This window comes from Perca fluviatilis, chromosome 11 (genome assembly GCF_010015445.1).
Source record: "Perca fluviatilis chromosome 11, GENO_Pfluv_1.0, whole genome shotgun sequence".
NCBI classification, from domain to species: domain Eukaryota; kingdom Metazoa; phylum Chordata; class Actinopteri; order Perciformes; family Percidae; genus Perca; species Perca fluviatilis.
In genome coordinates, this window is record NC_053122.1 from 12,811,492 (window position 1) to 12,952,357 (window position 140,866).

Here is a 140,866-nt window from a genome sequence, read left to right on the forward strand (position 1 = left end):
CTGTTTTTTATGAATTAATAGCTTTACAACTCATCACATCTGTATGTGCACCATGCATCATTCTCTGAGCAGTAACATTATCTTATCTGAGAGCAGTGTGTCAGCTATGACTGGCTCCATATCTGAGAGCCAACTGAGAGAAAATGGTTTTTATTGCATGTAACTACACAGTTCATGTAAATTACTACTTACAGTATGGTCTTCTATATGGTCTGAACCAATAATAAAAAGGCTTAATGGTTCTTGTGTATTTTGTTGGACTGTGAATGTAAATGATGATGACCTAATCTGTAAATGCTGTTTGTGTTGCCTCAACTTCATGGCAGTTTTAGGGGATTTAGTTTGTTGTAATGTTTTATTGGATTTTATTATATTGTAAGGTGTACCTATAATATTCTCCAGCCATCCTCTTGCAGCTATATGCACTATACAGATGGGCAACAATGAAAAAAAACAAATTGTCTTAGGAATGTGTTGATTCATCAGTAACATCCATCCCATTTATGCTCCTCTACACATTTATTCAGATTTTACCTTTATTATGTCTGTAAGTCCTTAAAGGACTCATATTTCTGTGCTTAATAATTGCATTTAGTTTAATTTATAAATGTGGTGGAGGAAGTAGGCTACTCAGATTTGTTACCTGAGCAGATGTACCCATACAACAGTGTAGAAATACTCCATTCCAAGTAAAAGTCCTGCACTAAAAAAATGTTATCAGTAAAATATACTTAAAGTATCAAAGTAAAAGTATTGATTCTGTAGACAAAATGCCCCCTGATATGATTATATATGACACTGTTGATTGTTTATACTGATCATCAAGTATAAGTAGCATTTAACTGTTGTAGCTGATCAAGCTTTTAACTACTTTATATACAGTCCAGTGGTTCCCAAACTAAGGGTCGGACCCCTTCATCGGGTCACACCATGGATCTGGGGGGTTGTGAGATGATTCATGGCAGAGGAAACAAGAAAAAACAAAGTTCTGCTAAACAAATTTGTAATCATTACAAGTATTTGAATCTTTTTCTTATGTCTGGGCCTCAAACCATTTGAAACGTTTAAAGGTGAAATGTTTCTCATGGACATAACAAGGGGCCCCACAGAACACTTTCTTTTGTAAGTCACAAGCAAAAAAGTAAAAAAAATAAAATAAAAAAAGAAGAAGAAAAAAGTGTGGAAACCACAGGTTTATTCTTCAACTATGAACTCTGTTTAATAAGATGATGAATATGATGAAGGTGTTTTTATGTAAATTCCTAATCTGTACATTAACTCATCACTATAACTGTTAAATAAACCTAGTGCGTACAATATATTGCCTCTGAATTGTCGTGTAAAGAATACAACAAAAAGAAAAAGGTACAAATACCTCAAATTGTACTTAAATAAATGTACTCAGTTACTTTCCATCACTACCATTTTTTGTACAGGTAAAGCTCAGGAAACAGGAATACAAGTTGTCATAACGCAACATTGCAGTAGCCTATAAAATAAATAAATGGTATTACAACAGACTTTTGTGACATTTCATGATAGGCTTACATGTTTGCTCTTCACAAATAGGACATAGAAAATGTAACAAAGGGTCAGTCATATCTTTATTTGACTTTACCGATACAGTAGATCCTTCTTTCTTTGTACCTAGTGTTTACGCCCTCATCTGCTGACGTTCAAATGTGATCTTTCATTGGTTACTTGTTGGTTGTTCAATGTAAAAGCCCGAGTGGGAGGAGGAGGAGGAGGAGGAGGAGGAGAACGAGGAGGAGGATATCAGGAGCGGAGCTATTCACTCAAAGTCAGAGCGCAAGAACGCACAGAGTCAGCAAGGAGACCCGTACCAACCTGCGGCGGATTATCACGACTTTCTCAATTCCTTTACTTTTTTGTTTTTACTACAATCAGTTTTTTAATTTTTAATTTTTAATTTTTTTTTAACGCATCGACTACTCTAAAAGATATGTTGGTGGCAGTTTCAAAGAGCGTGTGCGTTCTGCTCTCCTGCATGTTGCTGGAACCCGTGAGTATTTTTTTTTTACACTTTTGACTTTTCTCATGACTTTAACTTGGGCTTGTTTTCAACTATGCGTCAGATGCTCGTCTAATTTGGCAACGTAAGGTTGACCACGTTGACCTTTCATGTCAGCGTTGCCTTCAAGTAGCTATATTACGTCGATGCGCACACTGGTGCACTCGTAAACCAGTTTTGGTTGCAAAGCGCACCAATGTTCCCCACTGAGAAGCTTTCACCGGTCAACATGTGTGGAGGAAAGCTGTGGAGAGAATGATTTAGTTAGTAATGGGATGTACCCAGAACATATTGGGATTTAGTCTGGTCAGGTGTTCATCATCATCGCTTATGTTATTAGAGACATTTTAGAACAAATAATATTTCAACTTGATCTACAAAAGTTTTCTCAAAATCAAGAATGACTCCCTCTCCCATCATCACAACACCAGTCTCCTACCTCCAGCTTAAGCCTTTGCTTTGTGTGGCATTCCCCTCAGGCAAATCCTGCAGCTTTTTAAATGACATTAGTCACCAAAGCAAGACAGTGATTGTTTTTCAGTGACATGCATGTGTTTTATGTCCTAGTGGATCTCTTTTCATGACTTAGATAAAGATGAGTTGCCAGGAGAAGTGATGCGTGCTGGTCTCCCAACAGGACACCATTGCAATGGTCTCCTTTGTCTGCCTCTGTACTCTCTGGTGTCCTAAACCACGACTGTCTCCTGCAGAGAAAAATGTATGATTCATGCTGGAACTCAGTTGGAGGTCAAAGCCCTTAGAATAGCATGCTGGCTTTCATGTCTCCATTTGCACACACTCGCAGACGGTTTCAGTGCCTCAGTGTTGAAAATAAAGTAAAGACAAAGATGGGTTGTTACTGCTGGTGGGGAAGGTAAAAATGATGATTATGATCATGATGATGGAGTGCAGGAACTTTTCTCCTGATACTCCAACGTGCGCAGCTTAAGGCAGAGCTGATATATCACTGACAACATCTTCTCTAATCATAGTCCAGAGGTGCACCGTGGATGAAGTAGCGCAGGACGTGCTTCATAGCCTAAGGAGTGAGATAAATCATAACTTAAATGGGGGAGTCACCTTGTGTGTGTGTGTGTGTGTGTGTATGTGTGTGTGTGTGTGTGTGTGTGTGGGAGGGGTGGGCTGAAGTCATATGGCTAACAATAGCCATAGTACCAGTCTGATTAATGCCCGCAGAGAGGAGACTCATTCCCCTAAGTGGCAGCAATAAATCTTCTAGTCCTGTAGAGGGTCTGCATATCTGATGGTGAATCCTCATGGATTCAGCTTCATGTTGAAACTGGCTGAAGATACACTCATCATCTTCCAAACACGCACATGCAAATCTGAGGAATACGATGGTTGAGTCACAGTCAAAAGATTGATTTTGTGTCTACCGTGTGTGTCGGGTGGAGAGATTAATGGTAGCTCTCATGTCAGATCATCTGAGGAAGACCCCAGTGAAGACAATAGATGTGTTTGCCTTGATGTGTGAAGCACTGTTGAGAGAGAACATGCAGCGGAACTCATGCAGGCTTCACTAATGGACAAATGAGCTGCAAGTGACACTTTCAAAGGTCACTGTGGCCTTAAGAGATATACAGAAAACAGGCGCCCAGATTGCTCAGTTGGTAGAGCGGACGCTCACATAAAGAGGTTTACTCCTTGACCCCACGGGCCCGGGTTTGACTCCGACCTGCGGCCCTTTGCTACATGTCATACCCCCTCTCTCTCCCCTTTCATTTCTTCAGCTGTTCTGTCAAATAAAGGCCTAAAATGCCCAAAAGATAATCGTAAAAAAAAGAAGAGAGATATACAGAAAACGTGTGTAATATTCTCTATGCAGGTGTTTTCAGTGCAGAGTCAGATGTGTGACATGGTGAAGGAGATAGAGAATGAGAAGGACCTGTGTGACGCTCAGATTGAGAACAAAACAACAGGTATGTGGATTTTTTGTGTGTTTGACATGTCTTTATTGTCCTTCCTGCACTTATTCGGTTTTATCCTAATTTGCTTAATCCACACGCAGGTTCTGATCGAAGTGAGACAACAAGCTCTAAAGAAAACAAAAGCTGTTCAAACCTCCCCTCTGGCTTTACATTACAGCTTGCATGGCTGAACACTGTTTTCCACCTAATGCCAGCCGTCTGTCACATGCGCCTTGGTTCAGTTTTAAAGTAAACTTTCTAATTGATTATACTGTATTTCACGTCACATTGAGTGTGCAATAACAAAACTCACTTAGCTGATTTGTTGTTTCAATTTATTGTTGATGGAGCTGGAATTACAGGTTGCTAAGTGGGGTGTTGCATCCTCACTGCACGCAGCACGTAATTATGTTTTACAGAGAAATAATCGTGCTTCATTGAGCATCTATACCTCTGTGTGTAACCCAAAACCTCATTGATTCTAATGCATGTATCAAGAGACTCTGTTTACTTTCACACAATGAAAAAGTCATTAAACACTCATTAATTGTTTTTCATTTAGATCATTTTGCTCCCTATGGATTCCCTCAAATGTAAATGCTGCCAAGTCCTCAGGGTGATGATGCAAATATCAGATGGTAAATAGATTTTTCACAGTGATGAAATGGCAGGCAGGTGTGGATTTGATACCTGCCTGCCGTAATCTGACTCTGCATCCTGAGAGCAAACACACTGTAGATAGTAGTATAGTGGTCTGTGTAAAAAAGGACGGGGATCTGTTTTATTAGTCATGGAGGCAGCGTGTTAACTCAGGTCATCGGCTGTTATGGACCCAGGGGCTGTAATGACAGCTGACTTGAGCCAAGATATATTGGCTGCCATGGGAACTCCAGCGGTCCACCTTTAGCTGAAGCAGGCTGCTGTTCGTCACTTGAATGGAGTCCTCTGTCAACAGATTTAGAAATATACTGTCCCAAAACAGTTATGTTGTTATCTTGGTGCATGTGGGGTTTCTGTGTTCAACAATTACGAACATGCCTTTCTCTCTCATTGTCTCGGTCAGGTTGCAATGGGACATGGGACAAGATCACCTGCTGGCCCAGTGCTGATGTTGGAGAGCTGGTCACCATCCCTTGCCCCAAATATCTCTTCTACTTCTCCAGGAATGCTCCCAGACGTAAGAATCAGGTTTATTAAAATTTGCTTTGTGTGTGGTTGTGTGTGTGTGTGTGTGTGTGTGTGTGTGTGTGTGTGGGTGTGTGTGTGTGTGTTTGTGTGTGTGAGGAAAGAAATGGGGCGAGGGAAGGCAATACTATATAGACTATATAGATGTCTTGTATATGTTGTCTTGTTTGTGCGATGGTCGCACAAGTTTGTGTTTTTTTTGGCAGAAGGTAGATGGGTAGAAGGTAGGTTCAGTCATGCATCAGTCAGTGATCTCATGCCCCTTCAAGACAGTATTTGTACATAGTTACACATATGCAAGAAAGAAAAACAAACACGTTACCCAGTAGTTAAAATTAAAAGAATTGAAAAATACAATGCAAAAAAAAGAAAGATAAATGTGTTAATAAATAATGAGCAGACTCTGACACATGCTCAATGACTACTTATATGTATCCATTATTTGCAAGATTAATTAAAGCTGCTGTAATCAATATATTTATATTGGAAAAGATCATAACTATCTGCCACTTTGGCAGGTGGATTTTAAAATCCATTAGCCACACAGGCTCTTTTGCCAGCCAATTTCTTTTTGCCGTGTAAAGGTGAAATACAGGAAATGCACGAGCATCATTCTTGAACTTGTTAAGAATACACATTTAAGTGCTGTCAAGTTATTAACAAAATCAATACTGCATATGTATATATATATATATATATATATATATATATAAATATATATACAGTATCTCACAAAAGTGAGTACACCCCTCACATTTTAGTAAATATATCATTATATCTTTTAATGGGACAACACTGAAGAAATTACACTTTGCTACAATGTAAAGTATTAAGTGTACAGCTTGTATAACAGTGTAAATGTGCTGTCCCCTCAAAATAACTCAACACACAGCCATTAATGTCTAAACCGCTGGCAACAAGAGTGAGTACACCCCTATGTTAAATTCCCATAGAGGCAGGCAGATTTTTATTTTTAAAGGCCAGTTATTTCATGGATCCAGGATACTATGCATCCTGATAAAGTTCCCTTGGCCTTTGGAATTAAAATAGCCCCCCGACATCATCACATGCCCTTCACCATACCTAGAGATTGGCATGGGGTACTTTCCATAAAATCATCTCTCAATGCAAATCAAACCAGCTATTAGGCTAATCGACATAAAACCATGCCAATCTCTAGGTATGGTGAAGGGCATGTGATGATGTGGGGGTATTTTAATTCCAAAGGCCAAGGGAACTTTATCAGGATGCATAGTATCCTGGATCCATGAAATAACTGGCCTTTAAAAATAAAAATCTGCCTGCCTCTATGCAGTGTTGTAATGTAACGGAGTACAAATACTTCGTTACTGTACTTAAGTAGAAATTTCACATATCTGTACTTTACTTCGCTATTTAAATTTATGTCAACTTTCACTTTTACTCCACTACATTTCCTAGATAAAATGTATACTTTTATTCCGTTATATTTCCACTAAGCATCTTCGTTACTCGTTACTAAAAAATAAAATTAGAAGAAATGTGTGCGATTGCAATAAGGGAGGTTTGGCGAATCACTGCTCCTAGATTGCATTACGCACACTCCGCACGCCGCGCGCTCTATTTCAGCGCTTGTTTGTTGCTAAAGGAGGAGGAGGACGCACAACTGAAACCGCCATGGAAGCATGAGCACCTACTGGAGGACCTCCCGTTATCGTAGACGACCAGGCTCGACATAAGCAATGGTCCGATGGCCCGGGGCCAGTAAAAACGTATGTCGGGCTGGTTGCAGCCACAGTCACTGGTGTGTGCGTTACTTCACGCAGCACATGTAGCCTACTGACTGGAAACGTTACCGAGGATTATTTACCGCCGATGGCGCAGATGAACTAACGCAACACTCGTTACTGTAAGTAGGTAGCCTACAATAAAACCTCCATGATTAAAGAGTCAATACTTATCAATAACCCACCTACCTGTTCTACAGGCGGAAACACGTAGAAACCCATATCTCAGTCTGCGCTGTCCACTCTCGTCCACCGCGCTGTGCAAACACAGCTCTACTCTGCAAACAGCGACTTTACAAACGAGCTAAAATGAAAGATGTCAGTTTGTAGTCTAACTGTTTGTCTTAATTTGCAACCAATCTTGAACTTTGGACAAACTCTTGTAAACGTAGCTGCTGTCTAAACGAGCCATCCTCTCCGCTGGAGCGGTAAACCTATGGATGTATTTTAAGACCAAAACAAATACATGTGGCTACTTAATATGCACGTGAATGACGCGTTCTTCATTCTTGACGATGTTGCTGGTTGTATTATTTAGAAACAGAATTGTCTGATTTCAAATTAGGCATACAGGACTAATCTGAGATCATTTTCTAGTTAAGTAGCCTATCTAGTTATCATTATGGATTTTCCATGTTTTTAGGGGTTTGCTTGCTAATGTAAAAAATATAGCATTAATTTAGTAAGAAAGTGAAAATATCAAACAAGATGATCGTATTAGGTATAATTTTATTTTCTTTATTTGAAAGTCCGGCCCCTGGAGTGTCTGCTTAAAAAAATTCTGGCCCTTGGAAAAATGTAGTTGATGACCCCTGGTCTAGCTTTGCTGCTAATGGCACAACATCCAGTGGCTTTTTTATCCTTTTCCAATCACACCTATGATATTTCTTTCAGGGCCAGTAAAAATGTAGAAGCGGCCAGCAAAACTCTGATCTACTGGCACCGGGGGCCAGTGGGGATTTTTTTTTATGTTGAGCCCTGCGACCACCCCGACGATGGGGGTGAACTCAGTGAACAGGGTAGTGGTGAAGATAACGTCATACACCAGTGTTGCAAGAAATGATGTCAGCTCTAAAAATCTGCTGTTTGTTCTTTGAACTTAAGATAATTGTGCCTGAAAAGTCCTAGAAAAGAATGTGATTTTGATTTGATGAGTGAGATTAAGAAGATATGGGAACCCTGAATATGCTTTATGCTTTACTATAAGAAAGCCACAATAAAAGTTCTAACTGCTTGCTTTTAAAAAATAAATACATTAAATATCAGAAAATTACTTTTGATACTTAAGTACAGTATATATCAGATACTTTAAGACTTTTACTTAAGTAATATTCTAAAAGGTAACTTTCACTTCTACCAAAGTCTTTTTCTAGTACGATACTTGTACTTTTACTCAAGTATTGCTTTCTAGTACTTTATACAACACTGCCTCTATGGGAATTTAACATAGGGGTGTACTCACTCTTGTTGCCAGCGGTTTAGACATTAATGGCTGTGTGTTGAGTTATTTTGAGGGGACAGCCCGACATACGTTTTTACTGGCCCCGGGCCAGTAAAAACGTTTCGCCAAACCTCCCTTATTGCAATCGCACACATTTCTTCTAATTTTATTTTTTAGTAACGAGTAACGAAGATGCTTAGTGGAAATATAACGGAGTAAAAGTATACATTTTATCTAGGAAATGTAGTGGAGTAAAAGTGAAAGTTGACATAAATTTAAATAGCGAAGTAAAGTACAGATATGTGAAATTTCTACTTAAGTACAGTAACGAAGTATTTGTACTCCGTTACATTACAAACCGATAGAGGCAGGCAGATTTTTATTTAAAAGGCCAGTTATTTCATGGATCCAGGTACTATGCATCCTGATAAAGTTCCCTTTGCCTTTGGAATTAAAATACCCCCACACATCATCACATGCCCTTCACCATACCTAGAGATTGGCATGGTTTTATGTCGATTAGCCTAATAGCTGGTTTGATTTGCATTGAGAGATGATTTTATGGAAAGTACCCCATGCCAATCTCTAGGTATGGTGAAGGGCATGTGATGATGTGGGGGGGCTATTTTAATTCCAAAGGCCAAGGGAACTTTATCAGGATGCATAGTATCCTGGATCCATGAAATAACTGGCCTTTAAAAATAAAAATCTGCCTGCCTCTATGGGAATTTAACATAGGGGTGGACTCACTCTTGTTGCCAGCGGTTTAGACATTAATGGCTGTGTGTTGAGTTATTTTGAGGGGACAGCACATTTACACTGTTATACAAGCTGTACACTTAATACTTTACATCATTTCAGGCACTGCCCACAACAAACTGATATATGACCATAAGACCTCAAAAACATGACATCCTTGGCGAAGGTAATATCTCCCTGATCAGGTGCAAGTGCAAACTCCTGAAATATAATCATGTAAATATATCTTCTTTGAAATTGGCCAATTACGAGAGATTAGTTAGTTCTTAAACAGCTATGAATATTACAGCAAGGATTACTATATACCTCATTATGCTGGTCCTGTAGATCCATATCATTGAGTCTAAAATTAACTTGAAATGTGATGTAACGGATGCCTAATTATGGAGGAAGGAATTATGGATAGGCTATATTAAAAGAATGATGCTCTAAACATGCAATGCTGATGAGTCCTTGTCAGTATCATCACGTCCCATGTTAGAGACCAGAAATAGGAAATACAAATGCTCATTGATGCACGATTCAGAAGTCAGGCATTGTGACGCACAATTACCTATTGTTTCTATCTTTCCTGACACCCCTCAGATATCACAAAGAACACAGTGAAACTGAAAACACACGGCACAGCTTAGTCACAAAAAGACAAACTTCCCATCCCGGGCACCATCCAAGCATCAAAGACACATTCTGTTTATTTGTCCCTTTAATCTATGAGATGCCTTGCAGGGAAGTTGTAGCACTAATTATGTATAAGGTAAACCACTCTGGTGAGAATTTATTGGCTGAATTGCAGTGTTTGTACAGAGTTTCCCGTATATCTCCATTTTTCATTAATTGCCACGCTGAGTCTCCTCAGTGCAATTACGCTGTAAAAGTTGATGGAGTTGTTTATGTGTATTCAGCTGGCAGAGAGGCCTCAATTTCAACTTGGTGCCTTAAGAAATGTTCTTATTTTTGAGTTGAAGCAGCTTGCAATTAGCTTGTAAAAAACACTGATATAGTTCTTTGATGAGCTGTACCACAGGGACTTGGCAGTTATTTAGTTCTACAGAGATATTTTAGCCCTTTTAGCCTTTTTAGCATATTGTTTTGGTTTTTCCACCCACAAACTTTCAAACTGTGTCAAGATGCGGCTGGTAGCTTTTTCCTGGAGAAACGCTCTGATAAACCAAGTGTATTCTTCCTGCCCAGCAACAAATGGCAAACAAAGTTAGTAACTAGCTACTGTAGCACAGTAGCATTTAGCACACAGTGTAACGTTTAGCAGATAAGAGCCAGATATTTTTGGTCAATGGTTAGACCAAAACCGAGCTAAAGGGAGAAAGAATTTTTCTCATTCACCAGATGGCCAGAGACACGATTTTATGAATGCTAATGTTGCTTTGTGCTAGCTGAATGCATATACAATTGTTTGCTAACATTTTAATCTGTTCTCAGGGTCCTAAATTCCCCAGCTTAATATACACGTAATATAACACATTAACAAGACCTTTCAAAGGGTCCGTTGTGTTGAATTCACCCACCTACAGCTTAAAGCCTACTGATGTTATAGTCTTTGAAATATACACCCTCAAATTTGCGGGCAAGACTTTTTTTTGTAGACATTGATATCTCCACATTGGCTGAACGTATTTTTACCATTCAAATTAAGATGTCCGTCTCCCTTCATTTGAACTGCAGAGATAGCCCTTGCCAATCTATTACAATGTTAGTCTATAACTGTATTTAGAGGTTATATCAGAATAGGTTTACATGGTTTACACACACCATATTTTTGTTGTACTACACATTGCTGCAGCTCCTCTTTTCACCCTGTGTGTTGAGCTCTCTGTTTTAGCTACAGAGTGAGGCATCACACTTCTGTTCCATCTTTGTTGGGAGTCACACATGCGCAGTAGCTAGGTAAGCACTGCTACCCGGTCAGAAGCAGAGTATGAGGGAGTGCCATGCTAGCAGCTAGGCGAGCATTATAACATATGTTACAAAGTGACCCACGTTCGTCACGGAAGTAAAGGCTGGACTACAATAGAGCTGTTTGGAGCAGTTTGGCAACAGTGTTTTCTGTTGGAGATGGTAAGTGCCTTTGGGGTGGACTTTGGGCTTTTTTACTTTGTAAACCTATAACATGCACAAAAAAGATATATAACACAATAAAGGAAAGGGAAAAAGCCAAAAGGCATAATATGAGCACTTTAATATGCATACCCACCTCTTTTACAATGCATTAAATGTGGTCTGCTGATGAAAACTCTTAGGTCTGTCAGATTGTACCTGTCTTTGGTCATGTGTATGACACCTGATAGGTCAAACAACTTCACAGCCTTAACCCGCAGATGTTCCATCACCTGTGCTGTGCTCCTTAGCTCCTATAAAGTTACAGATTTCAGCAGTAAGTAACTGTGGTGCTTTTACACATTTGAGTGCATCTGCACAGATAGTGAGGGGGTTCCTGCCCCTGTTATTTAGTCAGTATTTTCCAGATCATATTCAGGACATGGGAGGGATTTAAACCAAGGATTTATCATCAGCATGTGAAGGCATGGTGCAGAGGAGAGTGGTTTTCTGGGAAGTTGTGATGTGACCCAGATGGGAGATAGTGTGACCTGAGAGAGGAGAGCACTTCAGGGAAAAGAGCTTCATGAAAAATCACCAGATTTGTGAGGTTAAAGGGAGAAGAGGCATATTTCACTGACATGTCAAAGGTTCACAGAGTCATCACGCCCCCACCGTGCAGGAACCAGGATGAAGCAAAGTGGCTTTAAAAGAAAGAGGTGGGATTATAAGTGGCCATTGCTGCACTGATGTGCATGATATCAATTATGCCGTAAATGCTCTGCTCTCAGGTCATGTAATGAGGACTTAATTAAGGGATGATGATGATGAACGGTCTGGGATTCAGTGCATTGTAAATTACTGTTGCAGTCGAGTGAGAAACCTTTATCTCCAAATGTGAGGAACTAAGAAAAACAACCTTGTGTGTGCAGCTCGACCGATGTGTATTTTACAGTTTATTCATCTTATTTTGAAAAGGTTTCAGAACCCTGAGAGGGTAGAGAAGTATACTTTTTAAGAAGTTGCCCTTTTGTGAATGGATCAACAAAAAGCTTTTTATCAAATGTATCCACTGTCAGTAAATTGCAAAAGACCCAGGTTATTGACACATCTCGAGCTATTCATTTTATGAGCCTCGAACGCACAAAAACAAGCATTACGAAACATGGCGCCGCAGAGATTCACGGTCAAGTCATAAATTTAGTTGAGCTGGAGTTTGCCATTCTCGTGAACTCTTTACCTAGAAGGTCTAACACAAACACACAGTCATTCATCTCTTTCAATAACACGGCCAACTTACCCTCAAGCTCAGAGTGACAGAGTGCCTCGCTGTCAATGGTTTCACTTACATGCCATAATATTCAGCTAAATTGAAGCTAATAGTTGCATGCTAATATGAATCTTCCTCCAATATATAATTAGGAAGAATAAAGCATTTGACTTCATCCACAGAAAAGTCAAGATAAAAAAAAGCCTTGAAATTAAAACAATGACAGGGTGATTAACTCTTTTCAGCTCTCCTTGTTGTCGTGCGTGGCACTGAAAATCCTTGCAGTCATGTTTTCGGGGGGATGATGAAAGCATTCTTCTGGCAATCCCTCAAACAAGCCAAATCCAGTGGTGGCATGGGCTGAAACAGCAGAGGCTTATCATCGCCTTTGTGTCTTGTCATGTTGTTTGAGGAAGCTAAGCCTCCGTCTTCTCTGCAATACGCCACTCAGGTATTTTGTGAGCTGACCATATTTTAATGCCAAATACATTCTAAGACTTTGGATTGTTGGTCATTTCCCAACTTGGTCTTGATTTGATAGTGGCTGTGGAGCGATATGGTTGGGAAATGTAAGGAATGTCCTACATTTAGATTTCTACAGCAGCATGCAGTCCAAGGATTAATTTGTCGCCAACGCATGCACCTTCCATTCTTTATTGACAGGAAAGGAGATTAGGGAAATGCTACAAATAAATACTACACAATAGGAGACTGAGCTGTCAACCTGTGCTTCTTACTGCTGGTTAGAGGATTAGATATGCCTCATGAACATTGTAAGAAGGGTTTACAATCCAATGAATGACTAGTGTATCATCAGAATTTTCTTCCTGTTATTTAGGAAAGATTATTAACTTAAACTCCTAATCTATAGCTGTATTATTGCCCAACATCTGCACATGTAGCACTTTTAAAGGATGTTATGTGATCCAATGGTCAAATACTTTTCCAAAGGATTTTGACATGCATAATAATTTCTTAGAATTTTTTTTTTAGCATTTTATATAGATATATAGATATATGAGACAGACAGGGAACATGGGATGAGAGAGGGGGCGAGATGCAACATCTTAACCTCCGGGCCACCATAAGGTATCTTATAATTGGTTAAGTGATGCATGTTTACTGAAATAGCTCTTTGAACATCTACTCTGGTCAATTTCTTAAAAGGCAAGGGACAGTGTATGAAAAAGTGCATTAATCGGATTTTATTGTTGCTTAAGTGACAAATAAAACCAAGATCATATTTTTTGTAAAATGTACTAAGTGTGCAGCTTTCTGTACTGTATATATAATGCAAGACGTGACGAGACAAGAGGTGAATATACAAATCTGTGCACTTATTTATTCACTTTTTTATATTTTATTTCAATCTGTACTATTTGTTATTCTCTACTCTACTGAACTCAAGCCTACTATGCAGAACTCTAGTGACCTCTAGCCTCAGAGCTCTACTCTAGATTTAGATTCAGAGATTTACCACTGAGCTCTTGAATGCTGTACTCCTCAGAACTCTACTCTGAGCTCTAGTCTACTGTACAATGGTGGTCTAATAGTCTGCAGAGTAGACTAGAGTAGCTCTACTGTACTGTAGAGTTGATCTCTGTAGAGCTCTTCACTGCTCTATTCTACTGCACTGTACTCCACAGAGCTCTACTCTGTGTCGCCTAGTCTGAGCTCAAGTCTCCTGTACTGTACAGAGCTCTACTCTAATCTCCTCTCAGATCAATCCCACTCCTCTCTTTACGGTCACTCTAATGCACTTGGACCTTTCCCTTCTGCCCCCACGGGTAGGCCAGAGTAAAAATATCTCTCTGCTCGGCTTTTGGCCTCCTGCGGTGTGTGTGTGTGTGTGTGTGTGTGTGTGTGTGTGTGTGTGTGTGTGTGTGTGTGTGTGTGTGTGTGTGTGTGTGTGTGTGTGTGTGTGTGTGTGTGTGTGTGCAGCCTGAGAGTAATTAGGAAAAAGATGGATGCAAATATACATTTGGCACATCTGAGCCGGTGGGACGACTGATCCTCTTCAGTCATTCCTTCCATTTCCTTTTAGTATTTGGGAGTATTCCAGTGAGACACATGCATCTCAATGTGACATAATTAAGTGTGAGTAAATGTAGGAGAAGTTTTGCCTTGTGGCTTATACAGCCCTCCCCTCCCCCAACACACACATACACACAGTATTATAATTATGATTACATAAATATTGCATTCTAATTGAAACACATTGAATCTGCCAGAGCAATGAGTTGTATTCTTGCAAGAGTAATGTTGAATATGCCCTATGTCCCTCTGCTCATTAGGTAACCTGTCAAAGACCTGCACTGAGGATGGCTGGACCCCAATCAGCATAGACTCCTACATAATGGACTGTGGATACAACCCCAACAACACCATAGATGATAATACGTCGGTATGGCATCCAGAGTTCAAAACTCAAAACCAGAGAAGCTGTAATCTTGGCTACCAATGTTGTTCATTTCTCCCCCATTTCGGGTCACATTACTGCTGAAACATATTCGGTTGGGTAGTATTTTTTATTTCACGCTACAAAGTCCTGCTGTATACTCTGTTGAAATCACAGATTTTACGAAAATAGCAACAACAGGATTGCTGATATGGAAAGCTGACCAATCAGAGCAGACTGGGCCTTTTCGGGAGGGGGGCTTAAAGAGACAGGCGCTCCTACAGAGCGTCTTTTACAGAGGGTGAATACAGGTGCAGCAGCCATGGGCAGTATGAGAAACATAAAGTGCTTTTTGAACATTAATGTATGTAAACATGTTATAGTAGAAACACAAAATACAAGCATGCACCTGAAAATGCTATATAATAACTCCCCTTTAAATGTCAAACTCAGTCCAGATGAACTATTTTCAGTAAGCGTACGTATGTGTGTTTGCAGGGAAAATTCTTCGACGCCATCAAAGTTGGTTACACCATTGGTCACAGCGTGTCCCTCATCTCTCTGACAATCGCCATCATCATACTGTTTCTCTTTCGGTAAGGAGATCCATCAAAAGGCTACTTAACGTCCCTGCGTAAAGGCAATCAAACACCTTTTCCATCATTCAGAGCGATAAAAATTCTCATTTTGCACCATACTTCCTGTATTTTATATATATATATATATATATATATATATATATAGAGAGAGAGAGAGAGAGAGAGAGAGAGAGAGGTTTCACAGTGTTTTCACATAGTAATCTGACACAGATTTTGTGGGACAAGATGTCCAAATTTTACATTATCTGTTTTTGCAACATTTCTCTAACAAAGCAGTCAACTGCAAACAGCCATAAAGTCAAACCACTTAGTCGGGCTGCTGTTGTTCACAGCATGTTCCCTTTTGACCATCAGTCCCAGGGTTGCAGAGAAAAGGTATGTGCACATGTTGGCATGACACAGAACTGATCATTAGAATAAGTTGAATTGGCTGGTCTGTGTGGCTTCTAATAAACTCAGTCAGTCTGTTAGTTTGGGTGTGTTTGCATTTGTGTGTTAAGGGCTAAACAAAAAGGGATGTGTTTACTCCTTTGGGTTATAAAATGCCAATGATTTGAACTATCTAGCAGTGACACAGGATATGAACAGCGTTTGCTGTTTATGTTCAGCAGCAGACACCATGTTCAGGCAGCTGGTTGACGCTGTGTGTAATCGCACCCGTCCTGCTGGGATGACTCGCCTGATGGGTTTACACAATTCACCACCAATCACAAGCTCACAAGGAAGGCATTTGTTTGAAAACACCCAGGAGAGAATTTACATTAGTGATATTTTCTCTGCAAAAAAACCCTGATTTGTTCTTGTTTACCTCTGTGCTGAATGTCAAGGGTCTTTCACATTTGTTTCTGCATGGTAAGTATACAGTATGTTTCACTGGAAGAATACATACTACAGCCAAATATGACACATACAGATAGCTTTAACTGACAATTACATGTAGCTTGACATTTAAATAACAGCACAGAACAGTAGGATAACATTGGAAGGCAATAGCCATGTTCAGTAAGTGCTTATAACGACTATTCTCCTCAGCTAAAGTACACATTCTCTCTGTGAAAGAGAGAATGTGTACTTTAGCTGAAGAGAATAGTCGTTATAAGCCCCTGTAAATTATGTCCATGAAGTTTCTGGTAGATATTTTCTTGATATTTATTACGATTGTATGCTTTGGTGCCATAAACCCACCACTTTATAATTCATTTTTTGGGATAGGTCATGAATAGTTCATTTGAGATCTTTAATCAGTGGGAATTCATTAAGAGAATTTTGCATTTTGCTTTTCCTTCTTGATTTAAATCCTCTTAACTGTCGATGTTGTCCTCTTTTGCAGGAAGCTGCACTGCACAAGAAACTACATCCACATGCATCTGTTTGTGTCTTTCATACTGAAAGCTGTGGCTGTTTTAATGAAGGACGTGGTTCTGTATGAAGTCGGAGAGACAGACAATTGCCAGTCACCTGTGAGTAGGCAGCATACTCTCCTCCTTCCATCTCAGCATGTTCCATGTCCATTTGATCAGCCAAGGTTCAAGGTTCTTCATTTGTCATGGGCACAACAATAACAGAAGTAGTCGTTACCATTAAAATCTTAGGCCTCAGGCACCTCCAACAATGCTCATTAAATAACTCACACAAACACACACAAAAAAACACAAGTAAAAGCATATCCAAATCTAAGACAACAGAAACCAATAGGGCAAGTTAAGATATAGGGCTAAAATATAAACAAATAAAACATGGATGAAGTAATATAATTACAAAATAAATGCATTTGTGTAGACAGTATTGCAAATGAATAAGACTGAATGTAAAACGACTGTAGTAATGATGACGTAAAGCCGTACATTTTATCGATTTTCTTCCCCCCCTTATAAAAAGTCCTGCATCATAGATCGAGCTAACTCGTCCATCTGATTTATGAGCAGCAGCCGGCTGTTAGTTTCTGTTATTAGCTGAGGCAATCTGCATCTATTTAATTACTCACTCGGACTTCATGCTTTGTCTCGGAGTTTACTTAATGTGTAAGCGCTCAAGTGCTTGTGGGTGTAGCAGTGTTTGCCAAGTCCCTTCCACTCCTGAGACAACGTTTCCTCATTCATCTGTCCAGCAGGATGTTGTGAGAGTTCCTGTTTGCTGAACATTAAACCTGAACTACAGAGAGCTTTATCAATAAATCACATTCAGAGTTCTGATATCTAGTTTCTTTGTCTCAATAACATGACCATAGCAACAATATCGACATAAGTGCTGAGTTAAGATCATTTGTTTTGTTTGATCAAGTCACCAACGCCAGTGGTATTTTCTCAGGTCTTGCTCCAGCTGAATCCACAGCTTTATAACCAGAGAGGATTAGACCAGCAGACTGTAAATCACCTGCTTTACTATCTATAAATGCTGATTGTTAATGGTCGAGTTTAGATTTCCTCTTCAGGGTACACAGATTGTCCTGTTCCAAACACAGCTGCTAACCCTCTCAACTGTTTCTAAAAAAGAAAGCAACATATTAAAGCGAAAAACAACTTTACACATCAAGACCAGTTTACTCATCATGAAGTAAAAAAAAAAATTGACATTGTACGCAAGTTTTTACAGCCTTTTATGAACACCATTGCCCATAAGCCCTGGACCACCTCGGTTTAACGTCTTCAGCTTAACAGGACAGAGAGTGCAGAACAATGTAGACATTTTTATATAGCAGAGATGATTACAGCTACAGAGTTGGAAAAATTACATTATAAGAAAGCGTTGGTTGATATCTGGTATATGACATAAAACAACTTACAATGATGCAATAGAATATATAGAATACATGCTGGCAAGTTTCCATGGGAATCGTAGTTTTTATAGATTTTGGTTATCGGATTGGATCAAATCTTGAAAATGGGTTGTTCAAAAGGGAAAGAAGGAATCTGAAATCAGATTAGATCACGGAATCCAATCCTAGTTTTAATCTGAATCAAACCTTCAGTTTGTGTTGTTCAAAACTTGTCCGTAGGATTTGGATAACTTTGATCCAAAAAAACAGGATTATCCTGATCCCAACAGGGGGTAGGATTTCAAGGTGGATTCTGGGAAGAAAATGTAGTAAAATGTTTAAATTGGTCAAATAATACATTTGTATCATTTAGTGTATATACTTTTATTTATATTTTGCACATGACTTGTATAACCGTTGTAACAGAGATAAAGTAGATAAAGTAGACATAGGCTACCAATTAAGCTATTCAGTATAGTAAAGTTAAAATAAAAATAAAAATGATCTTGTCCCCATGTCTAAACGAGAAACTGAAAGAGCAGAAGCACAGATCGTCCTGGCAGAGGAACAAATCAAGCTGACCAAACCAAAGCCAAACTTCAGATCCGCCTCCTAAAAGCAGGGCTTGGAAATGCTGGTCTCTCCTCCTCAGATGAAGAAGAACCCTGACCATTCTTTATTTTGTTAACTATTGGACATTTAACCTTTTGTTTTGTTTTTAAGACGTTTTTCAAAATATCCACAATGTATTTGTTAATGTATATTTGTTTTTATTTGTTGTGGCTCAGATGAGGGGTCATAAAAGAAATTATGAATGGAAGTGGATGTTTATGTTATTTTTGTCTCAAAATAAGAAACACTTCCAGTGACCCCATGTTGGCTCTTCTACCTGTTCTTTACATAGCTGGTAGCCCTCATTGTGATATGTTGTCCCATTTAGAGCACTGGTGATCCGGATTTTGTAATCTTGAATACTGTGTATCTGGATCAAGGTGATCCAGTCCAATGTTGCTTTAAAAAAACGGCATAAAAGTAAAACAGATTACCTGATCCTGAATAGCAAAAAATGGGATTTCCAAATCCGGATAATTTTGATCCAGATTAAATGTTTTGAACAACTGGCCCCAGAGGACCAAGGAAGTCTTTGGCTCTCTATAATGTCTCTGTGGCTTTGGAGGGAGACTCAGCGAAAATTACCCAGGTGATGTCTTCAGGATTATTTTAGGGGGAAATTTGTGTTAAAAACATGGCCGTGGAGTTTGAAAGACATGGGCACCCACCAGGGTCAAATGAAAGATGCTATCAGTTTGAATTATAGGAAGTTAAGATCCACTGTTTTGGGGGCTAAATGCATATTATTGACTAAAAGTCAGAATATCTTGCCTGCTTCTTCAATTTTAACAAGTCTCTTATGGGTCCCCTAACTTTATGCAATAAAAGATTCACTGGAGTGCCCCTTTAAAGTGAGACTTTATGTAACTTTTGAAAGAAGAAATAACACAATTTTCTTCTTACACATGAAAAGTGGAATTTATCAGCAGTACAAGCAATACAAGCAATGCACTTAGAGGTTTTACCTCTAGAGACTTGGTCTAGTATGACCAGTAGCTTAGGGTAGTTAATGATTTGGGTAGATGTTATGAGTCTTTTTTCTTCTCTTCTTGTGGTATACTATGTCGTATAGTTTACCCTTACCATGGCCATTTTTCAGGACAAGTTACATAGTCTCGCTTTAAGCTGTTCCGTCATTGTTGTTGTAGCTGTAATGTTACACCCAGTGTTGTGCCTGAACGCGTTCGTTGAATGATAGTTCATGAACTCGTTCATATTTTGGGCGAACATGAACTGAACGTACTGAATAACTGCCTGATGAACGTTACTGTGAACTCGTTCATTCTGGTGTCTGTGAACGGCACGCTCTCTCAGTTTAACTTCGTTCAATAGGGTGCCAGATTTCTATAGAGCCTTCCAGGTGAAAAGCCGGCTAAAACACACCGTAAACAGCCCTTAATATGTAGCGGAAAAAACACCCAATCTGGCAACACCAGCCACCAGTGTAGCACCGCCGCATGCGTAATCAAAACAAAAAGCAGCATGGAGGCGACAAAGCAGCAAGGAGGCTGTGTTTGATCATTTAAAGGTCCCATGGCATGAAAATTTCACTTTATGAGGTTTTTTAACATTAATATTTGTTCCCCCAGCCTGCCTATGGTCTCCAATTGGCTTGATATGGTGATAGGTTTAAACCGAGCCCTGGGTATCCTGCTCTGCCTTTGAGAAAATGAAACATCAGATGAGCCCATCTGGAATCTTGCTCCTTATGAGGTCATAAGGAGCAAGATTACCTCCCCTTTCTCTGCTTTGCCCGCCCAGAGAATTTGGCCAACCCATGAGAGAGAGGCATCATGGCTTTCAAATGAGCAAAGTGGCAGTTGGTCAAGGCCACACCCCCCACCCTCCACCTTGCCCCCCTCTCTCCTCCTCAATAGCTACAGACACAGAAATGGCACATCCTCAGGAAAGCTCATTGTGGGACTGGCTCTAGTGGCTGTAATTCTGCACCAAGGCTGAATTTCAGGAAAGAGACTTCAGATACAGTATTAGGGGACCACTAAGGTCTATAGAAAAGCATCCAAAGAGCACCATGTCATGGGACCTTTAAACAAGTTTTATGACAAGGTCGGTGAGGATGGGAAAAATCGTACATTTCTGTGCAACTTTGCCCGCCGGCTTTCAAAAAGAAAATCCGCACTTCAGTCACATCCACAGCAAACCTGAAATGGCACATTGAACTGAAGCAACATATGGAAAAAACATTTTTGGAACTGTGAACTTAGTTCAACATTTTGAAGTATGAACTATGAACTGAACTAGTTCATTTTAAAATTTGTGAACTGAACTTTGAACTAGTTCATGTAGAAAGTGAACTTTCCCAACACTGGTTACACCTACTCAGCCACCAAAAACAGTATCTTACCATGGTACTGTACTGTGAGGGGCTTTAAATATGAAAAATAATGAACATAAATCTCAAATACACTTTGACTACAGATTGAATCAGTCTAGCAGTCAGAATTACTTTAATCAGCACAACTGTAAGGTAACCTCTGTAGAATTATGTCTAATTATTTTATGCTCATATTAATTGTGATAATGACTGTCTCCTCGCTGCTACTTTTGACGATTGACATGCCAAGTCTAACAGAATCCTTTTCTCATAAGTGAGTCATCAATACTAATTTAAGAGTAATTTACTAAAAACATTCTCTACTGGCAGGAACATTTGTCTTCATCATTTGAATTGTAATATAATTGCATTGATCTACATTCACTGGTAATGCAGTAAGCCACTAACATCCTGGTTCTCCTGTAGGTGAGCTGCAAGGCAGTGGTGGTCTTCTTTCAGTACGGGGTCATGGCGAGTTACTTCTGGCTGCTGGTGGAGGGCCTTTATCTTCACACTCTGTTAGCCGTTTCCTTCTTCTCTGAGAGGAAGTACTTCTGGTGGTACATCCTGAATGGTTGGGGTACGTGCCAGCTTCTATACCATATGTTGATGAATACAGATAACTCACAAAAGCTTTGCAAGGGGATTTGATCCACCCATTTGTCAGAAGTGGCAGCCAGAAATCGTCAAATGCCCATCAAGAGACAGGCATCATCATCAGGCAACCTGAATGTCTGTTTTGTAGTCTTTACAGCCACAGCATATATTATAATATCTTAAAGAATTTTTAAGTGAGGTTTTATACATGCACCGGGTGCATTCTTTTCCCATCTGCATATGAATGAGTCTTCCTGCCAGTTTTAGATTAGTAGCAGCAGGCAGCTGCCACTCCGCTCCACTCTTATATTTCAGTCTAAGAGTCCAGCCATGCTTTTGATGCTCTTGATAGTAAAATTGCAAATTTAACTAATCCATAGATAATATGTGAAGAAATGTGAAGAAAATTAAACTTTAGATGTTTTTAATGGCTAGATTTGGCACCAAGGATGCTTTTATGACAGCTCTTATCAAAATAAATACATATATTCATTCAGAAGTGTGTGCCTCGAGAGCCGAAATATCTTTGCTCTACATTTTCATCTTTCAAATACTTACTTTGGCCTTTTGGTCCATGTGACCTGCCTTTGCCTTTTTTTTTTCTTTCCATCACAGCAATAAAGTAACTATAAATAGGCCTGAAATGTTGTGTCTGCCAGCAGGAAAATGGAAACGAGCCTGTGACTCTCCTGCAGATACCCAGGATGAGCCAATATTGGCACAGAGCACATATGGGTCCAGTTAAAAATAATAAGCATACCAAAAATGCAATATTACTTTAGCTATAAAATCATCCAAAAGATTAACAGTGTACACATGCTCAAGGCTCACCGTCATATGTGTTGAGTCAGAGTGGGGGTTGTTTGAACGTAATTAATAGTTTATCTCTGTGACGTAGAGATTATTTTAATGTTGAAATCATTTGTTTTTTTGTGTTTTTTTGCAGGGGCTCCAACTATCTTTATCTCAGCATGGGTGATTACAAAGGCTTATTTAAAGCATCCTGGGTGAGTTAATCATTCATCTTTGCTCTAATCTTGTTGATTAATGTTACTTATCAGTAACACTGATTTAAACAATACACATTTATACACTCAAAATATAACAATAATAGCTGGTCTCAGTGAAAATAGTTGAAAGAACACATTTTTGCACCATTTAGATAGGCCAAAAGTACAGTTTGGCTTACTAGTCTGACAACTTTAAATCCTTTTTCTCATCTTCGCATCTGTACTGTAGTTACTGCTCTCTGCCATAGACTCCATAGATGCGGCTCCACTTCCTCCCACTTTACAAAGGTAAAGCCAAAATATCCAGGATCATGGCGCTGCCATCTTGTAATTTTGGAGCCAGAGTCTGCGCAGTAGTGATCGGGCGGTGGAGCCGTGGTATCGAAGTCCCCCCCATACAGCAGCCCAACCAAGCGCTAGTCAATCACAGCTGTCAATCATGATATTTCACCCCCTTTTTATAGCATCAAATAACTAATAAAAACCAAACTTATCAGAAAACAAAAATTGAACAAACATCAGTGTGTTATAAACTAGCCTACCTAAAATGTCAGAAACCATCTTTGGGAAAAAGTTATTTGACTGTACTTTGATTTTAGTTTGTTTAACCCATGTCCCATCCGCTGACATGGACGGGGCAGGATCTATGACCTATACTGCAGCCAGTCTATGCATCAACCCCTGCTCTCTGCCTTTGTAGCACAGTTCAAGGGGTTGTTCTATTTTAATGTATTATTTTGTGAGAATTTGTTTGTATTTACTTCTCTTCTGACAGATGCTGGGAGATAATTGACGACAGCCCATGGTGGATCATCAAAACACCTATTTTAGTCACCATACTTGTAAGTCACGGCTCCTCTTCATGAGTAATATTTCGTATGCAGCTCTTCATAATGCAATCATATTAATCAGTCTGTTACTATTTCGGCAGGTGAACTTTTTCCTCTTTATCTGTATAATCCGGACTTTGCGGCAGAAGATGAATTGCCCCGACATCGGAAGAAAGGAATCCAATCAGTACTCGTAGGTTTTCAGTACAGGATGTCAACATCTCTATCATAACATGGGTTTCAGTCATTTCATATCAGCTGACATTGAATCAGTTATGTTTCTGCCTTTATGTTGTTGGTGGTGAGCAATTATAGCTCTTGCAAAGTGACAATCACAGCCGTGTGCCGGATTTTGTGGTTTTCACAAGGGTGAACGCAAACCTTATCTTTTTCTTTTTAATTTTTCTACTTTTTTAGGAGATTGGCTAAATCCACTCTACTGTTGATACCCCTCTTTGGCATAAACTACATCATCTTTGCCTTTATCCCTGACCACATCCACCCACAAGTGAGGATGGTGTTCGACCTTATTCTGGGGTCATTTCAGGTAATGTCACATAACAGCATGCAGGTGTTAGTTAGCAGTCTGTCGGCTACATTACAACTTTCCAAATGTCAAACAGAAGCAGCACTGCTTTCTGATGTATTAAGGGATTTGATGTACCTAATCTGTCTTTACAGGATTGCCATCTTGTGTTTTAGGTAAAGATCTGTGCCTTAAATATGGCCCCAGATAGAAAATAGAAATGATCCTTTGATTCCATAAAGTTAGAAGAAAACAGCTTGGTAACATAAAAAAAACATTTGTCTGATTAAGCAAGTAAATGGTTTGTTTAGCTGACATGTTTAATTTTCTATGCTTGAATAATGAGGTCGCTGATTTACTGAGTATGAAATTGAATGTGAACGCTGAGAGCCAAGTGCAATGATGGAAACCTAGTGATGGAAAGTATTCTTAATTTATAACAGTTTTTAGCTCAGAATGATATCTCCTGGGAACGTTTCCCAGAGATCTAAATGATGAACCTCCTGTCTGAGCCCGAAGTTGGTCATAATCGTACCGTCATTATTCATACACAAGCATTTTGAGTATTTCCCCAGCTGTACTATCACACTGGTATTTCTTTTCAACAACAGCTCTTATTGGGCTTATTCGTTTTATCTGCTTCTCTTTTCTTCAGGGTTTTGTCGTTGCAGTTTTGTACTGCTTCATGAACGGAGAGGTAAGTAAATTCAAACAAAACAAAAACAGCTCTTTAAGATGTTTACTCTCCTTTTATGTCACTAAATCTCATTTTCACTCCCCCTCCTGCATGTCATACCCTCTTAACGCCCCCTCTTCTTCCTGTTTGTCTACCTCCTCGTTGCTCCTGCAGGTGCAGGCGGAGATTAAGCGTAAGTGGCGCAGATGGATGCTGCAGAGGTTCCTGGTTGCTGACACTAAGTATCAGCAGCCCTCCATAGGCAGCAACGGCAACAACTTCAGCACCCAGATCACCATGTTTACCAAATGCAGCCCTACAACACGCCGGGCCTCTGAGTGTCAGGAGAACCTCTCTGCCATCTGAAAGCCATCTACAGTTAAAACCCTTTCTCTGTTTCTATCATAGGGTACTAAGGTGTACGCACATGAACTGTTGCAATGCAGTTGATATTGGTTACTGGAGGTTAATATGACATTTTAGTGCTGAAGCTAATATTTTTTTCATTGTAACTATCTATTACCTGTCAAAAAATGACAACACGTGAGGAGTGTTTTTCTTGCAGGGGTCTGAAGCCACTTACGGAAAACACAGCACTTGTCTGGTAAATGGGTTAAACAATTACCTTTAAAGGTGATGTAGGTAGGATTGCGAAGATCCAGCACTTAGCCAAAAGATTTGAACATCAACAACTTCTCAGTCCTTCCCCCTTTTCTGCTAAAGCCCAAAACGGTCTCCTAAGCCCCTCCCCCCACAAGGGAGAATGAATGTGTGTGCCTGAGCAGTGATTGACACGCAGTTAGACACCCTCCCTGGCCCTGATTGGTGCGTCTGAACAGGGAGCTGTGGATTTTTGCAAATTGCACTACAGGCTGTAGGTGGTGCCAGAGGAGCAAGATCTTTTTTTTTTTTACCTGTTTCATGTAGTTCTACTTGAACATAGGGTCAGTTTCAGCAAATATGGCAGAAAGTTAGTTTTACAAGGCTTACATACTGCACCTTTAATTTGCAAAAAAGAAAATTTTCACAGATTGTTATAATGTAGCTTTGATCAGAATGGAATTTTCATTGTATCGCAGGTTGACCAGTCTGACTGGCAGGTATCTGGTACTTACATATGGGCTAGTCTAATGCAAACATATAGGCAAACAGATTAGTTCATTAACAAAGTAAAGCTTTGTTGAGATCACATGATGAGTCAACTCAAACTGGCTTCTGACAAGTTGTTGAAAATCAAATTTCAGAATAACATTAACCGAGTCTTTTATAAAGAATACAATACTGCAGGGATTAAGATCTTCATGGCCACTATGTGGATTAAAGGGAAATGGAACTCTTGGCTGGTGTTTTCCATCTTATGTTAAGCAATAGTTGGATAGAGCCAAAGACGAGTTGTGTCCTATAAGAAGCAAGATGTTTATTAAAAGGCTGTGTTACACAAGATGGATCAGAGCACTTAACCTAATGGCCCATGTTGCTTAGGGGACCAAAAGTAACAGCATCAATGACAGTGTCAGGCTGCCATGAACAGTAGTCACAGAGGAGGAATATATAGCATAACGTACTGGACGTCTTATCCTGTCTAGGACAGTTTTATCGGGAGCATACACTCTGCTGAATTACTGCTGAATAACATTCCAGAGGAGACACTAAAACTCCCGCTTGTGGAATTTATCTCAGATTACAAAGGCTTTTAGTTTTGTCTGAGTGCACGGTTGCTCAGCATATGTTAATTTTTACTGTTTCTGCAACTAATGGACCGGATGTATTCCATTATTTGTCCACTCCACAATACACAACATTGTGAATAAATATATGGTAATACTGATTAACTTCCATTAACTGGATTGCATGGATTATTAATTTCATTGCATCGATAAATAGCTTTCTATTCTATTTAATTTTATTCTATATTTGCAGATTAAATTAATATTATTATTATTGTACCATACTATAGCATATATATGTATATGTATATATATATATATGTGTGTGTGTGTGTGTGTGTGTGTGTGTGTGTGTGTGTGTGTGTGTGTGTGTGTGTTGTGTGTGTAGCAGCATTTGTCGGTCGGCCCACCACTTTGGTACAGACCGAAATATCTTAACAGCTATAGGATGGATTGCCATGAAATCTTGTACACACAATTTTCCCCAGAGGACGAACCTTAATGACTTTGAATATATTCTGACCTTTATCTAGCTCAACCAGCATGTCAAGGTTTCCACTTATCTAGTGAAATATGTTTATTTTGTTTCATTATCTACAAGATGGATTTGCACAACATGTTTTACAGACATTCATTGTTCCGAGTAGATGAATCTTAGTGACTTTGGTGATCGTGAAGTGTTTTCGTGTCGGCCTCCTACATGCTTGGCACATGGGAGAAGTTTCAGTTGCAATCTGCAACCTCACCGCTAGATGCCCCTAAATCCTACACACAAGACGTTTAACTTTTCATTTAGCATTGTCATCAAAACTTTGATTTATGACTAGTGACTGCAAAACTCATGGCATTCTCATTAGCCTATACTTTGAGTATAGTACTAATTAGCAAATGCTAGCATGCCAATACACTAAGAATGTGAACATGTTAAACATATATACACTCTAAAGCATTTTCATTGTGAACATGTTAGCATGCTGGCCTTAAACTCAAAGCGCAGTCTCACACTGATGCTAGCTCGACTGTAGATTCTTAGTCTTGTTTGATGTAATAGGATGTATCAAGTGTAATGCCATAATGCATGATAGAAGTTATATCTCTGTGTTTAATGATGTTTTGAAAACATTTATTTGATGCCACCTCCCGCTCAAAAAAAAGCGACGTACGGGCAGCGACAGTGTCACATTTCATGTGGGAGTAATTTTGGAGTTTGATGTTTACTTTAGTGCCCCTTCCTGTTGTACCAGTGTGTGTAAAACTGAGACTGAACTAAATATAACTGAAAGTACCTCAGACTAATTGTCACACACAGTTATTGTATACAATGTGAAACTGTAAATACTGCTAAAAATTGTTTATGATGTGTTTTGTGGTGATGACTTATAGTGCTCAGGTGTCAACTGGAAATCGCTGTTTACATTTAAATGCCACTCACTCATGCTATTTTCATGTTTTCAAAATTGTAACTAAAGTGTATCCTATTTGTTGTCATGTACATTTTGTGTAAATATGGTGTGCTGTACATTATGTGGAATCACCTGTAAAGATGTTATTGAACAAAATGTCAAATGAAAATAAAACCGTTTGCACTGTGGACAGGCCTTCAACTAAAAGTGAGATACGCCACTCAAAGCAATATAGTCAACCATTACCTTTATTTCTGCTTAAAATAAAGCAAACAGGTATTACAGAAACTTGAAATAATGAAATAATATAACAACAAAAAACATGTACAAATCAACATTTTAGCTTTTTATAAAATACATTTGGTGTGATATTCTAACTCATGTCCTTCACATCTAGCCTCATTGAGACTTAACATGTATCTGTCTCCCCCTGCTGTAAAACACAAGGTAAAAATATTTGTTGCTGATTTCATAACACTTTTTCATCTTCAGAGACCAAATTCAGTTGTTACTGTGAAACATTCTGTACCCTAAACCAATTTTGGGCCAATGTCCATCATGAGTGCAATCATTCACTTCAATGCTATTGTTACACCATTAAGCTCATGGCACCATTAAGAGCTCAGTTCAGTTATAACTTGGTGAGGCGCAGAGTGTTCAGACGCACTGAAAGAATAGTGGCTCCCTCTGCATAGCTAATCTCTCGCAAAATCCCATTCCAGCACGAGTCTGACTCATCATATCTGTGGGAAACATAAATATGTCAGTGTTTGGTGCCCTTATAGCATCATTAGATAGCATACAGTAATACATATTCAATCTCAGTGCCTGTGATTTGACTTGAGAGGGCCTTTCGGATGTTAGTGTAAGTATAGGGAAAGAAAGGGAAAGTATAGGAAGTTAATTTTTGTAGTCAATGATTATGTCTTCTCAGGTATTTTCTCATATTTTAAGTTTGGTGTTATTCTATATTTTTCTTATTGTCAACCAATCTCAGGAAGAGATCTAAACCAACAATAATTTACCTTGTCTATGGCACTCAGGCCCAAGCCCATTTGTCCCCACTAAAGATGTAAAACTTTAAAACATTGTCGTTTTACTTTCTAAAAAGACTCAGTAACTTCCTAAAACAGATGGGTGCTGTAGTTTAAAAAATAAAAAAGATTACTTACGGGAGATAATAGTGAATTTTGGGCATCTATTTTCATCTGCAGATAAATATGCATTTGGTGCTCAAGTTTGAAAGGAACTTCCTCTTTAGCACAGAGGAATAAGCTATGGCCAACAGGTAATATTTGTCAGTGTCAATTAATTGTTTGCTTTGGTTAAAAGGATTTGTTAACAATTAGAAAAAACAGAGAATATCCCTGGATTTATCCTTGAAGGTTATTCATTAAACCTGTGCTTATCCTTTGGGCCAAATCTATGAGCTCATCTTAATCTGAGTGTGGCATCAGAATTTCCTTTGCTGTGTTTGAATTTTTCAAACTTGTTCATTTGAAACATTATAACTGGCCAAATCAAGGCAGTACTATGTCATTTAAGGATGAAATCTCTTAGTAAAACTTGTTTTCATTACAGCTACTGTGATCACAATATAATCACTCATCATGTGTACTGTGCAAGTGAAAGGACGCTCTCACCTCCAGATGTCAGTCATCTCTGTTGGGACGGGCTCCTCACTGGTTTCACTGGGCATCATGGCAAAGCCCCCCACAGCGTACAGGAAACCTCCCATCGAGATCAGATTGAGAGAGCTGCGCTCCTGAGGGAACTCTGTGAACTCAGACCAGCTGGAGCACACACACACACACACACACACACACACACACACACACACACACACACACACACACACACACACACACACACACACACACACACACACACACACACACACAAAGAAGTGATGATGGGGTTAAATGCGTTGCTATATTACTGTATGATGCCCACAGCAACAAGTGCTATTTTATGACCTAATGATCTACTCTTCGTGCTCAATGAGTCATTCCACTTCTGTGGACAGATGCTTCACCTCATAATGATGAGATGAAGCGGGTAATATAGAAAAATCAGTTGTCTCACTTGTTGGTGGCAATGTTGTAGACCTCCACAGAGCTGGTGAGGCCTTCGTCTGTGACCCCCGTCACTACGAAGATCTGGTCTTTGTGGACGGTGATACCAAACAGGGAGCGGGCCGTCTTCAGAGGAGCCAGGTCCTTCCACTCAAACTTAGTGGGGTTGTAGACACAGACTCTTCTCATGCATTTCCTGCATGAACCATTTAATACAGCGTGTTAAAGGGGTTCTCCACTAATTTTATACATGAAGTTCAGTTGACCCGTCACAAGGAGAACTACTCAGCCTTTAAGCACCTGATGTTGTCATGAACTTGAGGCGTGGAGTTCAAAAGAAGGGGGCATTCAGGAGGTATGGAGGGTCTAATAAAAGATGCTGATGAGTTGCATTATGGAAAATGTAGGATCCAGCATTTTTGAAACTTGACCCATACTAGAGACTAAAGGTCAGGATATCTCAGGCTCTGCTGCCTCGATTTTGACTTTTTTTAAAGTGTTTCTCTTGTGAGTGTCCCCCAAATTTAACCATGTACAATACTTAATCACTGGAGTAAATACTGATTGGTTTAGTTGTTAAATGTCAAACTCTCTGTGACATTCAAAGTGATACTGTTACAAAATGAGTCATATAGTTGTACAGAATAAATGATGATACCTCAAGGATTTGGTTGCCAATATGATGGCACTGTCAAAAACTGTACATTTCATACTGTAGAGGTATTTCTAAATGGACCCACATTGTGAAAATACAATCTTGAGGTGTAATCAAATGATAGACTGCCACATACTTGCTTTTAGACTTTCCTCCAATGACGTAGACAAGACCTTTGTGTGATACGGTTCCATGGCCATACACTTCATAAGGCAGAGGGTCAGACTCTCCCCATTTGAATGACCTGTGTACAAAAATTATGATACATCATCATGAATTGATCCTATAGATGATAACAGTGAATCTGCAGACTCATACAGCAACAATTAAAAAAATGATGGAGATGCTAAAGAATTCAAGAAGCCAAGCTCGTCCAAATAAAACTGAAAGAAATGTATCTCAAATTTGCTGATTTTTCAGATAAACTGAATGGCTATGATAAAAGTTGAGAAATTCTCCAACTTTTTAGACTTAATAAATCAATGAACTCGCTGAAAAATGCATTGTCACAAAGCTGTTTTTCATGACATTTTGGAGATACATGGCTTTCATGTGGCATTTTATATCAATTGTTATATCTATCAAACATATATGTAATGTCTTTAATGTGACTATGAGAGTGATGGTTGTACACGTCATGACATCTAATGGGAATTTCTGACTATTTAAAATTAGGCTTGATTAGTGATCAATAGAATACATTTTCAGAAAAGACGTGCCTTGCAATAGCGCAATAGAGTGTTTTAATTTAGATAATGAATACAAAACAAATCATTAGTAAGGTTAAATTTGGAATGCACACTCACTGTCTGTCATAGATGATGACTGAGTCCAGGACATGCTCGCCGTCCTTGAGTTCCTTTCCTCCAACAACAAAGATGGAGTTTTCAGCTTCAGCCAGGCCGAACAAACAGCGAGGGTTGGGTTGTGACGGCATACCTAACCACTCTGAACTTACTGGGTCAAACTGGGGATGAAAACAGTGATATGTGAGGAATTGAGAGGCCCAAGGAAGAGAAATTAAAAGATAAGTGATGTTTTTAGGTTACAAAGAGCCACTGATGGCCGTCATGACTCACACACTACCTGCAGGAAGTAAGAGCTGAATGGTTCGTCTTTGTCCTCCTCGTTGTAGAGAAGTCCTCCGACAACAAACACCTGGTTCTCCTTCGTCACAAGGCTGCAGTGGTTCTTGGGAATTTCAGTGGACTCTGAGACCACAAAGCATTCGTTTCCTACCGGGTCATAGGCCACAGTCCCTGTGACACTGATCATAAGTATCAGGTCCAGCTCAAACATCCCAAAGCGAGGGTTGTTGTTGAGTATTCCAGGCAAGTACCCCTCCTCCTCATCGTCCTCATCCTCACTTCCTTCTCCTTTCTTTGCCTCGTCACTGCTGGGCTTCCTGGGCTTTGGGAGACGCCCCCTGTGAGCATCCCTGACGAGATCCAGCTCCTTCTTTATGTCCTGGCTGAACCGAAGATACTGGTGACACTCTACTTTCTCTTTGAAGTAATTCACAGGTATGAGCCTGAAACGGATGCAGTGCAACAGCTCTGGCAGGTCCTTAACGCGGTTTGTCTCGTCATGTCTGACCCAGTCCATCAGAGATTCAAACACCAACTCCTCCCTCTCAATGTTAAGGGCGTCAGAGGTGATGATGATGGCCAGTTCGCTCGGGCCCAGCTGCAGGAAGTCCGGGTCCCTGACAACGACGTGGTAGCGTTCGCAGATGAACTCTCTAGCAATCAGAGTAAGCCTGGGACAATCCAGCAGAAGTCCCAGCCTGAAGATAGCCAAGCAGTTTCCCAACACCAGCTTCTCTTGGAGGTAGGACACACATACAGAGAAGATGGAGGGGATCTGGTACATGTTAGCAACAATGAAGATATCCTGGACGTTCTGTTCTGTCAGATTAATGTCAGAGGTGTACAAGTAGCGCAAGATCATCCCCATAACACCTGGCTCCACATCTTTGAGGACAATCTCACGCTTCTTGCTTTCCTCCAGGTCAGACAGGAACATGGCCTTGAAGAAAGGACTGCTGGCGGCCAAAACCAAGCGGTGGCAGGGGAACTTCTGGTCCTGAATTTTGAGTACACAGTCCACGAACTTGTCATTCTCTAAGAGGTCACACAGTCCGTCCTGAAGCAGGGTCTGTTGGTACATCCGAGGCTGCTCTATCGGGTCTATAGTCATGGCAGCCATTTTGTTCTGTCTCCTTGTCCTGGTTGGGTTCCGTGGGCACCCTACTCACTCCCCACCACAGAGCAGAACTGTCAGGGTACACAGGGCTGCTCAGATCGCTGTGGACAGTCTCCACGGGTTGGTTGCTTGGCTGGTGGCTGCAGCTGTCCCTGGCCGTCAGTCACTCTGTAACTCATGGGTATTTATAGACAGGACCCTCACAAAGCTGAGGAATCCATTTTGGTGGACCTATCCACTCCTGCACCACACAGACCCCCACAAACAGCTGAGTGACTAAGCACAGGGGTGACAGCATGTTAAATCCAGCAGGAACTCTCACCAGACAGTCTGACTGACTCTATTACTTTGATATTTTCCCACACACTGTTTAAAAGTATATTTTTTCTCAGAAATCCAATAATGACTTATATTATAGTCGTATAGTAAAAGTAAATACACTGGCTACACTGACACTGAGCAGTTTATCATATTGCATGTACATAAGTGAAGGTACAGGACAGTATATAGTGCATATTGGTGTGTTGTTCTTGGAAAATTAGCATGTTAGATAATAAAACTTCTGACACCAGAAAATAGCATAAACCCATGCTTTAGAACAAAAAACACACCAAGCATGGGCACAACACCTAAATATATTGTTTATTCACAGCGTCCCCATCAACCTTCCTCAGGTTACTAACACAGCAAGTGACACACATTATCACTTCACTATATAACAAGTGATATGCCCTTCTTTTTATATCACCAGAGAGTCTGCTTACATTTATTTTTTTAAACATAAAAATGGATGAAAATGTCATTTCCAACACATGTAATTAAACATTGAAGTAAACATTAATTGTGTAACTGTTTAACACCAGGTTCACACAACACGGTTTATTATCAAATTAATCATCTTCCAGATAGCAAGTCAAATTCTTCACATGGAATTAATTATTATGAGACAATTTGTGTAATAACATAATAATTCGATCCAGAGATATATGTGATAAACAACACTGGCACCTATTGGCTGAAAATGAGAATTTAGTGGGGAAACAAGAAGAATTTGTGGAAGATTCATTATTATCATTGATTATGATTAAGTCCACCACTTTCACTCATACATACACAGACTGTAAATTAAAAAAACAAAAAATACTTTTAAGTATAGTGTCCATGCCTGAAATGTTCTTTAATATAAGGGGAACAAAACACAATGGATGAGAGGATACAAATACTGTATATTAAAAGCACTGCACACCCATACACTTTTTTTCTAATTTTTTTATTGTTCTGGCAGATTAGTTCTCTGCTCAGGTTGAAGTTGCTGGAAATTACATGATGTCACCAAACGCAAGCACTAAGAATCTGGCTTTTTCACAGCAGACATTTTGACTTGTCATAGTAGGAAAAGCACAACACTAATAACATTTAACTGTTCCCTGTGACCCAGTAAGCCATGGCAGTGTGACAGTGAACCAGCATGCATAATACCAGAAACTGAAGCAGCTAAATGGAATTTAGCCATCATTAATATTATTATTTACACCTGTTGTTTTGTGACATGTCAACGTGCAAAAGGATTATGTTGAAGGTGTATATTGTCCCACCCTACCGGAGAGTGAGGGCGGTGTCAATTAAGTTCAGATGGTACACGTCCACACAGTCGTGAGAAAAGATCTAATCAGGCAAACTGAGTGGAAACACCTGTGTGGGTGAACCTGTTTTTATCATGCATGTGTTAATTGCAGTCCATGATCAGCTTTGGTCAAACTGGGCCATCTTGCTGCGATTGTTTTACTTTCATACAAATAAAACCCCACATGGCGTTACTAGTAACCTATTAGAGCATTTCCATTGATTTAAACACAATTATATTGTTAAAATGTTTTAATGCAGGCTGTGCTTACCCATCCAAGGAAACAACAATACACTCATTTTAGTCTCATCTCCATACTGCAACAAATCAAGCTTATAGTTGTGCCACTTTTGGATGAAACTAAACTTTATTTCAAGTCAAACATTTGAACACCTTTGAATAAAAACCCTACAATGAGAAAAGGTATACACGTTTTCTCTCTCTGCCTGCTGCACTGTAGCCAGACAGCAGGTTTTGGTGACAGGCAAGATAAGAGTGACCCATATTCGCTTAAGGGCCTATTGCCTTTCATAGCGAGTGGGGGGACCTGGATCATGTGTAAGAGGGTGGAGGGAAAATGTCACACATACAGTAGTGGCCTGGTAGTGGAGTAAAGCTGTCGTTCTCTGGACGGTTGAACTACATTCAATTTTTCAGCATTACAAGAGATCTAATACATTCTCCCTCAACTTTAAAGTAGACTATCCTATACATTGTGACTTGTATAATTGCTTTGTGACATTAGAGCAAATTTACATTACAATCAGCTGCAAGTTTTGTGGAGGACCTCCACAGCACCCTTTGTTTATTTTCTTCACTGCACTTTTTATGTGCCACCCTGATTTCAAGTTTTAACCCTTTTAGTAGGGTTAAACATTGTAATGATTATGATTTAATGCAAAATTAAGACACCATCTTACTAAAAATAATCATATTGACGATGATTATAAAAAAGGAAGAATGTCCAAATCTGAGAAGAATCAAAAATGAACACAGGAGACAACCACGCAGAGCAAAGTAGTTGATCCTTTACAATACTGTATGTCTTACTATTAATATACTATTAGGTATCATTTGTTAAACAATCTTTTGTTCAGATAAAATACAAATACAAAATGCACCATCGGTGGATTTGTGCCAAAGGATGTGGCGATTATCTACAACAAGTGCACTTGAGGATATTTCACAGTTCAAAACATTGCCTCGCTTCTGACAAACAAAAGCAAAAACACAGGCTTGTGAACAATACAGGTGCTGACTTGCTGTTACAGTCTGGTTAGGTACAGTTCACAAGGCCGTTGATGGAACAATGTGAGGGGACTGTTGACCGTGAAGTCTGTGACAGTCAGTTATTTTCTCCTTGTTTATTCTGCTTTTTCTTTGCCCCCATCTACTGGCTTCACTGGCTCCGGATCGTCCAGCAGGGCTTGTTGTCTCTCCCTTTCCTTCACCAGCTGCACGCCACAGTAGGTCACAAGTAACACTGAGAGGGAGGACAGAGGAAACCCTGGAAGAAAAACACAAAGAAGGATAGAAAGAGGAAGTGAAGGGGGAAAAGGGAGTAGACAGTAGAGTTTAAAGCTCTCTTCATGTTGTGCTCGGAGTAGATGTTCAGCTGTAGATGAACAACCTCTACGTTTGCCAATGCTCTGATGTTATTATACTTTTATTCTATGTGAAAGAAAGCAACAAAGAAGACGTGATATCTGGAGGATGGCGCCCTTGAGATTCTGTTGCTTTTTGATGTCTGTCTGAGATGTTCTCGCTTTGACTAGAACAGACAAAAGAGCCTTAGTTTGGTTTTATATAATACACCCTTGTTGTTCCCCACCTTTGAAAATCAGTCGTCTTCCCACCAGTTTCGCAAACTCCAAATTGTTCAGGGCGAGAACGTTGTAGAGTACAATGGTCCAGAAGTTGGCAGCATTGAACACACCCCGGATCCTGCGTGACATGGCTTCACCCATCATACGCTAGATGCAGCGGACAAAGGTGCATTAAGGGACATGGTACAAAATGACATATAGCACAATTCCATATATTCACTGTGGGTTTAAAAGAGTGATTGTTTATCTTAATGTTTCTCACCTCTATGGTCGAGAATGGCGGAAGGGAGAAGAGCTTGGCCACCCACAGCTCAAAGTTGAGGCCAAAGCAGTTGAAAAAGGACCAGATGTAAACCAGCTCACACGGGCCCAGCCACAAGGTGGTGATAGCGAAGGTGCAGAAAGTTGCCAGGAGCTCCTTAAAGATTTTATCGTGATCCCCGCCAATATAGTCATAAACGTACCTGCAAAATTACAACTCAAATTCACCTTAATGAAGAACCAAAATCCTCCTCTATATTATGCTGTAGTTTCTGTCATTTAAACCCATGATTCCAAACTCAAACACTCACTTGCAAAGCCAGTCGTTGATGCCTCTGTCAAAGTGTCTGAAAAAAGACAAAAGACATTTTCCATGTAAATGTTTTACACAATTTCAAGGTTTAACATGGTCAACAAAGAAACACAGTTATTTTCTTAAGATTGCACACAAGTCAAGTCATACGCACGTCTCAGCGAAGACATAGAGCATGGTGATACACTTGGGAGGCTGAGGAGGGTCCAGGTGGTCCAGTGTTGCCACGGTGTTGATGACACCAAACATCATGGCGGCTTTCACCCAGTCATAAACCAGGTTGGAATAAGCAAGACCAGCTGCAAAGGTACACACGGAAACAAAGCAAACATTGAGAAATATTAATAAATCATCTTGTAATAAAGTGGTAGATGATCATGTTTGATAAAGCACATAATGCTTGGAGGCAATGTTAGATATTAGCCCTTAAGTAAATATGATGTGAGCAGGTCATAATGACCACAGCCACATGGTGTGGAAACATAAATCTAACTCACCCAGACACCAGTCAGAAAGCTTGGTGACCAGCTTCATGTCATTGGGGATTGTCAGAATGTAGAGGTAGTGGAAGAAGACGTCCACCGCCAGAATAACTCCCAGATGCACCAAAGCCTTGGTGGTGATGTTCCACATCTCCCTGTCCTTGCGGGTCAGCTGGATGTTGTTCACCTTTGGAAATTAATACATTCTGTTTTGTGAACAAGCCGTCATTGTTTTGTAAAATGAGTATGACCATCCCAGCATCTCAGCAGATGTTTAACCAGATTGGGCCCAAATATATATATATTAAAAATGATTTAGAATTGGCACATACTGTACACTCGATTAAAAGACAGCATTACAGCAAACAAAGTCTTAAGACGCATCTTTTTACCATTGCTTTCTCCTTTAGTGTTTTCAGCTGATGGTTGCTTTACCTTGTCTTTTTCTGCTGTTTTAATTTGATGTCTTTATTGTCTTATCATAAATGTTTTGATTGTGTGTTTCTATGTTAAGCACTTTGTATTGCATTTCATGCATGAATTGTGCTATATAAATAAACTTTATTATTATTATTGTTCAGATCATAAAACTCCATACAGGTAATGTATGTGTGGAAAGTCATTTTAATAAAAGTGTTCATATGCCTGAAGTCTTTGTTTTCTGTCTGCACCTATGGCTTTAAATTGAGTTATATAAACCCATGGCATTATGTGTGGGTATTACATGAGCCTTAAGGAGTCTCCGAGTACAATGTGCACTCATGATGAGTAATGGTTTAATAACTAACTGTCAAATTTCAGATTGCTGCTCACTTTTCACTTTTACTCATCCCCCATCACTTTCTGTTAAAATCCTCACCTGGGCATGAAACCTGTCGAAAGTCATGATAGGTCCAAAGAAGAAGAAGGGGAGGTAGAAGTTGTATCTCAGCAGGTCAGAGAATGTGTAGTTTCCGTCTTTTTTCTCACAGTTCTCTAAAGCAAAGCTCATACAGCGCATGATGCTGAAGCCGCAGCCTCCATAGAACAGGATGTCTTGCAGGTCAAAAGAGCCGGTCACCAAGGATTCCTGAAGAAGGAGTCACTCATTCTGAGCCTCACACATCATCGTTTTGCGTATGGACAATATCTCTAGGCTACCCCGTATTTGGCTTGACTGTTGCACATTGAAACAAAGACTTTACAACAATATCCCCTCACCTTGTTCTCAATTATATATTACTATTGTTAACATTATCATTACAATAAAAGTAGAAGAATAAGTAGAAGGAAACCATCTTTTACTATGTAATTACTTATGTTACCATTTTATCATTAGCCTACCGTACATATATAATAAAGTCTTATCACATTCAGGCTCCTTTATTGCATTCGTTTAACATGAGATGTAATGAGATACAAATTCCCACATCTTGTTCTACATCAGACACTCGAGCGTTCAGTGTTCATGCATCTAAGGCATGAAAGAGCCTGTCCTCTGATTTGAGGTTTGAACCTGGAAACGCCCACTCACCTGCCAGGAGTTATAGGGCTCCAGCTTGAGGGAGGCCAGCGTGGTAAGGCCGGCCACAAAGCACAACCATTTCATCTTTACCAGGGCGACGCTGTAGAGTATGATGCAGTGAGACAGAACCAGAGCCATGAAGGTCCAGCCCATCGTGATCAGGACTGCCAAACCACCGTACACACCAAAGATCAAGGATCTGTGCTGTGGGTAAAGAGGGGCCAGCGTCAGTGTGACATCATGACGGGACTATTGTACTATTCATGATTTAATGCAACACACGTGCAGAATGGTGTTACAACAACACTGTTGCATCTACTACAATGGATATACTTTAGGACGGAAAAGTTAAATTGTGGAGAAAGCACATCAACTCATCTGTTCATGTATTAATGGTTTGAATGAAACACGTGACAAATGTTATACAGTGCACAAGTTTATTAATGTTACCTTACATCCATGTATGCCAATCTTCATTGTAAGCATGGTATAAAACAGAAAACATGTTTAAAACACATTTAACTGTGTTAAATATGTCATGTAAATATGTATTCACAGGAAAGAACAACTGGTGCACTCAACAGATAGCATGCAACTCATGCTGAAGCATCAATTCTTATGTGTTAGACCTTGGGGTACAAATATACAGTGTGACAAATTATATTTTGCTCAATAGAATAGAATAGAATTAAACTGAACGTGATTGAATTACTTGTACAGCCCAAGGCCTACTGTTTACAATGTAGCTTTGCATTTAATATGTTTACACCACATATCAAATTAAATCTGATGCATGGTCTTAATTGGAGCAAAGCTTGAGTTCAAAACACACCCAAACACACACGTATGTGAATATATGCACAATAAATAAATACATAATAAACACATAATAAGAGACTTGCCATTATACCTGTATTCAATCAGATTAGAGTGCTAATGGACATTCATTCACATTTACGCACCTTTGGAGCGAGCAGGGTGAATATTTTCGCAAAGATAACATGACCGGTGAGAGCAAAAAGGATATGATTGCGGAATGTAGAGAACCACATCATCCATTCAAAGTCTGCAACATCCTGTGGCAAAGGAAGATGCATTGGTAACACATGACAACCACTCTCTTTTGACATCTTGCATCAGTAAATCCAATTATAGAACACAACGAGATACACAAAGGGGATTATATATGAGAAATTTACCATTTTCCTGCCAAAGTAATGCCATCCTGGTTTCACACTTTCTTTGAAGGCCTTTCTGTTTACATTCTCTGAATAAAGAAGAAAACAGGATATTCACCAAACAAAATGTTGTGTTTAATCAATAAGTGTGTTGGGTCTTCTTGGTTGAGCATTTTTTAAATAATCATTTTGAGGTAAATGTGAACAGCTTTGGCTTAATTGGCAGATCATTCACAGTGAATTTAAAGTGAGAGCACATTCAGTTCATTTGATAACATAAAATATTACATAATACAAAGCTTTCTATTTTTGAGGCTGACATCTACACTCATGCGGTCATAATCTGGTTGTGGGAGATTAGTTCACTGCATAAAAACGTTGACACGGAAATGATAATAAATATATTAAAATAAGTGTGATAATAATCAGAATCATGGCAGTGATGTTGAGACATTCAGTACACAGCAACAAATGCACCCGTACAGTAGCTCCTCCAGCTTTGCCCCAATCACACTAATGGACATGAAAAAGGATATCAAAAATGTGAGGGTCAGTCAGGGAAAGCCTCTTACTTCTGGGAACACAGCCAAGCTTCTATTAAGGGTATACAGTGCTACTGTAGCATGCAGACCTGAGCAGTATAAATGCCCATAGACTGAGCAGCCAAATATGACCAGTTCAAGAGAATTGAGACAAAATGATGACTGACAACATGACTCTGCCCTGGCCAATCTGACTGCACAGACTGCGACAGACAGTACCATTCACCAGGTTACACTCCATTCAGATCAGTGTATTAAGATGATAGTTAAGCATTTCGCTTTCTCAATACATGCAAACATTTGGCAGTATTTCGGGATGAACTGTTTGGTATTAGTTGACTCGGTGCAATTGAGTCTTAGTCTGAAATATCTCCATCGGGAAAATAATTAGAAAGTAATTGGACCATCTTTAAATTGTCTTCATATTAATAGGAACGTGCTGGAATTCCTTAGGGGAGGGGAGGGGAGGGGGAGTTGGGTCTCTTTTAGTCTGCTAAATGTGCAGTTTTGAGTTAAATAGAGCAGTGTTATAGGTAGGGGTCTTGTTTTTTAAGCACATATTAATATTAAATTCCCATTGTAACATGTTAAGTGATTTTTCAGTGAGATTTATTCTGACTGAAAGTGTTGTGTGTTGAGTGTTTCTTTTTACTCATAAAGTTGGAAGGAAAGCTGCTCAAAATGTGTCAATTTGCTCCAGCTCCGATAAATATGAATGGACTTCAGTGAACATCAATCAACTCTAGAATTGTGTTACTGTACAGTATGTGCTTTGGACTTCACTTGACATGTCGTGCACTCACCACTTGAAGCTTCAGCTATCCAACTGCCTGCCCATATCAAGGCCCCGGCAAGTACAGCTGTGTAGAGATACAGCTCATATCTGGGGAGGGCAGCCTTGATCCCCATAGTGAATCTGTCTATGGAAGCCTAACGGGTTGAAAAGCAGTCAGCAAAACAGTATTAAACCCGACTGAAGTCAAACGGTAGGAATATGAAGAAAAAAAACAGACTCATCTGAAATCAGCAATGGATGATTGTGAAAATGTGGGTAAGGGGTTTATACAAAGGTTTATTGAACCATTTTTTTTTCTTTTCTTTTTAGTTTTTTTTAGATGTCACATATTATTCTGAAGGAAAGTTAAGTTAAGTTTTAGTAAAGCCTGAGACATCAGCACCTTGACGGTGTTGTCTCAGAAATACGGGTTGTGCGTAGCAATAAAAGAATTACTAAAAAGAGGACAGAACACAAAAGGTTTTGAGGCCTATAAGCAGTATATACTACTGTATTACTGTAGATTGTTCACTTTAGTCATGAGTACTATTCATATGGATTCCCTTAGAAATGATTTTACAATTAAGCCCAGTGGGAAAACAGTCTAATGCCTGTACACAAAAACACTATACACCCACAAAAAGTCATGTTGATTAAATGTAACACAGCATGTGCCAACATGCATCAACACAGGTTCTTCATGACTGATACAGACCAAGGTGTTTTAAGGAGGTGGCATTTTACTAATAAGCCTTTAAGATCGACAGGGCAGTGACTTAAATAGTACTGCAGAGCTCTGACTCCTCGGAATCAGCATCGTCAGCTGCGCAACCCTACCTCTTCTTCCTATTATAGCCCTTGCAGTTGGTCTGCTGTACAGCAGGGCAGCTGCAGTGCTATGTTATCTGAGAGGCGCTGGGGATTCACTTCACAGAATAATTAGCACTGACTGGAATGACCAAGAATGGTACATCGGAGTAGGAAAACAGATAAAACAGTTACTTTCCAGTGGAGAATAACGCACTTGTACCTGGTTGTGTGTGTGTGTGTGTGTGTGTGTGTGTGTGTGTGTGTGTGTGTGTGTGTGTGTGTGTGTGTGTGTGTGTGTGTGTCAGGCTCATGTCACACTCTGAGTTGAAGTTAAAGGAGTTGGACTAACAGGTCCTGTCCATGCCAAGATGTTACCATGGCTAAGCAGGACCCCAGTAAAGCGTCCTGCAGACAAATACTGATTTACTGTTTCACTGCTCCATGCATACAGAGCAGATAACACACAGGCGTTTTGCTTTGATTGTTATGCTTACTCTTATATTTAACCCTATGTACAAATAAAATAGACTTGTTTTTACTAACCTTGTATCCGCTTCACACTGTCAGGATGAGGGCAGCAGTGTTTAGAGACCGACTCTTCAATATAAATAATGAATAAAAGAAAAGAAAAGGGGGTGGAGGTGGTTACTGCAGGTTTTCTAATTCATCCGTCTTGTGGGGGCTTGCCGCTGCTGCTGCCTGCGATCACCAGCCTCGGCCAGTCAGGATGTTGCGGACTAAACGAAAGGAGGAGGAGGGAGAGGAGAGGAGAAGGAGGAGGAGGGGGATATATTTATCCTCGCTACTGCACCGCAGTGAGGGGGGGGTCCACAGCGAGCCCATTAGGAGCGCAAAACCACTATGGGACAATGGGTAAAATTGAGGAGAAAAGTAGTTCCATCAATCAATAGCAACATAGTATGCCATGCCAGACATGATCAGAGGGACATACCTCTGGTGATCCTCCAGTCAAGAAATATAATGCATTAGACTTGAGAAGACATTCAAATAGCCTATGAAGAAAAAATAAACTGAAGAAAATCTCATCAGAATCTGATTTATTGGCCAAGTATACTTATATACACAATGAATTTGACTTATAGCCTGTATGTGGATATCAATCAAGCAATTAGCCTATAGGCCTACTTAAGTTTTTCATGAAGTGTTTTTTGTTTTACTATGTATCAGATCATAGGCTACCCATTATAAAGTCACAAAAATATAAGTAATCTGGTAATTTATTTCACTATAGTTTTCAGTCATATGTTTCCCACTATGAAGTGACTTCTCCCAATTTTATACTGCGACTGATGTGAGTGAATACAAATGCAGGGAGTTTATGCCTATTTATCATTATGAATGCAGGGAATCCTCGGAGCGTTTTCCTAATTTAGACACTAGGTGGCGCTCTCGACTAGTTAAAATTAGCCACAGACGGGGAAAGAACACACGACAAGGGTTTTGGATAAACGTCAACTATTTGCTTGGATTGTTAAACGGGCTGTTGTTTGCACGGGACCATGTTAAAGCAATAGCTAGGTTTCACCATATTACGCTAAACAATGTATCATGTTTGAATGTATTATTTTATGCTAATTATAAAGAGCTGTAATTTGTTGCGTGAGACCAACAGTAATTACAGAGGAAAAAAGGCTTGAGAAAGTCGCGTCCAGCCAGCTGCATGAGTTGAGCAATGTAGTGCGCCAAAGCTGCCTGCCTGAGAGAGGATCCATCACAGAAACAAACCCTCCCACTCCGAGTGCCCCCGCTCCTTCAGATGCAACTCAAAATACATAAAGCGTCCATGTTGCACAGGGAATGAAGGGTCAGCAGATATGAACAGTTTGCTTAAAAGTGTTAGCTAACTTTAACGCTCAACAACTTGCGTTCGCTAGCTACATGTTTTTGGACAAGAACAAATCTCCGACGGGCTTCCTAGTGTTTTTAACGTTGTACGGACACGGCCTCACATTTTGGATGATCGGAGCTTCACAGCTAACTCGCTAACCCAAGCTACCTGCTAACTTCAGCTAGTTAGCAATTCAACGTCGGTTGTTTTTGTGTGTGTGTTTTGTTTTTTTAGCCACAAACGCTGTCGCTGTTGCGCACAAAATATTTGTTTGCAGCAATGATTTTTTGCGGAGAGCCATAAATGACAGCCATTCACTGGCTTCCATTCACCACCGTGCTAGCTGGCTGGCTACCACTGCTGCTGCCACTACACTTCGCTTCGGACGGTTGCCTGCTGGCTTTGTGGGCTGGCTGGTCATCCTCCTCTTAAACAGCTAGCTAACAGTAGCTAGCACACGAAGCAAGCGCGCTAGTACGAATAACATTGTGGGAAACAAAAGCGGAATAACCACCCGTCTAAATGGACCACATGTCCATAATAACCCAAGTTTCCAACCCGAAGGAGGAGGAAATAATATCCTTTAACCAGGAAAAAGGTAGGAACATGTAACTAATGCTAACTGGCTAACTACTGCTCTCGTAGGTGAAGACACTGGTTGCCTGTTTGGTCATATAAAACCTGGACACAACTAGCGTTAGTTAACAAACTCTTAGTAAGCAACAAGTTGATCAAATATGTTGTGAACCCCAGTGATGCCAAGTCTTCGCTTCTAAATTTTTGTGTTTTGGCTTCGTAACTGGACAAAACATCTGATAGATGATTCACGCTATGAATCACGACCACAAGAAGCTAAACAGTTCATGGTGGTTTTGTCTGCCGGGTAGCACAAAGTTTTTTTTGGAATGAAGCAAACTTGCAGACAGAGGAGAACTATCTGCTGTCAGTAATGCTGCAAAATGTCTTGTGAATTAGCGCAGCCTTTTCTATAAGACATGAAACTTTGATGTGGCAAAGCCATCAGGGCTGTGGTCACCTCGTAGGATGCACAGATTTGCATTGCTATCAGTTTATTTGCTTTTGTCTATGTTGTAAACAGTGGAGCTGCCTTACCTCCGATGAAGACTATCATATGTATTTTCTGTGTTGTGTATTATCCACTACCACTTAAGGTGGTGTTTTTTCATTCTTATCTCCCTTTTAAAAAAAAATGATTCATTTCTTAGATACAATAGTTAAATATTTTCATTGGGGGCTCTCGATGTCATTACTCTTTATGTATTTCCCCACTCACACTTTAGCATGATCTGCAGTGGAGGTGGTCAAATCTCTTTCATGGGGCTACTCTCACGGGTCACCCAGGCCCATGGGACGTTATAGCGATATCAAATCTCAAACCTAACTTGTCATACACCATTAGTAATGTGAGAAGTTAAGTCTTTCAAGCACAATGCATTCTCCCCTGGAGGCACAAGTGTATACCTCTGTAACTACTATGGATTGTATGTGACTTGAACATAGTTGTGCGTCATTTGAAATGATCATTGCATGTATGTGTGAGTTATGGGAGAGTAAAGGCTAAAGGCAGGGATTGACCCACACAATATGAATGTATGGCAGAAAAAAATATGCAGATTCCACAGCAGTGATACACACCGACAGCTAGCTATTATGTCTCTGTTTATATTATAAAATTACAGTGATTTTGTTTAAAAGCTATCAGTATCAGAAAGTATTTTTAAGGGCCTGCTTGCATTTTATAAGTCACAATTTGTCCTGGAAAAAAATGATGGTGAAGTCATTTAGGGACACTGGGTATGAGTAGTGCTGAAATGATAAGTCAATTAGGTAGTTAGTTAATAGGAAAAATGAACTGCTAATGGTTCAAAATTGGATAAAAGGTTTAAGTAAGTGTTCCAGTAAAAATTACAGACAATGCGGCCTATGGCTTCATTAATTCATTTGTTTTTGCTCTCCTTTTGTTTCTTTGTAAATTGAGCTGTTGGTCAGAGAAAGTTAGCAAATGTAAGGTATTATTTTGGGCTTGTGATGTGTATTTGTCTTTATTTATAGGCTACACAATTCATTTTAAGAGTTTAATTGATTGTTTTATTTAGTAAGTAGTGTGGTGAACTAGTTATGTTCCTTTTGAGTTTAGTAAATGTTGTCAGTGCTAGTTAAGAACACACAGAAGGTCTTATAACTTTAATCTAGACCAAATATCAGTATTATTTTAAAATGTTTCTGTAATAACATCTAAATCAGAGACAACATGCCGCCTCCTTGTGAAGTTATGTCAATGCAATACTTTCATTCGGTTAGCATTTAGATCTCAAATTGTTTACCAACAGAGGAGTTTGAGCAGCACTACACACACTTACACACTGTGAATTCACTGTTGTGTGTTAAGCTGCTGCATGAGTGATGTTCATGCAGCAGCACTTAATAATGGCCTGAGTTGTCTTTTATACAGGACACAGTTGAGGATGAAGTAGAGCAGCGATAATGCAGTTTGTTTTCTGTCTATTCCATTTTCTCTTAAGGAATGAGTCACACAGAATTATTCCCTTTGGGCAAAGTCAAATATTACAACAATTATAGGAATACAGGGTTTTCCTACCATTATAAGGCTTAGTCTAGCACCTAAGCCGTTTTGGGTCACACCACCTAACCCGAATGAATGTAAAAATCAAAGCGGAGAGCATCTGCTCTAGCTTTTCCAACTTTTTGTACACAGATATGGTAATAATAATGGTTCAGATTATGTGAAATTGCATTTTTCTTTATTATTGAAAAACATAAAATTTTCTTGGGGGAGGACTGCCAACCCCCCTGCCAAATACGTGCACCTAAAGTCTTCCACAAATCTAGGAAAAATGCTGGAATAGTATGGCCATGTCCTTTCTTCCACTCGTTCTGGATATTTTTGAAAACAGGTTTGGTAATGAGGGGCACAGCTGTGATATGAAAGGGAATTTGAAAAGATCCAGAAAGGTTTTTTTGCATTAGTGGAATATTTGTATCCACTCTGTCACAACCAAAGTACACAGCAGGATTCTTAACTTTATTATATAGTCAACCAATGATTTGGCTGTCCCTTATCTATTGCATATCACTTAACATAAAGCTCTTCCCAGCAGCTGTCCTAGAGGAATTTGACAGGTAGTCTTCCATTGCTTGAACAGGCTCCAAACTGTCTGGACAAAAATTGACCACCTTTGCTCTCAGTGTTCCTCTACTGGCTGTCTTACAACATGTGCCTGCCTTTCACACTGGTTTGGCTGCCAAGCAGCAGCCTAAATATAGACTCGCTGCCCTGTTGGCCAGGGCACCACTGACCTCGAGGCCAAGTATAACTATGTGCAAAGATGTCAATGATCTTTTTTTTCATTCTAGTAGTCATACAAGGCTTTAGTTTGGATAAAAACAGCAGTTTCAAAAGAAGATAAGGGCTTGTTGGGATATTTAAGGGTGTTTATGAAGGGGTGTTTCAATTATTTAAAGTCGTCATTCCACTCAGACTTTTGCACTAGTACTTTAATGCATTATATATAAGATGAACAGGTGTCTTTTACATGATCCTTTCACCTTTATTATAAATACTCCTCATAATCATGGAATCCAAGAGGTTTCTGAGGATTGATTTATGCGGTGGTATTCGCTGAGCACTTCAGTTGTTCAATGACTGTCACTGTGGTTTCAACCAGACAGGTTTTGTAAAATTTCTACCATATTGAACTGAGATTCCCCTATTAGTAATGGTTAGACCTCATAAATATTAAATGTATTCAAGAGTTTGACTTGCTGCCAATTAAGTTCAACATGATTACTCAGTTGAAAGGAGCACAGATTCAGTGGGAATTCAACTTTAACTTCAAAAAAACAATGTACGGTGAAGTTGTTAAGATCCACCCAACACAGGTAAATCAGAGGAATGCTACATACTGCTGTATGTTTTCATTCCCCTCTGAAATCATAAAAAAAAATACATGTTTTTTAAACTAATGATTTGGCTATGTACCCTGGTATTTAACTACTTACTAGTAGTACTAACTAATTATTAAGGACATAAGATACAATATTACTAGAACAATATAGCTTACATGGGCAATATACAGATACATGTATTATTAAATGGCTTGTGGCCACTTTTTGATTATTACAAACACTGTCATATCAAGAATCATGAGTTTGAATCCACAGTTCAAATATATGCTGGTTAGGAAAAGTGGTCAGTAACTTTAAGTCCCCATATGTGTAAACCTGTGTGACTGCCTTCCAAGGTATACCTTGTTTCTGGGATAGGCACTTGTGCAGGATAAGCTAGTATAGAAAATGAATGGATGCCAGTATAGATCAGTTACTTTCCATCCATAGCCTACTTAAAAATACATTTTATTTTTGCATATTGTTTTCCATTCATATCCAATTTTGAAATGAATAACTTTTAATTAATGAGGGTGTTTCAAGTTTTAGTTGTAGTGTATGGTTAGTAAGTTAATCAGAAGACCCTCCAATCAATTTTGCAACATGGTTAGATCTTTTGTTTTTCTGGTGGTGGGACAAGCCTTTTGTTTACAGATTGATTGTGTATTGTGCTTTTTTAAATTCATTATAGCATCACAATGTTTGTTGAGGCAGAGATCCATTCCCGGTAGAAGTTAAGAGCTTATCACTCTGCAGAGGTGAGGCTGATAGCTGCTTGAGTTGTAGCCAGAGAGCACGTTCACAAACATTCCTCAAACTTGTGAACATGTTGTTTTGAGGTGATAAAAGTGTTTGCTTGTATCGCTGCCTCCGTCGACAACTGTTGCCTTGCATAGTCTGTAGATTATTGTATTCTGCTTGACGTGGCATTTTAAAAGCAAACGTTTTCCAAATTATCAATAAAACAGTCTTAGTGTCTTAATCATTTGGTCATGTGATATTGTCTCCCTTCTTCACACACCTTTTCGTAGTTTGCATATATGCATGTTTAACATTAACAGTGAGAGGCTTCACTCCATTTTTTTTCCTGTAGATTAAATGAGTAAAGGCTCTAGACCGGTTAGATTAGCACATTTTACTATTGGCTAATATGCATCTGGGAAGTTAATCCACTGAGAGACTTGTAGTAATATTTAGACAAATGCTTAATGCACTGCCCACTGTAGACCAAATACAAAGCTTTAAGATATCCCTGCACTGTGACATTAAAGTGCAAGCAGTGTGAGAGTGAGTTTAGCCAAAGCTATACAACGTGTTAACAATCGCAAACCCACCCATGAGTCTAGGACACAACATCGGCTTGATCGAGAGGTGGCTTTAATAAAAGAACTGAACTTTGACTTGTAACTTTATTAACTAAACCGAGTTTACCCTCTCATTATTGGATTACTACCGTGTGTGTGTGTGTGTGTGTGTGTGTGTGTGTGTGTGTGTGTGTGTGTGTGTGTGTGTGTGTGTGTGTGTGTGTGTGTGTGTGTGTGTGTGTGTGTGTGTGTGTGTGTGTGTGTGTGTGTGTGTGTGTGTGTGTGTGTGTGTGTGTGTGTGGCCCAGTTCTGTTCTGTGCATGACTCCGTAGTCCTTGGGTGTTTTCTGAGGGTCTTTGTGTAGGAATCAATACAACTGCAGCTTGTAGTGGTGAGTCACAGGAAGCTCACAACCGCCTGTCCCAGTTTTACAGTCCAAAAGAAAAGTCCAGTTTAATAAATAAAAAAAAAAAGTGGTGTGTGGTCATGATTAGGTTATTTTTTGATTTCAAACCTAAAAGCGTACTATGGCAGATATGATCAGCAAAACCTAGGGCATCATAGGGAACAATTTGGTTAATTACATTTGTCTAAAGAAATGTTAGTTGATTTTTGTGGTATTTGGTGGCTGTTGCAGTGTTGTGTAAAAGTTTGGTATTTTCCAGTGGGTTAAATGGTGGCCTTTATACTCTGGAAACATTGGGCAGTAGCAGGAATTTCTTATGCATCCTGTTTTAATCCTTTCTCTGTTAGCACATACAGTATGCTCCTTTTTTGTTTTGGACACTAAGAAGATGGGATAGGGATTTCTTTTTCTGGGCTTTTTTTATTAAAAAAGGGCTTTTTTTTTTTTTGACCCGCTTTTTTTTTTTTTTAAAAAAAACTTTTTTTTTTTTTTTTTACTTACATTGTATTTTGATGGACCTGGCCTGTTTTTTTTGGGCCCGGTTTTTTTTTTTTTCAAAAAAAAATTTTTTTTTTTTTCTTTTTTTTTTTTTTTTTTTTTTTTTAACCTTTTGGTTTAACAATAATATTATTAGTAATGGACAGATATAGTTTCAGTCGTACTACTCAATTGTCACTGCTTGACTGAGCATTACCATGTGTTTAGAGGTTTTAAGTTACCTTAAATAGTCACTGAAGTTTTTTTTTATGTTGTTTCCTTGTTGATGGATGCATATTGTACTTAAATTGTCTTGTGGTGATGGGTGAAGGAGCTTGTCCCCAATAAGATGTAGTCTAAATACCCAGCACGGCATTCCCTAGCTTTAAAGGCAGTAATTAATGTGACTGGAAGCCAGTGATAGAGGGAATTGACAGAGAGCTCGGGGAAGGCAAAGTTTCATGTAGCCGTGACATGCTGTTACTCTGTCAGTGTGTGATACCTTTTCTGCACCGATGTGTATTTATAGCTGTGGAATATAGAATTTTCATAACCTTCTTAAAACAATAGTGTGGTAACTCCACGTTATGCCCTTGCTTGCATGATATAAGGCTCTGGCTGCTTTTTTGCCTCAAGAAGATACTATGGTATGTATGAAATGTTTTGTTGGAAAAACACTTGGCAAAGCTGCATTGTTGGAAAAATAGTTCTGGTATTTGTAAGGGTTGTCTAAAGTTTGTTGTCCTTACTTCTATATTGTGTACTAGTCATTTGATGTATTTTCTTCTGGCAGAGTGTTTCCTATGACAAATGTCTGTTGGATATTTGTTTAAGGTCAGGAGCACAGAGTGGCACAATATCAAGATGCCAAAAGACATGACATAATGCTATTTACTCTTCGCTGGTCTTCAGTTGCAAAAGCATTCTGGTTGTTTGAGCCGAGGGGTGAGCGGGTGAGGGGGGGCTAATGGGTGGAGAGGAATGCAGCCTTGTATAGGCTCTGCGGGGTATGTGGGCCTCCCACCTCCTCCCTCCCCTAGTTTCTTGTGCATGTCCAGGCTGCTTCAGTCACTCACCTGCCAGCTGAAACATGGGAGGGAAATGTAAGCAAGCTTTCGAAATGGCGACTCCTAGGCCAATCAGGTGAAGGGATCCACGGCAGGGGAAAAAGGAGCAGGGAGGAGCATGTAGCTTCCAACTTGTCACTATTAATAAAAGCTCGGTGTCTGATTTAGGCCCTGGTCCGTAGTCCTGGAATGAGAGACAATTTGCAATCGGAGCAGAGCCCGCTCTGAACTGTTGCTGTATGCGACTGACAAAGTCACCCGGCGAGCCAAGTTATTTTCTGATCAGTGGTTTTGCCAGGCCCGGTCAACAAAACCAGCGCTAATGTCATTTAATCACACTGTCAAGGTCTCACCTATTGTTGTGATTCAGTAAAGCTCACACCACTGTGGTCACTTAAGAGGATATTGTAATGAACATACTGTCTAACAGTTTGTTCCCAGTTATTCCAGCAGCATCCACAGCTCAGCATGCAAATAGCCAACATGTGATGCTTCCCAGCTTCAGCCTGCTCCATTTTTATGATTGAACAATCGATTTGCATATCCACTTATTCACCCTCCGCTCTCCCACTCCCTCCTGTTGTTTTGACAGCGTCCCAGTCGAACAGCAGCCTAAAGAAGCAGAGGAGCCGGAGCATCTTCAGCACATTATTCTGCTGCTTCCGCAACTACAATGTGGACCCTCCAGCCACCAACACCAACACCAGCTCCCTGCCTCCACCTGTTGAGGAGAACGGATCGCCTCCCAAGGTGGGCTGCTGCTGTTTGCTGTATACTTTCTTTATCTTTGTGGACCTTTTCTTTGTTTCTTTTTTTTGTCTTTCCACCCCTCACCCTGTTTTTGTATGTGTGTGTCTATCTCTCCTGTGTTGTAGTGTGACCAGGTCGAGGTCATCCCTATCCCTAGTGTATGTATTGCCTTTTCTTCTTTTCCCTTGCATGCAGGCTGAGTGGGCTGGTGCTGGCACATCCTCTCTGTGTGGGCTCCAGTGTTCCTCAGAGAGCTTTTGCTCTGCTAGCGTACTGCGGTTCATTTTCAGCCGATCTGGCTGTGCAGAAGGTGTACTGTATGTGGCATATGCACCTATGGGTTTAAATGGTGCCTCTGTGCCTGGTCTGCATGAGTGACACTTGGTGGTTTGTATGCTTTCAGAAATACTGTGACACTAACTGTCAAATAAGTGCAAAACTGTTTCTATTAATCGCCTCAGGTGCTTCAATAAAAGAAGTATTGACATTTTTAAACACAAGGTTTTAGTGATTTTCAATGCACCTAAAAGCAGCTAACCTTTGCATGACCTTTTGTTTTATTTAATCTCCACTGATAAAAAAACAGATTAAAAAACTCAAGGGGATTTAAGACCGCATTGCTTCCTCTGATTAGGTGGCTGTAGCAGGGGGATATCAGGTGTTGAAGAATCCCACAGGGTGTCATTTTGAAGCGATGGGTCCAGTAAATGCATCATTTTAGACATGGCTTTATCTCAGCTGCATTGAGATGCTCTTCCTAACATTGTGTTGGCTCTCTGCTCAGCCTTAATGCATTCATTTATGCAAAGCACATGTCTTCTGTCACTCTCTCGCTGTCTTTCTTACTGATACTGTCACTCCATACATCTGAAATGATATGCCTTGTCTTCCCCCACAGCCACCAGCCAAATACCTTCTACCAGAGATGATAATATCTGACTATGGCAAAAAGTGTGTGGTGATTGACTTGGATGAAACACTCGTCCACAGCTCATTCAAGGTAAGAAGAGGCTAAAGCTCAAAAAGAGGTTTATTGTTGATGTGCACAGTTCTGCAATTGTCAGTGTGTGACTGTGAGCTGGCTAAGGCCTTCATCTTCAAAATGACCATTTGTATATCAATTACTCACAGAGAGTTGCCTTAAATTGATGAAGAAAACGTTATTGTTACATGCCTCCACGGTGAACGGAGAAAAGTCTTGCTGCATTGAAGAAATGGGGGACAGCCTTGAACAACAATATGAAAACATCTGTTTACAAACTCATAGAGTATAATCCAAGTACTTCCCAAAAACATGCGTTGTCGCTAAACATGACTGTTTACAACACTTCCGCATAATCAGTCTCCCGCTTGCAATCCCACTACTCGGACTCGCGCGGATAATTAGTGCGCATGCGCAAGCTAGTGTTGTAAACAGTCATGCAAGGCATGTGAGAGTTTGTAAATGGATGTTTTGATATAGTTTTGCGGTGTAAACGTGGACCGCTGTGACTTCAGTGCATCAAGACTTTTCTCCATTTATTTATTTTTTTCTTCCATTCACCGTGGAAGCATGCGACAATAACAGTTTTCTTCATGAATTCAAGGCAACGCTCGTTGAGTAATTGATATACAAATGTCATTTTGAGGGTGAACTATTCCTTTATTAAATTTGTCAATTGAAGAAAAAAACAACTTAACTTTCACTACTCATTGCTACTACTGAATTTTATTTGAGCATTTACCAACATCATTGTAAAGCATACTGTGTATATGCCTCGCAATGAGAGTAATGCATATATTCTATCTGACGTTATCTCTGTCTTTATGTTCAAAAGTCAGCCAATAACCTGCAGGAAGTCAAAGCTGTGTTGAATCCTATAAAACACTGTGTAAACAAAGCCATGAGAGGAGCAGGTGCTGGATATGCTACAGGATGTGCTGTAGTCAGAACAGGGACAATGTTACAGTCCTGATTGCATTTAAAATAAAAGCAGGGTGGTAATTGGAAAGTCTGAAGGCCTGCTGATGTTGAAAACTATATATATATATATATATATATATATATATATATATTAGGGCTGTGAAAATAACGCGTTAATTTCGATTAAACGTGTTAAAAAAAATAACGCAGATTAATCCATTCCATATTGACGTTTGACCCGGAGCCATTCTAGCCACTATTCGACTGTAAAATGAAGGAGGGAGACGAGAATGTGCTGCCTGGATCATTGATTGGAACATTTAGCTACTTGTTACTTCTTCCTGCCAACCCTGGCTACCAAAATCTGGTGCCACTGATATGTCTGCTCTTCTCTCTGATGCTCTGAAACGGACGATACAGGCAACACAAACACCGCTGCACGTGACGCTAGTTAACACTATACTCGACAGCAGCTAACGTTAGCCTACCGCTAGCTAGTAGCTGGATTAAACACTGTTAAAATGCTGACAGCTAACGCTAAACGGTGTAAAGTTTGACTGTGTTTTACTGTAGAGGATTCTACATGTAACAATCTGCTAGCCTGACAAGCCAGCTGCCACTAGGGTGCGTCTAGATTTCTAGGCTAACAATCCGCAGCTGCCTTCGGAAAAACAACACAGACGGTGCGTTCGTTGAAACTGGTAAACTACAGCCTCGTGGTGCATTTGAAGTTATTGTAAATGTCCTTTTCCCATATGGTGGTTGTTTTTGTCGTTCAACAGCAATTTACTAGTGAAATAAGTTATTGTTATTGTTATAGATTATTATGTGAGCTCACTAGATGGCGCTCTCTGTTCAAAGAAAAAGGTTAAAGGAATGGCATTTCAGTGTGTTTTCAACCCTTTGTTGAACAGCGAGCGCCATCTAGTGAGCTCACAAAATAAAGACAGTGGTTCGCGAAGCTTCATTTGACTTGATCACTACCCATCCTGTCTCTGTCCAGTTCCTGTCTGAGAGCCATCACCTCGTTACCTGTTAAGTTAGATTAATAGGGATGTTGCAGAAGGAAGGAGGACAACGAGGACTATTTGTTTTTTGCAAAAAAAGAGTCTTGGATTATTTTCTTGTTCCTTCCAGAGATTTTACAAATCTGTGAATTGCAAAGTTTTAGTGTTCCTAGCAGGACCTCTGCTGATCAGTTGTGGTACTACACCAACCGTTTGAATGACACTGATATGCTGTTTTGTTTCTTTTCACAGCCCATCAGCAATGCAGATTTTATTGTTCCCGTGGAGATCGATGGTACCGTTCATCAGGTATTGCACACACACACACACACACACACACACACACACACACACACACACACACACACACACACACACACACACACACACACACACACACAATACAAATAAATATTTAGGGAATTATACCTTTTTTATTAGGGGGTCGAGTTCCATGTTGTTCCTATGTGAAGATCCTGAAGAGACTGGCTGTGATCCAGTTCAAGTAATCCAGGATAGGCTGTGTGTTTCCTGCTTGGCCTATTCATGATTACTTGCACTGGGTGGCAGCCGCTGGGCAAACTCTGTGTGAAAATCTTTTCGTCTTTTAGAGAGAGAGACGCCAAGCTGAAGATTTTTGATAATGCAAGAAATGAGTAGCAGGCATTTTTCTGTAGCAATCGTCAAAACATGTAACATCATACTGTCTTAATACTGCTATAAATCCCACTATGAAGGTTAGGGTTAATTGCGCTCCTCTCATATTTAATCATTTCAGCGGTGCGTTTGTTTGACACTCGTGTTACACCATGCATGTTGTTTTTCTCTGACCTGGCCTAAAATCTGGTGTGTCTCACAGGTGTATGTGCTGAAACGACCGCACGTGGATGAGTTTCTTCAAAAGATGGGAGAGCTGTTTGAATGTGTGCTCTTTACAGCAAGTCTTGCCAAGGTGTGTTTAGACCCAGATGTGTTTTCTGTGCTCATAATGTCTTTTGGTTTAAAAACAAAAAAAAAAAAAAAACAAAGCCATAGAACAACATTTTCTATTTCCTTGTTCTGGTAATATCCATCTGCTCTTGCTCTCTGAATTTTCACACGTCCTCTGCTTCACTCTCCACCTGTGTCTTTTGCATCTTAGCCAATAATGCATTGGTAAGTTTAATGAATGAGTCAGAGAAATAGCCGTGTTATCAAAGGCCTGATGTTTCTGTAGTATCAGATGTTCGTCGTGCTGAGTTATAAGCTAGGTGTAAGTAGTGCTAGTTTCATAGAGTAGCATTTCCTGAGGCATCTTTCCTGTCAGGTAAACACAACTTTGAAGGATGACCGGCTTTGCTTCCTTTTGGAATATAACTGTAGCATTTGCAAGTTATTCTGTCAGCACTCTAGTTGAGGTATATGACCACAAAGATGTGTGTAACAATGTGTTTTCACAACATGCAATTTTATTTATTATTTGAATTTTCCGTAGTTGTATTGCAGTTAAATGTGCATGTCATTTTATTATTGTTATTTAATTTTTTTTACAGCAGTGTAACATGTTGTGCTGTGTTTGTTTGGCTTGGGCAGTATGCAGACCCTGTGGCAGACCTGCTGGACCAGTGGGGCGTGTTTCGAGAGCGACTTTTTAGAGAATCCTGCGTTTTTCACAGAGGGAACTATGTCAAAGACCTGAGCCGGCTGGGACGAGAGCTCAGCAACGTCATCATTGTTGACAATTCACCTGCCTCTTATATTTTCCACCCAGAAAATGCTGTGAGTTCCTAAACCACTCATTTATTTTTCACAGTCATGCGCTACTTCTGTTATATAATTTGCCTTGCCGAGGAGTCAAAGGCACCCATTGTTTGCTACCTTGATATAGTCCATTATCTTAAAAGAGCAGTGTTTTTTGTTTTTGTTTTTTTTATAAGCAGTGAGGTGGCAGATTGCCAAGTTACTTTGAGATCCGGTCGCTTTAAAAAGAAAGAAGTTGTTTGGGGTTCAGTTGCTATGTTGGAGTATGGTGGTTATCTTGTCGATAAAGTCTTAGTTGGTATTAAACTAAAATCTCACTGCAGGTGTTATTTTTTATTTTTTCCTGTCTCCCAAGGTCCCTGTCCAATCCTGGTTTGATGATATGAATGACACAGAGCTCCTGGATCTGCTGCCTTTCTTTGAGGGACTCAGCAAAGAAGAAGAGGTTTATGGAGTCCTGCAGAATCTAAGAGGCAGGTAACAGGACACACCGTAGCGCCTCTGCTCTCCATCCTCCTCCTCCTCTGTCCACCATTTCTACAACCGCATCTCTCAGACTCAGGCAGATCCTCCGACATGCGCCCCTCTTGTCTCTGCCCCAAGGGGACGCCTTGGAGTCTCACTGTGGAAACCTTCACGTAACCCGTCTCTGCTCTCATCTCCTGGCGACAAACCCTCAATATCCCAAGAGCACTGTGTTTCACAAAAACCACACCAGAAAGTGTACAAGAGCGTCCTAAGTTGATAATATTGGGGACAAAATGCTAAGAGGAATGAACTCTGGTCTTTACAATTTTACTATTCGGTGAAGTGCTTATTTTAAAACCAAAAAAAACATCAACAACGTTTTGTCTGACATTTCTTTTGTGGTACCACACAAAAGTCTGAAAAGATTTTGTCCTCGTATTGTTGCTATGCAGGCAGTTTCTGGTAGTAGAAAGGACTGTGATTCTCTTTTCTTACTGGATGAAGTGCCTTGTGTGTATGTTGTTTATATCGGGAGATATTTTTTACATGGCATATTTCCAGAGTACTTAGTCTTTTCACACAATATGCTTTAAAGTGGACACAGAAGTATCTTGATATAAATTTGTTTTAGTTTTTTTATTATCAAACGCTGGGCAAAAGTCTCCGTAGTATTCTTTTTTTTTTTTTCTTTCTCCTGGTATGCTTGTGCCATTATATAGATGTGACTTTGTTTCTTTCTGCTTTCATTATATGTAGACATAGTTAATTTGTTTAAGGCAAAGGAGTACGTTTGCAATTGTGAACCTTTCGCCCCACCTGCAAGTACAGTAGTTCTTTGCGTTTGATAGTTTAATCTGAAAGCTTAGGTAAATTGTGCCATTTATTTTCTGTCTCTGTTCCCCTTTATCTCATTTTATTATTTGCCAAATAAGAAAACAAAGGTTTTACAGGCTTCATATCTTCAACAGGGCTTCAGCGAGAACTGTTAAACCATTAGTAGTAAGTATAGCATTCTAGGTTTTATTCTTTTGACAAATAGTTGTCTTATACATTTGTATGTTTTTACTGTTATGACGTCCTTGTTTTTCATGTCGTGCTTTTATCATATGGCTAGCTTTCAGCCCACATTTTTTTCTTTTCTCTTTTTTTTGGGCACACACAAGTGGTGCAGATTCTCCCTTAGGGGTTGATCTTTGTCTTTATAATTGTACACAGTCTCAAAGGTATCCCTTTTTGTTGTTTTCAAATGGTCTGGGATCTTACAGTAAATGGGTCGAGTGCCATGTTTTTATTTGTTCACAAGGTTAGTGTCTTTATGGAATATAGGATAGTGTCAGATCGAGTCCGGACAGTGTTAAAGTCCCACCATTCTCTCCTGATTTACATACGAGGATGGCCTGGTCTCAACCAGCCGTGGTGTAAAACCAGTGGAGACTGTGTGTGGTGTTTACCTTCCCCGACTCTTTTCTAACTACTCTTCACCTCAGTGCCTACGTTTGAGAGGAGCCACGCAACCCGAATGCTGCAACATTAGTTACCATGGCAATAACCTTTTTCGGGGGGAGTTTCCATTCCAAGTGTTTGGTGTGGGTGTCTAGAGCACTTGACAGGCTAGCCGGTAGAGGTTTGGTTGACACTAAAGGCTGGCCTGGTTTATCACAATGACTTTCAGTGTTCACGATAGAATCCATTTTTCACATTATTTGATCCGAAAACTGGATAAACTCACATAATTTAGTCCTTCAGTCATTTTAAGAATAAAATATAATTACTAAAAAAAAATGAAACTCAAAAGGAAAATACTTAAACAACTTTAATGTTGCTTGGTCTATTTCAACAACAACAGCCAAATGATCTTGTATAGTGCACTCACTGCATTGCCATAGTTATCATGCTTTTGTTGAAAAGAAAGTTTAAAAAGAAGAAAAAAAAGGAAGCCTTCCAAACCTACAGATGGGTACTCAGTCGTGGCTCATCCAGACAGCCTCCAAATGTTAGGGGCCAGCTCTAAATGGAACACTACTGGGGCACTGCAAAAGGACTGTGAAGAACCTCATCGTGGCATTGATGCCTTACTGCCTGTGGAGGCCCAAAGCAATGTTTCTTCATTAATTCCAAGGTTACATCTACACGTTTTTAGCATTGTGTCATTAGTACTTTCTTATGGAGTGTGATATATGGCCAGGAATTAACATTATGAAACAATGAAATGAAGCAATGAAGCATGGAAAAAAAAAAAAGCTGTGATGCCATCAAGGGATTGTACGCTCCAACAAACCTCATTTGCTTTATTGCTTGGTTTATGGGCCATGATGTTACATTAAAACGACCTACACTACTTTATAATTTCCAACATTTTTTTTTTTTTTTTTCAAGTTGAAAGGCTGCTGCTCCTACAGGCGTATTGAAATATTTTCTTTCTTTCTTTTGCATAAGCATTTGTGTTGGCGGTGAGTGTTCAGCTCACGATGATGGTTTCAGCTATGTCCTTTTTATAAAAAGCGTTTGGTCGACTCTTCTCAACCTCTCAATGATTACCTTTCTCTGAAAATGTTTGTATCATTGTGATATTTTTCTACTTACCTTTTGTCAGTATTTGGTTTGAAAAGTTGCATATTACCCCATTGTATCCAGCTTTTTTTTTTTTTTTTTCCTCTCCCTTCCTTTCAGATCTTGCCTTTTGGTAAGAATTCTCAGTCAGGTTGTGTCTTTCCTATCAGGGGATGTGCGTGTGTGTGCGTGTGTGTGTGTGTGTATGTGTATGTGTGCGTGCTGGGGCATCTTGTTTGCTTCCTTCCAGTTTTTCTTTGTGTATCACCTCACTAATAATCACACATTCATCATTTTGTATTGATTCAGCACCAAAGTTCTACAACACTTCAGTTCAAGTCACTGTTTTTTTTTGGTGAGGTTATTTACTTTTTCTCTTCTTTTAAAAGCAAAACAAAAACTTGTCCATTCTTGTTGTCTTACTTTAAAGTGTTGGCAGAATGTTGTCATCCTGAGCATCAGTTTTCTTTCTTTCCATAATAAAATGCTTAATTGAAACAATTTTGTCATGGCTATTTTTTTTTTGTTTTATTCAAATGATAAAGATGCCAAAGATTTAAAAAAAATCACTTCAAATTGATGTGGTTGAAGTTTTTACTGTCTGTACCTGATGTGGTCTGATAACTCAAAGTCATGAGAGAGAATGTTACTGTGTTTGGTCAGAGTAAGTTCACTGTAAAATAATCTTATTTTGCCTTTTAATTTCCTTCCAGCCACATCACAATAAAGCACACTTCTATGCAGAATTGTCTTCTGTCGGCAGACTGATGAGAAATAAATGAGCTGGCAGTAGTGGTTAGAACAAGATTCTCTTACAAAAATGGCAGTATGTTTTTTTTCCCTTTTTTGGGCCACTTAAAGGTCCCATATTATGCAAATTTTCAGGGTCATATTGGTATTTTGGGTTTCTACTAGAACATGTTGACATGCTTCAATGTTAATTAAAATGTTTTTTCTTCATACGGTCTGCCTGAATATACCTGTATTCACCCTCTTTCTGAAACGCTTTGTTTTAGCGCCTGTCTCTTTAAGACCCCAACCTGAAAAAGCCCAGTCGACTCTGATTGGTCAGCGTTTCCAGGTCTTATCTTATGTGTCTCTGCACCATCACCGCAGCTGGGGAATGACCATAGACTGTATATTAACGGACAGTGCATGTGTGACGTCACCCATTGGTTTGTGGAGACCTGCTATCCGTCGTTGAGTTTGCCGTTAAGGGCGCAGCCATCCTGGTTGCTGATGTTACGATTTTAGATGAGAGAGGAACGAGGGAGGAGCTTCTTACACTCTACGTTACACACTTTCGCTGGCAATCGCATCATAGCCACGCCCCAAAATAAAACCCCTGCTTTATCGCCGATTTTAAAATCGAGACCATAATTAAAAAGAAAACATTCTGTGTTGCGGAAGACTTAAAACTAGCGATTGAGACCATGAACTCATTATGAAAAAGTTTACTGAGCTAATAAATCAAGTGAGAAGTAGGTCACTTTCTCATAGACTTCTACAGAAACAGACATCCTTTTGCAACCGCACCTGCTGGAATTCAGATAGTGTGCAGGTTTAAGGCACTTCCGCATTTACAGCACTTCGCCGAACCGGATACGTTGTCCATTAATATTAACAGTCTATGGGAATGACGAATACACTGTAGCAGGACTTTGATTTTTTTTTACATCACAACCTACCGGAGGTCCTGGCAGCTCATTTAAAGGCACCGTTTTGTATGCATTGCTCTCTGGATTGAGCACTTTGATACTTTCACAGTATTAATATAGCACCCTATAGCAACTGCTTTATAATAAAAAAAAAAAAGACATGGAAATCTTACTTTTACAATATGGAACCTTTGAGGGCAGCAGAAGCAGCTGTAAACACAAAACTGACATCTTTCATTTTGATATGGTGAACATGTTAGCATACAGTTACCCCTTTGACATTAAACAAGTCACGTTATCCATTGTTTATATAAAATATTGGTTAGAACTTAAAGCCGCTTTAGTACTTAAGACATAATAACCTATAAATAACCTTACATTAGTCAAAGGCTTTCACCTCATTCAACTGTAAGCTAACCCATGAGCTGTGCAGTAATGTGCATCACCTCCCTGACTTCCTTTTGACACTTTGTGTGCCAAGGGGTGTGTCCATCCAAAGTTCACTAGATTAATGGTTTTATTGTGTGAAAAGGCTGAAGTGGCTCAACCCAAAACAGATTTTCTTCTTCTCCTGTTTGCATAAAATTAAGGGGTTCAAAAAGGTACTTGGTTTTGCTACTGTACTACTACTACTACTACTCACTGACTGCTACTACTGAAGTGTAAGCATTGTTACGGTCATATAATTAGTAAGGTAATTAAGTACCTTACAGTTGTATTATTCCACTTGGTACCACTGGATGAGAAGCCCCAGGACCATTCATTAAAAAGTCTTGACTACAGATGCAAAGTTTATCCGCGTGGAACCTTCAGATAAGTGAAACACAGTTTAGTTCAAAGTGCTGGGAAAGAAAACATCGAGATGGGTGTTCATGTTTAAATCTTCTCATCTTCATCTTGATTTACAAAAAGAAGTAGCCGTGATGATGTCACATGAAAAATAATCATACTTGATGACTAATTAATTACTGATAAAGACAAAGCACATTTGTTTTCATGTCGGCTTGCGTTTCTCCAGAATTCATGAAATGGTCGTTAAAATAACGAGATTTAAATAGACAATACATTAACTGACCAGAAATGAGGGACACAAGCTGTCTTATAAAAAAAAAAAAATTTTAAAAAATCCAATGCCATCGCAAACTGAACGTGGTATAAGACCAGTGCAACTCATACAAACCAATTAAAAGTTAGTATAACAGTCCCTGTAATGGGACTCATATGGAGCATTATAAAGTCTAGCAAACTTAGTGTGTATGTACATATGCCCTCCTCCCAATACAACTCATTTCCAGTTGGAGTTCTTTTTCAGTCCTTTGACAAGAATTTGGTCCGTTACATTAATTCTGTCTGTTACATCTTTATCTGACTTTAAGAATAGCTGCTCAAACTACTGGGATTAAGAAAATAAGTTAATCATGAACTAAAACGATAGAGCAAATAAAATAAATACAATTAAAAACAGCTGAAATGCGGGTGTGTAATGGAGGTCCTTTTGGCTTCAGAGGCACACGCCAGTCGGTGACGTCTTACTCAGCGTCGAGGACCATGATGTGCACAAAGAGTCCAGCTGAGGGGAGGACGTCTCCGTTCCTATTGAGCAGAGGCACGTGTCTGTATCCTGTGTGGGAGCACAAAGTGGCTGCAGTCAGTGATCAGAAAAAGGAGAATATGAAGAGCTCTTTGTTGCAGGGTGTGAACCGAGTTCTCTGTGCTCGACTAGAGAAGGGATAGTTCCCGTATCGGTTTATGAAGTGTGAAAACAAAGGGCTATCAGTGGTTTTACATCATTTGGGTTAATAGTAAAGGGGGGCTGAACTTACCCATTTTTAAACTGTTGAATGGAAGTGTGTACTGCCCAACAAAGTCATTGTCAGACACGGAGTCATAGTCTTCAACGGTGAAGCGCACCAGTGCTAGCTCTGGCACGTACACATCAAACTGGAAGCTTTCATTCCATTCTGGGTTAAAACCTTCAACAGGAAAGAGGAAATACGCCAACAGTGAGTTGATGTATCACATCATTAATTGGTGATCTTTTAACCTGCCTCGGCTACTTCTGTTTCAAAGGCTGCCACGATTTCCCAGAATGCATTTGGAAACAACCCCCACAGGGCGTGAATACATTAGCTGTATGCAACTGTGGGTTTTGCACGTTAAAGACACATACACAGGGTAGGCAGAGCAGGAGTTTCTCCCAGTAAACAAGAAGCATCAGTCTTACAACTGACTCAAAATGTGTTGCGTCTGCATTGCATTCTGGTCTATTGAGGCTACTACTGGTAGAGACGTGTTCTATCAGTACAAAGCACATGTATATGGAGTTTGACAGAAAAAAAAGGTACCATTGTTTTCAACATAGCTGGTTTCTTTCTCAGCATTATCAGCCGGCACTCCGTACACCGCCACTTTAACCAGCGGGTCTACAATGGAAGATTCCTTCTGGTTCACTTTGGGGAGCTGCTGGGCAGATATAACCTGATGACAGGTGGGGATACATCATGTCAGAGAAAAAAAATAAATAAAGATACTTCAAGATCTGAACCGCAGAATACTTTTGAATGGGAAACGTCAGCGAATGCTTGGGCGTAATGTCAGTGTCAGTTATTACAGCGAAACACTCACCAGGACATGGAGCGTCTTGGGCTTCAGCCAGTCTCCTCGGGTCAGGGTGATGGGGTCAAACTCTGTGTCTATGTTCCTCATGAAGGCCGGTTTCAGGATGTAGCCGCTCTTTCCGTTAACCAGGAATCTGCCATGGTTAACATCCATGTTTGTGCAGGTTGTCTGGAAGTTTAAGGCCACTGAAAAGAAATTCGATGATGCAGGGACAACGATGAATTGAAAATAAGCGACAATCTCCCATTAATGTCAGACTGGACTGTACATGTGAGAGTTTGTAATTCCCCTCCTTGCGTCAGTATTTACGTACCGATTTGGCAGCCAGCGTTCCACAGAGGCACTGGGTTGTAGTTGGAGGAGCCGGCCCTGGAGCCTGCTGGATAGATGCGGCTCAGCTTGTCCACGTTATGGCGGATGTAGGAATTAGCTGCAGAGAAGAAGTTGAGACAGAAGAACAAAGTTATCTACTGAGCTGAAAGTTAGTTTCTAATCACGCAGAAGGGTGCATCATTTTGTTTATTATGTGCACTTTATTCTGACACAGGTGCCATCATTAACTACAATCACCTCATGAAGACAACTGGTGTGGTGTCAAAATCCTTTTAGGAAAATTCTGTTTTGTTTTCACAACTCTTTAGTAGATCAAAATAGCTCTTGTTGTGGATATAAAAATGTACATATATGTATATATACATACATACATACATATATCTATCGGTATATAGCCCTATTTCGGAACTTAATAAGTAATCTAAGGAGGTTTTCGAGACAAATTCACAGATATTGGAAGCACCAATAAGTGATATTTAAAATATCCTTACTGGTAAGTTCTTAAGATAAATCTATACATTAAAACACTTGAGTGAATCCAGCCTGAAGTCTTCCTCACCTGACTCCTCTGCCAGCTTCATAGCCTTTCCCTCACTGAAGGACGATATCTCGTAGAAGCTCAGGTTTTCTCTTGCGTCCTCAAAGCTGCTGAAGGGGACGTTCCTACAGTAGACCACCATGTCAGACAGCTCCTTCGCTAGTTTCAGCTTCTTTTTCTTCTACGGATAAAATGGAAATTAAGTGTCAGTACAAAAGAAATGTTGGCTAATGCTTAAATGTGTTAACATATTTATTTACTCTCCATTGACGTGAATCCCACCTTTCTTTGCTCTTCCTCATGTTCATTCTCATCATCATCTTCCTCCTCCTCTGTCATGTCATCATCTTCTTCTTCCCCCTCAGGAGCAAAGCTGGCCTCCAGTTTGTTTAATCTCTTCCCTTTGATCAAGAACTTCCCCCTTCTCAGCTCCCTAGCACACACACACACACACACACACACACACACACACACACACACACACACACACACACACACACACACACACACACACACACACACACACACACACACACACACACACACACACACACACACACACACACACACACACACACACACACAGTGTAGCCCTGCTTTGAGTGACTGGTATCAAAAGGACTAAAATCAAATGTCCCTACAGTATAGATAAGAGTGGATACCTGAGGAGATGGAAAGTTAATGGGCATGCCATCTCCCAGGGGGGAAGTGATGAGAGCACTGCCCAGGATGGAGTTCATGTGATGGACCATGACTTCCTGTTGCTTCACACTGCAGTGGTTCTCCAAGGAGAGAATAACTGGGTAATCGGACGCCTGGGGACAACCACACAGAAAACACAGAGAACTCAGATCAAGGAAACTTCCATAAGAGTGCTAATGGATATTTTCTGGACACTAAACACACCTTGAAAGCGTACTCCTTAATGGCTTTGATGACATCTTTGAAGAGGATCTTGGAGGTAAGTGTGTAGCCGTGGTAGATCTCTGGCTCATCATCTGGTCCGTCCCAGCAGTCCAGCTCCACACAGCGGCAGCCCTTCAGCAGAGCCCTGACAGAGTCACAACTATTAGTGACCTAAACAAAGGCTGTGTAAAGCAGCCCGAGGGTTGTCGTTAATACACCCCAAAGCATTTAGGTCATTGGATAAACATACATACAGTGCCACATCTAATCCCCACTGTTAAATACAACATATATTAACCAAAAATATACATCAAAATTGATTATTTTCTGATCATAACCGTTTCCTTTTTCTCAGCCAGCGCACACTAGGACATTCATCCAAGACATTGTTGCTGACATATTTGCACTTCCACAGGCCCTTCATGAACTAAACCGCAGGAGTTTATCCTTATATTGCCTTGGGACAGGCACAAACTAGACACATCCTGCAGCCCTCAGCCTGCTCACACTGGGATAGAGAGATAACCAGATACCAAGTTGAAATTAATATCTTATTTTTTTTTTTTTTTTTTTTTTTAAAATTTTTTTAAAAAAAAAATTTTAAAAAAAAAAAAAAAAAATTAAAATTTTATTTTTTTTTTTTATTTTTTAAAAAAAAATTTTTTTTTTCTTTTTTTTTTTTTTTTTTATTTTATATTTTACATTTTTTTTTTTTAATATTTTTTTTTTTTTTTAATTTAATTTATTTTTTATTATTTTTTTTTTTTTTTTTTTTTTTTTTTTTTTTTTTTTTTTTTTTTTTTTTTTTTTTTTTTTTTTTTACTTTTTTTTTAATTTTTTTTTTTTTTTTTTTTTTTTTTTTTTTTTTTTTTTTTTTTTTTTTTTTTTTTTTTTTTTCCTTTTTCTTTTTTTTTTTTTTTTTTTTTTTTTTTCTTTTATTAACCAAAACAAACCCCCCCCCTTTAATTTTTTTTTTTAATTTTTTTTTTTTAATCAATCAAACAACCTTTTTTTTTCTTCACCACAAAAAAAAAAAAACAAAAAAAAAAAAAAAAAAAAAAAAAAAAAAAAAAATAAAAAAAAAAAAAAAAAAAAAAATTAAATCTGCAGCTGGACATTACAGCTATAGCAGCTGAATTCAAGAGATGTTTACAGGCTGGATGAAAGATGTTACCTGACATAAGCCTCCTTGCTGCTGGGTCCCCTGAGCTGATCCTCCGTGAGGTAGGTGTTGTGCGAGGAGGAGATGAAGTAGTGGTTGAGGGGCTGGCTCATGTCCTGGTACACCTCTCTGTGATCTGGATTGAGGACCAAGGCATCTGGATGGTGGATGTACATGAGGAAGCCATCTTTGGACAGCAGCTTCTTCTCCTTGGCTGAAAGAACAGAAGGACATGGCAGAACAACAGTGACCAGGGAGACATTTCAGTCATTTATCCAGGACAAAGTATGTGAGTGTAATGCATACCCTGTCTTCCTTAAGAGGATCTGATTTCCCCTGTCCTCATTTCCTATTGAAATCCAAGATAAAAGATCCCCACTGAAAAGACTGTGTGAGCGGAGTTATGTTCAGCACCTCTTTGCATTAAATAGGCTGAATAAACTTGACACAAAATGCCCTAAGCTGCATGTATGTAAAACATTCATACATATTCTTGCACATGTAGGGAACCTCGTGAATTAACCTGCAACATGTCAGCTGTTTGGACATTCTTCAGCGTGTGTGCAGAAGATAACAAGTTTGCAATATGCAACACCTGCAAGGAAGAGCACCAACCACATTGGATAGACAGTGTCATCACTGGATATTGAATGTAATTTAAGTTCATCTTGTATGTTCATCTTGATAGGCTGTAGTTGCCTGTCTAACTGGTTAGCTTGCTTCCCAGAATTAGCCTGGGTAAACCCTGACGAACTTCCGGCAAATTTGAGATATGCTCTGCAGGTCAGAGCCCATTCAAACCATGGATTCAAACCATAGACTGTTACAGTCTATGATTCAAACCCATTTCCAATGTCCTCAAAATTGAGGCACCAATCACAACCGCTGAGGCGGGCTTTACACCAATCACGACCGTTGAGGCGGGCTTTACGCAGACGAGGATAGCGCAGCAACGGCTACCAGCTTTTTGTTTACATTCAACATGACGGCCATGACCGGCGAGCTGCAGGTCAGTCTGACATATGGCGATTTCATGGCGGTCAACGTTACAATTAACTGACAACATAAGTTATACGAGTTACAGTTCTCAAGGACGCACGCACACACGGACAGAGACACAGTCTCTTTTTCCTTTCTCTCAACTTTTCCGCCGTGTGTGGCGCGTACCTGCAGTGCTCGCGGTGTGAAGCGCGTGTCCGCGCTATTCTTGCACATGTAGGGAACCTCGTGAATTAACCTGCAACATGTCAGCTGTTTGGACATTCTTCAGCGTGTGTGCAGAAGATAACAAGTTTGCAATATGCAACACCTGCAAGGAAAAAGTAGGGCGTGGACTTCTTATGTACTGTCTATGGGCGTGGAGGGAACCAAAAACCACAATCACATTTTTTTAGTTGGATATTGGATGTGAAAAGCGTCACCTGGATCATTGGTCTGATTGGTTGAAGGACTATTGCGCCCAGAGGCATTTGAGTGGCGTCCGTTGGTGACGCCCCTCTGGAAATGAACTGTCAATTAACCTTTCCCAGACCCACTCTCAGTTACAACCATTGGTTACAACTGAGAAGGGTCTGGTGTCAACCAGGCTATCCCAGAATGATATTTGACTTGGAAAATGTTGTACATCTCTCATCAGGACATTGACATTTGCTGCTTTGGAGTGGCATCATATTACCCGTCAGTGAAACTCACATCTCGTCCATTTTTGTTCCACACTTTAAAAGATGCATTGGTTTCATCTAAAACTATTCACCGGAGCAGAAAAATAAACATTAATCAAGACTTTTGGCTTAAGGTATAGTTGTGGTTATTGTTTTAACTTTGAACAGTTAGGCTAGCTGTTCACCCTGCTTCCAGTCTTTATGCTAAGCTAAAGTAACTGCCTCCTGGATCTAGCTCCATATTTAGCATACATAGTGGTATCAATCTTCTCATGTCAAATATATTTAGAGTTTATATTATTTTTTCGTCTGTGTAACACAGGCTCTCATTGGCCAAATGCTTCCCTTTTAGTCAAAATAGGATTCCTGCTAATTTTTGTAGTTTTTAGACATGAGATTGATGCCTCGCAGCTTGTATGACTGAGATAAAGACATAGAGAAAGACAAGAACACTTCACCATCACGATAAATGTAATCCATAATGACAACAATTAAAATACAAATGCAAAAAATGCAAGACATTGTTCAAATAAAATAACTAGAGTATTAGGGCTTGCCCACTCCTAGTAGATTAGTCGACTAATCGGTTGTTTTGGTATTGGCTGACGTCTTTAGTCGATTAGTCATTTTTCATGCTTTTTTTCATGCTGATTGACCATTTTCCAAGAAGCTTATAAGCACATCTCTGGTAAACACAAGATTTAAAGTGGTGCTTTTGCATGATTCTTTGCGGAGAAACTCAGTTTTACAGATATGTGGATTAAATCAACCATAGCTACGTAGCAGCATTAACTTGACACCCCAGTAGCATCAGTCCCTGATTAGATCTAAAGACAGAAAACCAGCTGAGCTGGAATGATACTGACCCCCCTAGACTGAGTAACACTGCTCCACCACACTATGGAGTAACAACCGGCAACAAAAACCCTGTATTTTAGATAAGTTACTGACCATTTTCATCTGGCTCATTCTTCTGGATAATGTCGTGTGCATCAGCCAGTGTGGCTTTCTCTCTCTGTTCTTTGATCAGGAAGTCCACCAGGTTTTGAGGACTCATAAAGCCCGTCGTTTTAGCATACTCTCCATAAATCACGTCGATTTCCTCCCGATCGGTCAACAGGTCATAGAAATGTTCAATCTCCTCTCCAGCCAGGTATCCAGATTTGGATGTGTCACATTTCTGAATGATAGAAAAATGGAATATGAAAGCTGGTCCACACTTTACACTGTATACTAAAAAGTTAGGGGTATGAGGTATTTGTTTTTCAGGCTTTTAACATTATCTTTTTCTCAAATCATAAATGTACATCTATTTATGGACACTGCAGCAATGGCTTTGTTTTTTATAGCTCTTCAGGATATCTACGTATGACTTGGATATTTAGGAATCATTAAAAATCTCTGAGGGTATCACCTCGAAGAGCATCTCTGTGTAGTCGTCATCCATCTCGATGTTGAGCAGCTGCAGGAAGTTCTTGAGCTCCGATTTGCTCAGCTTGTCATCCCTGTTCTTGTCTGCTTTATACAGGCAGCTCAAGATCCAACTGAAAAGTTTGTAATGTAAGGAGTAGATAGAACGACATCTTGCCGTCTGCATTTTGTAATTGGTTGTGAATTGCAAGGGCACCGTGTGCAGCAGGAGTTCCTAAACCACAGACAAATGAGTCGTGTTCACAGTCTAACACAGGGTTGTCAAACTCATTTTCCCAGAGGGCCACACTGGAAAAAGAGAATCACACCAAGGGCCAGACCTGGAGAGTTTATTGACGTGCTTTTGTTACTGCATGTCACTTTTTTTTTTTACATTTCGGTAGTTTTTTTCCTCATTTTTGTTCCAACTTTTTTGTGGCTTTCTCAGACATTTGTCACCTTTTTGTAAATTTGTTTCTTTTTTCCGACATTTTTATACGCTTTTTGTTGCATTTTTGTTGACATGAAGCCCTACAAAAGTCATCAAAAGCCATCATAGAATTTAGCAAATCAAGCAAAACAATGATTAAATTTTCGTTTCACAGCCTGAATATTGAACTCTTACTCTGCTTCTGTGGGAATTTCTGAGTCTCAGAGTTGGCAAATCTGCCCAAATTCTGCTTTGAATGTCAGGTAATTGCAGTTTAAAAAACACTGTCCTGTGTTTTTGGTTTGGCGCACAACTAGGAGGGCCAAAATGTATTGTGAACCCAAATTGATATACGGGCCGGATCTAAATCTGCAAGGGGCCGGATTTGGCCCGCAGGCCTTGAGTTTGACACGTGTGGTCTAACCCTTCACCATCATGATAAGGATACTGCTCTGTCTTCTGCTGGCTGTTGAGGTTGCTTAGGTTGGAGATCATTTTCTGCAGGCTGTTGGTCCACTGCTTGGCCTCCTCCTCTGAACTGGCGATGAGGTCCAGGTTCTTGCGGCGGCCCTTGAACACAACAGAGAAGCAACGACCCTCCACATGCTCCTCTGTGTACTTCTTCAGGCCCTCTGACTGACGGCCAACTCGCACTGCTGAGATGTCATCGAGTAAAACTGAAGACAGGAGAAGTGTTGCAAATGTTTTACACTTCCATTTAGTAAAGGGATTTCCTGTCATAGGACTCATACAATATGTCTAGTTGTGCTTAAAAGAAAGAGGCAATTTTCAGGCATCACAGAGCAGCCTGTTTTGGTAATCATAAACCTGCTGTTTGCAATTCACTGACATCACATTACAGGCTTCTGGGAACTGAATTTACTGAGCCACTGATATGCAAAGTTGCTGGATGCACCTTCAAGGGTTGCATGTCATCACACATGGTGATAGAAATAAAGACATCACCGTACTGCAGTTATTAAAGCAGACTACGTGAGAAACGTTTATGGGACGTAATCCAATGTTACAACCAGAGCTATTCAACCACTCCTCCACACACTATAAAAGAAATCACTATCTTGACAATCACACCCACAAAACACATCACTCCTATCATGAGCAATCAAGTTGCGTTCGATAATTAATACACAGGACTTTCAGACAGAAATAATCTTTTATATTTACTTTTTCTATGATCAGTCCTTCACTTTTATAATCCATGAAGGAAAAATCCATCTGATCTGAGAATAGACTAGATTAACTTGCATCAGCACTGGAGACCCGAATGTGTTGGATGTTTTTAGGTAATAACTTTAAGTCATAAGGACAGAAGAGGTGTGGAGTGTGTGTCCACCACAACACCATACAGATGCTTGCCAGAGTTTTTTCAGGTGTGGAGCTGGGACAGTAGCACTCACATTTCTGGTTCGTCTTGAAGGGTTTCTTCGATTCGTACCACATGGTCTCGCAGTCCTCCATGAGTCTGTAGTAGCGGGTCTTCTTCCAGGACGAGGAGCGGACCTTGAGGAGATCTCCCCCCTGCAGGAGGAACTGGAGGTCCGGATCGCCCTTCATACCTGTGAAATCGAGGAGCAGAGAGTAAGATTCAAAAAATAAACAACTTTTTTTTTTTCCTGCAAACTTACTAAGCTTAAAGCCCATTTTACACCATTTCCGTTGTCTCAAACCTTAAGCTTAAACCCTGCTCTCTTGTCTCCTGCTTTACCTGCGTCTTATCAGAATACTGCATGAAAAAAAAAAAGTGAACAGGCTATTCAAAAACCCAAGTAACAAATTGCTGGCTGATTTAAAGCCCTTTACCATGCAAAGTATTATAGATTTACACATAGATCTATGACAAGCATGTAGTCTGACCCAGGACAACACTTTGGTCTTGTGTGCTGAAGAAGATAGTTCAAATAACTGCAGTACAGCTTACCTAAAATCTCTTGGTTTATTTGGATAACCTCCTGGTCTCTGGCATATTCCTTAGATCTGCTGAGTTTAGGCTGACTTCCCAGGCAATTCATTGTGCCCTGAGGTGCTGAAACGCTAGACTGTGTTCACAAGGCGTCGGGACCGACCAGTGTGTTGGAGGGCGTGTACCAGCCCCACTCAAAGTTCACTGTTCATCTCTTTCCAGCTGAAAGCAAGCACGTGACGTTACTACGGCTAGCGACGTAACGTTACGTACAGCAGCAACAGGAGGTGGTTCAAAACTTAATATGTCAATGGGTGTAGGCCTATATGCTAAATGTTGGTATATTCAAGTAATTTCATAGGGTATTTATGGTAACGAGTTGACCAATTCTGAAAACAGTAATTAGACTCCGGCTAATCTTTGCTCTCAAGTACAACACTCACTTAACCTATAAAGAATAAAAAAACAGAAATGACAGTAAGAAATATATAAAATACTGTTAAGTATAGGCCTACGGTATAACACTGCACTAGAATATACAAATTTACAAAGAATATAGTGCTACAGTAGGCTAGCAATTGAAGAGAGAGAAGGAATGGTGCAATATCAGTAGGCCTATTAGTCCGAGATTTAAGATTTAAGTATAAATAGCCTATAAATATGATGCGAGGCAGTTCGGTGCAATGGTCATATATTAATAAAAATATTGTAATTGTTAGACACCCAGATACCTTGTATTTACCGCATGATATCCAGGCAGTGAAACCAATAAACAGACTTTCCATGTTAGTTCTATCTTACTTTAGCTGCTAGCTAATATAATCTCAATATGTCGCAAAGTTGATAAACTAACGTTATAGTTACACAAGTATAAGTACTAGAAAGAACAATAAACGTTTAAAATGTTGCTATGTGAATACATATTTATTAATTTATAACGTCTGGAATTTTTTTTCATCTAGGCCTACATTTTAACAATGCATATATAGTAGCTACTGTAAGATATGAAGTTCTAACAGTAGCCTGCATTTAGTATTGTTTTTGTTGAGTCACGGGCTCCATCTAGTGGTGACATCGCGGTACTGTCAAGCGCTGTGATTTAACTGTTCAGGACGAGGCTATATTAATAATACTCTTAAAAGACATTACATGCTGAAAAACAGGTCAACAAGTACGTTGAATGCTGCGAGGAGAGAAATATGGGCCTACATGTGCATCTCGCTGACAGTGTTTGAAGTAGGTGTTTGTTCTTCTGTGGTAGAGGTTGTTCGCTGTGTTTGTTTAACGTTTCTGTTTGCAGCAAGATAAAACAAGCCACACCTTTTGCCAAAGTATTAACAATCCTTAAAAAAAAAAATCTAGGCTAGGCTACAGGTGATCTTACGCGAATGCATTTCGTTCGATACAGTAGGCTATACATAGGCCTATTCACAGTTAGTAAGAAAACGTTTGATTACAACTATTGGCCTAAAATGTAAGAAAAATGAGTAGAAACCACTCCAATTTACTCACATATAGCAGTCTAGCCTAGAGGATTATTCAATGTTGGAAAGTCCTGGAACAAAAACAAATGCAGAACGCACTTTCATTTGCACAATTAGGCCTACTCAAAAAATCTGTCCTACCGTTGTTTTTCGTTTCGATCCCATTCGTTGCCATCCTTTCTGAATTGTATCTCCTTTTTTTTCACGCAGTAAACTCTTGTTTTTCCTGTTTTCACTTGATGTGCCGTTTCATCTAAAGTTGCTCCTGTTTTCCATGTGCGCAATTAGGTACGAAAACTGTGGCTCTGGGTCTGGGATTGTTAGACCGAGCTGGAACAACACAGCCAAAGGCGGCGACACAGGTGGGTTTCTTCTGGCGGTGTGAATGCAGCCAGCTCTCCTGTAGACTCCCAACACCGGTTTGACAAGGCTGGCAGCACTGCTGATGTCACAACAACAGGGTCGGTTACAACTTAGGCCTACACCATCTTTTGCCACCAGGCATGGAACTGCAACACAACACAAAGACTTACATACAGCGTTTAAAGCATGCCACATTAGTTGGTCTAGCACCTGCAGCCAAAATAAAATAAAAAAACTTTAATCCATGCTTTTTTATAAAACACTTCCAGGGCCAAGTCCTCACCTTTAGGAAACTAGATGCAAATAAACAGTCAGGGGACCTTTACCTGCAGAGCACCATAAGCCTCAATATACTGTAATCTTCGGGCTTTCATGTTATAAATAATATTTATACAGTGTGGGTATTTCAAATTGCTTCATGTCTGTATTTTTCTTCTGCTAAAGCAGCTTTGAAAATTGAATTTGCATGCAAACACCAGTTCCTTATTTGAACACAAGGTAAACATATCAAGAAAGCTGAATAGCAGAGTTGGCTCTCCGCCCGGCCACATAGTCGACAGTGAGTTGGAGCATTTTGGTTACACTGAATGGGACAGATGAAGTTGTTTTGCTTTCCTTTTCATGTGCCGCTTAGCCTTGGCAGGATAATAGCACTGCAATCACTGGGGTGTTGGGCCTCTTGTGGCTCTCAGCACTTCCCTTTCAGGCCTGGCTTACCCTCAGCGCACTGTCAGCATCAGGATGACAGGGCTTTAATGCAGCATCAGGGGGAGAGCTTCCTGGCAAGGGCCGGCCACTAAACTTTTTACATTTTCCCCAGAGAAAAGAAACCGCTGGTTCAAGTCCCCGTACGGACCAAAGTACGGAGTGAGGACTTGCAGCTGGAGAGATGCCAGTTCACCTCCTGGGCACTGCCAAGGTGCTCTTGAGCAAGGCACTGAACCCCCAACTGCTCGGAGGAGCAGCCCCCTCACTTTAGACATCTCTTCATTAGTGTGTTTAGCATGTATAGGTTTGTAATGTGTAGTTGTAATTCAGGCCTGTGTTCAATGTGTGTGCAACTGTACTAACAGAGTGAAAATTGTGAGTTTCCCCTTGTTCTTCTTCTTCCTCTTCTTCTTCTTCTACACATCCTCATCTGGGAGCTTCTCTGCTCCAAGTGAGCCATTTTTTAAAGTACCTGGTGAGACAGGAGGGAGTTACTTATTTACTTCCTCTGGTCAGAGGTTTTGAACATTTCTTGTCTATTTCTTTTAGCCACTTAATTTGTTCAAAGCAAAACAAAACAAAAACCTCAACCATTAGCCATCCCTGGCCAGCTGCATGGCTATATGTGAATTTGTAAAAATCACTGAGTCCAGGAAAAGTCCTTCTGCAGCAACGGTTTATGTGTATCAGTGGAAAGCAATAGAATGCATCACATACAAGAACATTAAATGACTTCTCTTGTTGATCAAGTATGTGTCTTTGCTTGGTGTATGTGATTGATGAACAAGCATGAACAGGCCCCACTGTTTCCCACCATAGATAACATCCATAGTTCTGCTGCACTTTTGCTAAAACGTCTCAGTAACCTAGATTATGCAATTCCTGGTTTACAAAAGGACCTAGCTCAAAGAGGAAGGGGCATATAAAACAATAAATACAAAGACAATATGTAAACAACTGATCTGCTGCAAATATTAAAAAAAATAAAAATACACGAGTTATGAAATGAGTGTTTAGCACAGTGCACTGTCCATTTGGTTTTCATGAAAATTTCTTGGCAAGTTCCAAAATCCAACATGGAGATTGAAAGATTAAAGCTGTCTGAAAATAAACCTTAAACATACTGTAATCTGTCTGCTATTTATTTGATAATATATAGACCAAGTAGCCTACATTCAGTCAACAATTGACATATTGACAAACTGCGGTGCTTTTTCCATTTTCCATTTCATGCTACTTTATTTTTCCACTCCGCTACATTTTAGAGCCTTATATTGTACTTTTTACTCCACTACATTCAGTCACTGTGTTTAACAGCTATATTTACTACTTAATTTTTAAGATGTTACATACACTACATAGGCTACATGACTTTATAAAAAAAAAAAAAATGAATTGTTATATAGGCCTATCAAACTACCCAGCAGTTTAGGCTATAGCGCCACCTCGACCAGCTACAACATTTAAGTATCCAAAAAATATGACACAACCATAGAATGTAAAAAATATATAAAACAATTCAGTCTATGGATACATTGACAGGGCCATTCTGCATAAATAATAACGTAGTAGGCCTACCTATACTTTTGTATAAGTAGGTAAGTAGGCAAATTTGAAGGCAGGACTTAACTTTGAATGGTGTTTCTATAGTGTAGGCTACTGCTACTTTTACTTAAATAAATTATCAAATACTTCTCTCACCTATTATTGTGTTTTTTCCTAAAGGTCTTTCAAATGTCACTGTACACGACTAAGCAAAACAATTGTGCAATAAAAAAAGTTAACAATTAGTAGAGGCGTTAGCGCGTGAATCACTTTTGAACTAAAAGTAGGAAATATATGTTAGAGAAAAGGATCATGATGGAGGGAATGAGAAGAGCAGGATTGAGGGGAACATACTGGAATGTGGAGGAGGTGAACAAGGCAGGTGCGAAACTAGCTGGCAACTGTAGGTGAAATGTGACACCAGTAGTTGGCGGTAGTACAACGCAATGGATGCTAACGACCATTAAAATAAACAGAGGAGGAAGAAGCGTTAGCGCCCTCTATTGATTGCAACGTTACTCTGCACCCTTTTACAGGTACGGAGAGCATCTGTTGTCTGAAGACTAACTAACTTAACAGTTCAACTAACCTGCATGCCAAGTGGCCCATGAAGTACAGTCCAATAGCGTATTACTGTGATCCACCTCCATGTGCTTTCTGATTTTACAGACATCTGACAGACTTTGCCACACTCAAGATGGCGATATCTCTATTCCTCCTCCTTCGAATTCGTACGTGATAGGATGCGTCAGTCGTGCGTAAGGTTGTGTTGACAGGAGCGGTAGGAGTTGTCAGCGGAACAGCAGCAAGCCTCATCGGAGCCGAATGGAGTAATTACAAAGACATTGTTACTGACAGCGTCTCTGTTGTTATTTAGAAACATTGATTACACCGTTCAAACAACGACACCATGGCAGACGACCAGTCCTCTCAATCCTGGTCAATCGACAGGGATGACTATGAACTCAATGAGGTGATAGGTGAGTAACGTTAGCTTAGCTTGCTAAAGTTAGCTTCCTAGCCTCCCCTGTCTCTACCGCGGTGTCGGCTGCTAACTGCCACTAGCCAACTAGCTAGTATTGCAAGTCTGTAGCTAGAAGGCCAGTTCCAACCTAGCTAGCTAGCTACATGACAGGAAGGTTAACACTTCTGCAGAGTCCCTCTAGCTAGGTCAAATTAATTAATTAGGTTTCTGCTAGTTGGCGAGCTAAAGTGAGATGGCTCAGTCAGCATTGAGCTAACTAACGGCTAGCTAACGCAAGTTAGCCCATAATGTTAGTGCGTGAAGATTCGTCAATTGCTGGAGAGGGTGGTGCTCTTCTGCCGAAGGTATGACAAGGATTATAGTGAGTCATTCATACTTAAGTTCAGGTAACGTGACTGGTGACTTTGAACAAAAGCATTGGACTGATTGATGCTGCATATTTAGCTACAGTATTGTATAATACTGTAAATTACCATAGTCCCAAATATTAGAAACTAGTTTCTACTCAAATTTAGCAGCTTCTCACATTGCACATAAACGATTTAGTTGAGCTGTCATATTCTGACTTCTGTCTTCAAAAGCCAAAGGCTCTTTTGCTCCTACAGTGTGATGGTTTCACTCTTAATTTTGTTCTCAGGGAGTGGAGCCACTGCAGTTGTCCAGGCAGCATACTGCAAGCCGAGAAAGGAGAAGGTGGCCATCAAACGCATCAACCTGGAAAAGTGTCAAACTAGCATGGATGAGCTCCTGGTAAGAAACTGTAGAAATGTGTGGGCCAGTATCTGCGTCCAGATGTTCTTTACGTCAGATTGCTGGGAGTGGTGTGGGCTGGTGGGGTCAGATCAGTCAAGAACAGATCAAAAGCTTGATACCACAACAACCAAAGTCAGTTTCCTACACACACTTCATCACTCTGTGACATGAATTATTACCACCAAGTTATCAGCTGGAATCTGCCAATTTCCTATAGTGACCCACACACAGAAGACAGTGGATAAATGATAAAACAACTTATGATAGGTAATATTTAACATGTTATTATTCACAAGTGATTTCATCAGATCTTCAGAAAGCCTGTGAATAGGATATAGATGCATTTGCAACAGAAGGTTTAAGCTATGCTGGACATTTCTGCAAGATTGCATTTTCAACACCAATGAAACTACATATAAGGTAAATCAGTCAGTGTTTTATGTGTTAGGCTTTTGTGATTCACCCATTTGATTGGCGGACAAACCAAAACTTTGGCTAATACTGTAAGGGTAGGTGATATTGATCAAATCTGACCAGGGTATATCTGATTTTATATTGCAATACCAGTGTATATGTATTGTGATACAGTAATTCAGGGATTCTGCATCATTTGGGACGCCTGATATAGAGAGCAACTAAGCTAATATAGCAGCTATCATACAAGACTTATTATGCTTCGGGGGAAACAAATACGCAAAGGCTGCATATTTAATGAGTGAGGGGTTTGTCCAGTAATTAAATGGAAAAGAAGATGCAGTGTGTCAGGATCTTTATATTGCACCATTTCTCCTGTGACCTTGTAGCCCATATTTCCATATTTTCTCTGTGTAGAAAGAGATCCAGGCTATGAGCCAGTGCCACCACCCGAACATCGTGTCTTATTATACCTCCTTTGTGGTGAAGGATGAACTGTGGCTGGTGATGAAGCTGCTCAGTGGTGGTAAGTGCTGTAATGTTTAAAGAAACTTCTGACTTGACTTGGCTAACTCTTATCTTCACCTTGACTTTGATTTGACTTTCTTTGTCATGCCTCCTTCTTTCTTTCTTTTTTAAATAAACCTAGGATACATTGTTTGATAGTTCATATAACACATGTAAAAAATCTAAATGTATCCTGTTCAATACTTTCTTATTGCTCATTGTTTGTCAGTGCATGTATTTCCTCTTACTAGGCTTATGGTACATGAGACTACACTGATGTTATTTTCTCCACATGGCACACTTTTATTCAGCAGCTTTACTGCAATATGCTATATATCACTTGATTGGGGTTCGAGGGACTGTGTTTAAAATCTTGGGCACCTCCTTTATAGGTATAGGAGGTCTGATGTTGCTGTTGTCAGGCTGTGTTTTGTTGCGTTAGGAAGCAGGACACAGCTGTGTGTTTTGTATACAGTACCAACCACTATCAGATAATTACCACTCGGTGTGCCTTTTAACTACTTGCCAAACTGGAGAATCCTTTCATCATGTACTGTCAGCATGCCTTGTGACAAGCCTCTGCCTCTCTCAGGCTCAGTGTTGGACATCATCAAGCACATCATCTCTCGTGGTGAGCACAAGACCGGAGTGTTGGACGAGGCTAGCATCGCCACCATCCTGAAAGAAGTCTTGGAGGGCCTGGAGTACCTTCACAAAAATGGGCAGATTCATCGGTGAGTCTGAATGATGCGTCACCAGGCTGCAGAGCAATGCCTTATTATCACTGTACACTGTGTTCCTGGTAGCCAGTACATCCCACCATCACACTCTCTGGCACTGAGCCTTACATCTCTGCATATGCGCGTGTGGTTTGAACTAGACCTCACTCCTTCAATATTTAATACTGTGAAACTGCATAATAGAGGAGGTTTGTTTTCATTAAAGTTCCTCCCAGGAACAATGTGAACCATCACTGAGAAAAAAGTCCTTTTATACCTTCAGTGCCTTTTTTATATAACAAGTGTAATTGTTACAAATTAACAGGCTCATGTCTTTTATAAACAGGGATTTTTCTTTAATCACATTATTGTGGCTTTAAAAATTTGTTATTCTTTTAAAAAAAAAAAAAAAAAAAAATATATATATATAATTTTTTTTTGTCTTTTTTTTTTTGTCGATGTACTACTACACTGTTAAGTCCAATAATTATTTGATTTGCTGATTAGGGCTGCAACTAATGATTATTTTTTATTGTCGATTAATTGATTAGTTGTTTGGTCTATAAAATGTCAGAAAGTGGTGAAAAATGTTGATCATTGTTTCCCAAAGCCCAAGATGGCGTCCTCAAATGTCTTGTTTTGTCCACAACTCAAAGATATTCAGGTTAACCCACTCCTGTTCTTTGTGCATAGGTTGCACTTAATGTATGCAATCAGGTGGTTTAAAATGAGGCTGATCAAAGGTGCAGCTTTAACGTGTTTGTTCATTTTGCAGAGTCAGTATGCACAGCCTCACCACTCCTCTGTTGGTGCACCCACTGACTTGTGACATCTTAATTGTTTATCATGTTTTATTTCTCCTCCTTTTCATGCACAGGGATCTAAAAGCTGGAAATATTCTTCTTGGGGACGATGGCTCAGTGCAAATTGCCGGTACAGTGATTCTGCTTTCTCCGTTTCTATTCATTTTTTCAGCCTTTCTGCTTAGTTACTGTTTTCCGTCTCTCTGACGACGGTTTCTGTTTAAATTTGTGTTTTCAAAATTCTGATACATTATCTAGCTTAGCAAACAAGGTCCACATTGTTTGCTGGAGATTAGTTTGTCTACATATTTAAGTGATTTAAATAGCTTTTCTCTCATTTCTTCTCCGACATACATTCCAAATCACACACACTCCACAGACTTTGGTGTGAGTGCCTTTCTAGCAGCAGGAGGAGACATGACTAGGAACAAGGTTCGGAAGACATTTGTTGGGACGCCGTGCTGGATGGCGCCTGAGGTCATGGAGCAGGTACTGGCTTGTTTTAAAGAGGACTTCTTTTTCTTAGTCTGTTTTCTCTCAGTAATGCCTCAAAAGTCGTGATAAAAGGAAGACTGTTTTTAATCCTCAGGTCCGCGGCTATGACTTCAAAGCCGACATCTGGGGTTTCGGGATAACAGCCATTGAACTGGCCACTGGGGCTGCACCATATCACAAATACCCACCAATGAAGGTAACTGCGTGTGTGCCTACTGGTGCTTTGCTGCATGTCAGTAAGGCATCTACTGTCTCTTTGGGTTACATTTGGCAAGCTACAGCTGTCTGCTTGATTACCTCTGATGTTATTTTTCTTTATTTCACCAGAAATAAATACTATTTTTAACAGCTCTAACAAAAAAAGTTAAGACATTTTAAGGAGTTCTGTAGTCGGTTTCATTTGTTTCTGTCCAGTCAGTCTGCAAAGAGTTAAGAGTTGATTTTATATCACTTTACTGACTGAAGCTGATCTTTGCATGTCTGTAGGTGCTGATGCTGACTTTGCAGAATGACCCACCCTGTCTGGAGACGGGCATCACAGACAAGGACATGGTGAAGAAGTATGGCAAGTCCTTCAGGAAGATGCTCTCCCTGTGTTTACAGAAAGATCCAGAAAAAAGGTCAGTTTAGTTCTCAAACCCTTTTTGCCTCATGTCAGATTAAAGTTGTGCTTGTTTTTCTTTCCCCAGCTGTGTACTGAATATAATGAAGAGCCATGTGTCTCTTTCCTATTTAGGCCAACTGCAGCCGAGTTGCTGAAGCATAAATTCTTCACAAAAGCCAAAGTGAGCCGTCCATCACTGTTATTAAAATGAACTGAAATGGTTTGTTTTGTGTTTTAGATAGAATCTTTATAGATCCAGTGAGAAATGTTTGTCTTTGTGTTACAGAACAACGAGTATTTGCAGGAGCGGCTTCTATACAAAGGTCCGACAATAACGGAGCGATCCAAAAAGGTTTGAAAGTCATTATAAATACACTGTGAATGCACACTAGTTGAAGATTGAATGTCTATCTCTAACATTGTATTGCTCTGCACTGGTGTGCCGTCTTGTCTAGGGTGTGTCCCAGTTTCCAAACTTTCTGCCTAATGCATGCTGGCAAGGATTAACCAGAAAGAGATGAAGAATGTGTCAATATTTAGTGTTGCACCTTTCTTTTCTTTTTTTATGCAGGTGCGTCGTGTACCCGGCTCGAGTGGCCGTCTCCACAAGACGGAGGACGGCGGTTGGGAGTGGAGCGACGATGAGCTGGACGAGGAGAGCGAGGAGGGCAAAGCTGCTGTGGCAGCTCTGCGGGTGAGACTGCATGCCAGTGTCTCCAAACAGTCAATTCAGTTGTTTCTCACTGCACACAGCATCCTTATGGCCAGCAGATGGTGCTGTTGGACTGTTAGCCTGAACATTTGTTAGCTAAGCTGGAGTGTGTTTTTGTTTTGGAGCAGTGTTGTTTAGGTAAAGCAACAAAAGATACACCAGATTATTTTCTAATAGTGATTGAAAGGACCCCCTTGAAAATGAGATGGTACATCTCAAGGTGCTATCCAAAATAAAGAATAAAGATTCCAAGAATAGATCATGATCAGGAAAACATGACAATAACTAGACACCTGCTCAGACCACCTGTTCAAATTATTCTCCAATATGTGTTCACACTCAATATATGTCTTGGTGTTGGATTTTACGGTCTGTTATCTTAACTGTGATTTCAGTTAAAACCTGTGTTTAAAGTCCCCTTTCCTCAATCCTACCAACTTCATACATTTGGGAGATAAAAGGAGAATTGCATGTTTTTAATCCTGACAATCTGTCATGTCCATTCTACAGTCCCCCAGGGTGAAGGACGGGTCCGAGAACATGGAGGTGAGTCCATTTGTAGTGGACATGACCTGACAATCTTGATTTATTGTAATGCCTTGACAGAGCGATCTGCATGACTGTCCTATGTGTGTCTTTGTGCTTTACATTCATGTAAAACTGAAAACACCCGCTGAATTATTTGCAATTGTGTCTCTTAGCTTTTCCCGCCAACAGATGGCTCCACACAACATCTGCAGCCACCCGGTGCTGCACGTGAAAGCCAGACAGGAGAGGATGCTCCACCACAGGCTCCCACTCAGACGGCCAGCCCTTCACATGCACCCACTGCTCAGGTAAAAAAAGCATTCATACTTTAGGGCAGGTTCTATGAAAAAAACATAATGAACCAGTACCTTTAGACTTAAAGGTCCAGTGTGTAGGAATTTTGAGATCATATATCGCAATCAACTCTCTCGCACCATGCAGTTCAAAGTACGTATTACAGCTATGGTAGCCTTCACGCTTCAAAAAGCCGGTCTCTTGATCTTTTCAATATCCTTTTTTTTTTTTTTTTTTTTTCTGGGCGAAGAAGAAGACTCCTGTTCCTGAAATTTGGATTTTGAATACGAGTGGTCCTCCATGTTTCCTTCTTCAAACTTGCCGGGGCCGGGAAGCTACGATACACATTAGCAGCATTAGCAGCACCTGGGAGTTTATCATGTGACAGCAAAAACGCGAAAGGCGGAGCAGTATGTCCTGTATGTCCCTACCGGCTAACGTATTTTAAGATGGTGCATGAATATGGAGCGTCTACCCCAGTTCATGCAAACGCAAATGTAAAATTTCAAGCCAATAGGAATACTTGGAATTGATGGTGGAGGTAAGGACAAGTTTGTGAACGGGCAACACAGCTTTTGATAATGAACAACTAAACACGTTACACACTGGACCTTTTGTAAAAAAAAAAAAAAAATAGTTAGACCCATAGCACTACTGCTGCTGATTTCAGTGTTGTCTTTATAGGTCCTTAATTATATTTTTTTTACAAGATTTATTAGATCTGTTCAATAGGAAATGGACCAGTTTAAGCAATCTTATTGTGTATAACTGGGCCTACTGTAAATGCTATTCGGTAAGCCTTACATGTTGTTTTTAAAGTAGCTCTGTGGAGTTTTCTTGTATTATTTCTTTTCTCTTAAAACATTTGGAAAGCAGATTTTTCTTGAAAAGTTTGAAATCAGCTTTGTTTATGTCCATAATTGCTAGCTTGCATACTCTTCTTCACTGCTTTTTTGGGGGGCATTAATATGTTACTTGTCACATTACCGGCTGTCGATCACCGAGAAACCCGTGGCAGGATGTGAATCACGCATGTGCGTTCTTAGGCCAGTTGCCTGTCAGCTACGCGCCGTGTCTGTTTATATTTCGGCTCCCATGTTAACAGGTTAGAGCTTACACACTGCCTGTGTGATACGTGCGGCTCAAGCTGCGCCGAAAACGCGTGCCTGCTAGAAATAGAACCGACGCCTATTTTTCCACGTGACACGCAAGCGTGTTGGAAGCGTTTCCAGGCAAAATAGAATAGGAAAAGATGTTTATATGTCATTTAGACACAAATACATATTAATAAATGACATTTTGATGTTTGAAAGTCTCGAGGTTTTGATATAAATGTAATAATAAAAACAAAAAAAAGAAATTCTAATATTGCACCTGTCAATACAGAACGAAATATTCTGGAGCCGATTTTGCCGTCAATACTGCCGACGTTGTCTTTGCTGTAATCAAATCGGTATATATTTATGTTTACCATGGTATTTCATTTTATCAATGGGAAACATACATGTGTCCAAACAAGGCTAGCAGCAGCAGCACTGCGTCAGACACGTTTCTGGTGTGTAAAAAGACATAGAAAATTCCACACAGCAGCCACGTAACAGAAACGCCACGCTCACGCCGCACAGGCCGTGTGTAACCAGCCTTATACATGTGCCATTACAAACAAAATGGTGATCCACTTGTAAAGGCGTGACTCTATAGTGCTACTTGTGGTTTAAAAAAAAAAAAAAAAAAACTCCACAGTGCAGCTTCTGAAATCTCTACATACCGTGCTTTATCAAATAAGGGTTAATTTGTGAAGCCATAATTCACTACTGCACTTACAAAAGGCATTACAGCCCCTTCATATTAAAATAATAGATGATAAATAAGCATGACAACTCAAGACCATTAATGGAAACAACAGAAACCTCCAACCACAGCAATAATTAAAGCTGCAAGCACCTCCCTGCAATTCGGAGCTACTGGCGGGACGTGACATGGCCGTCGCATTAACGTGCCCTCTCAGGGAGAGTAGGTAGGCCATGGGCAGCGTGAATGGGCAAGCGAAATGTTAATACTTGAAACAGAACGACCACCAATAGGGTCACTTTGGCAGCACATAAATCACCTGGTATCATCAGTGTATATCAAGTATTTTTACCTCCTTGTTGTGCATTCTAACCAGAAGTGCTGGACAGGAAATACTTAACTGTTGTGCTGTTGCAGGATCCAGCTGCAGCCAATGCCAGTGTTCCCATCAGCCTCGTGCTGAGACTGAGGAACCCCAAGAAGGAACTCAACGACATCCGATTTGAGTTCATGTCCGGCAGAGGTAGGGTGCATCCGCTAGCTTTTTCCTCTTTTTTTATTTTTTATTTTTTTTAATCACGTTTTAAGAGGCTCCTGTCTCAAGTCTAAGTCTTTGGTTTGTCCTCTCCATGTCTGCCCTCAGATTCTGCTGATGGAGTTTCTCAGGAGTTAGTCTCAGCAGGACTGGTTGATGGGAGGGACTTAGTCATTGGTAAGTTTAAGAAATAGCACTGTATGATATATGAGATATTATCAGTGTCAAGTCCGTTCACTTGAAACTTGCTTGACCTATGTAATCAATCACAGTTAAAAAACTTTTATTTCATGCACGCAGCTTCACTTCATTGTTTTTGCTACCTTAATGTACTTCTGGATTTAGTTTTCTGACATCCTAGCATCCAATGCAGAGTTTATGATGTTCGTTGTGATAGATTACTTATCTCTGTTAACATGTTAAGTGTATGGGATTAATAGTAAATGCGCTGGCACCGTATGAGCTGAATACTGCTGGGTAATGATTTCATAGTGTGCATACTTTTACGTTTATTTATTTTTTTTACGTTTATTTTTTTCACACGTCATCAATGTATCATTTAACACAATTTCATAAAGTACAATAATCATATACAAGGCGCATAAAATGGGGAACCCCAAATAAGCTACTAAAAGCTTTTCGGAGGGGGCCCCAATAACAATAAACAACAACAAAAAACATACAAACAAAAAACTCAATCAATACTGATCATGATGGAAAAGTCTTGTCATCTGTTGTTGCATTAGCTGGTCATCTGACATGGTCCTCTCATTTCCTTTTATCATCTGTCTAGTCGCTGCCAATCTGCAGAAGATTGTTGATGATCCTCATAGTAACAAAAATGTGACTTTTAAATTGGTAAGTACACAGACCGAAACATTTATGAAAATATAAAACAAATTTCTTATTCGTGGGGGGGGGGGGATATCAAGGCCTTGAAAGTTTTTGAATAGACATAAATGGACATGGGTTATGAAAGTGCTTGTATTTATATATATTTGTGCACAAATTGAATTTTTTTTTAAAGATCATTTATTTATTTATTTATTTTTGCTTATGTTAGTAAATGGGCTATAAATGGAGTTGCTGTGTTGGAAAAGGCATGAGACCACATTAGTCTGCCATCACTGTAACAGCACAGTGAGAAGCCTCTCTCTTGTTTGTAATTGTTGTCAGCATCTCTAAAGGCTGCTAGTTGTCATTATAAAAATTCTCAGTGTTTTGTAACAGAAATAAACCTTAATCTGTGTTTAAAAAGTTGCCCATGTTTAATGTTGGGTCCTTGGAGTTGAGGAAATTGGGCCTAGAAAGTCCTTGAAAAGTCCTAGAATTTGATGTTTAAGAGGGTGTGGGAACCCTGTATTTATACCCTGTAATTATAGAGTGGTCCAGACCTACTCTATCTGTAAAGTGTCCTGAGATAACTTCTGTTATGATTTGACACTATAAATAAAATTGAACTGTATATATTTCTACAGGTTTCCTTGTGATCAATTATTCTTTTCATAGATTTAAAGAGTTCAGTCTATGATGTTGTTTCTTCTCTTGCAGGCATCTGGCGTGGAGGAGTCTGAAATTCCTGATGATGTTAAACTCATTGGATTTGCGCAGCTCAGCATCAGTTAAGTCAGGTAGAGCCATCAACAGAGGACAGAAACAAATGGTATTGCACAGCTGCATCGTAGTCAATTCCAAGAAACCACAGCTGCCAAAGAGAGGAGGAGGAGACAGGAAGCTGGCAGGAGTGTGACGCTGCTGCAGGATGCATGAGGACCACATTGAGAAGGCTCAGATCATTACAGGAATCACACTTGAAACGTTTACAGTGCGCTTATACAGTAAATGGGAGAAGAGATGCAATCAACTATATCAACTCCTAATTTCTTTTCTTTCTTCCTCTTCATACATAAGCACAATCCAAACCATCTCCTGCCAGTACTGGAAGTGATTGCCTTTTTCTTTTCTTTTTTCTTTTCATTTTTTTTTAAATCAACTGTGCCACAAAACTCACAAGAGTGTATTGCCACCTTTATATGGCACTTTATGCTACACTGAAATTGAAAAGTGTATATTCAGCCTTAGTTAGACTATAGATTTAACCAGTGTGTTCGGTGAGAACACGAGTCTATCTGTGATTATTAGGTGTATTTAATGTACGCCTATTTAAGAAGTGTAAGAAAATCTCCAGTAACACTGATACAAATAACTTAGAAACACACTGTAGCATAGTTTTAGTTTTGTAATTCTGTAAATTCAGATGGATTTGTATGTAGGATATAAGAAAATTACCAGATTCCTCCTGTATAAGGCAGCCCAAGTTGTGTGGGGTGTGGTGGTTTTGTCAAAACATAACCAAAGAGTTTAGGCTCTGGCTGCACAGCTGAAACCATTCACATATACACAAATCAACTAACTGCTCTGTCCCATAACTGCAGTTACAACACTTTGTCAGATGGCGTATTCAAAGACAGGATTATTTTCACAGATTGAGACCTGCCTAACATTCTTGTACTATGCAATATGTGTTTTCTTTTTACCATGTGTGACCACTGGTTGCTAATATTTCTCTTTGGTTGAATAAATCCACTTTTTGTGCTTGTTCCTCGCTAGGAGTTCATGAAGTCAAGCAGCCAAACAGGCAGTTTTAGGAATCTGCAGTGAGAATTTAAGTGAATTGCATTTTTCTTTGTCCTTGTGTTGAGGGGTCATTTAGCCCGTTTACAATTATTGATCTTACAGCTGGGAAGAATCCTGAATGCTGGCTGCTGAGCGCGTCGAGTCTGGAGCTGCTCGTGTTACAGGCTGTCTGACAATGAACTTCTGTGAAGGTGTGCAGTGCATGCCCAAAAACTGAAAATGTTCAACCACAGTGGAATAAAGTTTAAAGGGGCTGTTCACCCAAATTGCAAGACCCTGATAAAATGGAGGTGAATGGAATGTTGATCGTAGCCATGCTAGTGGCCAGACCGAATTGCGACCTTATTTAAAATGTTAAACTATTGGATGGATTGCCATGCAATTTGCAACCTCTATTAAATGGCCCTAAGGTTGAGTTCTACTCACTTCAGTGATTCCTTGAGTTTTCCTTTAGCACCACCAGCAGGTCAACATTTCAATTTGGCTTCTGACCAAATACCTACAAAACTTAAACCATTTTCATTGGTCTCAGCTGAACTTTGTGTTTACTGCTAATTAGCCAACGTTAGCATACTAACGCACTAAACTAAGATTGTGAACATTATATCTGCTAAACCTCAGCATGTTGTCATTGTGAACGTTGTTCATTGCATGTTGAGCATTAGCCTTTAGTTCAATGGTACAGCCTCACAGAGCTGCTAAGCACGGCTTTAGACTTTTGTTCAAGGCTGTGAGCACCACAAACTAAATTCCATTTACCTGCATTGTTTTGAGGGGCAGCAGGAATCTTAAGATAGTTCTCTCAAAACCTCAACAAATAAAACTCAAATTATATGCATGTCTGGATACCACTAGAGGTAAATTGTTCATATATTGGGTGAAGTAACCCTTTAAACGTCTCCAGAGGCCAGGTATTACTTAAGTTTTTTGTCACTAGGCAAATTATTTTGACAGTAATGTAGTCTCTTTGCTTTATAAACACTCACCAACAGATCACTGTCGTCACTCCCTGTTTAGCTGTATGGTTGTCTTATACCACGTGCAAAGGGCTGCGAAATAGCTCCTAGTTAGGTACCGATGTAAATGGTGTATGTAAAGATGTTGTAAATGTACGTATGATGGCAACTCCATGCACTGTCACACAAACGTCATGAGGTATGTAACGATGTAGATGCATTGACCGTTTAAGTGTACATGTCATTTAAAAGGAACATTTTACTTGTAAATATGGATTAAGGCAGATCGATACTCATGTTCAGTACACAGAGTTGAATTTGTTTTGTAGTGTTTTCCATTGTTTGCCTTTGTCAGAGCATCACTAATCATGCAAAAATGATTTGTTCAATTGGCACCTTATTGATATGTTAACGTGTATTTTTGGAATTACATGGAGACGCTCATGAGCTTTGGTGTCATGACGTGCAGTTTTCTCACCAAAACCTGTCCCAGGCTAACGGATCAAATGTAATTTTAATAAGACTGGTGGGCACAGGTTACACTTCTTTTTCCCGTGTGTATGTGTGATTTTGGTGATAAAATGATTGATCATCAAAGGCTTTGAGCTGAAAGTCACTTAGGTTTTTTATTTAATTTCTTTCCCTTTTTATTGTTTACTCATCAGAAAACCATCGTTCTGCCTCTTTAGGATTCATTGAATGATTAGTATTAATTTAATCATTTAATCAAATTTTCTTTTTTTACCGATCATTATCATTATATATTTTTAAAATATCTGATTATGAAAATGTGTACATCAACAAATGCATAATTTGAAGTGGAATATTTGTGATGACATACAAGAGATTCCTTGACATGTATAGATTATTGGAAAATGTCACATGCACATGATTTTAGTAGCTGAATAAAGTCACATGATGGAATTCAATGAGTGAGGACCATGTTTAATTGAAATATGATTTCTTAAAGCTCAGTTTCTGTTATTTTTTTGCTTTAACAGGTCAGCCATTTGGACCTGAAATAGTTACTGACTAAAGCCAGAGGGTTAAACATTTATTTTGACCTGGGCTCCATTTAAAAGTCTCCCCGAGTTAGTTTCACACATACGCACTGCTGTCTGAAAATGGTGGATTTTGGAGAGATTCTGAGAACTATCGGCGACTTTGGTTTCTTCCAGAAGCTCATCATTTTTGGGTTGACTTTACCAAATGTCTTACTGCCTGTTTTCTTTTGTAGTTTTCTTTTTATCCAGTCAGATCCGGAGCGACACTGTAACACAGACTGGATCCTTCAGGCCGACTCTAACCTGACCACAGATGATCAGCTGAACCTGACTCTGCCCCGGGAAGAGGACGGGACCTTCAGCAGGTGTCAGATGTTTGTCCCTGTGGACTGGGACGTTGGAGACATCAGGGAGTTTGGACTCAATGAGACCACAGGGTGCCAGAATGGATGGGTGTACTACAACACAATGTATGAGGCCACCATAGTCACTGATGTAAGTAATGAGTAACAAGTGGACATTTGTTATTATCAGCCACAACAGCGGCGCTAGTATTGTTTTTACCCTGTGAGTCTGTGTGTGTCGTCATGGCAAAATGTGGTCCTGGGAGACATCTACTGCAGTAGTACTTCACAAGGTGATACTGTATGTCTGTCACCGTGATAGGGTCACAACCAGTCATAATACAGTCACAAAGTTGGTGGTGTGTGTGTGTGTGTGTGTGTGTGAGTGTGTCATGGCTTACGGTATACAGATCAATTATAAGATCACTTCCTTAACACTTCACGGTCAGCAGATGTTATCTAGATGTAGCAGTTTAGCTTGTAAAATCTTGCTAAAAGTAACATACCTACCATCAGAAAATGCTGTGATTGGTCCATTGGCTTTGACACCACAAACAAACCGCACCAGAGTGAACTGGGCAAACACATTAGGGTTCGTTTTAACTGAATCAAACAGGTGTGAAGGCACCATGTCAAACTATTGCTTTTAGAGCCTCCTAAAATAAAGGGTTGCCCCGGGAAGAGGACGGGACCTTCAGCAGGTGTCAGATGTTTGTCCCTGTGGACTGGGACGTTGGAGACATCAGGGAGTTTGGACTCAATGAGACCACAGGGTGCCAGAATGGATGGGTGTACTACAACACAATGTATGAGGCCACCATAGTCACTGATGTAAGTGAAGATGCGTGATTTGTGGTTTCTTCTTTGTTATCACCTGTGCTGTGCTGATTTTGACTGTTTTGCAGTTCGATCTCGTCTGTGACAAGTCCAACATGGCTAATGTTGTGCAGACAATCTTCATGTCTGGTCTACTTGCTGGTTCATTCATCTTTGGACCTACAGCTGAATCGTAAGCCACTTGAAAAAGATATACAGTATGTGCAAAGTGTAAGGAAACCTAAACCTTCCAACCTTTCATTTGACGGACACCCACTCTCTAAACTTTAGGTACGGCCGCAGGAGAACCACCCAGTTACCAGCTGTCCTCTTGCTAATATTCGTAATAGTTGCTGGTGTGTCTCCAAATATCTACGTTTACATAGTGTCGCAGTTCATAGTTGGAGCTGCACTCGGAGGATATAGAATTAACTCCACCGTTTTAGGTATGACTTCTTTTTATCTAACCAACATTGCTTTGATTTATTGTCAATATCCCAAGCATGGCATTGTCCTGTTCTTTAATTTATTCTAGCTCTGCAGTGATTTTGGTGTTTAAATTCTGTTTGTAGCTACAGAGTGGATTGGGGTCTCCAAAAGGTCCTTTGCCTCCTGTATGAGCCAGATGTTTTCAGCTCTTGGACAGTGTGCCATGGCTGTTCTGGTCTATGCTATCCGTGACTGGAGAATAGCACAGTTTGTCATTGCAGGAGCACAGGCCTTTGTATTGTTGTACATATGGTAAGTGATGTTTAATACTTTATTATTTTAAATTTTTGCTCAGTGCTGTATTTAGACATAACACACTTCCTGATCATAGCTACAGTACAAAGGCCAAACCCAGTTTAGCTTAAAGGAACACGCCGACTTATTGGGAATTTAGCTTATTCACCCTAAGCCCCAGAGTAAGATAAGTCGAAACATACCCTTCTCATCTCCGTGCGTGCTGTAAAGCTGTCTGACGTCTCCAGCGGCATCAGCCCATCACAGAACAGGCAGGTGAATGGTTCCAGTAATCCTACTGCTCCGAATTGTGACAAAATAACGCCAACATGATCCTATTTACATGTTGTGATTTGTAGAGTCACAGTGTGTACAAAAATCAATGTAACATGAGACACAGCCATCTTCTAACCGTAAACAAACCGGGAACTATATTCTCATGTTATAGAATATAGTACTTGGGTGGAGTGATATGCTCGCAGCAAGCCTGTCTGAGAATATAGTTCCCGGTTTGTTTACGGTTAGAAGATGGCTGTGCCTCATGTTACGTTGTTTGTTGTACACGCTGTGACTCTACAAATCAAAACATGTAAATAGGAACATGTTGGCGTGTTTTTGTCACTTTTGTCACAATTGGGAGCAGTAGGCTAGTTGGAACCAGTTACCTGCAGGATCTGTGCTGGGCTAAGCTAATGCTGGAGCCGTCAGACAGCCTTACAGCACGCACGGAGATGAGAAGGGTATGTATCGACTTGTCTTACTCTGGGGGTTACGGTGAATAAGCTAAATTCCCAATAAGTCAGCGTTCCTTTAACAGCTCTCGTATTACTTCACGTACTGAGATAATGCAAAACCAGTGTGTTTAGGTAGATTGCTGTGTAATTAACCTGATTGGTAGATCAGTGTCTGAATTAGACTCTGAATACGTTTATAAGACTGAAATAGTTTGTGAGTGACTCCAACATTTGGATTGCGATTAATCTTTTCAGGTGGATTCCTGAATCTGCAAGATGGCTGCTTGGGCAGGGCAGAACCAAAGAAGCGTATAAATTGATACGTAGAGTTGCAGCAATCAATAAAAAAGAAATCCCAGAGAATCTGCTGAACGAGGTAGGTCAGCTTTAATTGGAATGACATTTCATCTTGAGACTTCAATGATCCCAAGACTTAAACGTTTACAGCCCTGCTAGCACCTCTGTTGTGGCTGTACATAGGCACAGTGGTGCTTTTTAACAGGTGTCATGTTTAAAGGAACAGTTTACCCCCAAAATCAAAAATACATATTTTTCCTCTTGCATGTAGTGCTTTTTATCAGTCTACATTGTTTTGGTGTGAGTCGCCCTGTGTTTGAGATATCGGCCGTAGAGATGTCTGCTTTCTCTCCAATATAATGGAACTAGATGGCACTAGTGCTCAAAGCGCCAAAAAAATAAGTTTGAAAAACTCAACAGCAATGTCTCTTTCCAGAAAACATGACCCGGTTACTCATGATAATCCACAGACCTGGTTGTGAGCAGTTTTATGTAGCAACTATGTTCTTTCTACCTACCTATCTCTGCCAACCATATCATTGCCCAGACGGAATAGTTTGGTACTGCTATACCTCACCTGATCTAGCTAACGTAACAGCTCAGTCGAGGAAGATACCAATAATGTTTACATCTTGTGGCCGGGTTGGACCAGTGGTTTGAGCAGGCGCACATATACTTTGAGGCTTATGCCTCGACGCAGAGGTCCAGGGTTCGAGACCGACCTGTGATGATTTCCTGCATGTCTTCCCCCTCTCTCCCCCCTTTCTCACCTAGCTGTCCTGTCAATTAAAGGCAGAAAAGCCCCAAAAAAATTATCTTTAAGAAAATAAAACGCATATTAATGTTAAAAAACCTCAAGCTCAAGTGAAATTTTCATGCCATGGGACCTTTAACATCTCGCGCTGTCATGAGCAGTTGCACCCTTCTGCGCGGTGATAGTGATACGGTTGGCGGGTGTAGTTCGGTAGAAAGAAAACAGTTCCTACAGTAAATGAAACTGCTGTGTTTTACTCTGTAATAATGTTACATTTGCCCTTCAGGTAACTGGGGAACGAGAAGTTGAAAGTGGAGGAATCAAAGCCATTTTTACCTCAACAGTCCTGATGAAATATTTATTAATTATATCCTTTGCTTGGTAAGTTAGGCACATTTTGGAATGTAGTTTTTGATCCAATTAAATTGTTGAATCATGTTGTTGTGTTCTTGTGATTGGAAGGTTTTCATTCAATCTCGGCTACTTCTGCCTCATTCTGAATGTGGGCAAGTTTGGTCTGAACATTTTCCTGGTTCAGTTCTTGTTTGGGATTTCTGAGGTACCAGCACATCTCCTCTGTATCTGGGTTCTGGAGTTGATAGGCAGAAGGAAATCCCTGATGTCAACCCTCCTGGCAGGCAGTTTGGTTTGCCTCTTAACCCTGGCTTTCCCTCAAGGTAAATTTCCTGTCCTTCACATTCAGTGCATGAGGATACATCCATCTAACTGTCAGTGGTGTAATGCACTTGAATTAATTCCAGACAGCGCTGTTGTTATCACAGCCCTTGTTACCACTGGAAAGTTCTTTTTGAACTGGGCCGGTTCAGTATGTATGGTCTACATTCAGGAGTTGTTTCCCACTTCTGTCAGGTACGCAAAATAAGAGTATACAAAATATGTAATTACAGATATTCGACATTAAGTATATATTTGAAAGTGAACTCCACTTTTTCAGGCAAACAGCTGTTGGCTTGGGCTCCATAGTCTATAGAGCAGCAGGCATGCTGTCTCCATTGCTCAACCTGTTGGCCATATACCACTGGTCCATACCCATCGTAGTCTTCAGCAGCCTTACACTGATCAGTGGAGCTCTTGTCTTCCTGCTTCCTGAGACCAGGAGAAAAGAGCTTCCTGATTCAACTAATGAAACTGAGGGCATCAGGTAAGAAAGCTGTCTGATTTACTGAGGAATTGTGGCAATATTGGCTTTTATTGGGGGTCAGTTACAGGCTAGTCTCACTTTGCCAGACCCATCCACACGCTGCTGAGCAGAGGAGGGTCTGGCTAGTCCACACAGCATTCTGGGATGGAAGAAAAACGTGCTCTGGTTTATTGGCATTTCTTTAAACCAATCCAAATCGTCTTGGTCGGCGCTAAACTCCACACGTGAAGGATATAGACTAATTACAGACCAACCAGGGGCATACATCCACATTAGAACTGCATTTGACAAGCTTGCCCTCCGCAACATGTTAAATCTTGTTTGTTTTATCCATACAGAAACCAAAATGCAAAAATTACAATTTGTGGACAATTTGCAACTCATCGTTTTTCTTCCAGTTTCATTGAAAAGCCATACATAAACACACTGGTAGTGAATAATATAAAGATAAAATCTTTTTACAAAAAAGTCAAACAGGTGAAGGTCAGAATTATGTCTCTTAACGTTGTCTTCCTTTTCGTTCTAGGAAAATGACCACCAAGAAGACGGGAAATGACTCCAACATGGTCGAACACAACAGCAGAAAATCCACTAAACTCTAGCTGGAATACCGTATTCTTCTATTACAGATTGTTGTGTGTATTTCTATCTGGATGGTATTTTGACTTCATTGTTACTGAGTCGTCCAGTGTGTTTGCTCATGTACTGACCTAATGTATGTCTTCTTTACTGCTGTCATTACTGTTCTGTGGGGAAAATAAAACACTGATAGAGAACATACTTAGCAGTCAGCAACTCCATGAAACTACAATCACTACCGATGTTTCTTATCGGGCTATACTAGCATTTAATTATAGCTTAATGGCTGTTGCCAAGAAATATGTCTTCGCAGGAATTAGTGAGGAACCAAGAAAGGTAGGGCTGATCATGCAGAGCAGCAGAAGCAAAAAAAAAACTAGAACTGCAAGCAGTTATGACGGGGCCCAAGCCTCCGATGCCAGTCGTCCCCGACGCCCCAGAGAGCTGCGCCAGTGCGAGACCTGAAGCATATACCTACGTAGGGGGAGCAAACGGTGAATATCGAGAGGTTTGATGCACAAGGTCTGCGGTACTCTGCCGTTGCAAATGTAGTGGTTAACAGTTCATCTCCATGCATATACAGACTAACTTTAACAATTCTCTACTATAAACAAACTTCTTAACCCCCCTGACCACAGGGGACAGCAGAGAGAAATGAGAGAGTGACTTAGAGGGTGGAGGGGGGTAGGCAGGTCGGTGTGGTGGTTGAAAGAGCAGGGGAGGTGGTCAGGTTGTTGTAAATGGTGTCATAGGCGCCGATTGATGTTTTCCTCCGTGGGTGCTCACAGGCGCACGTCGTTAAAAAAAAAAAAAAGTAGTCAAAAGTTGTTTGCATTTCAAAAGTTGTTTGCACGTTGAACGAGCAACACATCTACAGTTATATTTGGAGTCATCCAGTGCAAAAATACACATATTGAACATTATAACTCATAAAGTACAAACTATTAACATGTCTTACAAACAGTGTATCAATCTTGGATGTAACAGTATGGATTAATTTCACAAAGACACAAAAAAATGGACTTTTAGGCTGGATGCAAAACCTTCTGTAAGGGCTAGGAAGACAAAAAAACATCAGCAGAAAGGGGAAATAGTTAGCTTTTAGCTCCAAAAGACCCTAAGTTTCGACTATTTATAATTATGAAGTTATAAAGTTATGAATCAATAATCAATAAGTGCCGTTGGACGTTGTATACAACATGCTCGACCTCAGAAGGGGTTAAAAGGCCCAAACGGGTAGGCTATATGTTGACTATAGCACCCTCTAATGGCCGATCTTCACTAAATTTGGTACAGAGCCTCAGAGATATTGTGGCAGAGATATTGCAATTGCAAATTTCCCATTTAAATGCATTGAGTTATTGGCCGAAACAAATAAATGTTGCTTAGAGCGCCCCCTAAAGGCCCATCTTCACCAAATTTGGTACAGAGCATCGTAGTGGGATGCTGAACATATCAAGTTATTTTTACGTTTTTGTAAAAAAAACGATTGTGTCACATAGTAGAGGAATTACCGTATAGTACAGGATAAGCTTGCAGGCAGTTTCGACTTACATGAGCTGTTTACGTTTAATTACTAATGTCAACTATCATTTTAGTTAGCAATAATTAGCCTGTGTCTATGTTATCTCCTTACATATACCTACGCTCTCCGTCTCTGTATGATTGGGAATGATTGAGATTTCTCTTGGCACAGCTACCAGAACACTTACAACTTTCAGACACGTTGCTCACGTCACATTTACGTTGTCTCTGTCAGTTGGAAGCTGCGCAGTAAAGCTAGCGATCACCGGAAAAGTGCTTCTAATAGCCTTCACCGGTCTCCGTCCAGAGCAACGGAATCTGTTGGTCCATTCTTATACTGTCTATGAGTTTTGGACCAGTCCTGAAAATGGCAACCCCCCACCATGTTCGGTTTAGGCTGCAGTTGGAGTTTTAGGCGGAGAAGAAGAATAATCAGTAGAAAAACAATAGGGTTCCCAATAGGGTTCGAGGTGTGAACCGCGTTGCCTTGCAACACACGGTTCCCATGCCCCCTCGAGCTTGGACCCCTAAAAAAAATAAAAAATGTCAGTGGACTAGAGAGGAATGAGCCTAAATGCATAAACTGATCTGGGAATGTAAACACAGCAGGGGTGAGAGTCCACAGAGGATGTTACACTGCATGTTTTTTGTCATCACGGCTACCTTTGACAAAAAGTTAAGTTAACCTGCAGCTGCCCTTTCAACAACTTCTTATCTTAATTTCTTATACTGCACTGTAACTTTTATTCACATATTTTATCTCTCAGTTCTTTGGGGTTCTAGTTAGATCAATTAATATAATTGAATTTATGATTATTCCAGTGAGATTTTGCAGAAACGGACATATTTCTGATTATTTCTTTGATACGGGTGTGACAATAAATTACAGAAGAGACTGTGGACTGTCAACAAAGTTAGTTTGATAACTAACTAAAGGTTCTGAATAACAAAACAATTACAATTGAACATAAATAGTCTGAGAAACTATATGTTTATAGTCTATAGCTTTTATATGTTTAACTCTTTTAAAGTGATGGTTCGGAGTAATTCACCCTAGGTTCCTTTGCACCATGACCTCGAGCCAAACACCCCCCCAGAAGCTTTTTTCACCTGGGTCAAACATTGGAAGAGTTAGCTAGAGTAGCGTTATCAGCTGAATAGCTTAGCGCAGGGGCTAACGGACCCACGTTTGTATCTCTTAAATTACCCCACTAATAATGCCCGAAATGATACCAAACGTCTACAAGTAGTACAAATAGGTTATGCTCTCATAAAACGATGGATTGGAAAGTTTGTAAGTACACCAGAAGTTTATGTAAATAACACTTGCCTGCTGGCTTCTGCTCTCTGCTGTTGTTGTTGCTGCTGTAAGACGAGTGCTTAGGGCCGTCTACAAATTACAACACCGAAAAGAGATGCAACAAAAATATTTATTAATTTAACTTTTTTTTTAAGTAAGTGCTGTTGTATAACTAGCAGGAGACAAGTAATAATTGAGGTAAGTTTGGAGACATTACCTTATTTAATCATTGAATTAATAAATATTTTTGTTGTAACTCTTTTCGGTTGTAGTAATTTGTAGAGCGAACCCTAAGCATCTAACTGCAGGTAGCAGCAGCAGCAACAGAGAGCTGAAGAGAGCAGGCAAGTTGTTCCTACGCTCTGAACGTGTACTACAAACTTTCCAATCCATCTCTTTTTGCGAGCATAACCTATTTTTGTACTACTGTAGATGTTTGGTATCATTTCGGGCATTATTAGTGGGTTAAGTAACAAGATACAAACGTGGTAATCCATTACCCCCCCCCCCTCCCCACCCCCCCCCCCCCCCCCCCCCCCAATGTTAGACCCAGGTGAAAAAAGCTTCTGGGGGGGTGTTTGGCTCAAGGTCATGGTGCAAAGGACCCTAGGGTGAATTACTCCGAACCATCACTTTAACTGCTCTTTATTCGCGTAGTTATCTCTCAGTTCTTTAAATTCTTATACTCCACTGTAAAATGTATTCTTGTTTTTTAAATTGTTTTTAATTGTTTACTAACTGCTCTTTCAGGTTTTATGTATAGCACTTAGAATTGCCCTGTTGCTGAAATCTGCAATATAAATAAAGCTGCCTTGCCTTGCCTTATCTTGTCTAAAAACAAGCCAGTATTGCTTTACGATTTGCCAACTATCGGATACCACTTACTGTCTAAGTTAAAATGTGATCTAACACGAGGTTGAGTTTTACAGTCAGCAGTTGTGCCTGATTATACCAGGATGCAATATACTGTTAGTAAATGAACTGTGTAAAGCTATACAGCTACATAATATCTCATCCAAGATCGTGTCCTTGTTACAGAGCAGTGGTTCAAAAACTTTCTTTTACATGTGACCACTTCATACAAAGCAATATCTATGTGTGACCCCTTGTCGCAGAGTGTATGCTTGTAAGCAGTATCAGTCTGACAAGTTACACTGTGAAAAGGCAGCAGGTTTACCTTTCATGTAAGAGTGCTGGCAGAGAGGTTTGATAAGTCTGCAGATTGTAAAGTTTTTAAAGGTTTTTTAACATTAATATACATTCCCCTAGCCTGCCTGTGGTCCCCCAGTGGCTAGAAATGGTGATAGGTGTAAACTGAGCCCTGGGTATCCTGCTCTGCCTTTGAGAAAATGAAAGCTCAGATGGGCCGATCTGGAATCTTGCTCCTTATGAGGTCATAAGGAGCAAGGTTACCTCCCCTTTCTCTGCTTTGCCCGCCCAGAGAATTTGGCCCACCCATGAGAAAGAGACATCATGGCTTTCAAACGAGCAAAATGGCAGTTGGTCAAGGCAATCCCCCGCCCCACCTCTCCTCCTCAGTAGCTACAGACACAGAAATGGCACATCCTAAGGAAAGCTCATTGTGGGACTGGCTCTAGTGGCTGTAATTCTGCACCAAGGCTGAATTTTGGGAAAGAGACTTCAGATACAGTATTAAGGGACCACTAAGGTCTATATAAAAGCATCCAAAGAGCACCATGTCATGGGACCTTTAAAAGATCAACAGCACTTTCTGTGAGGGATAAGCAAAATACACTGTCTGCAAAGAATCATCATTCACGGTGGCATTGGTTGTTATAGTAGCTGTGCTTGGAATAGCAGATTATGTTTATGACACCCTAACATTCAACAACACTAGGCCACCACATGTTTTTGTATTTTCCAAGAGTGCTTAAATTCTTGTAATACGACTATACTATATAAAAAAAGTTGTTGATGAAATGAATGCTGAGGTAAATTTTTCTGGGCTTTAGGCCAAGGCACAATTATATGAAGATGTCACACAGAAAAAAAAAGTACAAGAGTGACACCTGACGTATCATAAAACTACCTCTTCTACAAAATGAAATGTCTACTTAAGTGCAGTCTCAGCTTTCCTGAAACATACAGTCCAGGGTTTAACATTAATGGGCAGGCATTGGTTAAAGGTCATCCTCCAGGAGAATCGTTAACTGAAAATCATCTCCCTGAACATGGCTGATTTTGGAGAAATTCTCCGGAATATAGGAGAGTTTGGATTATTTCAAAAGATCACTCTTTTTGCTCTTTGCTTCCCTAATGTTATTCTGCCTTTTCAGTTTGCCAGTGTATTTTTTATCCAGTCAGATCCGGAGCGACACTGTAACACAGACTGGATCCTTCAGGCCGACTCTAACCTGACCACAGATGATCAGCTGAACCTGACTCTGCCCCGGGAAGAGGACGGGACCTTCAGCAGGTGTCAGATGTTTGTCCCTGTGGACTGGGACATTGGTGACATCAAGGAGTTTGGACTCAATGAGACCACAGGGTGCCAGAACGGATGGGTGTACAACAACACACTGTATGAGGCCACCATAGTCACTGATGTAAGTGATTGGTCTGTCTCATGGTCATTTATAATACAGATATTAAATAATCTTTATAAAATGCTCCTTCATTAACCATTTGGTTTCATTTTTCTACAGTTTGATCTAGTTTGTGACCAGGCAAATTTGTTGGAAGTGGCACAGACAATGTTGATGGCTGGCATTCTTGTTGGTTGTCTCTTATTTGGACCTTTTGCTGAATCGTAAGTGTCGGCCTACTTGAAATTGTACATAATGTGTTCTTGACCTGGTGTCATCTTTATCAATTAAAATCCATTACAAAAGAGAAGGTTATGTCACTTACCTGAGGGTTTTATCTGTTCCAGGTTTGGCCGTAAACGAGCAGCTCAGATTCCAGTCATTGTGATGCTCATATTTACTGTAACAACTGGATTATCTCCCAACTTTTATTTATATTTGGCATCCCAGTTCATTATGGGAATTGGCTATGGAGGTTTTCGACTGAACGGCGTCATATTAGGTACAGTATTCTCAATCATCTCACATGTGAAAACAGTGAGTTTTTGTTAAGACGTGTTTAACTGTTGATTCATGATGCAAATTCACAAGCTGTTGTCTTCATATGACCACAGTCACTAGCTCGGTTTATTTTTCTTTATTTTCCTATTCCTATTTTTTTCTTGGAACACATTTAATTTCACTTATACACATTTAATCATTAATCTTTCCCCACCATAAAAAAACAAGCTTTTCCTTACTACAGTGCAGCAATCAAGAGGACAGTGTTAGCTAGTTAGCTAAACTAAAACACTTGTTTTAGCTAACTGAGCAACAACTAACTTTTATGATAAAACTACACCAGGCAGTGCAGATAATATTAATCAACCATATAACGTTACTGTACAACTAGCCTACTGCTGTAGCATCACTGTAAACTCTTGTAACAGTTAAGCCTCTACTAAAGCATTTTAGTCAGCTAACGCTAACAAAGTTAGCTTAGCACCTTGGCACCATCTCTTGTCTTCATCAAGGACCACAACAATAATAAAAAGTTTTTTTTAATCAACTAGCAATTATACTTCTTTTTACACTCCATTTCAATAGTTTAACATGAGTTTAACCAAGATTATTATTATTATTTTTTTCTTTTTTTTTTACCATTTTTTTTTTTCACCATTTTTTACCATTTTTACCACAACATTTTATCAGTTTTGGGGCTCCATCATTCTTGGCAGGGGTAGAAATGTTACCTAACAAATTCAAGGTTGGTTAACTGTTTGATTTCCTGTTTCTAGCTACTGAGTGGATTGGGGTGTCCAAAAGATCATGGGGATCATGTGTGACTCAGGTATTTGGTGCAGTTGGACAGTGCGTCCTTGCTGGTGTGATCTACTTCATCAGAGACTGGAGACTAGCTCAACTAATCACAGCAGCTCCACTTGCAGTTGTTGCTGTTTACATATGGTCTGCATGCACCCTTGTTATTGCCCTCTATTGTTTTGAAAGTAAATTATGTATTACTGATTTACTTTCCTTGTTTCTATCAGGTTTATTCCAGAGTCAGCCAGGTGGTTGTTAAGCAAAGGAAGGACAGAAGAGGCTAAACAGCTGATTACCAAAGTGGCAGCCATCAACAAACGCACTGCTTCAGAGTCTCTGCTGGACAAGGTTATTACCCTTTACAAAAAAAAAAAATCTTTATTTGCCTTTGTCTCAATACTTAAATGAAATATTACATATACCAGCAATTTATGATGAAAATATTATATTAAGTAAGATTTCTACAATGTAATGAAGTGTCTGTCTCTGAACTGTGATAACTGAGAGCTCTTGACTCAAGAATCCTTTTGCAAGGCTGTTGGATGACATGATTTGCTAACAGACACAAATGTTAGCATGATATTGTGTCCGCCCCCTGTGCATTACAGATTGTTGAGAAAGAAACTGAGAAAAAGGGAGGCATAATAATCCTTTTGCAATCATCTGTGCTTAGGAAGTATTTTTTTACCATAATATTGGCATGGTAAGTTACATTTTATGATACACATAACAACACTACTGAGCCTGTAAATGATGCATTGTGATGCATATGACAATTTGTATTTCAAATGATTTAATAATTGTTTCCTATTTTTCCTTTTCTTCAGGTTCTCCTTGAATGTTACCTACTACTGCCTTTCATTCAATGTGGGAAATTTGGGCTTGGACATCTTCCTGACGCAGCTCATGTTTGGTCTGACTGAACTACCAGCTCATATACTTTGCATCTGGCTGTTAGAGGCACTGGGGAGGAAAGTGTCACTGATGTCAACTCTTCTGATTGGGGGATTGTTGTGCATCTTAATCCTAGCTGTTCCTCAAGGTAAAGCACTCCAGATGGTGTGTCTTTGATTTTTGTCTGTTTTTTGATTAGCTTGCCATAAAATTTTGACCAGATATTCGTGGTTCCCAGAAGATGTATCCTAATGTACTGATGTCCTAACTTTTTCTTTAGCTCCACCAGCCGGCTGACATTCTTGATTCAGAGTAAAATCTCAACAATATTGGATGGATTGCCTCATTCTAAGAACAAGTCGCTAGCATGGTTGCTTGTTCTACACTACAGTTTTTCATTTATCTGACATTGTGTAACTATCTTCAAGGTAATGCTGTGGCTGTTACCACGTTAGCAACCTCAGGACGTTTTTTCATGAACTGGGCAGGATCCATATGCAATGTGTATGTTCAGGAGCTGTTCCCAACATCTTTTCGGTAAGCCCTCCATCTGAGTCACTCCATCTCACTGTAGTGAATGATACATTTATAAGTGCGTGTTCATAAGAAAGATACATTGTCACAAACCGGCTCATGGCCTGTGGCAAAGAATGAGGGGACACCAACAACAAGTATAGGCCAATCAAGAAGATATTTTATTGTAAACCAAAATTATTAACTTTAAACAAAGAAAAAGGAATGAGGTGTGAGAATGTCATAATGTAAGGTGTCTGTAATATGCATGGATGAGTGAGTCTGTGTGTGTGAAAATGACTGAGTGGAAACTAAGTAAAACTATAAAGGAACAAACAAAACAGGATCATACCTGGAGGAGCAGAGAGAGAGAGAAAAGTGATTAGAAGCAGCTTAAAAATCCTGAGCCCAGGTGGCTTCAATCACTAACGGCCCTCCTCTGCCTGCAGGAGGAACCACCCCTGCACTGCAGAGGCGGGGTTGTAACAACATACAAAAGTACAATTACAAAGTGATATAGCACTTGCCTCTGATTGGTTGTGACACCACTAAAGGATGACAGTATGTTTACTGTTGGCTTGCCTGCTATTTGTTTAGTTGGCTTTAAGAGTAAACTGCCCAGCCAGGGTTAAATATTTGGTGACTGTTTTGGCCTTTTGGGACCCATGATCTTTTCTGTGTACATGCTGCCCTTGGGGTCCATTTAAAAAAAAACATAACATTCCGTTCCATTGTTTTGTAGACGATGTACAAATCTATTTGCCTGTAAAAAAACAAAACAATGATAAGGACACACTTCAGCCTTTGCTTAACTGCTTGAGAGAGCTCAAAATATGGTTGGATCAGAATTTTCTCTGTCTCAATGACAATAAGACTGAAATTGTTGTGTTTGGTCGTGCTTAACATTTTAGTGCCTGTGTAGATTCTCTTGGTACTTTAGGTTCCCATATTCGTCCTTTTACCAAGAATCTGGGTGTGATTTTTGACAGTGCTTTTAAATTTGACAAACAGATTAGTTCTGTTATTAAAACCAGTTTCTTCCAGCTGAGACTTTTGGCTAAGGTCAAGCCCTACCTGACTTCGAAAGAGTCATACATGCGTTTATTATGTCTCGATTAGGCTACTGTAACTCTTTATATGTTGAATTGGATCAGTCATCCCTTCGTCGGTTACAATTAGTCTGAGCAGCTCAACTTTTAACCGGGACCAAAAAGTGACCACATTACACCAGTTTTGGCCACGCGCCACTGGCTTCCTGTCTGTTTCAGGATTGATTTTAAAATTGTATTGCTTGTTTTTAAGATTTTAAATGGGTTGTCGCCTTCTTATTTATCTGAGCTTTTACATGTCCACAAACCTGTCAAAACACTGAGGTCTTCCAATCAGATGCTCCTCAATGTGCCGAGATCCAGGTTAAAAAATAAAAGGTGACCGAGCCTTTGCAGTGGCTGCTCCAAACCTCTGGAGTAGTTTACCTATTCATATAAGAACATCTTGGACTGTTGAAACATTCAAGTCCTTGCTTAAGACCCACTACTATTCGTTGGCTTTCAATTCAAGTTGAGCTTTGACACCTTGTCCTTTTCTTTTTTTTTCTACTGTTGGTTATTTTGTATTGTGTACTGTTTGTGTATATTATCAGTTTGGGTTTTTTGAGCTTGTTAAGCACTTTGGTCAACTATGGTTGATTTAAACGTGCTATATGAATAAAATTGAACTGAACTGAACTGACCTTAAGGGAAGTGACAAATAATACATTTTATATGTTATTATATAAATTTATTATGATGGTTATATTTATTTTGCTTGACTGTTTAAAGCTATAGTGCATAGTTTCTGCTGCCCCCATGAGGAATACTAAGTTATGACAACAAATCTGTCGGTGAGTCTACGTGATACAAGCCTTCCGTGACCAAAAAGTTATGCACTAAAGCTTTAAGTGTTAATCAACTTTTGCAGTCACATTAATCTAATATACACAGGACAAATAAGGTCTTTCAGCTACTAAACGGTGTTACTCTTCTTATTAGTCAGTTAATGTTAGGCAGGTTTCTAACCAAGAGAAATGCACTGGGGCAAAACAATCATTGTTGGACAATTGTATGTACTTACCACAAGTTACAATGTAACTTATTTAAACTATTAAGGAAGGTTTATGGGATTTTAGTTTAGTTTAGTATGATGCATGTTTTCACTGAGTTAAAAAAGGTTTCTAAGTCCATGATGAAATTATTTATGGTAAAAGAGCATGTCTAAGCTCTGTATGTCTCTGTTTTCAGACAAACAGCCTCTGGTTTGGTCTCCATTGCAAGCAGAGCTGGAGGCTTGCTGTCCCCGTTGCTCAACATGTTGGCCGTGTACCACTGGTCCATACCCACCATCGTTTTCAGCAGCCTTTCACTGATCAGTGGAGCTCTCAGCTTCCTGCTTCCTGAGACCAGGAGAAAAGAGCTTCCTGATTCAACAGATGAGGCTGAGGGCAACAGGTAAGCAAGCTACAAGCCAACAGCATCTCCTGATGACAAATTAATCAAGGCCCTGACCCCACAGTCTGTCCTTGTTAGTGAAGTGTGCTGTATAACTGTGTGTGTGAATTAGATAAGTCTGTTTGTAAAGCTATTTATTGTGTATGCTTTAGTAGTTAAGCAGGAAAAACTTTATTTGAATGAATCCGGTAATTAGTATCAAGGCACAGCATTTATAGTCTGTTTAAATGAAAAGGGGCAAATTACAAATAATGTAAACATTTTGTGGAAATGAAACTTGTCCTTTAAGATTTTTATCTTAGGTCAGTTTGAACTGTTTATCAGCATCTCCAAATTAGAATTTAGCTACTTTAAAATAATCTCAAAGGGACACTTTGCCGATTTTAAACCAGCTCTGTGTCATGTCTGTGTGGGCAGTGTGTTTAAATGTAAGGTTTTTGGCCTCCCACCATGGCACGGGTGCTAAAAGATTTAAATCAGCAAAATATCTCTTAAGACTGCTGATCATTAAATATTAAAACATGAAGCCTATTCCATTTGGGATCAATATGAATGACACACAGCACTTCTTTCTGCAGTTTTGTCGACAAAAAGGCTTAGAAATATGAAATACATCACAGAAAATGTAACAAAATGCCCCACAACTTAACTAACACACTCCTCTGTGTATTCCTTTCTCCGACAGAAATAAGACAACCCTGAAGAATCAACGTGAATCAGACAAGCCTGCACAAAGCAAATCTACCAAACTGTAGTCCCAATACTTATATTACTTAACACTCCATTGGTGTTGTTGTTGTGCCACCCTCAGACCAAATGTCAGCACACAAGATATCTCAAAATCTAATCAGCTGATAGTTTTGGAAGTTACCGACAACATTCATGCTCAGAGATACACCCTTTTAATATGAATGACACGTTGGCTCAGGACAAACTTTATATTTTCAGTCAATCTGTCAGTTTTTACCTTAAACGAATACAGTAGCATGGTACTTCAATTAGTAACTGTTTTCTGAGATCTACTTTCTACTGAAATAAGATTTCCGTTGCACTCAATAAAAACTCTTCACAGTGTGATCTGTGGATTTTTCAAAACGAAAGGCACATTGTGGGAAAATAAACCTGCTGTAAATCATATTATTTTTGATATCCTTTTGGGAGGCTCAAACCGAATACCATTAACCTCCCTTGTATTGATGATGATGGCGGAAGTCTCAGCAGTGGAAATCTGAAATTTCTGCAAATAAAATGGAAACTATCTGCAATGAGTTAAATGGTTAAATGTGTTTTTTGATAACCAAACATGAATTAACATGAATAACCCTTAATTAAAGCAGTAAAGTACAACAGTCCATTAAATATTTGAGATAACACAAGTAAAGCCAAAGTGCTTTCAATTATGCTTCATATTTTATTAATTTGTATGGAACCAAGTGTAATACTGAAGAAAAAGTGCAGCAGAGCTGATTTGAATCTTGTAGTTCATCTGAAGGTAAAAGTCTGAAGATCATTGTTAACTATCTCATACCATAAATGTGGAAACTAGAATTCTAAAAGCAGGATTTGAAACGATTCTATTTAACATGAAAAAAATGTCTTCATTAGGCTACATGGTAATCACTATATGGAATGGAGGTGGAGTGGAGGCAAGAAGATGGCTGGCCAAGGCAGAGGGCTGAGGGTCGATGGTGGATGGCAGACCAGGCATGATGGGTGGACGAGGGTGAGCAGCGTGGACAGGTTGATGTTGCACGAGACAGGAAAGAGCTGGGGTTGATATGTGAGAGAGGTGATGAGCCGATTGCAGGCAGGTGTGCTGGCAGGCAGGGCCCAGGAGAGTGGCAGGACGGGAACGGGACACACACAAAGAGAGGCAAACCAGGGACATGAAAGACACAAGAGGAGAGGGAAACACAAGGGAGAAAAGGGCACTGCAAGTACCACGGTATTATTAAAGCTGATACACATATTACTACTAGGCTACTTGTAAAAAAAAAAATTTTAAATAGAAAGAAAAAAAAAAAAAAAAAAAATTTTTTTTTTTTTTTTATTATTTTTTTTTTCTTTTTTTTTTTTTTTTTTTTTTTTTTTTTTTTTAAAAAAAAAAAAAAAAAAAAAAAAAAAAAAAAAAAAAAAAAAAAAAAAAAAAAAAAAAAAAAAAAAAAAAAAAAAAAAAAAAAAAAAAAAAAAAAAAAAAAAAAAAAAATTTTAAAAAAAAAAAAAAAAAAAAAAAAAAAAAAAAAAAAAAAAAAAAAAAAAAAAAAAAAAAAAAAAAAAAAAAAAAAAAAAAAAAAAAAAAAAAAAAAAAAAAAAAAAAAAAAAAAAAAAAAAAAAAAAAAAAAAAAAAAAAAAAAAAAAAAAAAAAAAATTTTTTTTTTTTTTTTTTTTTTTTTTTTTTTTTTATTATATATATATATATATATATATATATATATATATATATATATATATATATTTTGTCTGTAGTCATTTACATAATTACTGGAAATGTTACAAACTAAAGGTACGTAATGATCCAGAAGTTTTACAACTTTTTTTTCATGAACTTACATGATCTATAAATACAAATGACTGTGGTGTTCCCATTGCTTTCACCTCCATTACTTTGTGAAAAACAGTAAGTGTGCAGTTTTTCACATTTTCACAACTGTGTATGTAACCTCAGACATCTTACCTGGACATATTGGTATCTTTGCTATTTTTTTACCTGTTCACTGTTTCTCTCAAACATTACAATGCATAACTGTTTCATTCTTATTTGGTGTTTCTTTATTTCCAAAAAAAGGCTTTATGAGCTTTCCCTATATGCTGTATATACAGTATGTGTTTACTAACAAGTCTACCATTGCAATCAGCAGTGTTTGATAGGCACCAGACTGAAATCTTTGAGTGTGTGGTTAACAGTTTTGACAGCAGTGTATTCATTTGAACAAAGTGCTGTAGATCCACAGTCCACAGTTGTGCAGGTTGTGGTTAAAGTCATGGGATAAGTGTGTAGAGTTTGAAAACGGTGTTCAAGCAATGAAAAACGAACTAGAGTTTGGTCCACATGAACTGCTGCTGTGCAGACTGTAGAGTTGTGCACATGTGGCTCCAGTTGTTCCCACTGTCTTTAGCAATAGAAAAAAACCTTTTATTTGATACCTAAATATTTTGTAAAGTCTAGATTAATTGAAATGTCTTGTTCACATTGTTGTTTTATGATTTGTTTTAAAAAAAAATTCTAGAGTCACTGAGTGTGAATACTTACCGTTATTTTTCTTTTATTAGATACTTTTTCAAAAAAAGCGAAGAAGGTATCAAATAGTTAAAAGCCTTACATTACTTGTCTACATACTAAGAAGGAATAAAGTATTTATACTACAAACTATAAAGACATTTAAGATTTAAAACTTATCTACAAACAAAGAGGAAAGAATTTTTTTTCTTTTTTTAAGGAAACAAAAGATTTAAAACTTATAAAAAGACTAAAAAGGAATTTTTTTTTAAAGAAAGAAATTAAAGATTGAAAACTTATCAACGGACTAAAAAGGAAAGATTTTTTTTCTTTTGTGCGTGTGTGTGTGTCTGTGTGTGTGTGTGTGTGTGTGTGTGTGTGTGTGTGTGTGTGTGTGTGTGGTACTGTGGTACTGTGGTACTGTGGTACTATCACAGCTACTGGCTGGTCCAGTTGTGGAGCTCTGCACCCGGCCAGGAGGCTTACATCTCCCGGTCGTATGGAGAGTCAGTCATCCAGGCCATAACCATCTCCACCACGGCATTAAAAGCAGAGGGCGGGAGACCCTCTGAGACGGGGAAGATGGGCAAGGCAATGACGCCTACGTAGTGGCCTGATGTTCATACTTGTGCGCTGGTGTGTGCGTCGAGATGAGATTTTTCTCCTCAAAGAAATTAGTTAACACCCCCTCAAAACATGGAGTAATTCTCATTCTCATACATTCTCAACATTATGATACACATGTATTTATTATCTTTATGATAATACCATACTTTGCATATAGTACATAGCATTTGCATTTTTATTGCCATGATTTCTTACTAAATTATTTAGTGCTCGTCAGTAATTCTACTCAAGTACCATACTTAAGTACAAATTTGAGGTATTTATACTTTTTAAAATTGTATGCAGCTTTATACTTCCACTCCACTACATTTCATTTGTTTTACTACATTTGTCTAACAGTGTTAGTTACTAGTTACTTTTTAGATTTAAAAATGATCATGCCCTTCATGTCCAGTAAAAAAAACATACTGTGTATAAATTTGGTGGTTGGTTTTGAATGTGATTTCTTTTCTTATAAACTGAATGATTACGTGTTCCTTTATGGGTTGAGAATTCTCTGAATTTTCTTCTTAAACTATAAATTAAAATATAGTAAATAGTAAAACACTGACAGGGAACATATACTGCACAAATAGTACTTTTAGTCTTGATACTTTCAGTAAATATTGCTGATACTTTTACATAAGGTTTTAAATGCAGGATTTTTAACTGTAGTGGTGTGTTTTCACAGCGTGGAATTGCTTTTACTTAGGCTAATTAAAGGATCTGAATACTCCATTTGATATTCTGCTATACTGCTAGGCCTACTACTATTGCTATGACATTGCATCTATGTTATACTTCATACTATTGTACTATATCATACTATACTGTTAATGTTATACTCTCTTACTACATCATGTAACCCAGATTTAGTTGTAATTAAACTTTTTGGTGGTCACAACTTTATTCTTTCAGGTGTTGTTAAAAAACAAATTCATTAGCCTACTAAATCACATACGTTGTTTGTAATAATCAGCTTAAGTATGCAGTGCACAGATCATATTAAGCAGAGATAACTAAGGATGTTAAAATTTCAATTTATGAAGTTTTTTAACATTACTATGCATTCCCCCAGCCTGATAACTAAGGATGTTAAAATTTCAATTTATGAAGTTTTTTAACATTACTATGCATTCCCCCAGCCTGCCTATGGTCCCCCAGTGGCTAGAAATGGCGATAGGTGTAAACCGAGCCCTGGGTATCCTGCTCTGTCTTTTATTTGAGAAAATGAAAGCTCAGTTCGGCCGATCTGGAATCTTCTCCTTATGAGGTCATAAGGAGCAAGGTTACCTCCCCTTTCTCTGCTTTGCCCGCCCAGAGAATTTGGCCCAACCATGAGAGAGAGAGACATCATGGCTTTCAAACAAGCAAAGTGGCAGTTGGTCAAGGCAATCCCCACCCACCTTGACCCCTCCTCAATAGCTACAGACACAGAAATGGCACATCCTAAGGAAAGCTCATTGTGGGACTGGCTCTAGTGGCTGTAATTCTGCACCAAGGCTGAATTTGGGGAAAGAGACTTCAGATACATTATTAGGGGACCACAAGGTCTATATAAAAGCATCCAAAGAACACCATATCATGGGAATTTTAAGTTTCTGTATGGGAGGGGCGGGGGGGGTCATTGGACCTGTTCTGCGCTGAAGCGATACAAAGGCTCATGGGAAGGAAAACATTTTTTTTGTTGGTTTCTGTCCTGGTTAAAGTGTGTTTTAATAATGTTTTGTTAATGTTTTGGGTGTGCATTTATGTTATCTGGGTTTTAGTTTTGTATGGTTGATTTAGTGCACCGTGGCACTTACACAGCATTGACAATACTTTCTCTGTCTCTTGAGTGAAATTCGCCACGCAGTACAAGACACTGAGAAAATTATGATGTTGGACGTGTACTGTTTTCTTCTGACTTCGGAACAAATGTATTGGCTGTATTGTTCGTAAAGCTATCTGTCATAAAGGAAAAACAATGTTTGTATAAACCGAACATGTTTCTCTAGTTTTGATAAATAGCTAGTTTTCTTTTTATCCAGTCAGATCCGGAGCGACACTGTAACACAGACTGGATCCTTCAGGCCGACTCTAACCTGACCACAGATGATCAGCTGAACCTGACTCTGCCCCGGGAAGAGGACGGGACCTTCAGCAGGTGTCAGATGTTTGTCCCTGTGGACTGGGACATTGGTGAAATCAGGGAGTTTGGACTCAATGAGACCACAGGGTGCCAGAATGGATGGGTGTACTACAACACAATGTATGAGGCCACCATAGTCACTGATGTAAGTAATGAGTAACAAGTGGACATTTGTTATTATCAGCCACAACAGCGGCGCTAGTATTGTTTTTACCCTGTGAGTCTGTGTGTGTCGTCATGGCAAAATGTGGTCCTGGGAGACATCTACTGCAGTAGTACTTCACAAGGTGATACTGTATGTCTGTCACCGTGATAGGGTCACAACCAGTCATAATACAGTCACAAAGTTGGTGGTGTGTGTGTGTGTGTGTGTGTGTGAGTGTGTCATGGCTTACGGTATACAGATCAATTATAAGATCACTTCCTTAACACTTCACGGTCAGCAGATGTTATCTAGATGTAGCAGTTTAGCTTGTAAAATCTTGCTAAAAGTAACATACCTACCATCAGAAAATGCTGTGATTGGTCCATTGGCTTTGACACCACAAACAAACCGCACCAGAGTGAACTGGGCAAACACATTAGGGTTCGTTTTAACTGAATCAAACAGGTGTGAAGGCACCATGTCAAACTATTGCTTTTAGAGCCTCCTAAAATAAAGGGTTGCCCTGGACTTTAGTATTAACTATGTAATATGATGTCACAGTCACATTTAGTTCAACTTAAAGGGGTCATCAAAAAAAAGTACCACAGTGCTCAAGGGTGTAATTTTATTATTGATTAATCATTATTAATAATGAAACAATGCATTCAGAACTCAGCATTTTCATATCAGAATATTTACAGTTGTATTGTCAAAATGCATACAGACATTTCATAGTCACATTACACCTAGTTATTACTCTTGATTCTTTAATTTCATTAACTATTTATTCATGAAAACTCACTTTAAAATATACAGTTATTCAGCAAACATTCTTTGCTTCTCTTCATGTGAACCTATGAAAGAAAATCTAATTATATCATGTCATAAAATTGATTTTGCATCGTTATTGTAAACAGTAACACACACACTGGATTTACCACACAAACTTGAAATTAGATTTATATTACAGTGTGTTTGATGCAGATTTCTAAATAAAATGCAATGGTGAAAGAAAGCAACATTAGTTGTGTTTTTAACTCAATAAATGTGAAGTGGTAATCATATCCATGCACTTAAAAAGTGCTTTTAAAAAACGTCTTAATATGATATCATTGTACATTCCAAGTTGTTGTATTCAATCACTTAAACACAGTCCTGCTTTTACCCAAGCAAATCATCCATCCAGCTACTCTTTGTGACAGCGTTTTCTGCTGACTGCTCAGTGCTGTTGTTGTCAGACACTAAAAGACTATCCACAAATACATTTACATCACTTGGCTCAGACGCTGGCAGCAGCTGTGGTTCTGATGCAAATATGTCATCAGCAAAAAAATCTGTCTGAGCTGAAGGAGGGTCTGTAGAAGATGTATCTGAACCAAGGAAATCATTCAGTGAGCTAGAAGTAGCTGGTTTGGATGGCAGCACTTTAAACACATCACTATCTCCGAAGATGTCATCAGGAATGGCAGACAGTTGGTTTGAGGAAGCGTCTGCTCCTCCTTGATGAGGCACATTAACAGTAGGTGGCTGAGTGAACAGAACGTTGTTTAAGCCAAATATGTCGAGGTCTGCACCCTGCTCTCCTGTCTGGCTGTTTGCACCGAAAGGACTTGAGGTTTGATCCTCACCTTGGTTAACGGGTGCTGAATCAGGGACAATAAGCTGATCTGTCAGGCCAAGCATCACGTCATTCTCAGTCGATATTGGTGGAGAGTCAAGCAGGCTAAAAGTATCAGTGAGAGCATCTTCAGTCTCACTGAAAGAAGATACAATTTTATCACTGGTGTTCACGAAAATGTCCGCTTCAAAAAGATTAGAGGAATCTCGGTTGAGATCAAGAAGCTCTCCGCTGCACACGTCTCTTCCTCCTGCGTCTGATGCATCAAGCAGCTCATTTGGCTGAACAGATTCATCAGTATTTATCTGAATGGTCAATGGGTCAACAGGGGCTGAATTGACACTGTCCCCAAAAATATCCTCATTAAATGGAGCACTCAAAACTTCTTCACCGCTTTTCTCAGCTATTAAATGATTGGTCGACTCCTCAGATCCTTGATTCACTGATTGCACAGTAATGGGAAGATCTTTAGAGTCAGCTTTTTCAGGATCAGTTACAGACAGGCCATTGCTTTGTGAATGTAATTCTTGATCATCAGTTTGTTCTGGAGCTGTTAGGTCATCTTGTGTTTCAGTTGTCATGAGCAGGTTGGACGGCTCTGTGGGTTTGCTTACAGCCACACTTATGTTACTCTCCATTGTGTTGGGCTCAGCAGAATCGGACTTCCCCTCTATGAGCTCCAAAGCCTCTTGTTCCTGAGGTGGGACTTGAGACATGTCACCCTCCTTTTGCATCTCTTTTGTAACGGCCTCCTTTACCTCCTCTGTCTTTTTGTCATCATCATGTGTTTTGTCATTTTGTTCATCTTGCGCAGCTGATTTTGTAATGTCCTCAGCCTTCTCCGACGATGACTGAAACAGTCTTCCTAAGAGTCCACCACTAGGTTTGACATCTGCCTTTTTGGCATCTTTTGGTTCAACCTTGTTTGTTTTGTCATTTCCACCTGATGTGAAGAGCTTTGACAAAGGACTTTTTCCTTTGGACCATGATCCCAGTTTAACTTTTGCCTTCTCAGCCTGCTTTGCAGAACTCTTCAAAGAATTTGCCCTCACAACAGGCTTCTTCTGACTTACCGGTATGCCACTTTCTTGGTCATCTGCTGTCTTATCAAATTGATTTTTATTCCTCTCAAGACTGGGCTCTTCTTCTGCCATATGTTCTGCAGGACTGTGTGGAGTACTTGGTCTTTCTGATTCACACCGGTTGACAGAGTTTCTTGGAATGACTTGGGATATCTCAGATGGCTCTTGGTGTTTCACAACATCCTGAGTTGAATTAAAAGTTTCAGTGAAACTCTGAGTATCAAGTGATTCCTCAACTTTGTCCACGACTCCATTCAGAACATTGATATCAGTCTCTGGGACCTCTCGACTGCTCTCCATATTAACATCAGGCTCTTGGTTTGACGTACTGCTTGTTTCTCCATGGCTTTTATATTCAGGTATTTCAAGATTCACCTCACTTTCACTCTGTTCTTCTTTGCTTAACTCAAATGACAAGTGATCAAAGTTATTTTTGTCACTGACATCTTTTATATCCTTGGATTTATTCACTTTGCTCTGTTCCGTTTGGTCTGAAAGCTGCATACTCTGCTCTTCACCTTTGGCCTCTGTGGTCATTTGAGAGGACAGATCACACTGAGCTACATCAACATGTGGAGCAAACCGCACATACTTCCTAGCTTTATTTGGATAAGCATCCAGCCTGTTAGATGTTGGATTGTAGTTTGTTTTTGAGGTGGGAGCCACATTTTTCTGTCTGGTTTTCTGGTCTGTGACAGTAAGACCTTTTTCTAGGGAGGGCAAAGAAAAGCTAAGCACTGTCGGGGAGATGTTGTCTTTGGTTGGTTCACTCCTGCGTTTTGTTTCCTCTGAGGACAACTTGTCAGATGAGTTATAAGCTGTTGTCTGAGACTGTTTCTTGACCCCTAAAACAAAGGAGCTTGACAATGTCTTCACTTTATCTTTCATTTCTCCACCACGGTTGATCTTTAATTGGTTGTTGTCACTTTTGTAATGCTCTGAAGTAGAAGATGCCTTGCCAATGTCAGATATTTTATTTTTCACATATGTTCGCTGTGCTGGATTAACCCCAGGACTCTTCTTCTCTGGTGGCCAGCTCATTTTTAGTTTGCCCTTAACATCAGCACCACTGTTATGTCCCAACTCTCTTGCAGATGACTTTTTAACAAGCACACCAGCAGAGGACTCTCTGGAGCCATTAGACGTGTTTATGTTGCTTTTTGTCAGTTTGGGATTGGGCGCAGCATCTGGCTCATTCATGCCTTTCTTTTTCTGAAGCCAGCGGTCCTTATGTTGCTTGTGGCCAAATCCCTCATCATAATTTCCTGATCTTTTAAAAAGCTGTTGGTAGTGAGAAATGCAGTAGAACTCTCCATAAAGAGATGAATAGTTGTGGATGCTGCAATAAATTGAAACAAAGACTTTTGTAATATAAAACAATAAATTAAAATCAGATTTTGTTTAATTTGTCATATGATTTGTTATTTGTGCTAGATCAGCTGTAAATGATTCAATGCATTGGAGATTAATAATAATCATAATTTCATTTCTAAATAAAAAAAGGTTAGCCAATTATGATTTAAATTTTCAATGTAGTTATTTGTAGTATTGATTAGGTTGAATATCCTTTTTTACAACTGTTAAGTAATTTTATCATACATGTGCAAAATATCTTACCTGAGCTTCTTCTTACAGTGTTTACAGCAGAAACAGTTGTTGTGCAGGATAAGTTTATTGGCCACCATTTTTTCCATTGGATAGACAGGTGTCAAACAGGCGGAACACATATCTTTGGCAGGTGACCCGAACTATGATGATAAAACAAATTCAGGTCAAGGTATTTTATGTTAAACATTTCATCTCATTTGGCCTTTATGTCCTATTTTTATTTATTCAATATTATGTTTGTATTGGATTGATTTATTATAGTTTAAGGCATATTTTTCACTTTTGATGGGGGCTGTTTTCACTTGCCTCCAGTGTTTGAGCTAAGCTACGCTAACCGTGTCCTGGACCTACTGGACTAGAGTACTGGATGTGCCATTATAGTGACACTTATTTGTCAATTGAGATTTAAAACTTCAAATTCAGTCAAGTATCCAGAATTGGGCTAGTGTGTCGTGATATAAACACACAATAGCAGCTATCATTGGGTGGACGATTTTAAGAATATTTATTTTGCTACCTTAAGGAATGGTTTGACATGGACCTGGAGTCTTGTTGCTTGGCAACTCTTCCCAGCCATTAAGTAGTCCAACACATATCCCCGTAAAATGAAAAATTGTGGTTTTAAAAAAACAAGATGTAACATGCAAATTAGTGAGCTTTAGAGGTGGTGGTAGGTGAATTTTTTTATCTTTGGACAGAGCCATGCTAGCTGTTTCCTCTTGTTTCTAGTCTTTGTTGTATAAGGTAAGCTAGGCTGCTGCTGGCTTATATTTAGGCGACAAATATGAGTGGTATTGATCTTCTAACTCCAGAAAGCAAATAAGTGTATTTCCCAAAATGTTAAAGTATTCCTTTATACAAGCTTACTTTTCTCTGTTCATTTAGAAAATATGCATAAGGACGTGAACCTTGCTATCTTCAAGTCATTGGTAAAAAAAATATTAATTCTCATTAATTAATCTCATTGATCTCCTTTTTAGGTTGGTTCTTCTTTTTTTTACTTGAGTCTGTGTTTTAAGGTTGCTCTTAGCTTTGCTGTTTTTATTTTGTGTTTTATGCGTTGTCTTGCTGGTTTTATTTTCTTATATGCTTGCTCTGTAAAGCACTTTGGTCTGTCTAGCGGCTGTTTAAATGTGCTATATAAATAAATGAACTTGTATATTCTGTGACTCTGAGCTAAACCGCCTGTATTACAGCATCAATGTTTATTGATGTTGCTATAACTTTTGAATATTTAATTCACTTTAGGTTTTAAAAGTTATGGAATAATAATGTGGGACCAGTACAAAGAATCGCAATCACATCTTTTATTTAGTTGACAATTTACACAACAAATCATACAGTATCAACTGTATGCTTAGCTTTAATACAAGAACTTAACACTTTATCATGTGGTTACAGTATAAAATCAACATTTTCATGATTTCATAAGATCAATTTCACGACTAACAAAACCTTTTCATAAAAACATGTTATAAATACACAAATGGAATAACTGCTTTCCTAATATTAAAGAAGTGGGGAAACGCACTGCTTGTCTTGTTTAGTGCTATTCCTTTGGTTGGCTAAATGTTACAAACACCGTCCCTTCCTTGTTGGTGTTGCTCAACACTTTATCTTCAAAAGTGCGACCAGATCTTCGAATTAATGGGGATGTCATGACTTCGTATCTGGCTGGACTCCCGACTACTTCAAACAGTGCTGATGATTTACTGTCAGACTGTTTGGTGACAACTGTTGAAGTCACAGAAGAAACAAATACATTGCCAAAGCCATCGGTCTCTTCGTATGTTTCACTGACAGTCTTTGTGCCAACTATTCCTGCTGGCTGCTCTGGAACAGTTTTCACTTCGAGCACGCTGACCTTGCGTTGTGCAGGACTGAGACCATTCTTTGAGGGTTCAGCAGCAGCAGCAGCAGCAGCAGCAGCAGACTCCTGTCCCGAATCACTTTTTGCATCATGGCAACTTTGAGAATTCCCCTCTGTTTTTGGTTTAAATGTTGACATGGGTGACTTTGGTTGTTCGGCAGGCTTTCTAGCAGCTGAGTGAATGGAGATAAATGACGGGGAAGACTGGGAAGAGGACTGTCTAATGATTGGCTTGTTGGGGACTTGTCTGCGCACTTCCTGTTTAGAAGGACTTGAATCTAAAACTGTTTGCATATTCACATCAGACACCTCTTTGATTTGACCTGACTTGGCCTTGCTGGACACAATACTTATTTTCCTGATGTTGTTGGTGGGTTGAAGGTTTTGCTCAGATTTCAAAGATTCATCAAATAGTCCTGACAACCCTGCAATGTCAGCCTCAGATTTCAGATTGGAGACGGAGTACAGAGCCTTTTTAATTGCCTCTTCAATGTCAAGAAGTTTTGCCAACGTTTGTTCCTTCAGATTCATTATTTCCTTGCTTGCCTTTTCCAGATCTTCAAATGCAGTCTCAACTGAGGAAACGCTTTCTAGATCATCGTCCTGTGTCTCTACCTCAACTTTCTTTTCCTCCGTTTTACTTTGCTTTGCATTTCCACTTGGTGTAACCATCCAAGCAGGGACAGTCTCGTATAACGTCTTAAAGGAGCTAACGTCTGCACTGCTGGTCTCTCCCTCTATCTCTTGCACTTGAGAAAGGATTCCTTTAAGTTCCTCTCGTTTCTTTAAATTTTCAAAAATTTCCATGGCCGCTTTCACGTTTCCCTTCATGATCTCCTCCTTGTGGACAGAAAGCCTCTGTCGTCTTTCATCATCTGTCTCCTTTACTTTCTTCTCTCTTAAAACAACTTTATCCTGGAGTTTGGGTTGCTTTTCATTGAGGTCATTTTGCTGTGTCTTGGTCTTTGATGTTTGCTGTGCGTCATTAGTGTTGTCTTCTTCCTTGGGAGGTGATTTGTGTTGTTGGGCAGTGGTTTTCTTGGTTTGTTTATGGTCACTACCATTATCATTTATCACTTTTACCTTCTTAGACAACAAAGGGTCTCTTTTGTCTAGAGTCTCACTTTCCATTCTTTCAAAGTTCTGTAGAGCAGCCTGCAAGCTCAGGCTCATTTCACGTTTACCATCTTCTGCATAATTCTGCATGCACATTTGTATCTCCTCAGCCGCATTGATTTTCTGTATTACATTTCTCTCCATTTCAACTTCAGTGCTGTTCAACATCATTACTGGGCAGTTTGATTTGCTCTCTGTAAGTGTTTTATTTTTCTCCTTAGTTTCCTGAGCCTTTAAGTGCGATGGTAGACGTTCACTTGTTTGATTTGAGTCTTGGGATGTTTCAATACAGTTTTGGTGGGATGTTTCATGTAAGGTCTCTTTACTGATTATGTCATGTGTTGTGGTCTCTTGTTGTTTATCTGGAGAGGGCCTAGGAAACGGTTGGCTTTGTTTTGGGGGAATCACTGTGCTTTTTATGTTGTCTTTAATGGTGCAAGCGACTTCAGGTGTAGCTAAAATATTCTGTTTTTTTACGACTACTGATTTCGTCCATTTTGGCTTTGGTGGTAAAGCTGGCTTCTGCTCCTTTGGTTTCTCGCTTGTCTTTTGGGGAAGTGGAGGTGGAGTTACACTCACAGAGCTGGATGATTTAGAGTTTCCATTTGCTACAGGGTTGGGTGTTGTAATGGATGGTTGTCCTTCACACGTTACTGAAATTGAAGGAGACAATTTTGTGTCAGATGGAGGCATAGACACCACAACACACTGCTTGTGAACAGTCTTGCTCCTCCCTGAACAAGCCTTCCCTGAATTCCTGTATATCATTGCAGCTTTATAGTCTCCTTTGGATACATTCACGCTAGACTTCTCAAGAGACTGCAAAGCCAATTGGACATTACCTCTTACAATATCTTCTTTATCTAGGAGCTTCTGCTCTGTTGATGAACTCTGTAGAGACTTAATAGCTGCCCTCACATCTCCTCTGGTAACTTCTTCTGTCTCATCTTCAGTTGTCTGACCATTACACTCACAACTTACAAAAGGTGGCAGTGATTCTGGTGCACAATTACTGACTATAACTGTACTTTGTTGACAAGCCTCAAAGGAAACATGGCTTTCCTTATCTTTATCTGCATCACTGACCTTTGGATAAGTCTTGATTTGCTGGCATCTGGAGGAAGACGAACATGTAGATTGCATCACTGTGGAGGAGCTTTCCTCTTGTGCTGTGACATTCAGGTTGTATATTTTCCCAGGGACAATGACTTCGCGTTCCACTTGCAGGCTTTGCTGCTTAGCCATTTCAAGGGACTTTTTAGCCGCTTTCACATCTCCGGATATAATGACCTCTTTTTGTGCTTGACTTCCTTCTATTTCAGGACCTGACAAGTTCATGTCATAGATAGTTCCAGGTGTAATGATCTCCCGCTCCACACACATGCTCTGTTGCTTTGCGCGTTCTAATGACTGTAGTGTTGCCTTGATGTCCCCTGCCACTATTTCCTCTTTTTCCACCATGACAGGTTGCTTTACTGCAAGTTGTTGCTTTGCTGATAAGATATCCCCAGGGATTATTTCTTCCTTTGGAGCGCAGTTTTCAACACCGAGAGAATACTCAGACGAAAAAACTTTTTTGGTGTTCTTTACATCCCCTGGTAAAACATCAGAAATGGTTCGCTCTACCTGCTCTTTTTGCTGACAGAGACTTCTCTTTGCTTCCTTCACATCGCCCTGAACTATTTCAATGTGCTCCTCAGCCAGAAGGCGGTGATCAACTTCATCTCCTGTTGCCTCAGTATGAAGACTTTTTAGATAGTGCAGGTCTCCTTTCTCAATGCAACTTTTATAGAGATTCACATTTCCCTTTTCATTTTCATCCACTCTACATGACGCTGCAGTCCTCTGACTATTGGCAGTAGCTAACAGATTTCCAATCGTAGACTTTATGTCTCCCTTCTCTATAATGTGACTCTCGGTTTTGGTTTCAGAATTGCAGATGAGTGAATAAACTGACATCTCTGCTTGCCCCCCTGCAGTCTCTTGCATTATTATTCCTTTTTTCAAATCATTATCTTGGACAAGCAATTCATCGATCATCTGGGCAATGTTTTGCATTCTTTGATCCCTCTCGAGGTTGACAGTTGTGGCTGACTGGTAGACTGGAAGTTCTACTACTGTGGTATTCACGTTACCCTTCTCCACTTCTCTAAGTAGACTAACTTGGGGCTTTAGGGTTGGTTTGAGTAAGAGTTGTAACATGATGTTCCTGATGTTTCCCCCAACAACCTCTTCATTCTGGATTTGCACACCATTGCTTTCAAGCAGATATTTTGCCATGTTAACATTTCTACTCTCATTTGCTTCTATTATGATGCCGCTTGAGTGAACAAAAGTCATATGGTAAAGATAGGACAGGGTGTCAGCTACACTGTTGGCAGCAATTTTGTCCAGCGGAGTGGTTTCAAAGAGCCAGGTAGTGCACTTCACATCAGATTTAGGTATTTCCTCCTCAGCAACTTGCACTGAGGTATCCTCAGGCTCCTTGATCTTGTCCAGGGGCTGTGATTCAAAAAGCCAAGTGCAGCGTTTCACATCTCCTTTCTGGCTGTCTTCTCTATGGACCGTTTTTACAAGACCTTGTTCCTGAGGTTCCCCTTTCAGACTGTCAATAGTTTGATTCTCAAAGAGCCAGGTAGAGGTCCTGACATCACCATGCTGGACATCAGTGACACTAACCATTCGCATGAACTTCTGGGATGATTGATCAGATTCAAATATCTGTTTATTGAGTTGCACATTAGTGCTTCCCAAGTCTTCAAGGATCCTGACAGAGGTCTCATCTCGGCTGGTAAGGGAGTCCAAAGGTTGTGTCTCAAACTTCCATCTGGCTGATTTGACATCTCCTTTCTTGACATCTTCTTGGGTAACAGCTCGGATCAAGTAAACTTCATTCTCTGCCTTAATGGCGTCAAGGGGTTTTGTCTCAAACATCCACCTTGCTCCTCTTACATCGCCAGTCATTACCTCCTCTTTTTTCACAGTTGTAACTTCATGAAACTGGCCTTCTTTGTCTCTGATGGCATACAGCGGCAGGGACTCAAACATCATGGTGCTCGATTTGACGTCAACATTGCTCACAGGCTGTTCCACAGAGTCTGACCTCTGTTCAAGGGGTTGGTTGTGGATTTTGTCCAGTGTGGAGGTTTCAAATATAAACTTTTTGTTGTGTACATCACCACTCTCTGCACCACTGACTCTTTGAATGTTTGCATCCTCATTGTCCTTATTGATCTGGTTCATGGGACAGTTTTCAAACATCCAAGTAAATTTGTGTACGGAACCTTTTTCGAGGTGTTTGTCTTGGTTCTGTTCATCAGATGTCACCATTTCTGATCCTATTGCATCAAGGGACTGGGATTCAAAAAGTTCTTTGACTCGTGAGACATCTCCAGACTGAAAGTTGACCTGGCTGACACATCTCACATCGTGTTCAGAATTTGCCTCCTTTCTTATTCTATCCAAGGTTTCTGTTTCAAAAACATGTCTGACTGTCTGAACACCAACCTCCGATTTGGCAGAATCCTGAATGGTGTTGCATAGCTTCAAATTGTACTCTTCGCCATCTTTGATGCTGTCTAGAGGCTGCGATTCAAAAAGCCAAGTAATGGACTTGACATTGGTATTGTCAATGGCTTCTTTATCATTTACTTTTTCTGATTTGTCATACAAAATATCCATTGGTTGTGTCTCAAATAACCATTTACAGTTCTTGACATCACCTTTACGATGCTCCTCTTCAACAGAAGCATCCTGCTCTGTTTGGTTGAACTTGGAATGTATCCCATCTATTGTCTGGGTTTCAAAAAGCCATTTTGCCATCTTGACATCGCCCATCGTATCCTCCTGTCTGGTGATGCCTTTGATTACCTCAACATTTTCTTTTCCCTCTGCAAGTTTGTCTAAAGGCTTGGTCTCAAACATCCACTTATAGTTTTGGACCTTCCCCTTGATGAATTCTTCCCGGCTGACAGTTGTAACCGTATGGAGGTTTCCAGAGCTGTCCTTTATTGCATATAAAGGAGTTGTCTCAAACATTGCTTTGTTACCTTTTACATTTCCTGCTGCAATAGAGTTTTCCTCCTCAATAATCTCTTCATCAGAATGAGCAATTTTGCTCAGCGGAATTGTTTCAAAAAGATGTTTGAATCCCTTAACATCACCCTTTTCAATCGCTTGTTCCTTGAATGAGGTGTTCTTTTGAATACTGCAGCTCTCAAATATTTGTTTTTTGCCTTTTACTTCTCCTTGTTCCTCAGCTGAAAGGGTAACTTTCTTCAAACGCCCAACTTCATAGCTATCACTAAGGGTCTCCATGTGTTGGGTTTCAAACAGCCACAGAGAAGTCTTGACATCTCCTGCAATAATGTCTTCCTTTTCCAAAGGCTTTTCTGCAGAGTCTCCTTTTAGTGTTGCCAAGGGCTGCATCTCAAAGAGCTTCCTCTTGTTCACGACATCGGCCTCTTCTGCACATTCAACCACCATTCCTTCAAACTTGTCCACACCCACGACCTCTTGTATTGTGTCAAATGACTGAGTTTCAAACATCCACCTCTTCTGGTCAACTCCTCCTCTGTGCCCCTCTTCCAGAGATATACCCCGAATTATTTTCACACCATCAGTTCCCTTATTATTCAGGTCCAAAGGCTGGGTTTCAAAAAGCCAACGGGCAGTACTGATGTTGCTGCTATTGATCTCCTCCCTGCAGATGGATTTAATCTCATGTATATTGCCACTGTTGTCACTGATAGCACAGCAAGGTTGTGTCTGGAATAGTTTTACAGTCTTCTGAACGTCTCCTTTCTGCTCTTGAAGCTCAGATCTCAGTTTGAGGAAACTATGTCCTTCTATGGAGTTGCAGCGTCCCAAGTCACTCAATGGTTTAGACTCAAAAAGCAGCCGAGCCCCTGTCACATTTCCTGGCTGGATGGGTTCTTTCAGCACTGCTTCAACCAATTCACCCTCTTCTCTCTTTGATTTATTTAGAGAATCTAAGGGCTGGGTCTCAAACAGCCATGTTGATGTTCTCACATCCCCTTTGACAGAAGTCTGTCTTTTAGCAGACATTTGTTGGGCGCTGTCAAAGTGCTCAAACATAGAGGAGGTGCCTCTGACGTTTCCACCTTTTAACTCCTCATCATCCAGCAGCTTCTTAGTTGCATGAGGATCCCCAATATTGTCCAGAGTCCAATTCTCAAAGATCCACCTCATAGACTGCACTTCACACTGATAAGCTGCATCCGCTGCCTGAGAGTTTTCTGACTGTACTGCCTTAAATATCTCATCGTCCACGGCGTCATCGAGACTTGCCCTTAGGTCTGGGTGGATGTGTTTAAAGAGCCTCTTTAGCTCACTTTTCTGCCGTTGCTGGTACAGCGTGGAAAAGGTTTCTTTCGATGGAGGCAGGGGGAGGCTACTTAATGCTGAAGGCCCTTCATAGTCAAGGGGTCTAGGTGGTACAGGAGGAGGTGGGGGGAGAGGCAGGTCGTCTTCATCATGAGATGATTGTGAAACTGTGATTTTCCTGGCTGCTTCAGCCATCTTTAAATAAAAGACAGACGGGATTAAAATGGTCAGATTTCAGTAGTATAAAACAATATTAGTTATGGCGTGCAAATATTAGAATGGCATGCATTTTAGCAAGTTAAGCATATTTACCTTTGTCTATGCTCGCTTGACGTTTTTCACAGCAAACCATCCTCTGTCACACCAGGGTTAACAAAACACTTCATAGCTATTAGTAAGCAGACATCACACAGACACCTAATCTACTGTATACTCTAAGTGCACTAAGTTACATCAATAACTAAATGTCTGCCTTTGTAAATATAAATCTGCATTATACCAGCATTACCTGATATTATTTTGGCCACTAAATGCATCACTTTGTTCACTAGCTGGTTGCTAATTGTGTCTATTTAGCGCTGGGCAGGTAAACAGGTTATTAGATCTTTTTTGCTAGAATCTTCTGCCTGCTGCAGCTGAAAACACGTGTGACTGAACCAAAAAAGCCAAACCATTGTTAATATAGAATTTTGATTACAACAGCTTTAAAGTGCTCATATTATGCTCATTTTCAGGTTCATAATTGTATTTAGAGGTTATATCAGAATAGGTTTACAGGGTTTAATTTTCAAAAAACACCATATTTTTGTTGTACCCTGTGTGTTGAGCTCTCTGTTTTAGCTACCGAGTGAGGCATTGCACTTCTGTTCCATCTTTGTTGGGAGGCGCACATGTGCAGTAGCTAGGTAAGGACTACTAGCCAGTCAGAAGCAGAGTATGAGGGTGTGCCACGCTAGCAGGTAGGTGAACATTATAATGTGTGTTCCAAAGTGATCCACGTTCGTCACAGAAGTAAAGGCTGGACTACAATAGAGCTGTTTGGAGCAGTTTGTGAACAGTGTTTTCTGTTGGAGATGGTAAGTGCCTTTCTGGTGGACTTTGGGCTTTTTCACTTTGTAAACCTATAACGTGCACAAAAAAGATATATAACACAATATAGGAAAGGGAAGAAGCCAAAAAGCATAATATGAGCACTTTAAGACTACATTGTTCATCTGTCAGTATATGACAGACAGTAATACTAATGTTGGTCTGCTCTGGGCGTTAACAAAAGTGAGTCAAAAACCCTGATCCTCTCCTGTTGTTGGCACTGCACCGTAGCCTGACTTTGACATTACACCTGAAACCCATTACTAATCATTGTCTGTTGATTATAATGCTGAGGCCATAGGAAACAAATATGGTACTGAACATAAAGGTGTGTTCTGAAGGTCTTTTATCTAACTGTTAATGTCATTATATGTTACTAATTTATTATGTTGCTTCTTGAGTTCTTAATTGTGGGTCAAAGGTTAACTGGGTCTTTAGTCATACAAGCTAAATAAGAGTAACACAGTTACACAGCACACATACTGACAGCACCCACACACTGTAGTAAAGGATGCAAAGTGAACTATACAGTACCTTACTGTTTTTCACTCTTGATCCTGGAGTAGTGGCAAATTCCTGTTAAACGGACAAATAAAATGTGATTTAGATCAGTTTGAAACATGAGTAAGTTGCATTATTTTCTGTAAAAGTATATATTATCACTGTACTGCACGTGCTGTACATTTAAAGTATGCATTTGATGTATTGTAAAATGTTGAGTTGCTCCCATTGAGGCAGAGCATTGTGGTCATTCCCATAAAAGCCCTTGACCTCAGTGTGTGGGAAGGAATGAAAGGCATTTCAGGAACTCACTGCCTGTGTTGAGCCTCCTGTGGAGTCGATAGCTGCTGCTCTTGTCAGATAGAGAGCTGATCTGTCTCTCACTGAAGAGGAAATAGATATCCTGTCTCTGCTTTGTCTTGTTGGCGTGCCCCCCTTAGTCAGTGATGGACTATATTTGTCATCTGCAATAGAAAAAAACAAAATGAATCCAATATATCAACCTACAATATTTATATTTTTTATATAGTTTGCTCACTAAGATAACAATAACTCAAGTAAAAGAAAAAAACTTGGATGGTATCTCTTTTACTGGTTTAGATTTGTTGACACACACTTAGGACTCAAGTAGGACTCAGATGTATCCCAGAATAAGCGTGGTGTGTGTCTAGTGCCAGCAACATGTTTCCTGATAACACTGGGTATATATTTATAGTGATGTAGGCATCTCTCTTATCACTGCCGCAGCTCCCTGTTAAGTTGTGGAAACTATTCCATCTGCAACACAAGGCCTACAGTGCATCCTTACGGGGATTTTGAGTAGCTTGGGGCACTTATTATTTAAATGAAAATTATTTATTGTGCTAAAGACAAACATTGTAACAAACAATTGAGTTTACAAAGGCTTTGATCGCAGTACCTGACAGGACAAATAGGCCCACACAGCCTGCCTACTGCCTGAGACTATCACCAAACATGCCAACATGCATGCCATGGACAGACCATGACGCACAAGAAGAAGAAAAAAAACAGCAACTGCTAGCTCAGCTGGAGTGACACAGATTGTTTGCACATTGTTTGTGTGAGCTCTCTGCCATCAAACCATCAACACCTGACCAAAGGAATGCGCCTGGCTGACCCCATGAAAAACATGGAAATGATCTCAACTTGGTGTGCGTTAGTTCACCTGGTTGTTTCACTCCGCAATAATGTCTTTGATTGATTGAAAAAAGCAAATGTCCTCAGTATATTAGCAGAAAACAGTTGATCAGTTTGAGTAAAGAATGTGTTAAATTCAGAAAGTATTTCAACAACAACAGCACTGTGAACAATATGGCTAGAGGTCAACAGCCCAGAGTGCTGCACAGGCCATCCAGCTGTAACTAATGGCCACATTTGAACACACCTCCCCTTTTCAAACACTAAGCCCTCGCGGGACAAAAGGATGGACCAGCAAGCTGGCGCCTCTCACGAGTCCGGACTTAAACTATTTTCATAGATGGGTGAGCAGACAGAATGAGGCAACTGAGTGCCGTGCGTGTCCCGCCCTTACACCTCCAACTGAGGGGGTCAACTTCATCACTTATCATCGCCGTACACTCACAAACACAATCACTGTCTCAATAGCTTGTAAAATACTGATATGTGAACTCCAGTTGTTACCAAATCAAAAATGACTCAAAGCTTTGTTGACGTGTGATACCTTTCTTTGTGATTCCCACACTTTCAAAGCAATTTCTTCTGACATCTCTTTGATCTGGGTTCATTCTCCAGGAATGAAGAGGAGCTATTAGCGGCACAGTAATGTGGGGGCGTTTTGGGCCGCTGGCAGCTGTACAAATGATGGTGAAATGCAGTTGGTATTTGTTCTTCACTACCACCACCTTCACCACCGTCAGCTGTCAGCGATTGCAGCCACATTCACAGACTGTAATGAAAACCAGCATGCCATAAGGCTGCTCATTCTGGCCCCAAACAGCACATCACACCACTGTTTGTTACAACAGGCAATACAAGTTATTCTCCTTATTACTTTTATGAGAGAAGTGCTGCTTCTCATTTCATAATTCATCATCACTCCTGTGATGATAGAAAGAAGAAAAGCTAATGACTGAGCGATCCTGTTGTCTGACCTCCCATTCCAAACATTTCTAAGGATAAAGGGCTGAAAATTGATAGCCACTTAAGACTTAATGAAGATGCCAGCAATGTAGTCACAACACTTCAATTGGTGACCTCTGATATCATTCATGAAGCCATAAATAAGAGCAAGATGCAAAGCATTCAGATCATCATAGCTTCTATTGTTTTTCTTTTTTTTCGATCAAAGTCTGTGATTTAACAATTTATTGTAAGCTTCTATCCTTTTAATTAATCTGGGAAAAAAGTATTTGTTTTCTCAGTGACTTATCATTGACACACTGGCACAATATTAAACTTTGCTTTAACTTAATATTTTGAACATTGTTCCACTGAAATAAACACGAAGAGCATTCACTGCTGACTCCACGTCTTACAGATCAATCACATCAGACAGAGTAAAGAAGCAAAATAGATTTAAGTAGCTTTCTCAGCCATTATTATGATGTATTCTTTTTTTAAACTTTTGCTACACATTTGCCTCAGTTTCATCCATTTCAATAAAGTTAATGCTCATGATACTCACTAAAATACCATCCAGCGTTGTTCTCTGTCACTTCCCTGTGTATCTCCACTGTGCTGGATAACTGACTCTTAAGGCCCCTGTGATGTGTCTCCTCTGTCAGTGCTCCTCTCAGCTCCTCGGTTCACTGTGACTGAACTCTTTTTAGTCCTGTGGCCTCGGTGACAGCTGATTTTTATCAGATCCCACTTCCCCAGTGGAAGACTTTGGCTATTTTGGGAGGGTGAGCTGGCGGCTGCTGCTACTCGGCTGAGTCAATCACCTCTGTTAGTCACTGAGGGACTGGGGCACCCTAACACCTCCCATTCCCATAGCTACATTGTCACCCACTATAACGGGCACTGGGTGGGACCTGCAGTATGTGTGTCAGTGGTTGTATTGGTGGGACATGATACAAAAAGACAAACTGAAGTTCGTATTTTGCTACATTGATAGTTGACTATTTCATTTTAGAATTGTCACATTTATTCTACTAGATTATGCCAGTAGACTGTAGCAGTTGTTCCCAAACCTTTTCACGCAAAGGACCCCTAAACTGACACAAATTAGCCCACAGACCCCAATTTGAAGATTTTGTCCCAGGGCCCCCCCATCTGATAGGATTTATGCTTTTAGATGTTTTATTACATTACAAGCTCATACCCAAAATAGTAATAATAATTACTTATGGATGGAATTATAGTGAACAATTTGGTTAAAAAAAAGTATTCCTCTTTTAGCTGGGGGTCCCCAGAACCACTGTACTATAGGATGATTTTCTAGGTGTTGAAATGTAATTTGTAGCTGAGGTTTTAAAAATATTTGCACCTGTGTTTAAGAAAGTACACAACAATTTTGTCAATAATCCTCAGAAATTCTACAAGAAACACTGTTGACGTCCACTCACACTCCTCTCTGTGTCTTATTCACACTATAGACACATCTCAGGGTTAAAGTGTCAAGTACGAAGTACGCATGGCTCAGAGAGGGCCATCAGCAACAGTCTCAGTCCTATCTTAAGCCTGAAGCCAAACGCATAGTTATGCATTTACACCGCTACATCCTTGTCTTTATTTAGCTGTTTCCCTGCAACTCCCAGGGCCAAAGAACACAGGTGTCACTGTTTACCCATCTCTGTCAGGATGTACATGGTGACACTTTAAATACCCAAGGCCTGGATCCTGGCATTTTTACTCTGGTAACTTTATCTAGATTCATATGATATACTTGATGTGTGAATGCTTAAGCACCGTTTTTGACGTATTAATGTCTCAACCGACATACATATTTCAAAGAACCAGCAGGAACACAAACATTGACCACCTCAAAGATCAGTGATGACGGTCTTAGTTTTTTAGTTATCAAAAGTCCTATAAAGTGAGAACAACTGACTGTGAACTGTGGCACCAAAATACAACAGTGATCTCATGTCTTTGAGGGAACCCTGGCACCGACCCCTTCTGCCCCTATCACATCTCACTGACTATAAACATGAAATGCAGCACCACTGCTCACCGTGTGAGTATCTGGATACTCTTTCACAAGATTCTCGGAGTCCATTCATGGTCTTTCCTCCTTCCACCTGCGCGGTTCTCTGTGGGCAAACAACGTATTGTGTGGTGAAGACAGTTACAAAACTGCTTTTGGTGTTTGGTTTCGGTGTTTCGTGGCACACTACAGTATATAGGAATAGTTTGACATTTTGGGGAAATACATTTATTTCGCTTTCTTTCTAAGAGTTAGATGAGAAGATCGATACCACTGTCATGTCTGACCGTCAAATGTCCACTTTTTTTTTTATTCTGCCCGCCAGCACCTGTAAAACTAAAGCATGCAACTCTCTACACAAATAGTTCATTTTACATTTATTTTTTTGTACAGGTAAATAAATGAGATATAACATTAATTAGTACCAGTTTTACAGGTGCCGGTAGGTGGATGTTGTTACCTTTGGACAGAGCCAGGCTAGATGTTTCCCCCTGCCTCCAGTCTTTATGCTAAGCTAAGCTAACCGCCTGCTGGCTCTAGCTTCATATTTAGTGTACAGACATGAGAGTGGCATCAGTTGTCACATTTCACTCTTGGCAAGAGAGCGAATAAGCTAACTGAGTTGAAGAATTCTTTTAAAAACATGTGTGACGCCAGAGTGGCTACAGCTTCTATGAGATCATGTGTTTCTCTCTGAAGCGTCTGGTGTTCAATTTTGCTTGGTTTGTTAATTGTCAGCATCCATGTACTAAATTAACTGTAAGCTGGAGCTTTGACTCTGGGATATAAAGAATCAAGTATTGCAACACTGAGCACAGTCATGTAGTAAATGGTGTGACAATTAGTATTTAAATCACACACCTTAACGGTTGTTTTCTTTAAAGGGGTGTTGTGACTTCTCCAGTCCTGCAGAGAGCAGTCTCTTCCTGTGTTACGGTCGGTAGCAGAGTTGAGCCGAGGGCTGCTGTTGAAGCTTTGCTGCAGGGTGACCTTTGACTCAAACAGGGCACGCAGAGCTTTGGTGCCTGAACACTTCTTCTGAGGGAGGTAGTCCATAGAGCGGCTCCTGGACAGATTAGATCTTCTTCCGGTTCCCCACAGGGCCACATTCTCCTCGCTCTCCAGCCTCCTCCATCGACCATCCACATAGCTTTCTGACGCCTGAAAGCAGCGATTTAAATTCAGCATGTTTTGGGGCAGTGTTGTTGTTTTACTGATTGTCACATTTATTACTCAGGATGAAAATAGGAAAAGAAAAAGATGTATTACCTGAAGTTTATGCTCCTCTTTTTCAATACTCCTCAGGTCAGCAGAGCTTTGGTAACTGTTTGAACAAAGTTAGTGGCAAATGTATTAACCACAGCCCTTTTGATTTGAATCCAAGAGTCAGATGGTAATTTGTGAACAGTAAAAGTGAATAAAACTGTCTACTGAGTAACGCACTAACGCTCAACTTTCATTCCTCATGTGTGTAAAAGTAAAGCAGTATTTATTGGTGTTTGTGTATGTCAATCGTTCTGACGACGATTTGCATTCATATACTGTACATACTGTATATCTGTTCATAGAGATTATGTGAATGTGCACATACAGTCTATTGCGCAGAACTTACTGTTGCACCAGCTGAGACACAGACTTTCTGTTCCAGCGGGTGGGAGCTGGCATGACCCATGACCTGTCCTGAACCCCAGAAAGACTCCTCAGCGACTGGGTCCTCCTGAGGCCAAATGCCTCCATTGCAGTCCCTCTAACAGCAGCTAAAATAAGTAAAAAAATAAGGAAACTTTGAATCGCATTATTATTGTGTATTAATGCTTACAAAAGATTTGCAATAGAAAGTATATGACTTGTAAATGCTGAATCATGTGATTGGAGGAGCTCATTGTCACATTTAGAGCAGAAAAGATGAAATCCATAAACTCTTTCTTCCTCTTTCAACATTTCGACTAGGAGCTGAGGTTTAACCCAAATTTGAGTTATTAAATAACCGACTGTCACACTGAAAGTCAAATGACTCTGTTAATGTTTATTAATTCCTGCCAGCAAACCCACATTTACCACTCAGTATGACTGTGTGCTAGCCTGAGAAAACCCTGATGAACTTCCGGCAAATTTAAGATTGGCCCTACAACTGAGAAGGGTCTGGTGTCAACCAGGCTAACTGTGTGCTACAATTATATTGTTGCTAAAAGACATTCCTTACTCTAAAAAGGTTTTAAAAAGTAACAAGATCTAAAGTCTGAACAGAGAATCTTTCTATAAACTCATGCATCATGGGAACGCGGCTCAAAAATAGGGGAGATCGAGCATCTTCAGTCGTGGCCCCAAGGCTGTCGAATGAATTGCCTCTGCATGTCAGATTGGCCCCCAGCCTTCACATTTTTAAATCACGACATAAAACTCACTTTTATTCATTGGCCTTTAAACCTGCTTGAGAGTTGTATTCTGCATTTTCATTTCCCAGTTTGTTACTTGTTTTAAATGTTCGTTTTTGTTACTCGTGCATTTATAATCTATCCGAAATTATCTCAATGTCCAGCACTTTGGTCAACCTGGTTGTTATAAATGTACTTTACAAATAAAGTTGGATTGGAAAGAAATCCATAAGCTAAAAAGCAGAGGACAGTTACAATATCGCCACTGCAAATAAGGTTATGCTGCTCTGTCTGCAAGATCAAAAGAATATATTCAGCCCCATACCTGAAGAGAAGAAGCAGAAGTCACCTGTGCATCTCTGTCTCTGTGGCTGACTTGTGGTTTAGAAGCTTCTTTCACAAGACACAGCAATGTAGAAGTGGCCAAAGTCCTTCAACACCTTGTGATTTCTAGGCTTCCGGAGATGAGATCTGCTAACATCACCTGATACATTTCTCTGACAGATCAATAGTTACCAAGTTTTTATTATGCAGATCATAAAACTAAAACTCATCTCTTAGTTTGTTATTTAAATGCTTTGTGATGACAGTGATGCATTTAAAAACACTGAGAAACCAGAGAGCAGACCTGTGTGTTCTATGACAGCTGCTCCAGTCAGATGTCAGTGCTGAAATTCCTGGCATAGCCGCTCTGTTACTGTATCTCATGCCAAAACTCAGAGAAGCAGCATTTTATCTGCACGTCACATGCTTCTCATTGCCCCTTTATTACTGCAGCAGGATTGTTACTCATTCACATCTCCTTAATGTGCTTTAAACAGATGATAATGTGTTAATTGCTACTTCCATTCTGCCAATACAGGACATGATCCAAAGCAGATGAAAAGCTGACGCTGCATAATGATTACAGTCTGCTGAGTTACAGTTCTACCAGACTGTTGGCACGTGAATTATATCCACCAATAAGTCAGAGAAAACTTTATATAATCCTTTTTTTTCCGACGTAGGCAACATGGTGTAATCATTAACTTTAATAAGGATACACTAGTGGAGCCCTACAACAGTTTACAACGCACATAGCCTGCTCTTAAATCGTAGAATCTGAGTATCATACAAATGAGAATTAAATAATAGTTTGAGACCTGATGTTTTGTCCTAAAATGCTAATGCACCACCTTTAACTGATGACTTGCCCACAATATGATTGTAGCCTATTAGTTTACTTTGGACTGCCCACCCTTATTATTTTTTGGTTTTAATTCCAGATGTTTTTTGTCACTTTTAAGGCACTGAAAAAACTCAGAAAAACCTGTTCTCATCTAAAGCAGCTATTAATTGGTGCCATTTTTTCACATTTAGCAGATTATTTAGTAGGCAGCTAAATTAAGCTATTTTCCAAAACTACTTTCCACGCTAGCGTTGTTAGGCTACTTGTAGTTTGGCGTTCATTTGTAGTAACGTCAAAGCTGCCATAAACGATGAAATGACTGTGTGTGGTGATACGTGATAATTAGCCTATCAGCTAACTGCAGTTTTCTACAACTCTAACGAGCTTTTTTTCAGCTCGTTTAGCTCATCGTTGTGGTCTTCCATTCCGAAATATTACTGTTTTGGTTCACTTTCACCACTCTCGTTAGCGGTTTTCAATGAAAAAGCCCCATGTTTCCCATGCCCCCAAGTACCCAAGAAATCACTTAATGCAGGTGTGAGCTAATTATTTTGCTGACTATGCTATGGAGGATGTTTGTTAGTGCTTCGAATTCTTTGGAGGCCTGTAATCATTTTTGCTGTGGTTGCACTTCACATTAAAGTTGAAGTTGTTATTATTCAACATCATAAATAATATTTCTTTCATCTGACCACATGACTTCTCATAAGCATTGACTATGTTGACCTCCAGTGGAGAAAATGGTTCATTTATTCCTTCATGGAGAAAAACACACCACAGATGGTTTTTGGCCATAATATCATTTACCAGCCAGGAGATGGTGCCAGAGCAACACGCCTGCCTCCACCTATAACAAATGTGGTTAAAGGGCATCAACCGCTTGGTTGTTGAAAGAACATCTGTTGTATCAACAGTTAACCAGGTGCACATCTATACATGGCAGCTCTTTGCAATATCTAAGGATTGTTGGGCTGCCTTTGTTCACAAACTTCTAATGCACCTATAAAGTCACAATGCATCTTAATGCTTTCAAGTTCCCAGATTTGTGTTGTTATATGCACACTTACAGAGAAGCCATCATTGGCAATAAAAACCTTGGCTGTCATGCTCCCTCCAACACTGCTCATTAAATATTTATAAAAAGAAAACCACGCAAGCAAAACATAAATAATCTAAGACATAAAATAGTGCATAAATGTAAATCTAAAATAAAATAATTAGTGGTGAACAGGTGTACAGTAATTGCAAAATGAAGAAACTGAATGTAAACAGGTACGTAGTAAATATGCATAATGAGAAGTAATTCATATATATACAGAGATGTAAACAGGTTGTAAAACAGTACTGTAAGTAAAAGTATATAAAAGTAAAGTGACATTATAATGGTGAAAAAAGTGCTTTGTACAAACACATGAATACCTGACAAGTAACAGTGAGAAGTAAGAAGCCCACCCTGTGTCTAACAGTTGTGTTGTCAGTCTTTAATGCATGTGTTTTGCCAGCTGCAATGGAAGAAAAGAGAGGCAATCAGTGAGTGATTGAGCATCTAGGGGAAGGAGGGAGAGGGTAGTCAGACAGTCTCCCCCACACAGCTCAGTACTGGCTTGAACAGCTGAGAACAGAGCAGGTCTCCTTCCTCCTGCTGCTGCTGCTGCTGCTGCTGTGTGTTCCTGCAAAAGCCTCACATGGAGCCACATGTGACAGCCAACAACAACAGCAGGGTACACTGTGCAGGAACTCGGAGAGTACAGGAGCCCCTACTGCAGAGGTGGAAAGATGAGAACAGGAACACTTTTTCTGCACATGCACACAACTTGTAATTGTGAACGCATAATAGAAACAGAGAAATGTAAAGAGAAACACGTCTGTACTACATTCCTTCAGGGAAAAATGCCTTTTGGGTCCACATTGCATCACACAGGCCAGTTTGTAAGTTTGTAAGAAAGGTCACCACAGCTCTCTGGTTAATGTTGACAAGAGGCTCATTGTTGAAGGGAGAATGTCAAACCCAATCACACAGCTGCTTGGCTGTTACAGCTTGTGCTGCTCACATGCATCAAGATAAGATCACTGCTGTTGGAAGTTGTAGTTGTGTAACCTACTTTGCACTCTGGGCTGCAGCTTGCTTTTGCAACAGTACTGTTAGTGTTAATGCATGGATGATGTTATGTAGGGATACAATGAGCAAAATGCCCTTTTTAAGAACAATTACATACTGTAAATAAAAATTCTGTTAATCATGTTACTTAATAAAATCACTTATCCAATGTATTGCCTTAAAATATTGTAACATAGCAGCTTTGAGCCTCACTGGTCTCAGTAATGACAAAGCTGTGAAGTGAAGGCATTTGAATTATACATTGAAGTTCATCTCAGTTCCTGCACTGTGTACACAACTTGCTCGCCATTAAAGCATAGATCTTGCTCATATAAATTTTTCAACCTACATGTTGCACAGAGAGCACCCTTGGGCTCCAGGATGTTGTAGCCAGAGTGACTATGCTACAGAGATAAGATATCAGCACTGGACCGGCCCCAGGATTATGCAGACGTTCACTTGGCACAAGGCCAGCGCCTGCCATTAGGGTGTTGCAGGAAGTTCTCTGGTGTCACCCCTGAATTGATACCACTGCACAGACAAAAGGTTGGGAGTTGACGCATCACTTATGGTGTCACTGTTGTGAAATGTTACCCAAAGTCTTTATCAGATTTCCTGAGTCGAGAAAGTGAACTTGGAGTCTCTTTTGATAAAGGTTTGAGTTTAAAGGCTCTGAAAACATAATTTTGCAATCAGAAGTCTTTAAACTTATTTAAATCTATGAAACTGATGTAACTGCTTCAGACATCAATACCAGCAAAAAATGAGTTAACCTGAAGTCAGAATAAAAGGCTCATGTATAAAGCCAAGAACACCACTGACGTAAAAAACGATGACAATAATGACTGCAAAGATGTTGACAATGTTGATGGTGATAGCAGTCATGCTGCTGCTGCTGCTGCTGATGATGATGATGAAGGCAAACATAATGATTCACTGCTTTACCATGCTCTAAAATAGAAACGGCTGGGCTACGTTTGCCCTTGTGACCATGGTGACCACTGTCAAAACATGACATCAGAGCTATGTATGAAGGAGCCAACTCATGTGTATGTGACATTTTTATATATATAGTTTCTCATATATATATATATATATATATATATATATATATATATATATATATATATATATATATATATAGTTTCTAAGAAGTATTTTTTAGGAAAACAAAACAATCTCCTGGCAGCATGTGGCTCCATTTGGCACCTTACATCTATCTGTCTGTCTGTCTATCTATCTATCTATCTATCTATCTATCTATCTATCTATCTATCTATCTATCTATCTATCTATCTATCTATCTATCTATCTATCTATCTATCTCTCTGTCCGTCTGTGTTTATCTATCTATCTATCTATCTATATGTATGTCTGTCTATCTATCTATCTATCTATCTATCTATCTATCTATCTATCTATCTATCTATCTGTCTCTGGTTCTGTTGTCAAGGAAGTATTTTTTAGGAAAACAAAACAATCTCCTGGCAGCATGTGGCTCCATTTGGCACCTTACATCTATCTATCTGTCTGTCTGTCTATCTATCTATCTATCTGTCTATCTATCTATCTATCTATCTATCTATCTATCTATCTATCTATCTATCTATCTATATATCTATCTATCTATCTATCTATCTATCTATCTATCTATCTATCTATCTATCTATCTATCTGTCTCTGGTTCTGTTGTCAGGAAGTATTTTTAGGAAAACAAAACAATCTCCTGGCAGCATGTGGCTCATTTAGCACCTTATCTCTATGTCTTATCTATCTATCTATCTATCTATCTATCTATCTATCTATCTATCTATCTATCTATCTATCTATCTGTCTGTCTATCTATCTATCTATCTATCTATCTATCTATCTATCTATCTATCTATCTATCTATCTATCTATCTATCTATCTGTCTCTGGTTCTGTTGTCAAGGAAGTATTTTTTAGGAAAACAAAACAATCTCCTGGCAGCATGTGGCTCCATTTGGCACCTTACATCTATCTCTGTCTATCTATCTATCTATCTATCTATCTATCTATCTATCTATCTATCTATCTATCTATCTATCTATCTATCTATCTATCTATCTATCTATCTATACGTCTGTCTGTCTGTCTATCTATCTATCTATCTATCTCTGGTTCTGTTGTCAAGGAAGTATTTTTTAGGAAAACAAAACAATCTCCTGGCAGCATGTGGCTCCATTTGGCACCTTACATCACAACCTGACTGGAAAGCAATAACACACAATCTGACACTACCTGATACTTCCTGTTATGCCCAAGACAGTGGAGAGTGGTCTTCATTGTAAAAAAGCAAAGCAGGAATTGGGGCACAGTTTCACATGCCTGAAGCTTTTTCAAACTCTGTCAGTATATTGCTGTATGTGGGCCATCGCTGGCACTGCAGCTTGACTGAGAAAACGGGGCCATAAGAGCCAGTGGCAGCAACCTGAGAGACTGCCAGAATGGAGGTTTACTATAAGTTATGTAACATGGACAGAGAGCACAGTAAGAGTTTACTCTCACTGTCCTCTATGATACGAGATAGGATCATCTGTCATGCACAGATTATTACATTGAGAGCACCTGTAGAATAATGTATACGTACCGTGACTTCATTGTTATTTGCATGACATGTTTATGAAATGGTTATGATTTTTTTTTTTATAAATCAGGTTAGGGAATATGGGTTAGTTTGACTTTGGTGGCTGCATTAATACGTGCATAAATACAGTAAATGTGAGTGAATTGTGCTAAACTAGAAATGACCGTTGCTGTGCAACTTACAGTGAAATATTAATTTCTTCCATTACTCATCTCCTTCTCCGTTAGTGCTGCACTAGTGTGGTCTGGGAAAATCTCCTGACACACTGAAGCATACAACAAAGTCACAAAAGGAACAGGAAACTCCAACAGTATTGCACAAATGTATTTTGGTCAGGCAGTGTGTGGGACTATAAATAGTTATGTAGCCGCAGCACTTTGATCATGTGTTATATGTCACAAAATATCTCAGGGAGGATACACAGACTGGAAGTTGCAAAATCTACCGCACATCATATACTTTAGTAATATTTATACAGTTATTAACAAACAGTCCAAGTTTGAGCATTAAATAATAGACAATTATTGGTTATTTATGCGCTGTTTCACTTTATTTGTAATTCCCTCCTCTCTTGCAGCCCTGTCTCTCATGGTGTTTACTCCCCACGCAGGTCAGTGGAAAAGATACACACACATGCACTAGAGTGATCCCAGCCAAAATGGGTCACACTCTCATAACACACTTCCACTAAATGCTGAGGACAGGACAAGCAGTCCTTCCTCTGGCCAGAGTGTTTAGACCAACAGGTATTAGTGCAGTTTTTCTTCAAACTGAAGCACGGATGTGTATCAACATGGGGTCAAAGCTCAAGAGTATTTTGGATTTGTATGACTTTCTGTTAAATCCGTCTGTCCATCTGCTAATCTGTCGCTCTGTTTGTCTCTCTGAGCTTTATTTTCCTCCCAGTCGGGAACACGGAGTAGCCTATGATTATCTTTAAAAGAAGAGACACTGGAATGTTAATCCAGTCGCTTTACTTTTCCTCCTTCAGTATTTTTCCAAAGAACACTGACTTAACAGTTTGAATAGATCACAATGAGCATGTGCATGTTTTCACATGGACACAAAGACAAACTTCAGTTTCTAACTAATGCCATCTGTGCCAAATATAATATAACAGGAAACCAGGGAGGAGGATTTTTCCATGATAAGAAGAAGCAGAGGCTTTACACCCAATTCCATAACCCTGCCCATCAACAGCTTCTCTACACTGCAGGGAGTTACCTGTTTAGGAGTGGCTGACTTACTGTAAATCACCATCTCAGAGGAATGCCAGTGAGTCATGTTACAGAAATGTAAGATGAATACCTGGCAGCATGTGTCACATTTAATACAGTTCTAATCACCATTTTTACATGAGGTTTGAAGGCAATTTACACAGATACAAACGACCAGACAGTCCGTTGAGGCAATGAAAGGCCATAAGGATTCAAATCTTATCAGAAACTCAATGTCTAAATGTAACCACTTAACAATAATGGTGAAATGTAAATAAATAGGCCTACCACTGAATTTGTCAACCAAAAAAAAAAAAAATTGTGTGTATATATATATATATATTGTCCACTCTCAATTCACTGTACTTCTTTTGTTTTATTGGATAAAATAAGGAAATGATCAGAGTAAAATGCTGCTACAATCCAAATGAGTCAACATGTTCTAACTCGTTGATAATGTTGGCTGATTGCCCTGATAATCACCAGCTGGAGGTTTATAAGTTATTTATTTGCCACCACACATCACTGGTTGTAACAGTGAAGTGTGAACATAACAGTGGGCAGCAGTGACGAGCGTCTCCTGCCTCTGTGTGTGTCACCGTTTGCGTCAAGACAGTCAGGGAGCCACAGAGAGGACTTCTGGGAAGCGAGATGATTCATGCTCCTGGTCACTTCCGGTTTCGTCGAGCAGGAGAGCTGTGACTGTAAATTGAGGTATAAAGTTAAAAATGACTTTCGTTTGTTTGTTTTTTTAAGTTGGTGTGTATCACGTTTGGTTGTTTTGGTCTGAACTAGGTTCGACTGATTTGAGACCATTGGATGTAAACATGAGTTGATTAATTGATATACAGTCTATGTTTGAGACGTTGTAACAGTTGCAGTATTTAGCTAGGTTTAGTGACAGCCTTGTGTTGTGGGTGAATCAGTAAACAACGGTGTTACTGTTTCATGGGG

The 140,866-nt window shown here is 39.7% G+C and overlaps 9 protein-coding genes across 16 annotated transcripts; 5 read left to right on the plus strand and 4 right to left on the minus strand.

Moving 5' to 3' along the window:
- The first annotated feature begins 1,826 nt into the window (after window positions 1-1,826).
- LOC120567759 (vasoactive intestinal polypeptide receptor-like) lies at window positions 1,827-25,491 on the plus strand. The gene is made up of 13 exons (XM_039814768.1): window positions 1,827-2,023; window positions 3,879-3,972; window positions 5,024-5,137; window positions 14,728-14,837; window positions 15,330-15,427; window positions 16,761-16,890; window positions 21,559-21,712; window positions 22,676-22,736; window positions 23,515-23,581; window positions 23,671-23,762; window positions 23,987-24,116; window positions 24,751-24,792; window positions 24,946-25,491. The coding sequence occupies exons 1-13, from the start codon at window positions 1,964-1,966 to the stop codon at window positions 25,135-25,137; spliced, it is 1,344 nt and encodes a 447-aa protein (XP_039670702.1). The 5' UTR covers window positions 1,827-1,963; the 3' UTR covers window positions 25,138-25,491.
- A 2,600-nt stretch (window positions 25,492-28,091) lies between these two features.
- On the minus strand, window positions 28,092-32,945 carry LOC120567650 (kelch-like protein 40a). Its single transcript, XM_039814584.1, has 6 exons — window positions 31,658-32,945; window positions 31,378-31,538; window positions 30,708-30,815; window positions 29,927-30,112; window positions 29,485-29,634; window positions 28,092-28,584 (listed from the first exon to the last, which is right to left on the minus strand). The coding sequence occupies exons 1-6, from the start codon at window positions 32,777-32,779 to the stop codon at window positions 28,473-28,475; spliced, it is 1,839 nt and encodes a 612-aa protein (XP_039670518.1). The 5' UTR covers window positions 32,780-32,945; the 3' UTR covers window positions 28,092-28,472.
- A 1,691-nt stretch (window positions 32,946-34,636) lies between these two features.
- hhatla (hedgehog acyltransferase like, a) lies at window positions 34,637-42,828 on the minus strand. Of its 3 annotated transcripts, XM_039816881.1 has the most exons (13): window positions 42,635-42,828; window positions 41,310-41,436; window positions 39,986-40,053; window positions 39,749-39,862; window positions 39,237-39,257; window positions 38,796-38,990; window positions 38,142-38,351; window positions 37,298-37,469; window positions 36,955-37,099; window positions 36,799-36,834; window positions 36,489-36,690; window positions 36,232-36,373; window positions 34,637-35,907 (listed from the first exon to the last, which is right to left on the minus strand). In XM_039816881.1, exons 2-13 carry the CDS (start codon window positions 41,413-41,415, stop codon window positions 35,765-35,767), a joined length of 1,554 nt encoding a protein of 517 aa, XP_039672815.1. In that variant the 5' UTR covers window positions 41,416-41,436; window positions 42,635-42,828; the 3' UTR covers window positions 34,637-35,764. The 3 variants fall into 3 exon arrangements, with proteins under 3 accessions (XP_039672815.1, XP_039672816.1, XP_039672818.1); XM_039816882.1 differs by lacking the exon at window positions 39,237-39,257; XM_039816884.1 differs by lacking the exons at window positions 39,749-39,862; window positions 39,986-40,053; window positions 41,310-41,436; window positions 42,635-42,828 and having other exon boundaries at window positions 39,242-39,248.
- Window positions 42,829-43,610: 782 nt separating this feature from the next.
- On the plus strand, window positions 43,611-57,651 carry ctdsplb (CTD (carboxy-terminal domain, RNA polymerase II, polypeptide A) small phosphatase-like b). Of its 2 annotated transcripts, XM_039816347.1 has the most exons (8): window positions 43,611-44,538; window positions 51,714-51,871; window positions 51,997-52,029; window positions 52,770-52,871; window positions 55,034-55,090; window positions 55,641-55,733; window positions 56,354-56,539; window positions 56,877-57,651. In XM_039816347.1, the coding sequence occupies exons 1-8, from the start codon at window positions 44,463-44,465 to the stop codon at window positions 57,000-57,002; spliced, it is 831 nt and encodes a 276-aa protein (XP_039672281.1). In that variant the 5' UTR covers window positions 43,611-44,462; the 3' UTR covers window positions 57,003-57,651. The 2 variants fall into 2 exon arrangements, with proteins under 2 accessions (XP_039672281.1, XP_039672282.1); XM_039816348.1 differs by lacking the exon at window positions 51,997-52,029 and having other exon boundaries at window positions 43,614-44,538.
- Window positions 57,652-61,366: 3,715 nt separating this feature from the next.
- On the minus strand, window positions 61,367-73,956 carry LOC120568154 (1-phosphatidylinositol 4,5-bisphosphate phosphodiesterase delta-1-like). 2 transcript variants are annotated; one of them, XM_039815468.1, is made up of 16 exons: window positions 73,803-73,956; window positions 72,196-72,399; window positions 71,675-71,833; window positions 70,705-70,933; window positions 69,831-69,960; window positions 69,368-69,596; window positions 66,768-66,969; window positions 65,594-65,738; window positions 65,350-65,502; window positions 64,970-65,116; window positions 64,709-64,868; window positions 64,130-64,246; window positions 63,823-64,001; window positions 63,543-63,675; window positions 63,021-63,170; window positions 61,367-62,818 (listed from the first exon to the last, which is right to left on the minus strand). In XM_039815468.1, exons 2-16 carry the CDS (start codon window positions 72,284-72,286, stop codon window positions 62,727-62,729), a joined length of 2,316 nt encoding a protein of 771 aa, XP_039671402.1. In that variant the 5' UTR covers window positions 72,287-72,399; window positions 73,803-73,956; the 3' UTR covers window positions 61,367-62,726. The 2 variants fall into 2 exon arrangements, with proteins under 2 accessions (XP_039671402.1, XP_039671403.1); XM_039815469.1 differs by lacking the exon at window positions 72,196-72,399.
- Window positions 73,957-77,051: 3,095 nt separating this feature from the next.
- Window positions 77,052-89,934, plus strand: oxsr1a (oxidative stress responsive kinase 1a). The gene is made up of 17 exons (XM_039815467.1): window positions 77,052-77,257; window positions 77,900-78,012; window positions 78,847-78,955; window positions 79,529-79,670; window positions 80,533-80,588; window positions 80,838-80,947; window positions 81,048-81,149; window positions 81,440-81,573; window positions 81,690-81,738; window positions 81,844-81,909; window positions 82,129-82,251; window positions 82,780-82,815; window positions 82,971-83,105; window positions 85,300-85,405; window positions 85,526-85,594; window positions 86,211-86,275; window positions 86,969-89,934. Exons 1-17 carry the CDS (start codon window positions 77,188-77,190, stop codon window positions 87,041-87,043), a joined length of 1,560 nt encoding a protein of 519 aa, XP_039671401.1. The 5' UTR covers window positions 77,052-77,187; the 3' UTR covers window positions 87,044-89,934.
- A 113-nt stretch (window positions 89,935-90,047) lies between these two features.
- Window positions 90,048-95,752, plus strand: LOC120568152 (solute carrier family 22 member 13-like). 2 transcript variants are annotated; one of them, XM_039815465.1, is made up of 10 exons: window positions 90,048-90,509; window positions 91,264-91,367; window positions 91,466-91,620; window positions 91,747-91,915; window positions 92,887-93,007; window positions 93,969-94,063; window positions 94,145-94,359; window positions 94,444-94,552; window positions 94,638-94,844; window positions 95,371-95,752. In XM_039815465.1, exons 1-10 carry the CDS (start codon window positions 90,135-90,137, stop codon window positions 95,444-95,446), a joined length of 1,626 nt encoding a protein of 541 aa, XP_039671399.1. In that variant the 5' UTR covers window positions 90,048-90,134; the 3' UTR covers window positions 95,447-95,752. The 2 variants fall into 2 exon arrangements, with proteins under 2 accessions (XP_039671399.1, XP_039671400.1); XM_039815466.1 differs by lacking the exon at window positions 90,048-90,509 and adding an exon at window positions 91,037-91,189 and having other exon boundaries at window positions 95,371-95,751.
- A 4,195-nt stretch (window positions 95,753-99,947) lies between these two features.
- LOC120567760 (solute carrier family 22 member 13-like) lies at window positions 99,948-107,707 on the plus strand. Its single transcript, XM_039814769.1, has 10 exons — window positions 99,948-100,814; window positions 100,914-101,017; window positions 101,141-101,295; window positions 102,071-102,239; window positions 102,323-102,443; window positions 102,704-102,798; window positions 102,923-103,137; window positions 103,418-103,526; window positions 105,782-105,988; window positions 106,674-107,707. The coding sequence occupies exons 1-10, from the start codon at window positions 100,440-100,442 to the stop codon at window positions 106,741-106,743; spliced, it is 1,620 nt and encodes a 539-aa protein (XP_039670703.1). The 5' UTR covers window positions 99,948-100,439; the 3' UTR covers window positions 106,744-107,707.
- Window positions 107,708-119,906: 12,199 nt separating this feature from the next.
- Window positions 119,907-133,227, minus strand: xirp1 (xin actin binding repeat containing 1). 3 transcript variants are annotated; one of them, XM_039815915.1, is made up of 9 exons: window positions 133,147-133,227; window positions 132,059-132,203; window positions 131,716-131,770; window positions 131,308-131,607; window positions 130,474-130,552; window positions 126,630-126,781; window positions 126,351-126,392; window positions 120,468-124,922; window positions 119,907-120,034 (listed from the first exon to the last, which is right to left on the minus strand). In XM_039815915.1, exons 2-9 carry the CDS (start codon window positions 132,181-132,183, stop codon window positions 120,032-120,034), a joined length of 5,211 nt encoding a protein of 1,736 aa, XP_039671849.1. In that variant the 5' UTR covers window positions 132,184-132,203; window positions 133,147-133,227; the 3' UTR covers window positions 119,907-120,031. The 3 variants fall into 3 exon arrangements, with proteins under 3 accessions (XP_039671849.1, XP_039671850.1, XP_039671851.1); XM_039815916.1 differs by lacking the exons at window positions 130,474-130,552; window positions 131,308-131,607; window positions 131,716-131,770; window positions 132,059-132,203; window positions 133,147-133,227 and adding an exon at window positions 128,983-129,277; XM_039815917.1 differs by lacking the exons at window positions 126,630-126,781; window positions 130,474-130,552; window positions 131,308-131,607; ... (1 more) ...; window positions 132,059-132,203; window positions 133,147-133,227 and having other exon boundaries at window positions 126,356-126,392.
- Between the last annotated feature and the right edge of the window lie 7,639 nt (window positions 133,228-140,866).

What these genes read in the sequence shown, in the direction of transcription:
- LOC120568154 (XM_039815468.1), bottom strand. Translation starts at nt 72,286, where the DNA reads ATGAATTGCCTGGGAAGTCAGCCTAAACTCAGCAGATCTAAGGAATAT. An exon ending in AATAAACCAAGAGATTTTAG is followed by an intron (nt 71,834 to 72,195) that starts GTAAGCTGTACT and finishes TCGATTTCACAG; the next exon opens with GTATGAAGGGCGATCCGGAC. An exon ending in CCAAGACGCTCCATGTCCTG is followed by an intron (nt 63,676 to 63,822) that starts GTGAGTGTTTCG and finishes ACCTGTCATCAG; the next exon opens with GTTATATCTGCCCAGCAGCT.
- ctdsplb (XM_039816347.1), top strand. Translation starts at nt 44,463, where the DNA reads ATGGACCACATGTCCATAATAACCCAAGTTTCCAACCCGAAGGAGGAG. An exon ending in AGGTCATCCCTATCCCTAGT is followed by an intron (nt 52,030 to 52,769) that starts GTATGTATTGCC and finishes CTTCCCCCACAG; the next exon opens with CCACCAGCCAAATACCTTCT. An exon ending in TCGTCCACAGCTCATTCAAG is followed by an intron (nt 52,872 to 55,033) that starts GTAAGAAGAGGC and finishes TTCTTTTCACAG; the next exon opens with CCCATCAGCAATGCAGATTT.
- hhatla (XM_039816881.1), bottom strand. Translation starts at nt 41,415, where the DNA reads ATGGGGATCAAGGCTGCCCTCCCCAGATATGAGCTGTATCTCTACACA. An exon ending in TCGACAGGTTTCATGCCCAG is followed by an intron (nt 37,470 to 38,141) that starts GTGAGGATTTTA and finishes TAATTTCCAAAG; the next exon opens with GTGAACAACATCCAGCTGAC. An exon ending in GCTTTCTGACTGGTGTCTGG is followed by an intron (nt 37,100 to 37,297) that starts GTGAGTTAGATT and finishes GTACCTTTGCAG; the next exon opens with CTGGTCTTGCTTATTCCAAC.
- LOC120567650 (XM_039814584.1), bottom strand. Translation starts at nt 32,779, where the DNA reads ATGGCTGCCATGACTATAGACCCGATAGAGCAGCCTCGGATGTACCAA. An exon ending in TCAGCTCTTACTTCCTGCAG is followed by an intron (nt 31,539 to 31,657) that starts GTAGTGTGTGAG and finishes TTTCATCCCCAG; the next exon opens with TTTGACCCAGTAAGTTCAGA. An exon ending in GTCATCATCTATGACAGACA is followed by an intron (nt 30,816 to 31,377) that starts GTGAGTGTGCAT and finishes TTTTGTACACAG; the next exon opens with GTCATTCAAATGGGGAGAGT.
- LOC120567759 (XM_039814768.1), top strand. Translation starts at nt 1,964, where the DNA reads ATGTTGGTGGCAGTTTCAAAGAGCGTGTGCGTTCTGCTCTCCTGCATG. An exon ending in GTACATCCTGAATGGTTGGG is followed by an intron (nt 21,713 to 22,675) that starts GTACGTGCCAGC and finishes GTTTTTTTGCAG; the next exon opens with GGGCTCCAACTATCTTTATC. An exon ending in TTATTCTGGGGTCATTTCAG is followed by an intron (nt 24,117 to 24,750) that starts GTAATGTCACAT and finishes TCTTTTCTTCAG; the next exon opens with GGTTTTGTCGTTGCAGTTTT.
- LOC120568152 (XM_039815465.1), top strand. Translation starts at nt 90,135, where the DNA reads ATGGTGGATTTTGGAGAGATTCTGAGAACTATCGGCGACTTTGGTTTC. An exon ending in AGGCCACCATAGTCACTGAT is followed by an intron (nt 90,510 to 91,263) that starts GTAAGTAATGAG and finishes ACTGTTTTGCAG; the next exon opens with TTCGATCTCGTCTGTGACAA. An exon ending in AACCCTGGCTTTCCCTCAAG is followed by an intron (nt 94,360 to 94,443) that starts GTAAATTTCCTG and finishes AATTAATTCCAG; the next exon opens with ACAGCGCTGTTGTTATCACA.
- xirp1 (XM_039815915.1), bottom strand. Translation starts at nt 132,183, where the DNA reads ATGGAGGCATTTGGCCTCAGGAGGACCCAGTCGCTGAGGAGTCTTTCT. An exon ending in AAGAGGAGCATAAACTTCAG is followed by an intron (nt 131,608 to 131,715) that starts GTAATACATCTT and finishes CGCTGCTTTCAG; the next exon opens with GCGTCAGAAAGCTATGTGGA. An exon ending in TAAAGAAAACAACCGTTAAG is followed by an intron (nt 130,553 to 131,307) that starts GTGTGTGATTTA and finishes GTTTGCCCACAG; the next exon opens with AGAACCGCGCAGGTGGAAGG.
- oxsr1a (XM_039815467.1), top strand. Translation starts at nt 77,188, where the DNA reads ATGGCAGACGACCAGTCCTCTCAATCCTGGTCAATCGACAGGGATGAC. An exon ending in CTAGCATGGATGAGCTCCTG is followed by an intron (nt 78,013 to 78,846) that starts GTAAGAAACTGT and finishes TTCTCTGTGTAG; the next exon opens with AAAGAGATCCAGGCTATGAG. An exon ending in CACATGCACCCACTGCTCAG is followed by an intron (nt 83,106 to 85,299) that starts GTAAAAAAAGCA and finishes GTGCTGTTGCAG; the next exon opens with GATCCAGCTGCAGCCAATGC.
- LOC120567760 (XM_039814769.1), top strand. Translation starts at nt 100,440, where the DNA reads ATGGCTGATTTTGGAGAAATTCTCCGGAATATAGGAGAGTTTGGATTA. An exon ending in CTGTTCCCAACATCTTTTCG is followed by an intron (nt 103,527 to 105,781) that starts GTAAGCCCTCCA and finishes CTCTGTTTTCAG; the next exon opens with ACAAACAGCCTCTGGTTTGG. An exon ending in GATGAGGCTGAGGGCAACAG is followed by an intron (nt 105,989 to 106,673) that starts GTAAGCAAGCTA and finishes TTTCTCCGACAG; the next exon opens with AAATAAGACAACCCTGAAGA.